This window comes from Bubalus kerabau, chromosome 8, assembly GCF_029407905.1.
Source record: "Bubalus kerabau isolate K-KA32 ecotype Philippines breed swamp buffalo chromosome 8, PCC_UOA_SB_1v2, whole genome shotgun sequence".
NCBI lineage: Eukaryota > Metazoa > Chordata > Mammalia > Artiodactyla > Bovidae > Bubalus > Bubalus kerabau.
Genome location: NC_073631.1, coordinates 106,117,946 through 106,232,872, shown reverse-complemented (window position 1 = coordinate 106,232,872; position 114,927 = coordinate 106,117,946). Strand labels below are relative to the sequence as shown.

General features: G+C 38.8%; 2 protein-coding genes, 1 long non-coding RNA gene and 1 other non-coding gene across 10 annotated transcripts; 1 reads left to right on the top strand and 3 right to left on the bottom strand.

Moving 5' to 3' along the window:
- Positions 1-8,536: 8,536 nt before the first annotated feature.
- FMC1 (formation of mitochondrial complex V assembly factor 1 homolog) lies at positions 8,537-13,878 on the bottom strand. Of its 2 annotated transcripts, none has more exons than XM_055591073.1 (3): positions 13,041-13,193; positions 12,015-12,337; positions 8,537-8,830 (listed from the first exon to the last, which is right to left on the bottom strand). In XM_055591073.1, the coding sequence occupies exons 2-3, from the start codon at positions 12,150-12,152 to the stop codon at positions 8,627-8,629; spliced, it is 342 nt and encodes a 113-aa protein (XP_055447048.1). In that variant the 5' UTR covers positions 12,153-12,337; positions 13,041-13,193; the 3' UTR covers positions 8,537-8,626. The 2 variants fall into 2 exon arrangements, with proteins under 2 accessions (XP_055447048.1, XP_055447047.1); XM_055591072.1 differs by lacking the exon at positions 8,537-8,830 and adding an exon at positions 13,610-13,878 and having other exon boundaries at positions 12,157-12,337; positions 13,041-13,400.
- On the bottom strand, positions 12,789-12,861 carry TRNAR-CCU (transfer RNA arginine (anticodon CCU)). The gene has a single exon. It is a non-coding gene; the product is annotated as a tRNA-Arg (tRNA).
- Positions 13,879-28,490: 14,612 nt separating the features above from the next.
- UBN2 (ubinuclein 2) lies at positions 28,491-107,918 on the bottom strand. Of its 6 annotated transcripts, none has more exons than XM_055591060.1 (17): positions 107,099-107,909; positions 100,684-100,776; positions 75,851-75,952; positions 70,028-70,165; positions 69,271-69,374; positions 66,895-67,384; positions 63,006-63,076; positions 59,018-59,147; positions 56,860-56,978; positions 56,275-56,388; positions 55,537-55,680; positions 54,775-54,825; positions 52,757-52,799; positions 47,497-49,047; positions 41,305-41,536; positions 40,776-40,865; positions 28,491-38,983 (listed from the first exon to the last, which is right to left on the bottom strand). In XM_055591060.1, the coding sequence occupies exons 2-17, from the start codon at positions 100,711-100,713 to the stop codon at positions 38,934-38,936; spliced, it is 3,459 nt and encodes a 1,152-aa protein (XP_055447035.1). In that variant the 5' UTR covers positions 100,714-100,776; positions 107,099-107,909; the 3' UTR covers positions 28,491-38,933. The 6 variants fall into 6 exon arrangements, with proteins under 6 accessions (XP_055447035.1, XP_055447036.1, XP_055447032.1 ...); XM_055591061.1 differs by lacking the exon at positions 107,099-107,909 and adding an exon at positions 106,821-107,091; XM_055591057.1 differs by lacking the exon at positions 107,099-107,909 and adding an exon at positions 105,886-106,630.
- On the top strand, positions 106,630-110,593 carry LOC129659564 (uncharacterized). Its single transcript, XR_008718122.1, has 3 exons — positions 106,630-106,707; positions 109,931-110,001; positions 110,269-110,593. It is a non-coding gene; the product is annotated as an uncharacterized LOC129659564 (long non-coding RNA).
- The last annotated feature ends 4,334 nt before the right edge of the window (positions 110,594-114,927 follow it).

Genomic DNA, 114,927 nt, shown 5'->3' with positions numbered 1-114,927 from the left:
GAAAGGCTGACAAGGACTTTTTTATTTCCAATTCACCCTTGAGAGTGAACTCCAGAGTCCTAGTTTAAAGTGAGCGTGGGTTTCTTAGAATGCTCACCTTGGTGGGCCTGAGACTTTGCCTTTTGCCTCCCTAACCTCTATGATCCTACCAAAAGTGCAGGTTAATTTCAAAACTGAAGCTGCTGCTGCTGCTAAGTCACTTCAGTCATGTCCGACTCTGTGCAACCCCATAGACAGCCTCCCACCAGGCTCCCCCATCCCTGGGATTCTCCAGGCAAGAACACTGGAGTGGGTTGCCATTTCCTTCTCCAATGCATGAAAGTAGAAGTGAAGTCACTCAGTTGTGTCGGACTCTTAGCAACCCCATGGACTGCAGCCTACGAGGTTCCTCCACCCATGGGATTTTCCAGGCAAGAGTACTGGGTGGGTTGCCATTGCCTTCTCCAAAACTGAAGCTATTGCTACTAAATTGGCAAATGCCCTGAGGCCAAAAATGTGCCTTTGTGTGCTGCACTTTTCTTGGTTCTTGTCTTTTAAGATCTGGTCTACTATTTCCTACTTATCTTAATAGCTCTTTAATGATTTTAAGAATTAAAATATTTCATCCATGGTTTTTAGCTGTGTTCAACCGAGTTTTAATCTAAATTACCTAGACTGTCATTAACAGAATTAGAAGTTTGTTCTCTTTTTAAACTTTTTTTAATTTTTAAAATTTAGTAACTGTGTATTACTCTTATCCAAAAACAAAACAAAACCTGTGAATATGTCTTTGTGTACATCCTAGCAATGATATCCATTCCTTTAGGAATAAGTTGTCATAAGGAAACAGGAACTTACAAGAGTAGTATATACTCTTAATCTATACATGCCATCAACTAGGTAATTAAAAATTAGAATAGGTACAAGGTTGGTGCAAAAGTAATTACAGTTTTTGCATTGTTAAAATTTGCTGTTTGATATTGGAATACATTCTTAAATGTGGTTATAATGCACATTTCTTGCTTTGCTGTTTTGGTAATGACTTATTACTTGCTGTTTATTTTATATTTATTTTAGACTAGGAAATTATGTTAGACCAAAAGTAAATTCGAGCAATTTTCTTAATTCGAGTTCAAAATGGGTTGTAAAACAGCAGCGACAACTTGAAATATCAACAACCCATTTGGCTCAGGAACTGCTAACGAACATACAGTGCAGTGGTGGTTTAAGAAGTTTTGCAAAGGAGATGAGAGCCTTGAAGGTGAGAAGTGCAGTGGTTGGCCATCAGAAGTTGATAACGATCAACTGAGAGCAATCATCAAAGCTGATCCTCTTACAACCACACAAGAAGTTGCTGAAAGAACTCAGCGTCAACCATTCTATGGTCATTTGGCATTTGAAGCAAATTGGAAAGGTGAAAAGCTCGATAAGTGGGTGCCTCATGAACTGATCGAAAATTTAAAAAACCGTCATTTTGAAGTGTCATCTTCTCTTATACTGTGCAACAGCAACGAACCATTTCTTGATCAGATTGTGACATGCGACAAAAAGTGGATTTTATATGACAACCAGCTCAGTGGTTGGACTGAGAAGCTCCAAAGCACTTCCCAAAGCCAAGCTTGCACCAAAAAAAGGTCATGGTCACTGTTTGGTCTGCTGCCAGTCTGATCCACTACAGCTTTTTGAATCTCTGGGAAACCATTACACCTGAGAAGTATGCTCAGCAAATTGATGAGAGGCACGGGAAACTGCAACGCCTGCAGCTGGCATTGGTCAACAAAAAGGGCCCAGTTCTTCTCCACCAGAATGCCCAACTGCACATCACACAACCAATGCTTCAAAAGTACAACGAATTGGGCTACGAAGTTTTGCCTCATCCACCATATTCACCTGACCTCTCGCCAACCAACTACCACTTCTTCAAGCATCTCAACAAATTTTTGCAGGGAAAACGCTTCCACAACCAGCAGGAGGCAGAAAATGCTTTCCAGGAGTTCATGGGATCCTGAAGCACGGATTTTTATGCCACAGGAATAAACAAACTTATTTCTTGTTGGCAAAAATATGTTGATTGTAATGGTTCCTATTTTGGTTAATAAAGATGTGTTTGAGTCTAGTTATAATGATTTAAAATTCATGGTCCAAAACCACAATTACTTTTGTACCAACCTAAATAGCATACATTTTGCTAGCCATCCAGAGCGGACAACTCTTCATTTTATTGTAATTTATAAATTAATCTAGTAAATAAAGGCTATATAGTAAAATTTAATATTGCAGTGATTCTTTCGTCATGAGTACCTACCTAATAACAAATTTTATAAACATGTTCCTGTTAATTTAAATACAAATTAAAAAATTCAAATTCTGGGGTAATTCCCTTGTGATCCAGTGGTTGAGTTTGTACTTCCACCTCAGGGAAGCACTGGTTGGGCTAAGATCCTGTATGCAGCATGACCCCCCCCCCCAAAAAAAAAATCAATGTAAATTATATCTTTTTAGTTGAGTGATTAAAAATTTACCTTACAAACATAAAGTGCCTTGGATTAGTCTGCCTTTAGTTCAAAACTACACTGCTTTTTTTCCATCCCACATAATCCTAATATGTGAACCTTTTGTTCTTATTATGTTTGTATTTATGTCTTGAACATTTGTCCATACAAAGGACAACCAAAGTACTGACTCAAAACCAGACAAAAACAGTGTAGTCAAAATTCATAAACATTGGAAGTTTATGGAGAGGAGAAATAGTGAGACATTCCTTTACCAACAAAGGTCCGTCTAGTCAAAGCTATGGTTTTTCCAATAGTCATGTATGGATGTGAGAGTTGGACTATAAAGAAAGCTGAGTGCCAAAGAATTGATGCTTTTGAACTGTGGTGTTGGAGGAGACTCTTGAGAGTCCCTTGGACTGCAAGGAGATCCAACCAGTCCATTCTAAAGGAGATCAGTCCTGGGTGTTCTTTGGAAGGACTGATGTTGAGTCCAAGTTTCAGCTTGATGTTGAAGCTGAAACTCCAATACTTTGGCCACCTGATGCTAAGAACTGACTCATTTGAAAAGACCTTGATGCTGGGAAAGATTGAAGGTGGGAGAAGGGGATGGCAGAGGATGAGATGGTTGGATGGCATCACCGACTCATTGAACATGAGTGTGAGTAAACTCTGGGAATTTGTGATGGACAGGGAGGCCTGGTGTGCTGCAGTCCATGGGGTCCCAAAGAGTTGGACACTACTGAGCAAGTGAACTGACCGAAATAGCAAGAACCAAGCCTAAACTGAGTGAGCTACTTGATTGGTCTATTAAAGACAGAGGTTTTAAAGAGTGAAAAGAAGATATTGAAGCCACAGTCAGCCCCATAATAGGCATTTTAAAATGCTTGTTGAGGGAATACCTTAGCGGTCCAGTGGTTAGTACTCAGCGCTTTCAATGCTGTTGCCCAGGGTTCAACCCCTGGTTGGCACACAGCATGTGCAAAAAAATAAAAACCTTGTTGAAGGAAGAAGGAAAAAAAGAGAGAAAGCAAAATTTAACCTGAGAGCTAAAGAGTGAATAGGAATTAGTCTGAGAAGTGGGGGATAGTTGGGAGAAAGAACTTGCCATGCATATGGAACAACAGAATATTGAAAGAGAGCCATGGCTTCTAGAACTGAATGAATTTCTGTATGGCTAGACTGTCAGATGTAAAGGGAGGAGAGATGAAGCTAAAGAGATTTAGCAAGGGCCAGATCCTAGAGGACCTTGTTAAGTTTAGCTTGAAGGGTTAAAAGCTGGAGAGACAAGATCAGATCTGTACATTATGGAATATTAATTGATTGAAGAGCATAATTTGTATTTAGACCAATTAGGAACGGCAAAGTTTCAGAGAAAAGATGCAAGACATAAGGTAGGTCTGCAATAGGGTAGTAACAATAGAGGTTCAAGATTCGTAGGGGGTAGAATCTAATTTAGTGATTATTTAACTGAGGATGTGAAGGTAAGGAAGCAGTCTAGAATAACTCAGATTTCTGACTTGAGTGATTGAGTAAAAATGTTAGGGAATGCCAGAGAGATTTATGGGGGAATGAGGAAGTTCCATTTTACATGCACTGAATTTGAGATGCCTTTGAGTCATCTAGTGGTTTCTGGCCACTGGACATACAGGTTTTTATAACTTGACTGGGGTTGGGGGCATGGACTGGAGTTAGCCTCTTGATAATTAAAGCACTGAAATGGAGGTGATCAACCAGGGAAAGCACGTACAGTATGAGGTTAAGGACCTAGGTCTGCACCCAAGAAACACCAACATGTAAGGGATATACAGAAGAGGACACTGAAGACAAATGGCTTGAGTGAGAAGAAAACAAAATGTATCACGAAAGCCAAGAGAAAAAAGGAAGGAATGGTTAATAGTGGCAAATGCTCCTTAGAACTCAGCAAGATAAGGAATGATCCATTGGGTTTAGTGGATGAAGGTCATTTGTAAACTTGCAAGGCAGTTCTAGTAGGGGAGAAACCAGACTGCAGTGGATTAAGGATGAATGGCCATGAAAAATAGAAAATGTCATGAGACAACATAGATAATTAACTTCAAAATCTGTCTGCTGAGCCAAAGAAGCCAACTTAAAAACAGTACATACATATTATGACTGCATTTATATTAAATACTTGAACAGGCCAAATTAATCTACTGTGACAACAAGCAGGGCAGTGGTTGCCTGGGACCAGGTGGGGGGAAGGAGGGATGTCTGCAAAGGGGCATAGGGGAACTTTGAGGGGTGGTGAAAATATTATATGGCTTTACTGGGGTGGTTATTACACAGGTGCATTCATTTGTCATTATTTGTTGACCTGTGTATTTATTATATGTAAATTATACCTCAATACAACTTATTTTACAAGTTTAAAAAATATAGAAAGTGAAGACGTCCCTGGTGGTCCAGTGGTTGAGAATCTGCCTGCCAATACAGGGGACACAGGTTTGATCCCTGGCCCAGGAAGATTCCACATACTGTGAGACAACAAGCCCAAGCGCAACAACTGCTAAAGGCCTGTGCTCTGCACCAAGAGAAGCCAGTGCAGTGAGAAGCACGCAGACAACCAGAGAGTAGCTCCCACTCGCCACAACTAGAGAAAGCCCACATGCAGCAACAAAGACTCAGCACAGCCAAAAATAAATAATAAAAAATTTTAATGTAGAAAATGAAAATTCATTCAATTCACTGAATACATTCAATTCATTGAATACATTTGTTTGCAAAGAGGAACAAGTTAGAAGATAGCAGCTGAAAAAATATTTAAGATAAAGCAGACTACAACTGAGCCTTGAATGACAGGTGTTTGAACTGTGCTGGTCCACTTATACCTGGACTTTTTTCAATGGGAAATACTAAAGTACTACCGGATCTGTAGTTGGCTGAATCCACAGATGCAGAACCATGGAGGGCCAACTGTAGTTATACTCAAGAGTTCTGAGTGGAGGGTCAGTGCCCCTAATCCTCCAAATTGTTCAAGGGTCAATTAGATAGTTGCTTTTAGATGGAAGAGCCTTGAGCATATTTAAATACTAATAAAATTCAGTGAAAGGAAGCAGTTAAAGCATAGTAGGTAAGAGACACTAAAGTGAAGGAATATGATAAAGCACGTACCACATCAAAAATTAGAATAGTGAGCTAACAAGTGCCCAAACCTCAGGAGTCCCTAGTTTTGGGACATTCCAAGTGTAGAAAGGTTATCGCCAATACAATTCATATTCCACAATCGGTTCCTTCCAAATGTTGAGTTCAGTTAATTCTGGATAGTAAGACCAGTGATAAGAGGTACAGGTTGGTTATATATGGACAGAAATGGCCTAAGCAAATCATTTAAACCATGGGAAACAATTTATTTCAGAAGACTGGTAGCAAGAGGGCTTAGAGAAGTTGTTTAGTTGCTAAGTCCTGTCTGACTTTTGACCCCATGGACTATAGCTCGCCAGGCTCCTCTGTCCATGGGATTTCCCAGGTAAGAATACTAGAACAGGTTGCCACTTCCTTCTCCAGGGCTTAGAGAAGGGTTCGTGATAAAAGAATAAGGGTGCAGTGGTTTGAGATGAAAACAAGATTTTCTTTGTCAAGCACTTAGGTACTGTGCAAATGTTTTATGTAAGTATTATTCTCATTTGTTATAACCACCTTGTTGGCATTCTCATTCTACAGAAGAGGAAACAAGCCCAGGTCAATTAACCTAGCCAAGATCACGCACATTATAAAGGTGGTAAATTATAAAGGTGGGATTAAAGCCTACGTCTGTATTTCAGGCTTCTTCAGTGGTTCAGCAGTGAAGAATCTGCCTGCAGTGCAGGAGCCGAAGATGTGGGTTCAAGCCCTGGGTCGGGGAGATCCCCTGGAGGAGGGCATGGCAACCCACTCCAGTATTCTTGCCTAGAGAATCTCATGGACAGAGAAGCCCAGCAGGCTAGTCTATGGGGTCGCAAGGAGTAGGACACAACTGAAGCGACTGAGCATGCATACTATATGATTTCAAACCCATAGTAAGTATTTCTTACCCTGCTATTCAGGGCTTGGGGCTGAGTGGTAAAGAATCCACCTGCCAAGCAAGAGAGACAAGTTTGATTCCTGGGTTGGGAAGATCCCCTGGAAAAGGAAATGGCTACCCACTTCAGTATTCTTGCCTGGGAAACCCTATGGAGAGAAGCCTGGTAAGTTACAGTCCATGGGGTTGAAAAGGAGTTGGATAGGACTTACTGACTAAACAACCACCCTGTTAACGCAATTCTGCCTCAAATCTCATTCTTTAAAAATGCTATGGGAATTCCCTGGCAGTTCAGTGGTTAAGACTTGGCATTTTCACTGCTGTGTGTTGGGTTCAATCCCTGGTCGGGGAACTGAGATCCCACAAGCCACATAACCAAAAAAAAAAAAAAATTATTATATACAGCTGCTGGGTATATAACAAAAGCAATCAAAAGATTGGTCTATCTTAATCCTTTTGTTTTCTTCATCTTAGTAAAGTAAAACATCTTCAAATAATAATATACCCAGGTGGTACTAGTGATAAAGAACCCACCTACCAGGGCAAGGAGATGGAAGAGACGCAGATTCAATCCCTAGGTAGGGAAGATCCCCTGGAGGAGGAAATGGCAACCCACTCCAGTATTCTTGCCTGGAGAATCCCATGAACAGAGGAGCCTGGCGGGCTACAGTCCATGGGGTCACAAAGAGTCGGACACGACTGAGGCTACAGAGCACACATGCATATATGAAATAAAACAGGGGAGATAGGATATTAAACATTTTTACTTTTTTGATCTGTTCAATTGAATAGATGCTTGGTTTGACTCTTAATACTGTTATTTTAATATTAATCTCTTAGAAGAAAAAGATGTTTTGAAGTACTTTATGAGTGTTTGTTTAGGTTGTACTCCTAGTGAGTAGAATTGAGCCGTGCATTCAAAATACTGAATAACTGTCTATGTAAGTCACTGTGGAAGACGCTTTACAGAATACAAAAATGAAAGAGGTGTCTTCCTTACTGTAAAGGAGCTGATAGTTCAGGGAAAAAGAGGTTATATGTCTACGATTATACCAGAAGAAACTGACATATACCACAAAGGGGGCACAGGTAAAGAATTATTGGTAGTTCAGAGAGAATTTTTATTTAAGGAATTCAGGATGTTAGAGGCAAAGGAAACATTTAGGAGTCTACTTTAATAGTTCAGCCCAATGATTTCCAGTGCTTCACCTAGGAAAGAGATAGTGATGCTAACAGTTCTTGCAGAACTGTTTTTCACTCCAAACTTATTGATTGGATGTGGAGAGTGAGAAGAAAGAGAAATACAGAATGAAGCCCAAGTTCTTGACTTTTTCAGCCAAGTGCATGGTAGAGTCCTTCACCTTGATAAAGAATTCAAGAGGAAGAGCAATTTGACACGAAGGGTAGAAGGCAGAGGGGAGAGAAATCAGTGTTCTCAATCTATCACCCTCTTCTTGGTCTTTCTGCAGCTTGTACTTGAATGGTGGCTGTGTTCTCATTACCTAAGGGTCAGGCCTAGGGAGGCACTAGCTCTCCACTGTTGTAGCCCATCTCATTCACCTTAATTCAAACCATATCTTTATATATATACACACACACATACATATACATATATATCCCGTCGTTAACTCTCAATAACCCTGTTTGAACGTACCATCTGTTTCCTACCAGGATCTTAACGTCGTATTTGTGTATTTTTAAATAAAAGATGCATCTGTATAATCATTTGTTTGTGCATAGGAAACATCTAGAAGGATGCACACCAACTGTTAGCAATTGTAGGATTGGTAATGGGTTTGGAAGAGGGGAGGGAGATACAGGGAAAAGATGAGAGGGCTTTATTTTATATGTCTATACTATTTGAATTCCTTAATAATAGGCTGTATTACTTTCTAAATTGAAAAATAAGAGTTTTCAAAGTAAATCAAGAACATCAATCAGCCCAGTGTAAGAACTTCAGTAAATTCACTGAGAGTAAAGATTTCAGGGAGGTTTCATCTCCCTGAGAAACACTCAGTCAACAAAATTTCAGAGAAAACCCCTAAATTTAAAAAAAAAATTTAATGATAAATACATATTGACAGAAATTAGTAAACTCTTGCATGAAGACAGCATCCAAGGAATTTCTCCATTTTCATGGCTCCCAGCCCTTCCCTCCAGGCTGCTGGGGCAACTTGAGACCCACTAAGCCAGCAGACTCCTCCACTGAGCGCTCACCCTTGCCATGAAATTCCTGATGAAGGGCCACATGTTCTCGAATGCTGCGTAGCAGGCAGAGATAGGTGGCAGCTTGGAAATGAAGCTCATGCTGGGCTCTGCACAGTTTCTCACTGGTGACCTGGAGAAGTAGCAAGGTCAGATAGTCTATTAACAGCACAGCTGCAGATACAGGGGCACTGTATTGAGAGCATTATTAAACAAGCATTCTCTAGAATAAAAGTAAACTGCACATAGGAAATACAAACATATGTTTGTGTATACTTAATACATCTGTAATTTGGGCACCTGTTAACTGAAGAATTTTACGAGTTTCACTGAAGCATTTCATTGAGTGTCCTCAAATTTTAATACTGGAAAAAAAAAGTTACCTCCTTTCAACATCCTCATTTAACGAATGAAGGATCTAAAGCCCAGAGAGTTTCCATCGTTGGTTAATGCAGAGACGGGAAACTATAGTCAGGTCACTAATCATTAATGTCACCTAAGGAATAAAATACAGAACTTTCTACCCTTCAAAAAATGAAGGACTGCTTTATTTTATGTGACTGTGGACTTTGGTTAATATGGCACATGACTTTCAATAAAAATTAAAAAACTTTTTTTATCTGAAAAATAGTTTTGTCTTCACCAGTAACAAAATGAAGGTTTTATATAAGAATCATATGTTCATATTACTTAATTATACTCCCTCTCACAATGTACATTTTCATTTAAAAAATCTATATTCTGATGACCCTCTCATGCATTCCAGAGAGTTGTTTCTAGAATATTTAGCATGAATTTCACATTTATTCCCAAGGGATTTCACAGCCATTTCCAAGGCTCTCTCAAGGGCAAATAATGTTGCCTCCATAAGGTATAAACTATAATCTTGTCACATTAAGAATCTTAGAGTGACTTCCTGTTACAATTAAAATAAAGTTTAAATTCCTGCCTAACTATCTTCCTCAACTTCATCCACCACACCCTAAGCCTTCAGTTCAGTTCAGTCGCTCAGTCGTGTCCAACTCTTTGAGACCCCATGAATCACAGCACGCCAGGCCTCCCTGTCCATCACCAACTCCCAGAGTTCACTCAGACTCAGGTCCATCGAGTCAGTGATGCCACCAGCCATCTCATCCTCTGTCATCCCCTTCTCCTCCTGCCCCCAATCCCTCCCAGCATCAGAGTCTTTTCCAATGAGTCAACTCTTCGCATGAGGTGGCCAAAGTACTGGAGTTTCAGCTTTAGCATCATTCCCTCCAAAAGGGCTGATCTCCTTCAGAATGGACTGGTTGGATCTCCTTGCAGTCCAAGGGACTCTCAAGAGTCTTCTCCAACACCACAGTTCAAAAGCATCAATTCTTCAGCGCTCAGCTTTCATCACAGTCCAACTCTCACATCCATACATGACTACTGGAAAAACCATAGCCTTGACTAGATGGACCTTTGTTGGCAAAGTAATGTCTCTGCCTTTTTTTTTTGTCTCTGCTTTTGAATATGCTATCTAGGTTGGTCATAACTTTCCTTCCAAGGAGTAAGCGTCTTTTAATTTCATGGTTGCAGTCACCATCTGCAGTGATTCTGGAGCCCCCAAAAATAAAGTCTGACACTGTTTCCACTGTTTCCCCATCTATTTCCCATGAAGTGATGGGACCAGATGCCATGATCTTTGTTTTCTGAATGTTGAGCTTTAAGCCAACTTTTTCACTCTCCTCTTTCACCTCCATCAAGAGGCTTTTTAGTTCCTCTTCACTTTCTGCCATAAGGGTGGTGTCATCTGCATATCTGAGGTTATTGATATTTCTCCCGGCAATCTTGATTCCAGCTTGTGCTTCTTCCAGCCCAGCGTTTCTCATGATGTACTCTGCATATAAGTTAAATAAGCAGGGTGACAATATACAGCCTTGACGTACTCCTTTAGCTGCTCTCAACTGTCAGTTCCTCTTTCCTCTTGGCTTTCAGTTGTGCAGCTTCTTGGACTTCTACTAACCCTCACTTACTTGCTAACTCTAATATTCTTCAAGTTCCTGGGTAATAAATTTAATAAATTCCATCCTGTAAAGCCTACCTCTTCTATATACCAGGACTCCAGGGTCTCTACTCCTTTAGCATTTGTTTATTCTAAGTCCTTGGTCAAATGGCTCCTCAGGTGGAATACAAGCTTCTTAAAAGACAAGACCCATGTGGATCTTACTCGTCATTTTTAGTCAAGTTCCTATTAGTACCTACTACTGTGACCTTTCAAAACTTAGTTGAACTTTAGTTCTAACATTTTGCATTCTAACTTCCACGGCTCAGAAAATCAAGAGTTTAAGATAATGGTTCTCCCCTTTCCACACTGTTCAAAGGACACCAGGTTTCCTTCGCTAAAGCCCAAGCTCATTATTCAACTTACTTCTGAGATAGGTTGCAAATTCTTTCCAAGTCAGATCAGTAACTCTATATCTACTTGGGCTTGTATAGTTCAACTGTCCCTGAGTCTCAGTTTCCCCATTTGAAAAAAGAAACTATCTTTCATTCCATCTTGCCTATCCGTGGTAAATGGAGTGCTGGAGTGCAGAATTCATAAAGGAATTGTCCAAGGATGATGGATAGAGTCGGACACGACTGAGCGACTGAACTGAACTGAACTGAAGGATGTTCATATTTATCTGCTACAGATGGAAAAATTGTTACTTGGTCATACATCACACATTCAACAGTACCACCTCATTAGAGGTGTCTAGTTCAGCTCTACAACGTGCGTGCTCAGTCCTGTCCCACTCTTTGGGACCCGGTAAGAATGAACCCCCACTTCCTCCTCCAGGGGCTCTTCCCCACCCAGGAGTTGAACCCGCGTCTCTTCAATTAGCAGGCGGATTCTTTACCACTGAGCCAGCTTGAAGTGGCGGCGTAGTCACGGTCTTCAAGTAGTTCCCATAACCCTCGCCCCATCTACAACTGCTTCTCAGAATAGCTCTCCTAGTGAAGGCGCGTGTTGGATAGATGCTGTGACTAGTAACCCTACACTCATCTTTCTGCTTGTCCCTCTGTTTCTTCCATTTCACTTTCCTCTAACCTTCCCATCCACACAGGCCAAAGACAGCCAGTGCAATCTCCAGGGACGGCTCCACCCCAGGACGACTTTGCCCTCCCGCCGGTCCTTGCTTAGTCCCTGGGCTTAGGTCTTAGACCAGGGCCTAGGGCCTGGGTCTGTCTGGAGGAAGCTTCGGCCTCAGAATTGCGGGTTAAGGCCAGGCGCGCTCCGTCCCGCCCAGACGCGACTTTCCCTCCCTCCCCGGAAAGGGGACGCTGGAGCACCCGGACACAGGCTTCCGTACCCGATGTGCACGGAAAGCTTTGAGGAGATACCGATAGGCCGCGGTGTCGCGATAGGGTCGGCCTGTGGCCGCGTTCAAGTAGCGCAACTCCCGTAGAAGGCCTCGCCAAGTGCTCAGCGGTGACCCTAAGGCCGCCATTTTCCAGTCGCCGAGTCGGGTGCGGGACGGCGCCCTACGACCCTCCTGCTCCCTCACCCTCCTGCCCAGCCGCTTAACGGTAGGGTTGGGACCAGACTGCAGGCTCCCCCTATCGATTGCAGGACGGTGGGATGTCTCACTTCCCTTCTCTGCCGAGCAGCATTAATCGAACGCCGAGCGGCTTCCTAAGAGAAAAGCAAACGAAAGCCGAGTGTAACTGAATGGCCTGGAAAAAGCCTGGCGGAGAGAAAGAAGGTCCTTGTTCGTCTCCTGACTGCGTCATGTAAGACGCCATTCGCTGACGGAGCACCGCTGAACCTGGAGAAAATGAGGGCATATCGCAAGTGGGTGTCAACTTAAAAACAGAAAACTTTTGAGATTTTGTTTTATTTCTAAAGGGGATATCAAAATTCAATCTATCGGCTTTCCCAAAATGTTAACGAGATTACGGCTTAGAAGGAAATGGGAGTCGATTGATTCTCGCAAAATGTAGCCCCAAACCTAGAAAAACCACGCATACACTTCCCATCTTTAAAAAGTAAAATCAAGTTAGCATATTTCGCTATAATTGTTTAAGAAGCGGAAAAGGCAAAAGTTTTATTGAAAAGTTCATTTTAAAGGCAACAAAAACTTTGCCACCCCAGATGGGACTCGAACCCACAATCCCTGGCTTAGGAGGCCAATGCCTTATCCATTAGGCCACTGGGGCTTCTGTGAATAACGCGCTCAGACAACGTTTTCAATTTTTTTTCCTTCTTCGTACGTCATGTCAGAGTTTCCTTTTAACCTATCCTAGGAAACCACACAGCACCAATAATGGGGGGCAAGGCATGCTGGGAGTTGTAGTTCAAGAAACAAAATCCCACGTTACAGCTCCAAAGGTTTTACCCTCGAAAACAGCACCGATGCGCCGGACGGACAACGGGCGCGCGCACGGTTTTGTGTACACGTTTCCTACGCGGTGCCCCCGCGCCTGCGCTGAAGCGCACATACGACGTCGCGGAGCCGAACCCTCTTGGGACGCTGGCTGACTCTTCTAGATTCGCCTCTAGAGTTTCTGTCGCATTGGGTTTTCTCCGGAAACAGCCGGCCCCTTCCGGCGTTGCGGCTTTCCGGACGTAGCTTGCCCTCCATCCTGCCATTAGGTGGCGTTTGTGGCGGTCATTTTCTGTTTCCGGTTGAAACTCTGAGGCCATTTCCGCAGGGAAAGGGTCCAGTTAGAAACGTTTATCTTGCGTTCTGAATTGGCTGTTCAGTGGGAAACATGGGACAGCAGGGAATTGGAATTAGTTAATTAATTAAGAATTAGTTAATTGGAAACAAATAGTTTATTTTGGTTATCTAGTTGCATAAATCGGACAATTCATTTCTGAGTCTCAGCGACATTACCCCTTGCTTAAAATCTCGCAGTGGCTCCCCGTTGCCAGTAAGATAAACTTAAGACCGCTGGACCGTACCTAAATTGACCGTTGCCTGTATCTTCAGTTTAGTTCAGTTCAGTCGCTTACTCGTGTCCGACTCTTTGCGACCCCATGGACTGCAGCACGCCACGCCTTCCTGTGTATCTCCAACTCCGGGAGTTTACCCAAACGCATGTCCTTTGAGTCGGTGATGCCATCCAACCGTCTCATTCTCTGTCGTCCCCTTCTCCTGCCCTCAGTCTTTCCCAGCATCAGGGTCTTTTCCAGTGAGTCAGCTCTTCGAATCAGGTGGCCAAAGTATTGGAGTTTCAGCTTCAGCATCATTCCCTCCAAAGAAATCCCAGGGCTGATGTCCTTCAGAATGGACTGGTTGGATCTCCTTGCAGTCCAAGGGACTCTCAAGAGTCTTCTCCAACACCACAGTTAAAAAGTATCAATTCTTCGGCGCTCAGCTTTCTTTATAGTCCAACTCTCACATCCATACATGACTACTGGAAAAACCATAGCCTTGACTCCACGGACCTTTGTTGGCCAAGTAATGTCTCTGCTTTTGAATATGCTATCTAGGTTGGTCATAACTTTCCTTCCAAGGAGTAAGCGTCTTTTAATTTCATGGCTACAGTCACCATTTGCAGTGATTTTGGAGGCCCCCCGCCCCCAAAATAAAGTCAGCCACTGTTTCCCCATCTATTTGCCATGAAGTGATGGGACCAGATGCCATGATCTTTGTTTTCTGAATGTTGAGCTTTAAGCCAACTTTTTCACTCCCTTCTTTCATTTTCATCAAGAGGCTCTTTAGTTCTTCACTTTCTGCCATAAGGGTGGTGTCATCTGCATATCTGAGGTTATTGATACTTCTCCTGGCAATCTTGATTCCAGCTTGTGCTTCTTCCAGCCCAGCGTTTCTCATGATGTACTCTGCATATAAGTTAAATAAGCAGGGTGACAATATACAGCCTTGACGTACTCCTTTTTCTATTTGGAACCAGTCTGTTGTTCTGTGTCCAGTTCTAACTGTTGCTTCCTGACTTGCATACAGGTTTCTCAAGAGGCAGGTCAGGTGGTCTGGTATTCCCGTCTCTTTCAGATATTCTTCCCTGAATTGAAATTTGTTAATCCAGCTTTCAAAGATGTTGCAAATTTAAGCATGCTCTGAGAAAGGAGAATAATTGGAAGCAGGTTTTCAGTAACTGTTGGTATGTTATGGTAAGGGGCAATAAGACATAATTCTGAGTTCCTTTTTACTGAACTGCTAAGGGATTCTTTTCTTCCATTTTTAGACTAAAGCAGAGTAAATAGATAATCATAAAATGTTAGTTCTGTGTAGCCACTGGTTACCAAAGGCAGCCTCCAAACAAGCTTCCCCTTTCATACATACCTTGTTTCTTACAACAAGAGGTGAAGCGTTTTACCCCTCCTTCCCACCATTCCTGCTCTTAAATCTGAGCAGGCTTTGTGACTAGCTTTAACTAATATGTAGAATGTTCTGGAACTTCTATGGTACCTCAGGCTTTAAAACTGTTAGCTTTCACAGTGTGCTTCTTATCTAGCTACCATGCTATGAAAACCACAGGGCTCATAGAAGAATCCTGAGACAGTCCCAGCTGAGCTGTCAACTGACAGCACTAATTACCAACCAGAGAAGTGGGCCATCTTGAATGTTCCAATCCAGTAGCACCCACAAATTACGATAGTCTTAACTGGTGTCATATGTAGCAGAGAATTGCCCAGATGAATCTAGTCAACCCAAAGAAACGTGAAAAGAAAATGACTGTTGTTTGGGAATAAATTCCACTAAATTTTAGAACAACTGTGTGTCAACAGAAAATCAAATCAGTCAATGCAATGCTTCTTTAATTAAAAGTGTTAGCAGTCAGTTAAAACCAATACTGTTTGTCAAATAAAAAACTTCTGTTGACCTTATATAATCTAAGGTTGCAAGGTTACACTGTGTCCCAGGGCATTTCACAGGCAATGTCTCATGGGATCCTATGAGGTAGTACTCTGATTTTACCTACTTTGAAATGTGGGAACAAGCTCAAAGCAGTTTCATGGTTTAGTCAGCTTTACTGACTGCTCAGTGATAAAGCCAACATTTGCTCTCAGGCAGTCTTAACTCCAAAGCGTATTTTTTAAACTTAAAAGTTTTAAAGCAGAAAAGGGATTTTTATGAAAAAGAGGTGGGGTGTCATAATCAGAACTGGGTAAGGTTAGAGACCAGGTTTGGAAGCTACACAGCCAAGAACCTCACCTAAAAGCCTGTTCCAGATGTGGTCCAGTGAAAACAGCAGTCACTGCAGCTTGCAGTGCCAACACAGGGGCGCCGCACAGAGTCTGGACACTGGCACCAAGCCTGTGGCTCCAGGACACTGGCAGTAGCTGGCTCTTATGCTCCAACTTGTGCCAGAATGGAGAAAGTCATTACCTAAGAGTCAGAGCTCTGGGCTGAGTACTTCTAATAAACATGGCCTGGGTCATGTTCCCATGCTGGTCAGAGGCGGCTGGGAAACCAAATACTTTGTCATTCATTGAATTTTTATTAAGCTTCTAGTACTTTGGCCACCTCATGCGAAGAGTTGACTCACTGGAAAAGACTCTGATGCTGGGAGGGATTGGGGGCAGGAGGAGAAGGGGACAACAGAGGATGAGATGGCTGGATGGCATCACTGACTCGATGGACCTGAGTCTGAGTGAACTCCGGGAGTTGGTGATGGACAGGGAGGCCTGGTGTGCTGCGATTCATGGGGTCGCAAAGAGTCGGACACGACTGAGCGACTGAGCTGATCTGATCTGATGAGGCAGGCACTTCTAGATGCTAGGGAAACAAAAGCACAAGTAGTATAGGTCAACCTTTCCTCTACTCATGAAAGTTTCCATTCTAGAAAGGGGCAGACAGACAATAAGCAAATAAACAAGCAGAACATAAAATTTATCAAATGGTGAGGAGTGCTATGAAAAATAACTAAATGAAGTCAGGGGCCAGGGATTAAGACCTGTTACGGGTTCTGGGCGGTCCTTTTGGATGAGGTAAGGACATTTGAGCAGAGACCCAAATGATGTGCAGAAACTGCATCTTCAGCTTGTGTTTGTGTGTGTGTGTGTATGTGTACCCACATTTTAAGTAGAGACCCTGCCTTCATTTCCCACCCATTGTGAGGCCACCGTTATTCTGTCCTTCAAGCTCTGTGAGGTACAGAAGTTCTGGGACAAGTTTTCTATACCCAGAGAAAGGAGGTCTAGTCTTAACTCTGCAACTACAGCAGTGACTGGCTACCTGGCCGTGCACGTGGGAATCTAGAGGAAATTTTAGTGGGAAAGAGACAGGACTAATGAAAGAGGGTGATTCTGAGATGAGACATACGTAGGCACTTGCTTCCATCAGTCAGTGATTTCTAAACTTCTTTGTGTATCCACAGTGGTAAAAATCTTGTGCCTCCCCCATAAGTCTTTGTATTTATTTTAAAATCACATACATGTACTATTGATTAGTGTAGAATATATATTTAAAACATGCACAAAGTAGAAATAAAATTTTTAAAAATGAAAAACAGTATTTTGAAAACATTTTTATTGTATTTATTAACAGTAAAAAACAAAGTCCTAATTTCTCTCAGTAAAGAAAGATGAACAAACTTTATTGAAAATGCAGTGTAATACATTTTATTATTTTTAAAATCTTGGTCTAACACATTTGGGGCAACAAGATCACATAGTGATAAACATTTCTAAACATCCATTTTCAAATTTCTCTCTTCATTGCATGAGCTTCTTTTAAAAAGGCAGTCACTTACAGTTTTAAAAAATTACTTTTAACTTAAAGGGAACCTTTAAATATGTTCATTTCTTTCAGAAGATCAGCTAGGCAGTTGTATCCATCAGGGAAGAATCAGAAAAAGAGAAACAACTGCAGGCTTTTCAAGCAGAAAGCAGTCGAGTGCAGGGCACTGAGATGCCCAATGGCGCTATTAGAGGACCTGCAGGAGCCAGGGGAAGTCGCCACTCACATTCAGCAGTTCAGAGTATCAGGAGGTTGCTGCTCTTACATAGGTCAGAAAATACAGGGAACCCTCCCAGTGCTGATCAGAGCTGCTCACCCCGCCCCCAAGTACTCATATAGGAGCTGACAGGAGATTACATGTGAGCTGCGGAGAACTTTTAAGTCTCCCACGGACGGCCCATTTTGTTAGGCACTGCCGCTTTTCCCTCCCATCTACAAAATAGCCTATGAATACATCTGGCAGAAAGAAATCACATCCAGAACCTGGAAGGCAAGGAGTTTAGGAAATGTTTCCATAATTATAATCCCTGTGATACATAAAAGGATGTAGGAATGAATGCTGGCTGCCAAAAACCAGGCTGTAGCCTACACAGCAGCATACTCCTGAGCCTCTTGTCATCACAGAAAGGGACAGCAAGTGAGAAACACTCGCCCCTTCCGTATAAGAAAAATAGGTAAATTTTAAGTTAGACAGCTCTTGTAAATCCTTTTAAGCAAGCTAATCACTGCATCAGTGTAGCTTATGTATTTTTATGTAGTCTACTTCCCATTACATGGTAGTTTCTGCTTTTTAAAGGTCTTACTTTAAACATTAACCTTACCAATAACATCCTGTAGCATATAGACTGCAGTATGTTATAACACTCAGAAGCAAAGGTGACTATTAACCAGCAAGCCAGACTTGCTAGATGTAAGCAGAATGCAATTTATCCCTCCCACCACTGCTGCTCATGGACTTCTTCCTCTCTGGCATGAAATCCTGGGTGGTTCACATAGCTTTTCCAGGGAATAACAGGCAGTTGTCTTTTTTTTTTTTTTTTCCCCTCCCCTCCCCCCACTGATCCTGCTTTGGTTTTTTAAAAAGTTCAACCTGTTTAACATTAAAACTCCAAACTTGTTTCCATAAAACTTTTCCCCGTTGTCAGCTGCGGCTGCCACAGGCTGAAGGTGAGCAGTTAGGACTGCAGGATGCAGCCTACTTCTCCATGTCCCCTGAACTACTCTCCCACTCTTCAAATGTAACCTCTTCCTGGAACAAGCTGGATTTGTATAAACAGAAAGCAAGTTGTTTTCTCAGGAGTGCCCCTACACACTTGCTGTAATGATTTATTATGCTTGGATGAAATTCACGGCTTTTTTTCTTTTAGGTGACAAACAGGTTAAAGAGTTATCATTTTAAAAACAGTCTTTTTTTTAGGTATGAACCAGTCTCATCCAGTATCAGATCAAAACTGCAAACGCCAGTTTTGATTTAACATTTCTCTCCTCCTCCAGCCTGGAAATGTGAAGAGAAGGGGGACCAGGGTCAGTGTCATTTCTGTTTCTCACCCCCCTTGCCTCCTTGCTGGCTGCTCTTGCAGCAGCAGTTGCAGCAAGGGAGAGAAGAGATGAGGTTTTTTTCCGTTGGTAGAGAGAGAAGCTGGTGTCTGTGACCTCTAGGAGCAGCAGATTCCAGCGTTGCTTCTTTTTTTATAGCTCAATAGTTCCTCTTTCTCTGGGGATCTCTCAGCTGCAGTCCCTTGTGGACTGTGTCCTCTAGTTACTCAGGATGCCTGCACCGGCCGCTTAGTTTCCAGGATCCGCCCCTCCACTGAAGTCATTTCATCCATCCAGGTGTTCCCTTTGGCTGGGTTCCTTCTTAAAATGAGCAAATCTGATTCCCTTTCTTGAGAACCACATCGGACCCACAGGAACTTGGGAACTTTGGCATGCAGTCATGCCACACTCCCCATGCAGCCTTCTCTCCTCTAATGTCTTCTCCAGGAGCTAGTCACCTACTCCTCACTTGTCTTTAGACATTAAGGAGTAAGTCAGACTCCTATGTCCCTCAGATTCCACTGGAGATGGGTCAAGCCCTCCAAACGGTCCTGTGGAGGGGCCCCCTCATTTGGCACGAGTTGAAGAGGAAGCACCCTGACCCTCTCCTGCTTGGGCAGCAGAAGGGAAATGTCCAGCATATTGACAACTGCTTCCAGAGGAATCTTCTCACATTCTCTCATGGAGCCTGGAGGCAGGTGCCAAGCCAGCTCATCCGTCCCAGCACTGAGCTAGTGCTTCCCAGGATCCGCTTCACAGTCTCTTAGCACGTGGCACACAGGTAATCTAGTTCCCTTTCCCTTTAGAACGTGGATGGACTTGGCACCTACTGTTTTGTTCTCGGCCTTTGGGGTTTCTGGTGAAACTGACACAGAGAGAGTCCCACTTTAGTAAATGAAGGTACCATTGTCAGACCTTCCTTATGGAACCCCTGTTCTTTCATCAGGATGCCTGAGGCACTGCAGGCAACACAGCTAGGGAACTGGACTGCCTGAATGTACAGTTAATACAGAACTATTAATATTTGTCTTTTCATTTTAGTGACTAAGTCATGTCCAACTCTTTTATGACCCTATGGACTGTTACCCACCAGGCTTCTCTATCCATGGGGTTTCCCAGCAAGAATACTGGAGTGGGGATTGCCATTCCCTTTTCCAGGGGATCTTCCTGACCGAGAAATTGGACCCATGTCTCCTGCATTGCAGGCAGTTTCTTTGGCCTTACATATTAATTATTAAGTATATCTTATTGACTTGTTAAATTTCAATATTATATATGTTTATGGGGCTTCCCAGGTGGTGCAGTGGTAAAGAATCCACCTGCCAATGCAGGAGACGCAAAAGGTGTGGGTTAAATCCTTGCATCAGGAAGATGCCCTGAAGAAGGAAATGGCAACCCATTCCAGTATTCCTGCCTGGAGAATCCCATGGACAGAGGAACCTGGCGGCTACAGTCCATGGGGTCGCAAAGAATCAGACACGACTGAGGACAGGGACCTTGACCTTAACATATGTTTATATAGAGAGATAGCTATTTTTATGAAAACTGTATAAGACTTTTTTTTTCAATATGAAATCATACCTTTAATCTCTTATCATGAAAACATCTTAAAAATATCCTTATAAAAATTCCCCATAAATATAATTTAGAAGGAATTTTATTAATACTTCCTTTATTGTTGGATATTTATGAACTCTTTCTTGATTACACACAGTGCTGGTGTGAAAATCTTTGTGCAAAGGTATTAGCTGACATTCTGAAATATTTCCTAGAAGTTGAAAATTACTGTAAGACTCTTGTTTTTCACATTGTGGAAGATTAGATGTGCAGAGAAATCTCAATATAAGACACCTTAAAGTGCTGGGTGAAATTTCCATACACATAAAAATATTTTTTCAACGTGTGAATGAGTAAAAGAAGCCAGAATAACCACAAGTCAAAAAGGAAGAAAGGGAACAATAAAAGTAGCATTTACCCTGAGGGATAATCCTGGTGGCCTGCTATCCCTGGTGGCCTAGAGTGTGGATTTTAATTTGCCTTAGTGAAAGTCACTTAGTCGTGTCTGACTTTTTGGGACACCATGGACTATATACAGTCCATGGAATTCTCCAGGCCAGAATACTAGAGTGGGTAGCCTTTCCCTTCTCCAGAAGATCTTCCTAACCCAGGAATTGAACCGGGGTCTCTTGTATTGCAGGCAGATTCTTTACCAGCTGAGCCACAAGGGAAGCTCTAATTTGCCTTAGGCAGTCCAAAAAAAAAGAGAAAGCCTCAGATCACCTTGGTGGGAGGTCAGATCATGTTGCTATGCTCCTTAGTCGTGTCCAGTTCTTTGGGACCTCACAGACTGTAGCCTGCCAGGCTCCTCTGTCCATGGGATTCTCCAAGCTAGAATGCTGGAGTGGGTTACCATTTCCTTCCTCCAGGGTATCTTTCCGACCCAGGGATTGAACCTATATCTCCTGCAAAGGCAGTCCTTTACCACGGATCCACCAGGGAAGCCCAGGTCAGATCATAAACTCTTACAAAATGATGGCACCCCCAACAATTAACCTTATTGCTGGGAATGAAAACAATATCCCCTGACCTCACCGAGAGGAGACTTTTCTGTCTCAGCTCAGGGTTGGGTGGCACGTGGGGAAAAGCTTCTATACAAGAATTCTTAACGACCAGCAGTAACCACTTATATACATCTGTGGCTGGAAAGTTATCCTATCTCTGTGGCCTTGAAATCCTTAAGGTGAACATTTAGTTTGAAATGGTCTTGGATTGGCAATGTCCCTAGAAACCTGGAAGAAGCAAACTCAAATACTCTTTAGAGGAACACACTTTAAATCCAGGCCTCAAAGAATGCGCAAAGTCAAAGTGCAGGGGAGCATTAAAAAAAGAAGAAGAAATCACCAAACACATGCAGAAATAAGCCAGTATAAGCAAGTTAGTAGAAAAACTGTAGGACTGGACCTACAGTTGCTTCAAGATCTGACTCTAGTGTCTAGAACTTTATGGGTCTTGCTCCCAACCCACTAAGCACATGCTAGGGCCCTGACCTTGGCCTCTCTCTTTAGTACACTTCACCAGCTAAGAATACTGCTAAACCCAGGAAAAAATAAGCTCATTTTTTTGAAAATGAGATAATTGAGGAGTATAATCACAACAGAGACAATAAATGCAACATACAACATACCGTGCTAGACAAACCAGAATGGAACAACACTGATCAAAAACTTGAGCATAATACAAGTCCTCACAAACAGGATAACAGTAAGAAACAAGCAATTATGTAGAACTAAATGGAAATATATATGAAATACGTAATAGCTGAACAAACCCAATACAGTGGATAAAAACAATGGCTACCTAGCTGAAAAATGAATAATAATCTAGATCAGCTCAAGGAATTTTCTTAGAAAGTATTGGAAAGGGATGGAAAATATGAAAGAACATTTAAGAAATAATAGGAAGTCAATATCTGAACAACATGAATCCTACCCAGAAAGAGAGAAAATGGATTTAGGGAAGAGATCTTAAATCGTAAGTAAGAACTTTCAAAAATTAAAGATAAAAAGGACTCTAAAGGTCTCATGGAGCACCAAATAGAAAAATTATGGAAAAATCAAAATTTTGACATATTACATGATATTTAAGAATACAAGAGGGAGGGGATATGTGTATACTTATGGCTGGTTCCCATTGTTGGACAGCAAAAACCAACACAACATTGTAAAGGAATTATTCTCCAATTAAAAATAAAAATTTTTTAAAAGACAAAATGCGAAAAGCTTCTGGAGAGAAGAAGCAGAAAGCTCACAAAAGCATAAGAATTAGATTTATACTAGTCTTCCTAAGAAATACAATGGAGACAAGAAAACTGGTGAAGTGAATTCTAAGTGAATATAGAATATATTTTCCTAAGGAAAATAACCCAAGAGTATTATATCCAGCTAAACTATTACTTAAATGTAAGGCCAGAAAGATGATATATTCAGACATACAAGGCCTTAGAAAATTTACAGCACAAAAAGTCTCTTTGAAGGCCCTCCTGCTTAAGTGAAATGAGTCAGAGAAAGATAAAAACTGTATAATACCACTTACATATGGAATTTAAAATATACAGCAAAATTGTGAATATAATAAGGAAGCAGACTCAACAGATACAGAGAACAAACTAGTGGTTACAAGTGGGGAGAGGGAAGTGGGGAGAGTACAAACTCAGGTATAAAATAAGCTACAAGGATATACTATACAACATGGGGAATATAGTCAATATTTTATAATAATAAATGGAATATAACCTTTAAAAATTATGACTCACTATATTGTATACTATAATATACAGTATTTTACATCAGCTGGGAATGTAAAATGGTCCAGCTACTGTGGGAAAACAGTTTGATGTTTCCTCAAAAAAATTAAACATAAAGTTACCATATGACCCAGGAATACCATTCCTTGGTATATATACAAAAGAACTGAAGACATATACTCCACAAAAGCTTGTACACAAATGTTCATAGCAGCATTATTCATAATATTAAAAAAGTGGAAACAGCCCAAGTATCTATACTAATAAATGGATATATAAAAATGTAATACATTCATACAACAAAATACTATTCAGGATATAGACAGCTTGGATATTAAATTTAATATTAGGGCAAAAATATAAAGCAAGATAAGCAACATTATATATTGTTGAAAAGAAAAATATATCAAAAAGATATAACCAAAACAAATACAACATTGTAAATCAACTATACCTCAATTGAAAAAAAAAAAGAAAAAATAGATATAACCATAATGAACATAAATTCACTCAATATATGCCAAGACCGAAGGAAAAGGAAGAAGATGCACATAACAAAAACAGAGAATGAGAGCAGGAAAACAAATACAGATGCAACAGAGATTATATAATAAGAATATTTTTTAATAAAAATATTTTTAATACACTTCTAAGAAATTGTCTACAAGTGGATTGATTGTATATAGGTGCTATAAGACAAGCAATTGACATAATTCAACTCATACTTAACAAGATTTCCAGAAAACTAAGAATAGAATTTTAACTTCATAAAAACTATATACCAAAAATATAGAATAAATGCTATACTTAAAAGAGAAAATTTTCCCATTAAAATAAGAAACAAAGATGGGGACCCTGGCTGCCCAGTGGCTAGGACTTGGCACTTTCACTACATGGGCCCAGGTTCAATACCTGATGAGGGAGCAAAGATCCTATAAGCCACATGGCATGACCAAAAAAAAAGTGAAAAAATTGGAAGAGGAAATTAACCTGCCATTATTTGTAATTATATGATCAACTCAGTTAAAAAATTAATAATCAGACAAGTAATTAGAAGAGAATAAAGCTGCTGGATTACTAACTCAATTTGTGAAATCAAAAGCATTGATCCCAAGAAAACCACTAGAAAATATAAGAGATTAACATAACCATTTGTAAAAACAACAAATCTAAAGTACCTAGAAATCAATACATGAACAATATCTTTACAGAGAAAATTTAAAAGGTTTACTAGAAGACATGAAAGAGGATTTTTAAAAATGAAGAACAAGAAGCGGAACAAGAAGCAAAACTAAGGGTGGGTACCTTTGGGATAGAGGGAGTGGGGAAGTAAGAAAGGAAGGAGAAACCTAATTTATCATAAAATGAGGAAACGAGAGCTTCTATTAAGAGATGAAAACCATGAGCTATGGATTAAGGCACACAATTAATGCACTGCTTTGCATTTGCGGTACAGTAAAGCAGAAATGAACTATATACAACACATACTGACACACAGTTTGAAAATGCAGCAGCAAACTATGATGGGAGAGGCAGTAGTTGTCAGAGGGTTACATGTGAAACCTGACCCTTTGAGTGCAAGGGCAGAGACAGAGGTGAAACTGAATCACTGGATAAAGCTTTATTTCTCTTCATGGCTTCACTTCAAGCTTTACTTCTCTTCAATACAAGCGGAGAAAGTGGAAGTGGTGATTTGGACTCCAATCAGTGTGGACAGTGAGAAGCTATGACAAAACTAGACAGCGTATTAAAAAGCAGAGACATCACTTTGCTGACAAAGGTCTGTATAGTCAAACCTACTTTTTCCAGTAGTCATGTATGGATGTGAGAGTTGGACAGTAAAGAAAGCTGAGTGCCGAAGAATTGATGCTTTTGAATTGTGATGCTGGAGAAGACTCTTGCGAGTCCCTTGGACAGCAAGATCAAACTAGTCAATCCTAAAGGAAATCAACCCTGAATTTTCACTGGAAGAACTGATGCTGAAGCTCCAATACTTTGGCCGCCTGATGGGAAGAGGCAACTCATTGGAAAAGACCCTGATCCTGGGAAAGATTGAAGGCAAAAGGAGAAGGGGGTGGCAGAGGATGAGACAGATAACATCACTGACTCAATAGACATGAATTTGAGCAAAATCGGGGAGACAGTGAAGGATAGAGGAGCCTGGCATGCTGCAGTCCATGGGGTTGCAAAGAGAATGACACAACTTAGCAACTGAACAGCAACAAAGCTAGGTTTACCTCTAGACTGCTCATTACATGAACCAAAAGATTCCCTTAATTGTTTTGCTTAACAGACTTTTAGAGCAGTCTCCCTTTACTTTATATGCCAAGGGACTGACACCTGTGATGGAAGAAATCTTAACTGGTATTTATCCACTCTTGTACTTTTAAATATATATTTTTTAAGATTTTTAAAAGTACTGGTTTCACTTATATATTTGGGAATATTAGAGCAAGAGGAAGCATGAATTTACGCAGGGGAGAAAAAAGAGGCAGAAGAGACAGAATAATAGTAGCCACCCTGTATTAGTTCTCATGTGCTAGGCACTATGCTAGGTGCTTTCCATACCTTGTCTCTTAATTCAACAACAAAAACCCTCCACTGGGAATCATCCCTGCAGAAATGAGGAGGCTGAACGGAAAGCCACATCTTGTCTGAAGTGCCACCTTCATAAAGGGGACCTCAGAGCCCAAGTCTGATGTCAGCCTGTTCTGCACGCTGTGCCACCCTAGTACAGAAACGATAGTGGGGAAATAGTGAAGGGACAGACACAGGGACACAGACGAGGTAAATATACACAGAGACAGAAAAAAAACAAGCCACATCAGGGCACGTTCTGATGAGGAAGAACTACCATACGAGCCGATACCTGTCACTGCCCTTTGAAAAGCTCGTGCCCTCACCTGCAATGTAATGCAATCCTTCGAGCACCCAGAATCAGCTCTTCTGCTTTTACTTCCAATTTTCAAAACTCTTAAAAAAAATATTTATTTTCTCAAGTATTCCTTAAAGCTTTACATGGATATGAAGCAATGTCGCAGATTCCAGACACTGAGTTTCAAATCTGGAATGTCAAGCCTTATTATCCATTACAAAACAAACCTGCGACTGCCGGTTTGGTTATGCATACAGACACCAAATACCTAAAGGACAGCACAATTAGACCTGTAATAGCTATCTAACCGCTCATCAATAACTGGTACTGTAACTATGGAATACTATATGAACTGTCAACACGTAAAGACAGATCTCTATGTACTGAGATGGAATAACCTCCAAGATAATGTTAAAAGGCTGGATACATATTTATACTTTTAACTGGAGAACTTGGTAGCAGTAGTTGGTCTAGGGGAGAAAAAGGGGGACAATGGGTAGAAAAGATGCTTTGCATTCACTGTCAATCATGTATTTGGTATTTTTTTATTTTACCCAAGTGCAAGAATAATCTTTCCCCTAAAATCTTTATAGCAAGCTGTTCAGTTGTGTCTTCCCTCTAAACCAGATCCAGTTTTGGGGTCTGAGTGGGAAGAAATAAATTATTTCTTTCCCCTCTCCCAGTGATTAGATAGCAAGTGGCTCCTTCCCATTTTTTCCCCCTTTTCTCCAACTAAGCCCACCTCTTTGTTTCTTTACAAAACTCCCAAACCAAAAAACTTATTCACGGTATCCACGTTCATTGAAAATCCATTTATGTAAAAAGATAAAAGAAAGCATTTATCTCACCACTCTTTGTATTTTGAAGTATACGTCCATTTTTTTTCTTTCTGTACATATGCATGTGCCTGAACACTTATTAGCTCACACTTTTCTGCACTAAAGCTAAGGTTGGAGATGATTTCTTGACTACATGGACAAGTATAAAACATACTTGCTGCTTCAGTTTTCTATACTCCTGTGAACCAACCCCTCTGGATATCTGTCCCTCATTCAATTCAGCCTCAGAGAACAGGCTGCATCTCTTGTTTAATTCTTGGCTCTAAATTGACTTGGTTAGTCTGAAATCCTTAACTCCTTGGGCCATGTTTTTTCTTCTTAAAAACTTCATATATATACATATACACACACACACACACACACACACACACACCATATAATCAATAATAAAACTAGTATAAATGATAATAAAAGCTAACATTTATGTAGTACTCACTATGAGTCACTGTGCTAAGTGCTTCACATGCCTTATATATAATTTAATGTTAATCAAAGTTATATGAAAAAAAGTATTCCACAGTCAAAGAAGCTTGAGGAAATTATGGCTTTAAAAAATCCTATTTAACAATGGCAGTTTTAATACGTTAATGCACATTTGCAAGATGGTAGTCAGATTACTTAGCTACAAATTTGAGGGGCTGTTACTCCCAAAAACACACTTTTGCAAAACTGGCCTTAAATGTTACTAGTTTTTCGTAAAAGCACTTGCAGCCTACCCTCTCCTGCCTGAGAACCATGTCTTTAAACTTCTTCATCTTAATGACAGTGCACTGAAAATACACTTAAATACCGGGACTGCTTATATTTGAAGGCATATGTTCTTTTCTGTATCTTATATGCACATATACACTTATAAATGACGAAACTGTTCGATTTCTCTCACAAATTGCTATCTTTTCACCCTCTTTCCCAGTCCCTACCTGGATTTCTAAGGTTAAATTCATTTTTTCACTTTTTTCTCATGCCAATATTTTCCCTAAAGAAGTCCTCTACAAGTAAGACTAAAAGATGCTCACTTATGCAACTAGGTGAGCATCCTGCATCTACAACTGCAAGCCCTGATCCTGGAGGCAGGCATACACGTACACAGGCACACACCCTCTAATCTGAAGGAAGAACCTAGTAAGCCTGCATTCCAGGACTCACACAGTCTGGCTTCCTCTAGTCACCCCAACACCCACCTCACACCAGCCTGGCCTCCTTCCTGTTTCTTCCTGAGTCTGCTCAGGATGCTCCCTTTTCCTCCTTCCCAGTCAAATCCCATTTATCCGTGGAGGCCCAGTTCAAATGTCATCAACCTGACAAGGTCTCCTCAGATCTTTCCAGCCTATTTTCTCCCCTGCTCTGAACTCAAGTGGCAGGTGGCCATGGACCACACCTTTGTGACACATTTTGAACTGTAACTTGTCATATGATTGCAGACTCTTTGTAAATACATGGAGGGTAGGTAGGTAAATACATGCCCTGATTTCTGTATCCCATAGCACCCAGCACAGTGTGATACAAGCAAGAGATACTCCAGCACCACTGAAAGAATGAGATATTAAAATTCAAGTTAACTCAATGATACAACAGACACAAGAATAATATGTACATTCCTCTTTATTTAATACAACAACACGTAACACATACAAAAAGAAAAAACACTCATGTAAAAGGCCCTGTCGCAAAGGATAGACAGGAAACATCTACACAATCAAATAAGGCTCCTGCTTTAAAACAGGGGTTTGCTTAGCTACACTTGGAATATGAGCAAGGCTGTTGCGAAAAAAAGAAAAAGAAATCCCTGCACTGAAGGAGTATATATATCAATGGGGTCAATTTACTAAATTCACAGATCCACATCTAGGAATGTTTAAATCCTCTCACATATCCAAAAGTCATCAGGGTTTTATGAAATGTGATTTTTTGGGGGGGTTAAAAAATTTTACCTGTACTCCTCTGTCTTTAGAAAATAGTGACAAGAGCTCTCTAAAAACTAGAGACCAGCAAACCACCCAAAGTTTGGAAAGCTTTACCATTAAAGTTCAAAAAGTGTGTAGAACTGAGAATTCAAAGGCAAGATGGCAGTGGGAAGAAGAATTTAACTTAGTCATTTCCTGATCAGTCACTAGGAAACACAATGGAAACATCTAGGCTCAGTGCAGGGTTCGGTAGCAGCAGTTTGTCCATATTCCTGCTCTCATTAGAGCCGGAAATTAAACAAGCACCAGTTCATCTCAAAAGAGCCTTATACAAACATACACACATACATACCCACACCCATTCACATCTCATCACCACCCCCTTTTATTTAAATTTATTATTATTATTTTTTTTACTAAAATAATACAAAAAAGGGAGACAGGTATATTTACAAAAATCCATGGCTGGTACAGTACATAATTTTTAAGACACACTAAATGCTACAATCTTTCAGGTCCTGAGATTATTACAAATATCAACTCAAAGCTGTGTTCAGGTCCAGTTTTAAAGGAGGAAAAAAAAAATTCCCAAAATATTAAGTCACACATTTATTTAAATTTAAAATACAGCATATCCCTTCAAGTTAGCAAAAACACACCTCCCTAAAAACAACTGCAATATGGTAGTCAGGGCCTTTCACCCAGAGGAGCAGCAATTATTTAGGCTCCTTCCTTCAAAATGCATTATAAAACCTGTTGGCATCTATATAAAGCGGGGAGGTGGCTCAAGAAAGAAGATGCTGTGTAATCGGAGGGACATTCCTCTATAGAGTGAGCATTCACTGTATAAATAAGTCCCGTTTTTCCTTCTGTTACCAAACAAAAGTCTTTCCTTTATCAAAATTCATACTGCAAGAGTTGGAAATATGTGCTTACCCCGACTAAAAATCAGAATCCTTATTTCCAATCAGTTATAGCAAATCGGTCTGCAGTCCCACGATAATTTTTACAACTGCAAATAAATTTTCTTGCTTGTAATAAACAAGAAAACACTCATCATTTGGTTACCTTGGGAGACTTTGATTAACTTATTGTTTGGGACACAAAATTTTCACCAGCCAGAGATTTCCTTTCCTTTCCTTTTCAGCTTGCCAGTGTTTAGCAAGCAACAGATAAGGAAGGGCAAGCTCTAAGATTTACATACTCTTAAGAACAATTAGATATTTTTGATACATTCTGTAATATAATTTTTCAAAGACAGCCAACAAAAGAGCAGTACAAAGCTTGAATCCCTTCTCTGGAGGCTGGCCAAAAAAACTGTGTGTATGTTGGAAACCTACCTCTACTGGTGCAAGGGCCCCTTGCTTATCTACAAGTCTCAGAAGGTCTATGTAATTAATTATGTAAGCATAGCCAGGATTTTAAAAGTTGGCCAAACTTGGTCAACTTTCCGACCATGTATATAAAACAGTAATAACTCTGTCAACTGAGAATAATTTCTCTTTTAATGCCTCTGGCCAAAATTGGGGGTAATTCTTGGTAATTTCACAGGTACAAGAAAGAAAACCCAATATGCTGGCACAGAGCACACTACTCCTGCAAACAGATGAGAGAAGCAAAAAAGGAGGGAAGTTTATAGCCAGAAGGGCATGAAATGTAGTATAGCAGGCTGTCACATAGAAGAATATGCCACTTGGCTAGTCTTGGTTACTGCCAACTCCTAAATGTGCTTGGAGGGTAGATGGAACTGTTAAATTAAAAAACAGTACCTCCACGTTATCTATGGTAATAGTCACCTTGCTTGTGTTTCAATTAAGTTTCTGTTAGTGCTTTGTTACAAAATATTTTAAAACTAGACAAGATAAAATAGGATTATATTATTATTGGCAAAACAGTAACAAATAATATATCAAGAGTTTTCTGAGGAACCTAAAATTGGTACTAAGGATTCATATGGCCTTTCTGACGCAGACCTTTGTAAAGTAGGTTTATTCCAGAGGAATTAATGAAAAGAAGCAAGGCAGACTATTATGTGAAATAGGAGCCCAACAAATAATAAAAACAAATAAAAGTTCTCTTTTGAATAACCTTGAAAAGTATCAAGAAGAGGCCATGCAATGTAGCTACTACTATATTATATAGTAGAGAAATCTATTTTTAACACAAAGGAGAAGAGAAAAAAAAAATTCAGGTCACCAGTGATGATTCTAAGTCCTGGACATATAGACCCCCTTAATTATACTACTGAGATTTATTTATTTATTAAGTATTCTTGACCTGTTTGGGTAACAGTTCGGAAAAGTGTCCAAAATTTAAGTGCTAACCTGCTCTAAAATGGACATATGAAAGAAAGTCTGAAAAGCATAAGTATTACATATTACAGTATGAGGAAATTAAATAAAGATCGCAAATAGCTACTTTCAAGCAAATGGTACTTTGGGAATATCTGAGAAAAATATCAAGTTTTTCAAAGGCAGCCTGATTAAAATCCTACCAGTCCCTGTCTGAGTGTGCTGGGATGTAAACAGTCTCCTACAACATGCCTGTAGTCTTTACTTTCAAATTCAGTGGGGACCCAGCATAGATGACCAATGTGAATGAGAAAAAGAGGTGAAAGTTTAACCTTTCCTCCCCAGACTCTTAGCAACTTTTATTCTAGTGTAGCCACTGGTTGATGAAACGGTTCAGAGCTCAGACTAGAGAAAAGAAGAATGAAAACTAAAGTGAAGAAAGAATGAGAATCTGACATTAATATTTAACACCATATTTAACACCATATATTTATAATGATAGTCTGACCATCTGTTTATTAGCTCCACAAACCTGAACACTGTGCCAGAGAATCTAAAACTTTCTCAGAATTGAACACTGGGATGGTTTTATCTTAACAACCCTAAGACATTCCATGATTCTAACTACAGTGTGCACCAGAATCTGTACTTAGTTTTTGAATATAAAGTTCACATTTTAGGACAGATGTACACACAAAATATCTCTATTTTTATGTTTCCATTACTTTTCCCGAGAGGAACAAACACACATTCAACAAAACCCTTATGCCTTATTTCTTTGGGTAGAAGTCTTAATTAACATCTGTTATTTAAAGAATGGAAAAAAGAGGAAGAATGTGGAAAACATGTATATTTATCTGCATAGTTCATATTTAGAGGCTACTAACTAAGGCTTTATCTGGAAAACAAAACAAAAATACAAAAAGTGACTTTTAAGGAAAAACATCCTATCACTAGAGAGTAAATGGGCCTCAGCCAGTTCTGGGAATTAACTCAGAGGCTTTGTCTACTTGGGCCTGGGGCCTTCTCCCAACTCACTCAACACTGGATCATTTGTTCCTAATCACCTGACATTCTCTTTCCTGACCCTGAATATGTGCTACAAAATCTACACACATCTCCTCACAAATGGTGCTCAGCATCTAGCTCTAACAGAGAAGCAGCATCCAATGTTTCCTGTTGTTATTGTTTTAAATGATAAAAGGAAAATTCTATGTATTACTGCTTCATATACCCGATGGAGGGAGGGTAGGATAAGATGACCTTCCTCTCGTCCCTGGAGCCGGGCAAAATATATTTCTTTGTACCCCCACCCTTCCCATGGCTGCCCCAGCTAGGAAGAGAAACCTGCCTCCTCTCTCCCCTTTTTCTACAACCTGAGCAGTTGATGGCTCCAACTCTTTCACGTTAAAGAAGCATAAATTACAAAGGTAGACTGGCTAAAGTACACCTAGCAGACTGTGTAGTGCTTGCCCCTTCAGTGCAAAGCTGGATAAACCTATGGTTACAGGAATAGTACACAATCTCTACAAGGAGACCCCCATTCATTCTTAGAAAGTTAAAACCTTAGCTATATTCATCACTGAACAAGTAATATAAGGAAATTAGGCTGAGAACATGGCAAAGTGAGGCAGATAAAACATTTGGGATCATTAATCAACTCTAGTAACCAATCATTCACACTGTAGCTAGCTTCAGCTCCACAATCTTGGCAAAAATCACACATGTAATAATACCATAAACAGCTTTAAAAAAAAAAAACTACTTATAATTAGGAAACTTAGTGTTATTTACCCCCTCCCCTCTTATTAACCTGAAACTAAGCATTTTATCCAACCACAAATATAATATGTTTAAATAACACATATGTATCTAAATTAGAATTCCAGTGATTTTTTTTTAAACCTAAAAATCATATGGTGCTTTTTATACCCATCATAGGGAAACAATTTTTTAGCCTCTGCAGGAAGATGATAATACTTTTTTAAATTATATAGGACATTTTAGAAAAACTCAAAATATTTTTGAAAAAGTCTCTGATATCCCTGGGAGGTAGGTGAATATTATTATACCCAATTTTCTAATGGGTAATCTGAGGCACAAAGGTTAAACAATATTCCCCCTAAACACAATAATTCAAGAGTAACATGACTGAACTGAGGCCACCTGATAACAGTCTTGCTATCAAGTAACACTGCCAGGAGCCTCTGCTTTCTCCTTTTTGGCCACCAGTCTCCTCAGTTAAAATGTATTTAAAAGGGGGCATTTACTAGATATATTTATACTGGGTTTTGAGGATTGGTTCAACTTAGTCTCCCTTCACATGTCACATCTGTTTTCAACAAGAAACAGATGAACACTAATTACTGATATTATGTTATTTTGCTCAAGGGAGAAACATAAATAACCATTAAATCATATTAAGCCAAATGTAATTATTTGGCAAATGAGAAAACTGAAGCTCTCTCAAGAATGCCATGGGTTATATGAGTGTTTCCCTCCATATCTGAAGTCCTTCTGCTTCTAAGTTTATTACCCTTTTAAAAGATATGCAGCTATATGAATTCTTCAAAACCCATTTTCCAGAAGAGTATATGGTGCATTTTTAATATGGACAAAGTTGCTAACTTGCTTCAAAACTCAGAAACAATACCATGGTTCTAACTCTAGCTCTCCCGTGTCTTTAGTCTTGCCTGACATCATGTACCTTATCAACTTGACCTGGAAAGACTCTTGTTATTCCAATGCTTTCTCTAGTATTACACATGCCAAGTCTGAAGGGCACAGACCAGTGGATTACATCCAGGAGCAGCCAATGAGCCCACTAAATTTATTTTAGTTATAGTAACTGACTTGTTTTATATGTAGTTGTTTTTCCTATTAACTTTTACAAACAGATATTCAAAGGGCGAACACAGTACCTTGTGAGAAAATTTCCCAATCTACCCATTCAAATCACCTAAAGGCAATGGAATAAACAAGGCGTAAATTTTGCAAACATTAAAAGGGGAGTGCTTGGAAACGATGCAATGGTACAGCAGCTACTAGTTTTATATATATATATATATATATTACATATGTATACAAATATACACACATATATATGTATGCATGTATGTGTGTATCTTACACATATATCCATATACATATAAAGAAAAAGAAGAATATTACAGCATGACATGATCTTGGCAACTCTGAGATTCTTCCTCCTGAATCCCCTGATGTTATTAGCCTTTACTTTAGGGTATCTGAGAATAGTTTCAAAAGAGGGGAAAAAAGAAAGAAAAAAAGGCACTTAACAAAGACAAAGGCCTGAATTGAATATGCTTTAGAGGAGTAGTATAAGCCATTTTACCAGAGCTAAGAAATGATTTACAGAGTTAAACCTTTCCTCTTAAATTTTATAAAATAAAACTGTCTAACATGTTTCTAATCATTTACCTACTACTGCATTTGTCTTCTGCATCATTATTAGAAAAACAAAAGCCCCCTAAAAGCAAAAACCAAAACAACAAACAAACAAAAACAACCATACATGCACAACAGCAAGTAAAAGTGCCCTTCTGAGAACATAAAATCAGCAGAAACTGCAGCGCTGCAGCACGGGGGCAAGGTCTCAAGTCTGGCCCGATTGCAGATTTCTCTCACTCTTCTAATTTAAAACAGGACAAAATGAACATCGACCAACAAAAAGAGCAAACAAAAATCCAAAACCTCAATGATGAAAAGAATACAAGGACCAGTGTGCTTTTATGGTACACCCTTATAAAGTATCCTAGTTCTACACATGGGTCAAATTATATGACAAAGCCTCCCAGAAATAAAGAACTGTAAATTGAAGTTGAACATTACAGGCAAAGTTCATTTTACAAATGTAGCAGCAAATCTGATAGATTAATTGGAGTGCTAAGAGATGATCCCAAGGGACACAGTATTCGCGTAATCAATGGTAGTTTGAATAACAGTAGAATTTCATTTCAGAAAATGTCTTGAACCAAGTAGAGGTGGAAAGGGGGTGTGGTAGAGGGCAACGAGAGGAGAAAGATTAGAGGTGTCTGCCCTTTCCAAACCTGGGTAGTAAACAATTTAAATCTGCTTTGGGGGGGGTGGGGCGGGGAAATCCTGGGTTAAATATCTTTTCGTAGAAGTTGTTTTCATACAGGTGTCAAACCCACAGCATTCAAACAGGTGTGTGCCCGGTTCTTCTTTCTAGCTGGGTGATATGATAAACCCTATTCAGCTTCTATGATGTTAAAAAAAAAAGAAAGAAAGAAATTTGGGCTAACAACATCCATCAAAGGGGTGGCAGGCATGAAGGAATGTGCTGACACAATGCTCTGAGTCCCTCAAAATCAAGATTTGGGGACCTCAGATGAACTTCACTTCTTCCCCCAATACTTAATCTCTTCAGTTGGTTTTAAAATCATGATTTATTTTACCCTCTGATCTCAGAAGCAGATGAGAAAGAATTATAACCGACTGGTAATGAAATTATTGCTTACATCGATTGTGGAGGCTCTGAATGAGCTTGACACTTTGCTCTCAGTCTCCAGCCGAGGCTCAGCACTGCTATCTCTGGAGACAGCTCTGCTGATCATTCATTATTGCTTGTGAATACTGAGGATTAACTTGTATGTACAATAACAGCTTATACGTCAGCGAAGGCAATTTAAAATACAAGACCGTTGAAAACAGCTTACTTTTCCTGAATCAAGAATCCCATGGCATGGGATGTAACTGTGTGCTGATTACTTTTACACTGGGATGTTGCTAATGCTCTTCAGAAAAGACACATTGCTCTATAGCCTTTCCAATTACTCCCCACTTTAAAAAATAACATAATTTGATTTTCAAGTGCAAAAATAGAATATGAGTCGCAAGCCTCTGTGCTAAAAAATAACTGATTTGTATGTATGTTTTTAGTAAGAAAAGCTGTAAAAATAGGTGACCGTACAGTATGGACACCATTTTCAATGTTATGATCTAGAAAAGAAACAGGTATTTACATGCAGTAATTCTCTGATCATACTTTTTAAGAAATATAAGGATGTTTATTTGATTTGTACAATATAAACGGGCAGTCTTGATTGAAATGGATGAAGGTAATGAAAATGTGATGGGGGTGAGGCAGCAGTTCTCACAGAATCAGGATTGAAGAGAACAGAATAAAATCTCCACAGAGGAGGCCTCAGAGCCCAGAGCCCTCAGGTGTTTCGATATGGGGGAGGAACTGATAATCCCACTCTTCTCGAATGAAGACAGAATCATGGGGGGGGTCTTCATATGGTGTGACTGAGTTGATGGGTTTAACAAATTAAAGCTGTCATTCCTCAATTTAAACTACCACTGAACTCATCTATCGATAAATATATGTGTACAAAAATACACACACAGATGAATTCACGTACCACTCTCCACCAGAAGAGAGATGAATCTGCATTGTGTTCTCTCCTTGTTCAGGGAAGTAAAATGAAGGTGGCTTCTCAAAGGAAAATTTCTAAAGATTAGCAGACTTTTTTCCCCCTCTAAATTAGATAAAAGCAAGAGGTATGCTACATTGGAAGAACTCAAGAACTGAATAAGCTTCCCTAGTTAAAAAAACTGAACAAACTTTAATCAAACATTCTCCATTCAAGTCAAACCTATCTGCAACATCCCAGTATCCTTCCAAAGTATCTACTAGGGTTGACTGCTGCTGCTGCTGCTAAGTCACTTCAGTCGTGTCCGACTCTGTGTGACCCCATAGACAGCAGCCCACCAGGCTCCCCCGTCCCTGGGATTCTCCAGGCAAGAACATTGGAGTGGGTTGCCATTTCCTTCTCCAATGCATGAAAGTGAAAAGTCAAAGTGAAGTCGCTCAGTCGTGTCCAACGCTCAGTGACCCCATGGACTGCAGCCTTCCAGGTTCCTCCATCCATGGGATTTTCCAGGCAAGAGTACTGGAGTGGGATGCCATTGCCTTCTCCGACTAGGGTTGACAGGACATTCTTATTTGCTTTACTGATAAACTAAATTCTTAGAGGCAAGTAATTATATCAATGATTCCTTTGAAATAACCCTTTCCCCTTACTGTAACAAGTTCTTGGAACTAAAGTTTTCAGTTATTAACTTTTTTTTTCCACTGTAAAGTAAGCCAATATGACTCTGAAGTCAAAATATGGGCTTACAGATCTAAAGCATTGTGTTAATTTATTCAGTCCTAAAGCCTATTTGCAACTTTTGCTTATGAAAGTAAAAAAGGGCCTGATTAATACCCTTATCTGGATAAATATTAATGGTATTGGGGGACTTGTAATGAAAACATATGTAAGAAATCTTGCTACTACCAATCTGGTGCAATTTTTTTAGGTGTCTGGCATTGTTAATGGACCAAGCTTACACCATTCTTGTGAACAGTTTGAAAACATTCAGAAGCCTAAACAGGAAGAAAAAGACTAGAACAATGATGAGGTGAAAAAAGTCAACAAAATGTATCCAAACACTATAAATTTCTCCCTTAACATCCTTTGTTGAACATGCAATTTGCATGAGGAAGCTCTAGTAACGGAGTCTTATTATCTGCAGGTTTACTCATATATCAATACTCTAAGTATTAGTAAAACTTTAAAATTTCAAATGCTCCAAGTCAGTTTCACTACAATGGATATAGGGAGTAAAAATACACTATGATTGTTATAAAAATAATCCCCTGTACACAATGATCCTAATTTAATTCCTCCCTTTAAAATACCATCTTCAAAGTTCCCCCCAAATACATATATGCCATTTGAATGACCAATGAAGAAGCACTGCAATACACACTTATACCTGTTTATATCAATAGTTAGTAATCACCTGAAATACCACTAGCTAAAAGAACAGAAGGAGAGGGTGTGAACTAAAGTGATGTTGGGGGAAATTGACAGTTCATACTGGCAGGCCTGCAAAGGCTAAGTGGACCAAAGCTGCAGTCCTACAACAAAGATCCCCATTTCTCAAGAGGAAAATGTGAACACAAGTCACATTTTAACATCAAGAATGGAAATAAGAATTAACCAGTCAACACCAGATGCACAAATCACCTGAAGAAGAGAATTAAGTACCTGCTTCTGAATGGAAGATGTAATTGACCCTTTTACAAAAAGGGGACATCTAAGTTTCATCTGTTATGAGCAACAGGCTCAATTTTTTGACTTAAAAAAATGTAATATATATCACTGTGCTAAAATAACTTTCCTGAAACATCTTTAGTCCACTGATTTACACAGGAGTTGCTACACACTGGAGAAGATTCAAGTTTGTTCAGGATTTTTGAGGGTACATGATTTATACTCAGCTACTGTCTGCATCAGACATAGGGCCATTAAATATTTTTTGTGGCAAATTAGCTGCATAGTCCACTCAGATATGACCATTACTCCTGACAAACTGGCCTAATTTGGGGTATACTGCCTTTTATTATGCAACTATGTCTACAAGTGTTCAGATCCAACCCCCAGGATGGATGGAGTTTACCCAAATCCTCAATTTCCTTCTTCCTGCCCAGGGAAAAATCAAATTTGTATTTCTGTGGGTTTGACAACTGAGTCTCTTTCAAGTCAGTTAATATGGTAACTTTGTCTTTCTTTAGAAGAGACTAAAGGTCACACTTAACTTTGCACAAAAGCATTTCTTCCTCCTGCACCTGGCTTTACTCAAGTAATGTTTTCTTTTCTTTTTCCTCCTCACCACAGTGCTTGGGACGAGAGAATGTAAACATCGACAGAACAGCAGCCCTATGACCACACGAGTACTTTCCCATCAGGTAGGTTCCAACAGCCAGCCAAGTGTGTCATCTCCTTCGCTTGCTGGGAAGTCACTGAGATTTCCGTGGTAATTTAGTGTCCCCTTTACTTTGGCCTCCATCTGAGAAAAGAGGTGTTTAATCAGTATGGGTCGGCATGTCATAAAAATTAAAAGCATATGAAGCAAAACATACAATTAACTTCTAATTTTCACGTGGATGACGACATTGCTAGAAAGATAACCTTTAGTAACTTACATGTTACACCACAGAGAAGTTGACATATAAAGAAGAATGATTCTCTTATCTCAAAATGACTATGGGTTAACTGGTTTCCAGTGTCCTACAAATACTATTTCAACAAGTATTTGTTATCTACCTTATAGTCAACTGTATCAAATGCTGCGAGGATTATAAAGAAATGTAAAAACACAATCAGTCCCCCTCCTTCAAGGAACTTATCACATTTTTTGATTCCCTTAGAAAACAAGGTCAACTTCAAGGTCAACTTCATTTTCATGCAGGTGAAAATTTCTTGCCATGACATAGCAGTTAATAACTCTCAATTATTTATGTAAATGATTGGACCACACTGGGAGTGAAAACTCCAGCTGCATCTTTTAGTCCTAACCTGGCAAACGTTGTAAAAGGTAGGAAAGTCTGCTATGGGAAGAATGATTTTTCTAGTTTTACATATGGCTGTGTAACTTATACTGGGAAAATGCTAATCACTCTACTTAAACTGGACAAGAGTAGGACTGGGTGACCTCGAGGGCCAAAAAAAAAATGTAGAAAATCTCTCATCATTTGTTGCCTTATCAAGGAAAATTAAGCTTCACCAGGCCTGCGTATTCTTGCCTGGAGAATCCCATGAACAGAGGAGTCTGGCAGGCTATAGTCCATGGGGTCACAAAGAGTCGGACACAACCGAGCGACTCACCCTTTGTTCCCACACTGGCACAACTATGGTCCTGTGTTCATTCTCTCAAGGAGTTAGTCTGGGGCAGCTTAACACCTGGGTGTCTTAGAGCATTTACTACAACCTACTGCCTCAAGATTGCTCTGAAGCTCCCATTTCCACTTTGTGGTCAGCTGTAAACTTGCTCAACAACCATTTTAAATGCAGTGGCCAAAAAGAACAGTGAGGCCCTAGTCAGCTTTCAAAGTTAAGAGAGCAGCTGAACTGCTCAAAGATGCTGAAAATGGCCCTTAAAAATAGTTTCAGCATTTTACTGGGGCCAGCTGCTGATGAGAGCAAGAATCTGGAGGCCAGGGTTGGGTGCAGTGTCCACTGTCCAACTCCAGATCTCAGAGAATCTAGATGGGCTGCAAGTATATAACACAGAGAGTCTGAAATCACATTGGTTTAATCAGGGCTAAGACACAGAGAAGAGTGATAGTTAAGAATACAGGCCATGGAGTCAGACTTCCTGGATTTGTATCTCAAATTAAACACTTATTATCCCATCAACTTGGGCAAGTTGCTTACCTCTGATTCCATTTCCTGATCTGTAAAACGGGGACTGTGATCTCATTCACAGGTTTATTTTAAGGATTAAATTAACTAATATGTGTGTGTCACAAGACTATCTGGCACTTTGGAAAATTTCCATAAAGGTCAAGTGTGATTAACTACTGGACATGATTTTTGTATACTGTCTTATGAATCCTATTCTTTGTCCTCATTCCCACATAACAAACACCTTCAAAAAGGCTCTCTGCACATGTAACAAAAGATCTCCTTTACCTGTTTCCTTTCTCTGAAAAGGTGTTTGTTGCCGATGAGGATTTGCTCATATGAAAATTACTTTTTCCAATCTTTGTCATTCTCTCACATTGTTTTCAGGAAAGATTTAATATATTGGTAAATCTGTATAAATATTAGATAGAGGAAGAAACGGGGGGCTCTCTTACCATTAAATGTTTGCTGTACATGTGTAGGCAGAGGTGCGTGGGAAAGCGCTGCTGCGTGCTGAGCTCCTGGCTGTAAACCCTTTAGTAAATCTGGGGGAAGAACACACTTGTCAGTGATCTTCTTCAAACTAAGACCTGAGCCCTCTTAGATACAAAAATAAAAATAATTTATCCAATGCAAGCACAGACCTCAACTTCAAAGGTTTTTTTAAACTAGAGCACATACATTACGTGTATAAATATAAATGTGCATGCAAATAACCCAGGAAATCTGACTTTCTCTTACTATAAATTTCATTAAGATAGAAATGTGGAATAGCCAGTTCACTTTAGAAACTACAAAAAGATTTCAGAGTCCAGTAATTCCACTTATTTTATATATACACAAGAAATAAACTGGATTTCTTTTAAAAAGAAATTCTATAATCTCCACTAACTCCAACTAGACTGCTCTCAATTAGTATAAATTTGTGAGGTTTCCTGTTCTCTCAAGACTAGGAAGCCATGTAAGAAAAAGAGCCCCACTTACTCTGAGTTAGGCTATGGTGGAAAGCGGCTGAGGTAGATCCCGAGGTGGTTGTCACTCCAGCTGTGTCCGTTCCAAAGCCAAGTAGCTCCAAGGGAAACTGGAAGGGCATGGTCACTGGAACAAGGCCACCCAGCATCCCAAAAGGAGTCACATTTTGATTTGTTACAGACAAAGGTGATGTCATGAGAGTCAGAGGTGAGGCATTAGCCAATAATGATGCTCCTGCTGTGGACTGCAGAAACCAGGGGTCAAAATACATAAGAAATCAAGTCTTTAACCTGAATTGATTTATTTTACTTAATATCCTCATGAACGTGAGATTGTGTCTTACGTCTACTCTAACACAAACTCTGGGAGACAGAAATGAAGGCTGAAGTGTAAATTACATTTCAAAGAGTGACCAATACTGGCTTTGGAAATACTTCTACGTTTCAGCACCAGTTAAGCTTCCTTAACTGTTACTGCAATGTCTGTATTAACACCCATTCCTCTCTTAATTTCTAAACTTGGATTTCCGCTTTTGCTCTTACCTCTACATCTGACACAGGGAATTAATTCCATATAATTTCAATTCGGTCTCTGATCTGTAATTTAACTGTCTTTCTGGGCACAATCTCTGCAGCTTCTGTTCTAGACTATTACTCTCTCAGATCCCTCAACTAGATACCCTGTACGTTCATCGTTAATGGCCATCCGTGTTTTCCTCTTCAAAAGCTTTATCTGCCTCTTCCTCAAAAGCTAACCACCAGACCTATGCCATGAATACCACCCCTGCAGAACTTTCTGTCACAGATGTCAACCAAGCACTGCACATTCTCTGCATTTCCTCTGCTTTTGCATATACAGAGACTGCTGACATATCTTAAAACCAACTGTCGTACAACCAACCATTACTCCTGGCTCTTCCCTAACCCCTAGCAACAACCTGACTTATGTATCTTTCTTTTATTATCAAACTTATTGAATGGCAGCCTTCATTTTCCACACTATCTCATCTCTTCTTAACCCCTGAAAGCTGATTTTCAATTCCACTACATTTCTGAACTCAGACTCCTAAGGCAAAAGGTAAATTACAGAGTGTTTTGACACTCCCTCACTTGGGCTTTGATGCCATCGTTATGAAGAAAAACACTTCAAAACATGCCAGCACTGATAAGCTTTCATTGAGAAATTACTGAAATATACTTAATAAAGCTAATTTAGTTCTTTGAACAATTTTCTATACAACAAGTAAACATTTTTTTCCATTCCGACTTTTTTTTGTGTACTTAGTAAAGATTATAACCAAAATTTCTCAGTATCAGATATTACCTACTACATCTGCAATTGTGAGCTTTCTTTTATAGCCTTATTTTATCAACTCCAAATTTCTGTGGTAAAAAATTTTCACAGTTCTAAGTTTGGTCAAGAAAACTGAATTCTCTGAATATTTGTTAATCAATAATAAGCATTAGCAACTGTTACTTTTATTTTGTATACTGATGATTTCTACCAGTAAACATTATTAATAAAGGGCTAGTCATTTAATTTCTCAGTTAATCTATAGGAAAAATGTAGGTGATTTTCCCATGCAAAAATGCCACATCATCTCACGTATTTATACACTCAATGGTCCACACCACTGCTGAACGAAAAAATGAAGAGCATTCTTAAAAAGCTTTCTATTGTTTTTTCACTAGCTCTCCAACTGCCTTCCCTTACCTCCTTTATTTATGTCTCAAATTTGTACCTATAGTTCTGACCTCGCACCTCGGTTGCAATCCTGTTTAGCTAATGGTTTAGTGAAGAATTCCACTTGGATATCTAACCTCACCAAATTGGTATGCCCAGAATTGAACTCATCATCTGTTACAATCATTTCCCTCCCATATATGTTAACTGCTAAGATCAGTAGTTTCAATTCTTTCCCACCACTCAAGGCTTGAAACCTTAGTTTTTAAGCAACACAAAATGAAAGACAAGATGATCTCATATTCAACATATCCTTTTTTTTTTTCATCACAACTTTCTCCCACATTTAAGTGCAAATCTTTACAAATTTATGCTTGGACTTAACTGTTTTTCTTATTTGCCAGTTGTTCCCCTCTACTGTGTCAACCATGATATTAAAAATGGGTGATTTAGGAACAAATTACTGACTTAGAAACAACAGTGGTTTGAAGCAAAAAAAAGGATCAGTATCAAGAGTTAACAAGGGTTTTCTCTTCTTTTTCATCAACATTCTACTACAGTCTCAGGATAATATGGGGAACACACTCTAAAACCCTGTTCCCCAAGCAGAGCCCTCCTGGTGAGGAACATTAAATACTGCTAATAAGGAGAACTCTTATGCTTTTCTGGAGTAGGTTCACTGAAGCATTAAAGCTGACAGAAAATGTAAATTAGGGCAACTTACAAAATTAAGTTATGTGTATTAGCAAAAGAAAAAAATGGCACCAGGCCCTAACTGTCTGACATTTTATACTTATAAAAACCTTCCATATCCACTTTTGTTTATAAAACTAAAATCAAACACCAGATTATCTAAATGTTACATCGCAGTTATAATTTTCTCTCACAGAAGATGGAGACCTTTTAAAAGCGGGGTATCCCATTGTTGGTATTATTCAGAAACATTACAGGAGAAGCTATCAACATGAAGCAGGCAAACAGTTCAGGATAATGCCCCATAATCAGAAATATTTTCCATGACCTCCACATTTCATTCCCAGGGGAAAATATAAAGGAACACCTTGCTCTTCGTGGTGGGCATTAGATTTCTTTTTAAGGACATGTTTCATTTTGGTGAGTACATCTGCCCCCCACATTCTCTATAACACCCAGGGTGGTTTTTTGAAATGTGTATCAGACCATACCACTCCCCTCCAACGGCTTCCCACTGAACCCAAAGTAAAAGCCCAAGTCCTTATTGTAGCCCCCAAGGTCCTCAGTCACATGGTCTGGAGTTGTTTTTTAACCTGTCACCCCCGCCCCCCCATCTTTCCCAACTGTCCAGCCCTGTCAGGTTCTTTCCTATCTCAGTGTCTTCACATCTACCTTCCCTTTCTTGCCTGGGCTGTTTGCTCGTCTCTCCAAAAGGCTTGGTCCTAGTCATTCAATTATCAGCTCAAACGTTGCCTCTTCCAAGAGGCCTTCTCCATCTCCCTTATCCATGTTAGCAGCAATCGCACTTTATCATATTATTCTGTTATATTTTTATAGCACAAAGTATTTTTAAATACTGTGTTTTGCTTATCTTCGTCCTAGAATATATGCCCCATGAGAGGGGGCATATATTGATCTTGACTCACCCCAATTTTCCCAGCACCTAGAAGAGTGCCTGGCACATATTAAACACTTAGTAAATATTTGCTTAGTGAATTATTTTGGAAATTATAGAGTGGCAAAGACTGGATTCACAGAAAATCAATAAGCTGAAGGGCAAGAAAGAACAGGAAAGCCTTCAGTGCAAAGTTATTAAATACAAAGCAGGTAGAGATCAATCTGAACCTATGAAGACTTTAACTTTGGTTAACCTCAGGACCTGTCATTTTTACATCTGCACACAGCTAAAGACATCTTTCAGAGGCAAGTGGAATATTTTATAGACATAGATAGGAAATCTGTTTTTCGTGTTGGCTGGCTTTAGAAAGACAGGATCTAGGGGCCACAAGGTAGCTGATAAGACATCAATAAGATGTTGTATTAAAAAAGAGAACAAAAGTTAGGAATAACCTTATTCAATTACTGATCTTTTCTTCAGTCAAACCAATAAGAAAGACAAAAAGGATCAGATATGAAGCAGGAACATTAAGGTCTCCAAATCATAAAGCCATTTTGGAGAGGAAGAAATCAGAAGGAAGGAGTTACATTTTAGAAACACAAATTTTGCCATGTAGCTTCCTTGATAAGAAACTAACTGGTAAACAATAAACCAAATTGTTCTTTTGGGATAAATGATCAAATGTAGGAAGTTTTCCGGGGGGGGGGGGGCGCAGGGGTGGTGGGGAGAAAAAAAAAACAGAACTGATAGATTCTGGAGATGATAAAAGACAGGGAGATTTAACTTTAAAGAAAACAAAGCAAGTGAAAGAAAAAAACAAGCAAATTTTAACTCCAGGAAACAAGCCCAAAATTTATGACTGAAACCACAGTTCACAATAGTTAGCTCAACAATGACAATCTTTTACAAAGTCACAGATTTAACCAAAAGTTGTCATTTTAGTCTCTGAAGAGAATGGGAGAAGTATAAGACAGTTAAAAGCCTTATTTATCACAATGAGAAGCTGAAAGATAACACTAAGAGAGCTTCCATTCATTCTTATTTTTAAAAAACACAAGAGAAAAAGCTAACAGTTAAAGTAGTTGACAACAGGAAGGAGGATATGGGCCATGAAACTGTCATTTTGGTTATAATCCTCTCATTAAATTAAATCAAATTAAAGATTGATTTCAAAAGCAGTCAATATTTTAACAAAGATAATAAAATAAGAATGTAGACGAACTCCTAGACCTTAGTTATAACTTAAATTTTAACATACGATCCCTAGGGGGTTTTTTGGCTATTTTCTTATTTCTGATAAAAGCAAAATCATATGGCTAAAATATCTATAAATCCTAGATTTCAATTAATGAAGTGTCAGTTAATGGAATTTTGTTCTATATTAGAATTTTAGAATTCATTCATTCCTAAGCCTATAGTAGAGGCAGAGTGATGATCTGGGTTTTAGGTGTACATTGAATACCAACACTTAGCTTGTACTGAACAGCAGGAAATCTCTCAGATACCATGGGGAAACTTACTTCATTAGATGTTCCTATTCCACATAAATAAGATGCAGTACAAAATTAGAGCACTTTCTTAGACAACAGAGTTTCATAAATAAGTCATATTTTCAAAGAATAATTGAGAAGCTAAGAAATAACATCATAAAATGCTATTTTTAAAAAAGCTTATGAAACATACTATTATATAAAATCTACTTTCTTGAAGAGTCTAAAAAAAGTATCTGGAAAACATCAACACTGGTGAGATGATACATGACTTTTCTTTCTTTTTTAATTTTTTTCTGAATTTTACCAACTGTGAACATGGATTATGTTTCAAGGGAGGGGGGAAAAAGTTAAAGAAACCAAATGAGTAAAGTGAAGAACAAACCTGAGGAGGCCTCAGAATACAAATAAGTGGTAGATAGATGAAAATAATAACAGAAAAGATGACATGAAAGGCAGAGAGATGAAATATATGAGCAACAGAGCTCTCAAAAACCTAGGCAAATGGATCAGAAATGATAAGCAGGCCCATAATAGAATAAAATATTCTTCAGCTGAAAAAATGGGTGGGTCAGAGACTGAAAGATGTTACTATTTTCTAGGTACAAAATTAATGAAAACTATCTAGATAAACCTAGCCATTATCTGGGAACACTTGATTTTCAAGGAAAAAGATAAAATGTGATTAGCATTTAGGTAGAGAAAATATGTTACTTATAAGGGAACAAAATGTCAGAATGGCCTCAAACTTTTTTATAACCTTGAATAGTAAGGCTCAGTGGAGCAGTATTTATAAAATCTGGAGTGAGACACTTAGTGACCCAAGAAGTCTCTATCTATTCAAGTGTGACAGAAACCATCAGGTATATAAGTGCTGACGTAGAACAACTTTCACATTAGCCTTTCTGAAAAGATTCCTTGAATTAGGTACTCCTGTTAACTGAGAGAGAAATTTAAATGAAAAACTCATGAATGGGGAAAGTATGGTATAAACAGACTACTGATACTAATTTGACAGATAATTATATATGAACAACTGCAAAATTTATAAAAAATAATTTTATTCAAAAAAGATGCAGTTAAAGGAAAAAAATAATATGAATGTATAAATTTGATTTAAAAAGTTATGAAAGTTGACAGGAGAAAGGGACTAGGACAGGGAAGAGAAGAGACAAGCGAAGGTATGTTAAAATCATAAATGACGATTTTGTTCTGGACTTTGATAAGGTACAGTTTTAAATTGTTTTTCAAAAATTTTGAAAGCAAACATGTGATTAAAAAAACACACCCCAACAAAAGTTTTGTCCCCAAGATTATCCATCACTGTGATGTCAACATCCATAAGTTATAAACAACTGACACATTATAATAAGATCATTAAATTGAGAGAAATTACACCACCTTACGTTTTTATCACGTAAGTGCATCTAACATACATACCTGCACACTGGCTGCTACCACTGAAGACCCTGAGGCAGAGGATGGTCTATGTGGAGTAGACAACGGTTTAGTAGCACCCTGTGTTCCACTTCCTGTTCCCCCAGATAGACTAGTCCTATTAGCTCCGCTTGAGTTAAGGTTGCTACCTCTGCTGGCAGGTACATTCATTGCAATTCCACTCAAGCTATTCTTCCCAACAGTTCCAGTGGATGGTGAGTTTGTTAGCTTTGAAGGGGCCTGAAGATTTTTTGTAGACGGAAGGCCTGAAGTGCGATTCAAGGGCAATAAATTCAAGGTGGGAGACTGTCTGCTGATGTTCATTCCACTGGGCTGTTTATGGACTGGGTTGTTACTGCTTGAGTGGCTACTCTGGGCCACTAGTGCATTTGGACTGGAAGAACTTGGGGATACAGTAGGTTTGGGAGTTGGGTTGGATTTAGAAATAAGTTTAGTTGATACTGAAGGCTTAGCTGACTGAGAGGGCTTGGGTGAGGCAGAAGGCTTAGGTGAGGGCAAGGGTTTAGGAGACGTGGCGGGTTTTGGAGATGAGGCAAGTTTTGGGGATGCAGCCATTGAGAAGGGGGACTTGAAACCCTGCGTGGAGATTTGTGACACCATCGCCTTGGCTAAATAGTTAGTGGAGGTAGTGGTGCTAGGTACTGTCCTAGAAACCAGGGAGTGGGACCCTTGAGAACCATTTCCAGGTGGGGGTGTAGATAAGGGAAGGCGGTACATAAGTGGCTTGTCTGAAGTCTTAGTAAGTGGGGATGAACAGGAAAGCTGGGGATTATTACTTAACTTCACCACTGGGTTGGTCTGTGATTTACTAATAGTCGCTTGTAATGGAGACACATAGTTCTGCTGGACAGCTGAATGCTGGTGCACCTTTGTTACTTGTGTTAACGGAGAAGCGTCTTGGGCCTCTGATGTTCCCAGAGTATGAGAAGAGGCAGCAACTTGGGCTTGGGAAGAGGAGGAGACATGGGTCTGTGAAGAGGAAGAAGCATGAATCTGGCTTGACCTCTGCAGTCCTTGCTGAAGCAGCCTGGCTGGCAAAGGTTCTAAGGAAACTTTTGGGTTCTGAATTGAAGAACCAGCAATAAGGCCTGAAGAGATGCCAGTATGAGCTAAATCCTGGGGTTTCTTTGGTACTGGCCCTGTATGGCCAGCAATGAGACTCGACGAATGTGCAGTCTGAGTAGAATCTAGTTTTTTGGGTGTAGCCAGTGGCAGTTTACTCATGATACTTGCTAATTTTTCTTCTCTCAGTCCTGGACGAGGTTTTGCAGTTGGCATACTTATCCTTGAGCCAGCTGGAGGGCCCTTGTTCCCATTGTTGATAACAGCTAAGGCTTCAGAAACAAGATCCAGTGCAGGTGGATGAAAGGAAAGCTCTTCATCTAGTGAGTCATCAAGGCAGATGGTCTCCTGCACTGGCGTGGAGCCAGAACTGGTAGAGGCCATGGCCGATGTGCTAGAGCTCGTTGAAGGACCACCAACTGAAGCCACCGAGGATGCAGGAGTTTTCTGGTCCTTTTTTGGACTATACTCCTAGCATAAGCAGCATTATATTGGAAAAATAAAAACAATTAATCAAAATTTACACAGTATTAGTTTTTAAAGCATTAGAATTTTCATAATTGAAATTCTACAGGTCTCTTTGCCTTTATCTTAGGATTTTACCCATCTTATGTAATACAGTTTGCTATGATACAGACCATCACTCCCTGCTTCCTTGCATTTTGGCCTCTTTGTATGCCTTACAGCTACCTACAGACAGTACATAGAGAAACTGGTACATCAAACTGGTAGATGATTCAATTCAAGCACACTTAAATTATGTTTTCTATTCATTATGGTAGAAGTCATTCATAATTTATTTCATATATATTCACTATGAGCAAGGTACTATGCTAAGAAAACAAGAGTATTAGAAATTAAAACTCTAAATACCTAAGAGAGAATTAAGAATTTAACCTTCTTAAAATTCAAGGAAGAGATAGAATTAGAGCAGTTTAAAATACTTAAAGAGTGAAAGCATTAAAAAAGTGTCTTTCTCAAGAAAAATATGAAGTACTTGACATTTTATTTTTATAATTAAGAAGAAAGAAAACTACATAAAAATCATTTCAAAGTTTCAATTAGTTTTTAAAAAAGAGACAAATCCAAATAAAACCAAAGCCTATCTATTAATTTATACCACCATAGCACTTACCTTAACTATGGTGGGGAAAGCATGGAGAAAAAGAGTCTCTACCATCTACCTTCTAAGGTATTATGATAACAATAAATAGGAATAGTAAATTCTTATTTCTCTTAAGAATGCCACTGCACTCTAACTTTCTTAGCAATTTCTCTAAAACTTCTAAACAGCCCTGACTGAAAGCCTCAGTGCCTTTCAGCAGTCTGAAGTGTAGCTACATTAAGGCCAAGCCTGCGTGCTAAGACGAAATGCAGATGAGGCACGATGGCATTGACATACCATTCAGTGAAAACTCCATCACTATAAAGAGGACAGAAACTGAGAGTGAAGGAGGCTATCAAAATAATATTGGTAGTGTTACCAGTATAAAACTGCCATTTTAAAGTAACTTCTTTAACATTTTTTCTTATAAAAATAACATTTAATCCACCCGAGAGTACTGTGTAGATTTATACTGGCAAATTGTTTAGGATATATATTTGAGTGGAAAAAACAGGTTATTCCTTTTATATAAAATGTTAATTCAATCTGGATAAATCAATGACTGGATGGGCAGATGGATTCAGAAGGAAGGAGGGGAGGCAAGGACAGAGATCCAGAAGAAAGGAGGGCAGATGTGTACCAGAAAGTAAGAAGCTTTTTTTCCTCTGTGTGAGCAGAAATTTCAGGATACGTTTACTTTCCTCCTTCACTTTTCTATATTGTTTGCATTTTCTCCTGTAAACATTCCTTGTATTACCTTTATAACTGAAATAGGTATTGAAGGGGCATTAGAGCAGAAAGAAAAAACAAATCAGAATACAGTTTTTTCCATTTGGGGAAAAGGAAAAGGTAAATTCATCACAAAGATGAACAAAACAGAACTACCCTGGTGGTTCAGTGGTTAAGAATATGCCTGCCAATGCAGAGGACATGGGTTTGATTCCTGGCCTGGGAAGATCTGACATGCCTTGGGGGCAACTAAGCCCATGCCCTACAATTACTAGCATTGACTACTGAGCCCTTGTGCCCAGAGCCTGTGCTCTGCAATGAGAAGCCACAGCAATGAAAAGCCCACATACCGCAATGAAGAGTAACCCCCACTCAAAGCTACTAGAGAAAGCCCGTGCACAGCAACAAAGACTCAGTGCAGCCAAAAATAAATTAAAAAAAAATTTTTTTAAGATGAACATAACAGACAATCCCACTGTACCATCCCAACACACCCATTATCAGAGTTCTGGTAAATTTAATTGTATGTTTAAATAGATGTACCAAAATTTAACCAACGCTTTATGGTGGGTATTAGGAGTTTAAAAATAAGTCAAATGTCAAAACAAAGCATGAACCAATAGATTTAATCAAATACTGGCTCAATATTATTTGGATTAGAAGTTAAAAGTAGGTTAACCAAGAAAAAGAAGACTACTTAATCTGTATTCAAAAAGCCTCTGACACTATTAAGTTAAGAAGACCACCGAGTAGCAAATACAGATCTTCTGGCCATAACCTCACAAGCAAAGAAACTCTATTCAAAGAGTGAAGTCTATGGGAAAAGTCTGAAATCTAAAAGGTGTGGGCTTTCATTACAATTTTAATTTCAAATGATTATAGTTTTCACTTCTAAAGGTTATTGTGGGTTGGCCAAAAGGTTCATTTGGTTTTTTCCATAACAGCCTACAGAAAAACTCAAACTTTCTGGCCAACCCAATACTTGGTTCAACACTGCCTTGTCTATTTTGATGTTTCCCCCCCACCTTCTACATTTTTAAATATTAAATAACTTAAGTTACTTTATGTCCTATACATAATAAATTCATCACTTGCTATTCTCAGACAACCAATTCTATTGGTTGTCTCTGCTGACCCACTCATAGGAACACTTCCTCACAATTTCCTCACGTATCCCATATTTTCAGATGTTTGACACAGTATATGTAGTGGCTAGGATTTGGCGCTTTCACCACCACGGCCTGGGTTCATTTCCCAGTCAGGGAAACCTTTCTTTGGGCTTTCCCAGCAGATCAGCTGATAAATAATCCTCCTGCAATGCAGGAGACCCCGGTTTGATTCCTGGGTCTGGAGGTTCCCCTGGAGAAGGGATAGGCTGCCCACTTCAGTATTTTGGGGCTTCCCTGGTGGCTCAGATGGTAAAGAATCTGCCTGTAATGTGGGAGACTTGGGTTTGATCCCTGGGTTGGGAAGATTTACTGGAGGAAGGCATGGCAATACACTCCAGTATTCTTGCCTGGAGAATCCCCTTGGACAGAGGAGCCTAGCAGGCTACAGTCCATGGGGTCGCAAAGAGTGGGATACGACTCAGCAACTAAGCACATATGTAATAAGCCTTTGAGGTCTGGGATGAGGGTACGTTATTCCAGAAAGAATGTGATTTGCCAGTGTCCTGGGTTAATACTAATCTAACAACTTTTAAGTTAAGGTTTTCCTAGACCATGCAGGTTGTATAAACTAATCCATGGAAAATTTTCAGGAAAGACTTTCTTTCCCTAATTCAGAACCAAGGCCAAAACACAAAAGTTTCTTAATCTTTCTACTGGTGAATGGATTCCTTTTCTAGTCCTTTTACTAAAAATGTCATCCTCTGAGAGTCCCAGGTTTATGGAGAGCTTCATTCCAATTCCCAATCTATTTAAGTCTAAGAAAATCTTATCAGCTGTGCTGTGAAAGGTGATAGAAACCAGCAAATGCACCTAAGGGCAACTGAAGTTTCACTGACAGATTAACTTTCTGGCAGCTTCTCCTTTGTTTTGAGACATGGATTTCACTCATTCAAGATCCCAGCCATGCTTTTAAAACCTATTTGTCATATTAATATTTTATCCAACATTTCTAAGTAGTACTAAGCCTTAGAATTCAATTAATGTATATAAACCTCCCATTGCCAGTCATCTGTTCTCCCAAATACAATGGTTCCAGGATTTTTACAATGCTTGAAAATACCCATCTTAAGAGAACAGTACCTAAATCTATGCTAAATGCCATATAACCTTTTCATCATAAGAACGTATTTCAATAGTCACCAATTATCACTAACTAAAGATTTGGTTCAATACTTACCTTCACTTTGGGTTTAGGTGCAGGAATCACCTTTTTCTTTGCCCTAAGAGAAAAAAAGGAGGTTATCTCAATAGCAGTTAAGTCACTCATCAGGAAATTGTAACACATAATCTCATATGTAAGTATTCAGTTTATATGTGAATATACACCAATATTTTTACTAATCTCAATTAATTACAATAAAGGTCAAACCATTAGTAAAATGTAGATGATAAAATTTTTTTAATTAAATATAATTACTAAAAATAAAAATTAAAACTCAAAACAGGCTAATGAAGGTGACTAAAGGAGACTTATTTCAAAGAATTGGTAGGAATTTGTAATTATTTATAGAAAAGAGCTTCAAGGAACTTCAAGCTCAAATGAAACCATGCTAAGAGGTTATAAATGAGATACTATTTAAAAAACAAAACAAAAAAATCCTCAAGTTTTTTAAGAAAGTTATTTTTCACATAATAGTTCAAATAAAAAATTTCAAAGCTGACAGAAAAAGGGCAATAAAAAAATACCATGGATGCTTAGAACATTTGTGAACCAGTGAGAAAAAGTGAAAAGATTAAAAAACTCTTACAGGTTCTTCAGCACAAGAAAGTACTCATATGTTTGCTGAATAATTAAAGGGTTGTAAAGCTAAAACTGTCTGAATATTTCTGAACACTGTCTGAATATTTCTACTTCACTAAATTAAATTAACAAATGTCTTAATAAAAATTTTACAGTCAATCTACAACTTCATTAAGCTAACAGTAATATTCATGACTTTCAGGCCTACATTACCACACAGATTCCTACTTTCTGATACAAAACAAAACAAAAAGTTAGCCATAATAATGAGATTACTAAAAAAAAAAAAAAAAAAAAAAAAGGACAAAAAAATGAGGGAAAGGATCTATGTAAATTCTATGTAATTCTATGTTTTAGAATTAAATAAATAAATTATTTCTATACTTAAATTATAATGGGATTTTAGGACTATAGGGAAATTAAAGGCCTAGAATACTGACATAAATACACATAAGTGCATAAAAAAATACATTTATGCCGACCCTAGGATATGTAAACCACCTGCAACAAAGTAAACCTATAACAAATAAAACCAAACTACTCCAAATTTATACCCCAAAAAAACAAAAATAGCAAGACCTGAAAACCAAAACCAACTTCAATATATCTACGATAGTATACTAACGAAGTGTCCTTCCTAAAAGCTGTAAAAAAAATTCTATCTACTACAATTATATATAAGGAGAGGGGGAATTTTGTAACACTACCCAGATGTTATCCAGACCTCTTAATGGAGTACTGAACTAGAGCTGTTCAGTAACTTCTCAGTGACCTGCTAATTTTATATTTTATTAAATAACCCTTAACACTACACTTCTAGGCTATAGAGAAGGAGCCTTAACTTGTAACTAAAAATAGAATCCTTGTCAAGATAACCAGTATTCACCCAAAAATATAACCACAGAAAAACCTGCCTTTTTACTAGAGACCTTTCTTTAGTAATTACATCACTAATGAAAAGATCCACTTTGGGACAGAAGGAAGGACATGAAGAGTACATAAATCTTGTGGAATAAAACACTCTGCAAGGCAAGGCTAGGTAGGATATATACAGAACTGTAGTGGAAAGCAGGAGGCTAACAGATTACCTTTGTAGATGGTCATTAAGAGGAAAAGAAAAAGGATACAAAAGAACTGGAGGGCAGACTGTCCAGGAACAAAGGAAACCACTGAAGCCTTCCTATTTAAATGGCTTCTCACCACCAGATTTCAAGCCAATATGTTACATTATGGATTCAAGTTTTTGGAGACTAGCCTGAGAAGTTTTTTAATAGAGAAATGTGTCCTTAGGTCTAGAGAGTCAACAGTTAAAATGATTTTTTTTTAAAAGCTGTGTTAAGACAGATTGTATGTTTAAGTCCTATTTTACCTAGCATTTAATGAATATTTTGTTTTCTAAATATCATAATGTGAATAAAAATAAATGAAGAAATCTGGGGTCTGCATTTACTCACGGAGCAGAAGTAAGATGATTATGTACACTCCGACTTTCCTTAAAAAGCATTCTGGAAAAATTAAAAAAACACAGTTATTTTCCATAGCAGACAATAACAGAATAATCATTTTGTCATTTTAATCATTTGATACTCAATAGGCTACTACTTGCTATTTACCAAATAAAGACTTACAATGGTAAATTAAATAACCTGTATTATGCAAAATTTTATATTATCTCTTTATTTAAATCTTTTAACAGATTTCTGTTGATTTAAGATGAACACTTTAGGATGACAGGTTGAGACAACCAAGCCTATTGATTTTAACATTCTATATTTAACTCTTTAAACTGAGCTACCCTTAGTTTTTGAGATACCACTCTACACTGACTATATTTTCAATAGAACTAAGGCTGTGCCTCTTTTTTTGCAGTCTAAATCTTGTATTCAGTTACTTATCTTCAAGATACCCATATAAAGTCCCCCACCCAAAGTTCATAACCTTCTTGCCCGCTCCATCTTTCTCTATTAGGAAGATTTAGGTGCAACAAAGAAAAAGTGGTCGGTTAAAGAGAGTCACTTTTATGTGTATCTCTATGTCCATATGACTTTTTTCTTTTAAGTGAGTGAAGCTTTCAGAGTAGGCATCATCTGAGATGACTTACAGAATGTTAAACACACTAGGTTCTTAGGAAAACGAATGTAATGTGTGTGTATATATGTGTCTTTAACAACGGCAATAAGAGAGTAAAATAAAATCTAGGATGTCACATTTCTTACCTTGCCTGCATCCAGCCCTTAGGCCACAATGGTTTCACCTCTGTCTCCATAAAGGATTTAAGATAATCCTCAGCAGACTGGCTTTTATTTGGCTCTAACTCATAGCATCCCAATTTGATCTCAACAAGGTTACATAACAAAGTTCTAAACAGATTAAAAATATATATTTATATATAAATCTGACTGCAAATTGTAGAAAATTAAGCTTGAAACAGATTTTTTTTTAAAGCACACAAATCTGACAGCAATAATAAAGAATATTATCTGAAGAATTCAGAAGATGACATGAAGATAAATAATTTCTAACATACATCATTCAGTGCACTATAGCCAAATCCCCAGTATGAGATAATTCCCTTTGGTACCTTTAATCCAGGCACCAAAGTTTAAAAGGGGTAGTCCTACAACTAAACCCTCTACTCAGAGTACAGAAATACTGGTAAGAAAGATGACGCGTTACACAAACATATTGAGTACTTCACCTCTGAAACCAGTATGACTTACTCAATAATAAGACTGGTTTATGAAAAGTACTATATGAAAATAAAAGTGATAGAACTGTAAGGATATTAGAACCAAATTAATTTTTCTTGAATAAAATTTTCCTACACACTAACTTTTGGTTGCTTCTAATCGAGTTTTCCATTTACTATAGAGTCTTTTTTAATGAGAAACCGTAAACACTGTACTTCTGCATTATCTATTTGGTTGAAAGTGAAGGTTTTCGTTAAACCTTACCTAATAGTGTCATCCCAGTGGAATTTCTTCCTTGGTCCTATGACACGTTTCCCTGGTTTCTCCTCGTCATCTTCCTCGGACCCATTTTTTTCTCGTTCTTCATCTGTTTGAAACCTAAAAATGGAAAACATTTTATGCAGCAAAGTTTTAACCCAACATTGCTATAATATGCTCCTTGGATACTTGTTGAATTGCTTCGAAGACAGGGTAAATAAGGAATTTAACTTTCCACATAATACTTTGAATTTGAAGTGCATTATATAGCACTCTGGTAAATAAGATCTTCAAATTCTAATATAAAGGCATGAACACTTATCTTTTGGATCCAACTGCAACCAGTCAAGTAGGTCAACCTGTGAAATGTCTTACCAGTGTCAGCTTTAGCTTTGATCACACACATATACAACATCAAAAGATCTTTTGCCTTTTACCCCGAAGCAACTGAGTGGGAAGTGATTTGCCATTTAGAAAATATTCAATTATACCACTCTAGTGGTTTAGGTGGTTTTCTACCTAAGACCAATCCCTAACAGCAACAAGTATTTCTCAAGTGCAAAAGCCAGTCCAAATAGAAGAGGTACATACTTGGCACACTTAGCCTGATTACGAGCCTGGCAGTCCTCCTGGTATTTGAATAGCTGTTCAGGCATGACATTGCTGACAGCCAGTTTCAGCTTTTGCAGAGGTTCTCTTAAACGATCATCCTGAGGGAAAAAAAACTAAAAGTTTTTTCAAGCATATTTACATAGCCTATTTTGTAAGCAGATCCTCAAAAGATGAAATCTGGGTTTTAGATATTGATCACACAATTGAAATGTTAGCATACTCAAATACAGACATTTCTTCTACAATGCTGACTTTTCATAATGTACATTAGATATAAAATTAGGATAATCATACTTCTCAGACAGCCAAACAGAGTCCCAGTTTTTGCCTGTTCAGTTCAGTTTAGTTCAGTCATTCAGTCGTGTCCAATTCTTTGCGACCCCATGAACCGCGGCACACCAGGCCTCCCTGTCCATCACCAACTCCTGGAGTCCACCCAAACTCATGTCCACTGAGTCGATGATGCCATCCAACCATCTCATCCTCTGTCGTCCCCTTCTCCTCCTGCCCCCAATTTTTCCCAGCATCAGGGTCTTTTCCAATGAGTCAGCTTTTCGCATCAGGTGGCCAAAGTATTAGAGTTTCAGCTTCAACATCAGTCTTTCCAATGAACACCCAGGACTGATCTCCCTTGCGATGGACTGGTTGGATTTCCTTGCAGTCCAAGGGACTCTCAAGAGTCTCCTCCAACACCACCGTTCAAAAGCATCAATTCTTTGGCGCTCATCTTTCTTTATAGTCCAACTCTCACATCCATACATGACCACTGGAAAAACCATAGCCTAGACTAGACGGACCTTTGTTGGCAAAGTAATGTTTCTGCTTTGTAATACGCTGTCTAGGTTGGTCATAACTTTCCTTCCATTTGCCTGTTGCCTCAGCATAATTAATAGTGTTCAATTACATTCTTAAAAATACTCCATGTTTGGGCAGTAAATTATATGGACACTTTAACAGTAATAAAATGATTAAACAGAGACCAAAATCTAATAAAATAAAACACAAATATTACTAACAAGCATTTTACTTATTTCATGCATACTAATTAATATTGCAGCACACATGACAGTGTTTGCTATAAAATACCATTCTTAAAAATGCAAATCCTGTATCATGGTTTCTCGATGATCTTAAGAATCATATAGTTGAGACTACCTGCCTGGGAAAACGTCAAGTATCCATCAACAGTTAAATAAATAAATTAACTGAAATATATTCATATAATGGAACACTGTACACACAGCAGTAAAAATAAGAGTCCCACTACACGTAAAGACAGATAAACCTCAAATGCATAATGTTGAGTGTAAATTAGCAAGCTGAAGAAGAAAACAGACACTCTTTCTCCATTTATATGAAGGTCAAAAACATGCAAACCACATAATATGTTTAGGGATACAAAGGTACATAATTATACCACATGAAGAAAAGCAAGGGTTAGATAAATGTCTTCTTCCATAGTTAACATTCCACAGTCCAGGAAATCTGCAACCTCGAATAAATTTCATTTGTTCATTAACCTGCTTGAACTGAGAAAGAATTGAATTGTTTCTCAATTCAAAAGAACCATTTTATTAATGGAAGTATACAACCTGTAACACAGAATTCCATGCCAAAAGCAGAATTAGGGTCAAAAGGAGGGAAAGGACTTGGATCTGGCCCAGTGTATGGAAGAACTTCCTGATATTGTAATGAAACACTTAGAGGGGTTGTAGTGGAAAAGAACCTAGCAAAACACAGATGATCACAATGAATAACCTTTGAGTTTACATGCAACCCTGTGATTCTTTCCATTGGTCTTCATACCTGTGTGAGTGAGTATATCTATACAGGTCCATTTCAGGAATAAGAAAATTGAGTGACACATGTCAGATTATTTGTTGAGGATAAAGTTGTGTCACCTGTGGAATGAAGTTATTTACCTCATCCAGGAAGCATCAGAAAACATTATTTCTCACTGAAACTTATCAACTGTTGAAAAGCAATTGAATCGCAGGCCTTAAAAAGAACATTCTATGGTTATTAAATATATATACTATGACTATAAAGCAATTAATATGCAAAAGCAGCAAACAGAAACCAGTCTCCTTACAGGTTCTAAAACCCCAGATACAGTTGTTATTGTTCCTCCTCTTACCTGGACATTGAGATGTAACTTCTTCAGACGTTTTACCAGTGTTTCTTTATTGCATGGCACGAAAGCTTCAAGGTGGGAGTAGACACCACTACGAATGACAGGGCCTAGTTCCTGCAGCTGTAACTCAATGCTGACCAAAAACAATAACAAATATGTAGCAGAGAACTTCTTTTAGGTAGTAACAAACAGGCAAGGAGACAGAGGCAGATTCTTTTCTCATTTTATACTTCCCTGATTTCCCAGACAGCATTGTTCAAGTAAAAAAAAACAAAAAAACCAACATAAATAACAATGCTATAAAAAAATTTCAATGAATCTAGTTTAAGACTAGAATTTATAACCCTAAACAAGATAGCAAATAATTTGCTTTCTTTTTTTAAATTGAAATATAGCCATTTACGATACTGTGTTAGTTTCAGTTATACAGGAAAGTGATTTAGTTTTATATATATACTTCTTCAGATTCTTTTCCACTATAGGTTATTATGAGATATTTAATATAGTCCCCTGTGCTATACAGTATCTTTATCTATTTTATATATCATCATCATGTTAGTCACTCAGCTGTGTCTGACTCTTTGCAACTCCATGGACTGTAACCTGCCAGGCAAAGAATTCTCCTTGGGACTATAGCCAGCAAGGCATGGAATTCTCCAGGCAAGAATGCTGGAGTAGGTAGCCATTCCTTTCTCCAGGAGATTGTCCCAACCCAGTGACTGAACCCAGGTCTCCTGCACTGCAAGCATATTCTCTACCATACAACAGTGTATATCTGTTAACCCCTAAATTCCTGGAAATTCTCTGGTAGTCCAGTGGTTAGAACTCCATGCTTCCATTGCAGGGGGCAAAAGTTTGACCCCTGGTCGGGACCCTAACATCCCGCAAGCACACAACATGGCCAGAAAAAAAGTCCTTAACTCCTAATTTACTCCCCTTCCGTGCAAATAATTTTGGGGGGGGTCTTTTACTTTTAATTGGAGAATAACTGCTTTACAACATTATGTTGGTTTCTGTCGTACAACACTACCACATGAATCAGCTATAACCAAATAACTTCCTAATGACAGAGATAAAGTCTTCATTTTTGCATAAAGCACAGGAACTCCACTATTAACCAAAAACTCATTTCATCAAAGAGATTTCATAATTCCCCTCACCACTCTGCAGCCGCTATACTAGAGTTACAATTTCTGTAAGTTCTCAGAGTAAATTTTCCTTAAAGGTGTTTGAAAAAATTACAGATTCAGAAGAGGTTACACACACAGATCGTTTTATCCATCTTTTATTGGCCTTATTGTGCCTCCACTGCACAAACTAGGTATTTATTAGTTTATTCAATATATTCTAATTCTCCAGTTCCTAAAGGCTATTAAGCCAAATAGTTGCTTAAAAAAAAAAAAAGATTTTGTAACAGCCACCATATTCTTAGCAGGACAGGTCTATAATAAACAGTTGTTTCTTTAAGATGAAAGACATTATATCTGGCAGCTGCTACTGTAGAAAGGTGAGAACAGATTTTAATTTGAAGGCCAAGACCAAGCTGGGGCCCTTGGTAGCAAATTATGTCCAAATCATCATGTTCTTCTATAGGAGAAGGTGCTGACAGACTTAAATACTTTCACAAATGTAGGTGCATCCAAAGATTCAATTAACAGATTTTGGAGAAAAAAAGAAACCAGAATCCCTGCCAAATCAAATGTACCTAACACTTAAAATATACACTGCAATTTCAGAAACAATGAAATATGGAAAACTAACTATACGCCTTAGAATCGACAGTATAAAATTTTCAGTGTTAGAGAAGCCAACCCAATAAAGAAATAAATGAACAGAAGTTTAAGACCTACTAGAGCCAGAGGGTCAAATGCAGAGGAGGTACATATGGAAGATAATCACTATGGTCATGAGTTCTGTGTATAAACATTTGGTTAAATGTGGTTAGAACTTATTAAAAGTCTAGACTCTGAGTAGGAGGCATTTTAGGCTTGTCCCATCATAAAAGGTTAGTTAAAGCTGAAAATAAAATAGAAACTTCAAATAGTAAGAGATTCCAAGTAAGAACAGATTAAATCAATGACCTACTTATAAAAATTAGTGGTTTCCAAAGAGGGGGTAACTCAGAAAGCACTGACTCTGCTCCCAAGCCCCTATTAGGCAAAAATTAGAGAAAGAATTAACCCTAGAGGTTACTGACTGTATTGGTCTATCCCAAATAGATACAAATTCGTATGTGAGAGCAGTTTAAGTACACATCCCTCACATATATACTTTAATATTTTTTTCTAAGAATTCCAATCTTTTAGTATATGCTGCTGCTAAGTCACCTCAGTTGTGTCCAACACTGTGCGACCCCATAGAAGGCAGCCCACCAGGCTCCCCCGTCCCTAGGATTCTCCAGGCAAGAACACTGGAGTGGGTTGCCATTTCCTTCTCCAAAGCATGAAAGTGAAAAGTGTAAGTGAAGTCACTCAGTCGTGTCCGACTCTTAGCGACCCCATGGACTGCAGCCTACCAGGCTCCTCCGTCCATGGGATTTTCCAGGCAAGAGTACTGGAGTTGGGGTGCCATTACCTTCTCTGCTTTTAGTATATGGGGATGACTAAAATTTATCTGAAAAAATTCATGGAATTACTACCCCAAATAATCGTGTATCATATGCCCTTAGACAATCAACTCAGTACAGAGAAATAAGGGATTGTTTATTCAGGAAAGTGTAAGAAGACAAGAGAGGATAAGAAAGTTACTAAAAGGGAAAAAAATTCAAAGCCTGAACACTAAGGCTTGTAGAATTACAGGCACACTCTGTCACAGGAAAAAGACCTAATCTAGTAAACTTGGGCTATTAGGTAAAAAGAAAAAGAGCTAGTTAGATCCCTGATCCTGGAATCTGGGGCAGCTCTGATGATTAATGGTTACACTGGTTGTTGAATCTAAGGTTTAGAGGAGAGCTAGGTAAAAGGAGGTGGCACTGACAGGAAGCATTTGCAAGCAAACTGAGTAAATCTGAAAACCCCTGGCTAAAATAAATAACAGGAACAAGAAATTCCTCTGTCTCCATGCTAGCAGCATACTAGGTTATGTGTTTTATGAGTCCATGGGACCAAAAAGATTTTTTTAAGTGCTTCAGGAAAAAGAGAGAATGCATTAATTAAAATAGTTATCAAAACCAGTAAACCAACTCATCCTTTACATCTCATGAGAAACTATCTCCATTATGCATTTAAAAGACAGGAATCACAGTATTGGAAACATTGCCTCGTTTCTATATATATATGATGCTACTAAACCACCAAAAGTAGGCATACATTATTTTCATCAGAAAGGAATTTACTGCTTTCCCCAGGACCACTTCTCTTTTGCCCATTCCTGCCTGTAGCCAATTATATACTCAATTTCTGGAACCATGGTCAAAATTTATAAGCCAATAGGTTTATAAATACAGCTTATTTGACCACAATCTTAGAACCTGCAATTTCATTAACATCAAATTCTACCTAAGGGTGAAGATTATCACTAATTTAAATATTCTTTGCATCATACAGCAGCTTTTACCCTTTCCTTTCCAACTGAACATCTGTCTTCTCTACACTGCCTCCACTCTATCCCATAACAATGATTCTTCGTTAAACCATACTTTCCATTTGGATATAAAATGTTTGTGTGAATTTAATGTAAACAATCAGAGATGTCTCAAAAAGATATCTTCACATAACATGACAAAGACTGCATTTAAAAGTAGGATAACATTCAACCCATACAGTGGTCACTTGCTCTGGCGGTTTTCACATTGGAAGCTTTGATTATCCTAAGGGGTCACTGTACACAGACACATAGTTTTGCTAAGAAACTTAATCACACATGTCGTGAGGCCAAAAGGAAAGAGCTAAGGCCTGAGACTAACCAAGCAAGCAGCATCTGCACCTCAAAGGTCTATAATATTTCTCAAAGAATTCTTACATTTTTTTAATCAAAGAAGAAAATTACTTACTCCAGAAGAATATTATTCATATCCTGTGTAAAGAATTTTTTCCTTCCTTCTTCATCAAAAAGTTTGGCAGCCTACAGAAACACAAGATTGTCAATATAATTCTCAATAAACACATTTGTTTCCATATCTATTTACTTTAGAATAAGCTCCTTGAGGGCGGGGCTAAGATTAGTTTCACTTCACATCCCAACTATTACCTGGCATGACAGGCAATTAAAGGGTGCTAAAACAAAATTTAGCATACATAACATTCTTTCCTAATTTTATGTCTGTATTTCATTTTTCTGAATTTTCCCAAATTCAATAAGTTTTACATATAAGATTTTTTAGTGCTATGGGTGTCTTGCGTATTTTGAATATCTGTTAATTTTATTAATTCTTTCTGTTATCTCCAAGATAACAGAAAGCAGCTGTCTCACTTTTTACTAGACAATATTGTCTAACAATATGTCTGATATTCTATATACTGTACACATTACCATGTTTAATCTTCGTAATAGCCAATGACACTGGTATTATAGCTCCCATTTTACAAACAAGGAACCTAAATCTTACAGAAATTACGTGATATGCCCCCAAATCACACTGCAAGTGGTGGATCCAAGAGTCAGACCAGAAGCTTTCTGACTTCAACTATATAACACTGTGACTCTGTACAAAGATACTCAGCTTCTGCAGCCGGTCTGTGAAGTGAAAGTCACTCAGTCATGTCCGACTCTTTGCGACCCCATGGACTATACAGTCCATGGAATTCTCCAGGCTAGAATACTGGAGTGGGTAACCTTTCCCTTCTCCAGGGCATCTTCCCGAGCCAGGGATTGAACCAAGATCTCCCCTATTGCAGGCGGATTCTTTACCATCTGAGCCACAAGGGAAGCCCTGCAGCCAGTCTGGGTTCCACTTAATTACTAACAATGAAAAAACTGGCCATGGTCATTACCAAGGAATAAGCAAAAATCAATTCAACGAGGATAAGAATGGTATTTTCATCACTGTGTCTCTTAACCAGTTTACCAGAAACAAAGAGTATGCAAGCCAATACACTACCATAAGTAAAATTTACTGGGGAAATCACAAAAGACAGTTTATCTTAAGACACCCAAGATGTAAAACATCCTGATCCAATAATCTGAGCAAGAAATATGCTGACTCTGTCAACTCTGTTGATAATTTTACACTGTTTGACGACCTCAAATGCTATAAATAGATGAAGACCATTTTGGGGATGTGCCTCAGCATTTCTTAGAAAGGAGGAAGACTGGGTATGTGTAGGGAGAAGAAATATAGGAAGAAAGCCAGAATGAAAACTAAACTTTCAAGAGGCTGAACAGTGGAAGAATGTTACAAAGCGAGAAAAGAGCTACAAGAATAAAGTCCTTATAAGACAGAGGTGAGCACTGTAGGCAATGATGAATCCTTACTTCCTGAGGAAAAATACCATGTCCTATTTGAAAGAGAAAAATATGGAGAATTTATAGATACTAGCAAATGAAATGAATCTTCTTACTGATCACTTCCTAAGAGGTTAGGAAGTAGCTGTTTCAGTCCTGCCATGGCTACTACAGAGAGAGTTTTAGTATATGAGATATGACAGCACTTGACAAAACTGAAGCACACTCACCGCTAATCAGTTTTGTTTATTCAGTGGGAAAGAATGGCACACAACACAGTGGGCAGAGTGCAAGTTATATAAAGCTTGATGGGCCTCCCTTTCAATTCTGACTTTGCATCACGGCTTAGCCACTTCCACTCAGGGCACTGTCTCCTCAACAGTAAGTGGGGTTAATAAGTAATTAATAAATTAATAAGTAATTAATTACTTATTAATAATAAGTAATTATTATTAATTACATGTTGAAAAACCTAGATTACATCCCTAGCACTTTTATATTTAAACCATCAAAGAAACTGAAGATTTTAGGGGCCATATGGGATAGGAAAAAGCACATACCTTGGAGTTAGGTGAACCCTTGTGTTTAAATTAGGGCTCCACCACTTACTAGTTGTGGGGCCTGACCAAGCTACTTAATCTACCTCCACTTAAGTTTGTTAACCATAAAAAGGAAACAATACCTATACTTCATACACTGGTTAAGAAGATTAAATAAAAAAAACTATATGATGATAAGCACAGAAAATAGCAAGAGTAAAAAACAAAAGAGGGGGAGGGAATAAAACAGAATATAAAAGAAAATCACAGAATAAAGATTATGTCATTATCATTGTAACAGCTGTAGGTAAGATAAAATCTTAAAGAGAATCTTAAACAAACAAACTCAAAAAAGAGCTAAAATGAAGGGAAATGATGGGAAAAGCTATTCCATGCAAAAATAAAGAGAAAAGAATCCACAGTAAAATCAGACAATACTGAATTTGCGTTAAGAAACATTAATAGCACAGACAGGGCCATCTTCAAATGATACACATCACAACAGAGACCTAGCCAGCAAGAACCGTATGGGCCAACAAACAACACAGCATAGACATAAAGCAAAAATTACGGTAATACAAGCCATAAGCTAAAAAACACTGGCAATGAGATACTTGAACACACTTCTGTAAGTCCTGAACTAACAAATTACCTTAAAATAAGTAAAAATTTTAGGGAATTTAATAAGCGATGAGCTCAGAAGAAATGCTAAAGAACAAAAAATAGAAAAAAAATAAAACTGATAATTAAAATCCATGAGTCACCTGTTGGAAAAATTAGATAGATCTCTTGCTCCCCTAATCAGATACTTAAAATTTAGAAAGAGTTAAGAGAAATAAATACAACATGGAGATGATTAATAAATTTACAATGTGATTTAAATGGCTACTATAACCCTAGAAGAAACAAGTTATAGAATATACTTCTGTTAACAATTATTTTTTATTATTTAATAATTTTTAATAATAACAATAATTATTTTTAATAACAACATATTTGCAAATGCATGAAATAAAATCCAGAAAAATAAGTAGTTTAACTTATTTTTAAATTAAAATTTAAATTTAAATTTTGGGTTGTCCCATACTGGTGGTGGAAAATGTCTGATTATCGGGCATGTTTCCCTCCCTAAGTGAAAAATACAACTTATATTGAATATATAACTTCTGTAATCAGGGGAAAAAAAATAAAAAAGGACTAAAAACATGGCATGGGTTTAGACAAACATGCCAAAGGAGTAACAAAAAGGGGGGGAGGGGGCATTTTAAGCTATGTTTGGAACATTTTAAGTCAAAATAATATCTCCCTGAGATTAAAGGAAAAAGTGTACTCACATACCTGAATCTGCAGCTCAACAAAGATTATGTATCCAAGTCAATTGGCAGAGGAATCTACTATGAAATGCAAAAAGCTCAACTCTTAAAAGTTTGTCTAGTGAGAACACAATGTGTGCTTACTAAAGCTGATTAGTGGGTCAGGACTAGCTGGTAAAATCAACTGTAGAATAATTAGTCAACATAGTTGGACCAAGTTCAGGTACACTTATTTGTTCCTACCTTCCCTGTATTTTCTTTACCAGGCTATGTAAGCCAATAAAAATTATATTTATGAAAATTATACAGAAAAATAAGATGAAGTGAGGTAATAAAACAGTGAACTGTATCCATGTCATGTGTACATTTGTGTTCAATCACTTCCAACTCTGCAATGCCCTGGACTGTAGCCCACCAGGTGCCTCTGTCTATGGTATTTTCCAGGCAAGAATACTGGAATGGGTTGCCATTCCCATGTTATAACTATACTTAAAAAAGCCTATGCACAGATCCAATGCTTAAAAGGAAATATAGAAAATAAAGTTACTTACAAGTATGTTAGGATTACAGGTTATTATTTTTGCTTGAAAATATTTATTGCTATGTTTATGCAGTAAATAAAAAACAAGAGAATTATCACACTTACTACACGGAGGTCTTCAATACGTTTTTCAAGGAGGACAGGCAGACCCTCTGGGAGTGTAGGTACCACCTTGGGCATAACTTGAGAGGCATAGGGTGGCTGGGTGGTGTTTCCATTCTCTCCCCCTGACTCCGAGAGGGGGCTACCATTAGAAGCAGCATCCAGTAATCTGTCAAAGTCGAAATCATCTAGCATCTCTAGGGCATTTTCAGCTTCCTGAAATAGTTCATGTTCGTTTGTGCTAACAAAGATGGGGAGGTCCGGATCAGCACTGTTCAGATTCAGGTCTGAGACATCATTTCCCAACACTACAGCAGCAGAGGGGGGTTTATTCAGAGAGGAGGTTGAGAAGTTCACTGGGGTTTTAGGGTTAGATTCCTTCTTTAATGCATCCTTCTCTTTCTGAAATTTTCTTATCATGGCAGCTAGAGAAAGAGAATCTTTATAACGTTTCTTCTTTTTTTCAGATTTGTGTGAATTTAGAGCCATAACTCTGTGAAGAAAATAGTGATCAGTTAGGCTATGTATGATTTCATAGGTTAAAACCCCATGGAAATAAGGAGGCATAGAGTTAAAGTAACATCATCTTCATCATCTGGACTGTCATTTATGAAAGGCAGATGGGTAAATGGCCATTAGAGTGAATAAAATGAAAGGGATAAAGTCAACAGAAATAAACAACACTGAATAGAGCTCTGGTTTATTAAGTACACTAAGTTGGGGAATTCCCTCTGGTCCAGTGGTTAGGACTCTGCACTTTCACTGCCAAGGGTGCAGGTTTGATCCCTTGTCAGGGAATTGAGATCCCGGAAGTCAAAAAAAAAAAAAAAAAAAAAGTAAAGTATATGAACTTAAACTTCTACACCTTTTGGAATGTTCTTTTTTTGCCACATCTATAAAGTAGTCACTTAAAGAATTAATGAAGTAAAGAATTGCACTTTTGGTGAAAACAGAGCTGACTTTAATAACAACCAGAGAAGCCTACAGAGTATACCTTCAAACTGGTACCCCAGGTGGTTCGTGCTACAAACTGCCAAAGGAATGCAAAATCCTCTGTGTCAATCTGTGAGCCTTCATTCATCACCATGTCATCTATCCAGACCTCATTCTGTCTGCTACTACCTTCTGATCCTTTTTCACTTTCCATTCTCTCTGAGGGTGTTGGATAGATACATGTAATTTTCAGTGACAACTTTCTCCCTGTGGGGATTATAAGGCAAGGGTGGTCTTGGTTTAGCCATCAGTTTCTCTAAAAAATCTTTTCTAATTTCATTGGCTTATATGCTTCTGTGTGCACTACAGAAACTAAAAATGATGATTAGTGCTTTGAAGGTAGGCCATTGTTTCATTTCATACTATTATATATCCAAAACCCAGACAGTGTCTAGTATGCAGGAAGTGTGTTTGTCACTCAGTCGTGTCCGACTCTTTTGTGACCCCACCGACTGTAGCCTGCCAGGCTCCTGTGTCCATGGGATTTCCCAGGCAAGAATACTGGAGTGGGTTGCCACTTCCTCCTGCAGGAGATCTTCCTGACCCAGGGACTGAACCTGTGTCTCCTGCATTGGCAGGTGGATTCTTTACTACTGCGCCACCTGAGGGGCTAAATACGTCCTTATATTAACTCTTGGGATTTTGAGAGTCCCAAATTCAGATGTACCTCTTCCTCTACTAAGGAGGGGAGAAAAATCCGGCCTCTCACAAGCTTTTGTCCCTGGGCTCTATTTAAAAAAGCCATAGAGAAGTAGGGACAACTGGTAGTTTCATAATTGCAAGGTACATTTTATTCTTATGACTTTTTATTCCATTTCTCTCTCTCGCTCTCCTTTTTTTATTTTGTGGCTGTGCCTCTTGATGTACAGGATCTTAGTTTCTAACCAGGGATTGCACCCAGGCCCTGGCAGTGAAAGCACCAAGTCCTAACCACTGGACTGCCAAGGAATTCCCTCCTATGACTTGTGACAAGCATTAAGAATAGCTAAATAAAATCAGTGACTTTTAAAAAATATTAAAACGACCGTCAATCATTAACACAAAGACTACTGCCAATTCTCAGACCCCGGGTATTTGTTTTAGTGCAAAAAATTAAGAAAACGTGTTCCATTTTTCAAACTGGTTCTTGTTGATAAAATGTTGTAATGAGCAAAATACTTCATGAACAAATATGTAAATCTGATCTAAAACACCTAAAGTCTCTAAGATGACTGCTACTTAATAATAAATACTAAAATATAAGTTAATAGGTCACTGACATTTATAAATACTGTATTAAATTAGATCCAGCTAAGTTGAACTAATTAATGTTAAATATATCTTTCTAAAAAAGAGTGCTTGTCATGCTACAATACTAGTTCCCTCATTACGTCTATTTTCACTTACCCCAGTTGTTTGGGTACTTTTTTCCTTGGCTTCTTCTCCTTTTCCCCTTCCTCTTTCCGCTTCCTCTTCTTCATCTCAATATCATCTTCTTTTATTTTGGGAATCTATAAAATGATAAAGTACATCACTTACCTAAGTATTACTGCTTTACTCTTTGATGGTATCAATCCAGCATCCAGGGAAAATGGTTTTACTCAAATTTCAGGGTGCATTAGAATTGTTTGTTAAAAATGCAAATTCTTTGGGTCCATGAGAACTCCCAAACCTTGGTTTTGGTTATCTGGGGGAGAGCCTTTTAATCTGCATTTTTAACAAACATTTTGATAATTCTGGTGCAAATATGTCTTTGGCTCACATTTCAGGAAACATCTAAAGACATTTTATTCATTTCTTAAATACAATATATATATTCTATAAAATTTGCTTTACATGGTAGAACAAGCAACTGCTAAACCAGTCATTTCCATATTAAGTCTTAAGCTATCCTAGAACCACAACCTTATCCAGAAATAGTGGATTATTAGACTAGATATGGAGAGAGAAGTTTTAACAGAAAATATAACTTATTATGATATAAAAATATATTTCCCCATATTTATATAATTTTACTTTAAAGCATGTAATTATAAATTCATTAAAAAATGATTAGCATTTTACTTTTCCTTATATTCACAGCTGTAAAGCACAAGTAAAATTCAAAAACCACATCTTTTTAATTGAATCCTCTCATTGCTGTTGCAGTATTGGATAAACTCACTTTGGGTGGCTTGTGCTTTTGGTTGTCTGTGGTATCGTCTTCTTCAGTATCTGAAGCTTGGCGAAACTGGAGAGTGCCAGTATTGATATAAAAGCCTCCATATTTTGTTGTTAGAGAAGCAGGAACTAATTCGTCATACTGGATTGAAAAAAATTTTTCAGATATATCTTACTATCTTTAATTCTATAAATACGTCAAAGAAATTCAATCCTGTCAGCATCTTCCTTACATCTTAACTACAAAACTAACTGCAATGAAGATGTCTGTGAATAAACTTAGAAAAAGTTAGTATCTGGAACAGAAATGAGCTCTGATCATCATTCAGTATTAAAAAAAGAAACTTCTCAAACACTGAAGCTAATTATAAATATATCATCTGCTGAGAAAAACTTAACAATCACTGCTATTCTTAATGACAAATGGTTCTGCTCAGAAATCGAAACAAGTTAAAAAAGACTAAATGGCCAGACGACAAATGAACTTCATTATATAATTTTATTCATAGATAGATTGTAAAAATTAAAGGTTATTTCTTCTGCCTTAGTTCTAAGCTTTTAAGTAAGGAATATTTTTTAAATATATAAAACAAAAGTAAGTTTTAAAGGGAAGTAGAAAAAGAACTGCCCTGTTCAGTAAGCATACACTGAGAATTCAGGTACTGCTTTGAAAAAAAGATTCAAATTGTATAAATCAAGATGAAGATCTGGTCTAGAATATCACAGTAAGCTGATGTCCTCTAAGCTTCAATTTTTAAAAGTTTTATGTATGTATGTATTTATGGCTGCACTGGGTCTTTCGTTGCTACACGGGCTTTCTCTAGTTGTGGAAGTCTGGATTTTAAGGTTTATCTTATCTCACCTGAAGAAGAAAAAACAAGCATTAAATGGAAGGTCAATCTTAAGTAAATGAAGGTGTTCATGGCAAAAGAGAAAAAAAGGAACTACTTATCTAACAGAAGCAAGATACCTGCTACCTAGGGTCCCCAGAACTCTACTTAAGGGTTCTCTTCATATTATATAATTAGTCTTTAAGAAAGTTGTATTTGTAAGGAAAATTCTTTCGCCATGGGCAAAAAATATACAGAACATATTTGTTAAACTTATTAAGGCTAAGTACAAAACGTGTGTTTTTAAACTGTATCCTCTTAAGTTACATGGAGAATGGAGAAAGACTGTACATTTAATGATTTTGAACCAAAACTGAATGATGTTAGAAAAAGAAAAAAGGAACACACTCCTTTCTTGTTGCTGCACTTGAGGGGTTACTACAAAGACCTACAGCTAAGACCTTCAGATAGGGCCCAGTACTATCTGTAAGTAAAGGAGTGATGTGAGGAGTAAAGAATTAAAAGTGAAAAGATCAGACTTCCATGGTGGTTCAGTGGTTAGGAATCTCCACATTTATCTGGAGAAAAATATGATCCTGAAGAATATATGCACCCCAATGGTCACTGTAGCGCTGTTTACAATAGCCAAGGCATGGAAACAACCTAAATGGCCAACAGAGGAATGGATAAAGAAGATGTGGTACAAACGAGAAGGCACTGCAATGGGAAGCCTATGCGCTGCAACTAGAGAGGTGCCTCGGCTTGCTCCAAGTAGATAAAGCCCGCGCATAGCAATGAAGACCCAGAGCAGACAAAAATAAATAAATTTTTTTAAAAAGTGAAAAGTCATTGTAGTAATTATTTTGAAAATGTGTAATTGTGATAAGATAAATACACCTGCACTTTTTGCTTACATAAACTTGTATAATGCTTTACAATTTTTAGCTTCCTCATATAAATTATTTCACTTGGTTCCCCTGATCCCCTTTTGAGGCAAGGAAGGCAAATATTACTCCCATTTTATAAGTGAAAACCAAATTCAGAGAGGTTAAGAACTTTGCCACAGTAACTGTATTGGTTCATGGCAGTGTCACTGACTTTTCCCGACCTATCCATTACAGTAAGTAGCATCTCGCGTTAGAAACACACTCATCACCAGGCTACCAGACAATGTGGAGGTGCTCAGTGTCTATCTTCTTCTGCAGTATTCTGCTGAGCTTTCCCTATCAAAACACTCTTCAGGAGAACAAACTCTTTATGGATATTTTATTTAGCCTTTTTAAAAAAATATAACCAGGTGGACTACAGTTGTATTTGATAAACCTGGCAACCATACTAAAGTGACACAACCAATGTGACAGAGCAAGTATTAATACACAGCTTCTACTGCACTGTGAGTTATAAACGTGCCAAGCATTATTTTTTCTTGCAAGGTACAGGATACATTCTGGGGTTGTTTTTGTTAAGGTAACACTCGTTTATAACCTTACGTAAGTTTCATGAGCGTGTGACATTTCTACTTCTGCAATAATTTTAGCTTTTTAAGTACAATGTATTAAGAGGCAATGGATCACTGAACCTGCAAACCAGACTTATTAGATCCTTTGGCAACAGAGATGCCTAGCCATTGTGACCCAGAATAAATCACTTCACATCAATACTTTGCGGCTGTAAAAAAGATTCAATATTACTTACTTCACTAAGTTCTAGTGAAATTTAAAAGACATAACCTAAATAAAACCATTAATCATGTCTGGTATTATTTCAACAATAAAAAGATTTCCCTTGTTTTTTAAAAATTTGGCAGCATGCATGTTAGACTAAAAATAATCTTCAAAAGCATTTATTTTCAGATATTACAGTAGTAAGTATTAATAGTACACAATCCTTAAAGTGAATCAGAACCAGATTATTTTTAATCCCTATTGAATAATATACAAACAGAGAAAGCCTACTAGTGGGAATTTCCTAGTGGTCCAGTTGTTATGACTCTGAACTTTCACTTCCAAGGGCCCAGGTTCAATTCCCAGTCAGGGAACTAAGATCCCATGAAGGTGACTCAGAGGGAAAAAAAAAAGCCTATCGGCAATATACCCATTGAAAAAAAAACAAGAAAATCATTTGGTTGGCTCATAAGTATTTTATGTTTGAATCACTGAATTATTTCATGTAAAAATGAAGTAATCTGTTAAAGAAAATGATGCAAAATTATTTTGCAAGTCAATAAACAACCTGTGCTTTAGTTCAATTGCCTCCTATAAAATAGGGACCAAAATTGTCCTATAAATGTCAGTAACTGTGTAAGTTATATATACATATATATAACAAATATATATATATTTATATATATATAACAACAACTTATACCTACAAAAGTTATCCTCATTTATTAAAGCAGTGGCTTGCAAATTTTCTTCACCAGCCCAAGTGGAAAATACACTACCCATCAAAACCCAGTGCATGCGTATAAACACACACACATAATAAAAACTGCATAACGTATCAGTGGATTACTATAACACCTCCTACTCTATTTCATTCTCTTTGAAAATGCCGGCCAGTCTTTAAATCGATACACAAAGAAATTACAGTTTGCAAAAATCAGTTTGAAAAACACTTTTATTCAAATATTTGGAATGCTACAAAAGGAAAATACTAAAAATGCTCTTTATGAAAGGCTACATACCATATGATTCTAACTGTATGACGCTGGAGAAGAGGCAAAACTATGAAGACAATAAAAAGATTAGTGGTTGCAGGTGTTAGGGAGGGATGAATAGGTAGAGGATTTTTTTTTTAGGGCAGTGAAACTATCTTGTATGACAGTATAACAGTGGATACATGTCATTATACATTTGTCAAAATCCATAGAACGTACAACACCAAGAGTGAATCTGAGGTCAACTGTGGACTCTGGGTGATGTGTTGATGCAGATTTTCCCCCTGTGACTAGTATACCACTCTGGTGGGGGAACACTGATAATGGGGGAAGCAGTGCATGTTGTGAGGGCAAGGAGTATATGGGCAATTTCTGCACCTTCCATTCAATTTTCCTGTGAACCTCAAACTGCTCTAAAAAAATTAGGTTTACTAATTAAACTCAAATAAGGGCTCTGTATCAACTGGGGGCGGGGATGGGGAGGGACATGGGAGGGAAGTTCAAAAGGGAGGGGATATATGTATTCCTATTGCTGATTCATGTTGAGGTTTGACAGAAAACAACAAAATTCGGTAAAGCAATTATCCTTCAATAAAAAAATTAATTAAAAAAAATTTTAAATGCTATTTATGTAAGCCTGAGTACATGCAATATTCATTTATATATGGCCATGGCTGAGTTTCCTCTTGGGTTATTTAGAATTGAAAATCTACTTTACATAGAGTGTTAACATCAGTACCATTGCTTTATACTTGCTTTATGCTTTTCGATGGGCCTCTCTGGTGGCACACTGGTAAAGAATCCACCTGCAGGAGCAGTAGGAGAGATGAGTTCGATCCCTGGGTTGGGAAAATCCCCTGGAGAAGGAAACGGCAAACCCCTCCAGTATTCTTGCCTATGAAATCCTATGGACAGGGGAACGTGATGGGCTACACGGTCCATGGGATCGCAACAAGCTGGACACAAATGAAGCGACTGAGCACCTACGCAGGCTTTGCAGCATGTCATTATCTTGAGTCTCAGAGTACATAATTCTGCTGGGCAAGTCAGTCGTAACAGAGAAAACTGGGTGATGCTAAAATAAAAGACTTGCTGCTGGTCCATAGTGAATTAGAAAACAAGTTGAGTCTAGAATCTAGGACTTTTGACTTCAGTGTCAAATCAAGGTCAACACTCTTTGAGACCATTCCATGCCCAAACCTACAAAAAGGCTGACAACCTTTTTGATAACAGAAAGTCCTCTCAACTCCAAAGGACACTGTCAACATTTTACTCCTACAGAGTAGGCTTGCAAACCAGTTTATGTCAGGAAACCAAAGTAACAACAGGAGTATGACAGGGTATGTACGCCTCGTGCTGGAAGTCCTTCCTATCACTTCCCTACCACTACACGCCTTGTCATCCGCTAAACAACCAAGCACTGTAGCAACAGGAAAAAGAGGTATGAATTTGTAGGTAGTCCAACAGCCACCTTACTGTCACTTTCTGTATATTCTAAGCAGTCACTACACAGTGCAGGGGGTATCTTAATGCAGGGATTAGATTATTCCAGCACACTGAGAAGAATGTAAGAACATACAACTTACCAACCCCTAAACATGGCATGCCTTTATTTATTTGCTATGTGACCAATGCACTGTTGTAGTCGTGAAATGCTCTCCTGAATTCCTCTTCCTTTATAAGAGAAAGAAGATTCCAGGGGGAAAGCTGTAGGGCTTCGTCAAAACAGACTGTGATGAAGGACAGCATTCAACTATCACCACTGTAGTAAGGATCGGCAGCAATAAAACCATGAAGCACAATTTCAAGGTATTTGCCAGATTAACTACAACCCAGCAGCCCCAGTCTTCAAAATTTCATGGTTCTGATCTGGAAGGTGTTTCAAAACACACCTGCCCTTGGGAACATCGATTAAAAACTCAAGATGGAAATACTCTCTGATCAATAAATCCCACTACTAGAAACTTAACCTATACATATAATTTTAACTATAATTATATTACATGCATACTCAAGTACACAAAGAGAAATGTATACTACTGATGGCTCAATTACTTATAAGCACATAAAACTGGAAACTTACTTTTTTCTTTGGCTACACCATGCCAATCACTTTTGGGTTTTTAGTTTCCCAACCAAGGATCGAACCCAGGCTCTGACCAAGAAAGCACTGCGTGCTAAGCAGTGGAATGCCAGGGAATTACCCAAACTGTAAATGATTTAGACATACATCAAAAGGGAATTAGTAAAAACACGTGCGGAAACATTTACTTTAACTTTGAATTCCACTACCCAAATAAACAAAGAAGTGCTATTATATTAAAGACAAATTACTCACAGCCTCTGAGTTATCAATAAACGGATCTGTCTCATCATAGCCAAAGCCTATATCGATTAAATCTTGTAGCCGATCCCTCCGGTGTTTACGAGGCTTCCCACCCTGTGAAGAACAGATATGTTAGACTGAATCAGTACTCATGTTGTTTCCATTAAATTATAAAATACCTGTCAGAAGAATCTGCAAATGACTTCTGTAAATACCCCTCAGGAGGTTGAATTTAAATCCCCTCACATCTTGAACGAACGCTGTACTTAGAGACTCGCTTCCAAAGTAAGTCTGCAGTGAAAAACCTGGCTAACGTTACTCAGCCACATGATCAAGGTCGACACCAATAGAGTAAGTCATACTGATACAGCGTTACTCTTGACACAATGCGACACCAATGGCACTGAAACTTTGCAGTCTTCCTCTCAAAAGCCTGTCACCTCAGTTATCGGTTAACCGTGAGATAAACATCATGACAAACGGAACCACAAGAAAAACACCAAACTCAACTGAGGGACATTCTTACAAGCAACCAGTATTTGAGGAATTCTTACAAGTATTCCTCAAAGTGGTCAAGATTATAAAAAACAAGAAAAATCTGAAAAACTGTCATAGTCTAGACAAGCTTAGAGAGACAGAAAAACGAAATGTGATCTGCTCTCCTGCCTGGCGTGCGGGCACTAAAAAAGGACATTAGGGGGAAATAAGCAAATCTTGAATAAACTGCAGTATCGATTAATAGTAATGTACCAAAGTTGGTTTGTTAGTTGTAACAAGTCTGCTATATAATCATAAGATGTTATAGGGGACAGTGGGTGAAAACTACATGAAAATTCTTTGTATTTTCTTTTCAACTTTTCTGTAAATCCAAACTATTCTTAAAAGTATTTTTAATGTCCTAGAGTTAATTATACACATAGACATACAAGAAAACAAAAAATGAATGCATGGAGAAACTGGTGAAATCTGAGTAAAGTCTGTAGTCTAGTTAACTGTACTGTGCCAATGCCAATTTCCTAGTTTTGGTAACTATAGTTAAGTCACTAGTGAGAAAAACCAGGTCAAACCTGCTGTGAAGCAGGAGTCGGGAAAAGAAGGCTCAGAAAGCAGAGAGAAAACCATCAGTGCTAAGGGTACTGCCTGCCCACATGCCACCACTGAGTGAGAATGAGCCCTGTAGAGGCTGTAATATGGCAGACCTAACTCTCCTATGGTTTATACTTCCACAGTGCATGTGTCTCTCAATGCACAGTTCATTTCACCATTTCCTCCACCGGTGAAAGATGGCTGAGTTTTCTGCAACATGGCTCTTAAATGAAAGCAAATTACTTCATCTATTTCCACATGAAGAAATGGTGATCTCTTCCAGTGTTCACATAAAAAAAAAAACAAAACACAATTATGACAAACTTACTGAGAAATGTCTCAAACATAAAATATTTCCTTCTTAGGTAATTTTGTAAGGTAATTCTGAGTAAATGCTTTGTTTGTATTGCATATTAATGTTAAAAAAAACCTACCCCCCATAACTATGACTCCACTGTATGCTTTTCATTGAATAAAACCATTACAATACCATCACCAGCGAGAGTGTCATTTTGGTGTGAGATAAAGTAGTTGCTCACATCTTTTAAGATTTTCAGTTCAGTTCAGTCGCTCAGTTGTGTCCGACTCTTTGCGACCCCATGAATCGCAGCACGCCAGGCCTCCCTGTCCATCACAAACTCCCGGAGTTCACTCAAACTCAAGTCCATTGAGTCAGTGATGCCATCCAGCCATCTCATCCTCTGGCGTCCCCTTCTCCTCCTGCCCTCAATCCCTCCCAGCATCAGAGTCTTTTCACATGAGGTGGCCAAAGTACTGGAGTTTCAGCTTCAGCATCATTCCTTCCAAAGAAATCCTAGGGCTGATCTCCTTCAGAATGGACTGGTTGGATCTCCTTGCAGTCCAAGGGACTCTCAAGAGTCTTCTCCAACACCACAGTTCAAAAGCTTCTATTCTTGAGGATAGACACCGATGACTGATCCAAACTGGTTATTTTTCAAGTTTCCTCAATACATTCCAAAGCTGACTACTTTCATTCATTTTCTGCTAATTTGATCATGTTTCACCCAAGAGGATGATCTTTCCCTGACCTTTGCCTGTCATCTCAGAATGCCTAGATGTATACTGACTCCTAAACAGCAAACCTCTTAAATATTTAATTCCTTTTGACAAACTTCTTTCCCAAACACACTACACACTTCCATGGCCTTGTACAGCATGCTATCATTAAATTTTGCTTCGATGTTGCTGTTGTTGTTCAGTTGCTAAGTTGTGTCCAACTCTTTGTGACCCTATGGACTGCAACACACCAGGTTTCTCTGTTTTTCACTTTCTCCTGGAGTTTGCTCAAACTCATATCCACTGAGTCAGTGATGCCATCCAACCATCTCATCCTCTGTCGTCTCCCTTTCCTCCCACCTTCAATCTTTCCCAGCATAACGGTCTTTTCAAATGAGTCCGTTCTTCACACCAGGTGGCCAAAGTGTTGAATCTTCAGCTTCAGCATCAGTCCTTCCAATGAATATTCAAGAGTGATTTCCTTTAGAATTGACTGGTTTGATCTCCTTGCAGTCCAAGGAATTCTCAAGAGTCTACTCCAACACCACAGTTCAAAGCACCCGTTCTTCAGTGCTCAGCTTTGTTTATGGTCCAACTCTCACATCCATACATGACCACTGGAAAATCTACAGTTTGACTAGATGGACCTTTGTCATCAAAGTAATGTCTCTGCTTTTTAATATGCTATTTAGGTTTGTCACAGCTTTTCTTCCAAGAAGCAAACGTCTTTTAATTTCATGGCTGACAATCACCATCTACAGTGACTTTGGAGCCCAAAAAAATAGTCTGTCACTGTTCCCATTGTTTCCCCATCTATTTGCCATGAAGTGATGGGACCAGATACCACGATCTTCATTTTCTGAATGTTGAGTTTTAAGCCAGCTTTCTCACTCTCCTCTTTCACTTTCATCAAGAGGCTCTTTAGTTCTTCCTCGCTTTCAGCCGTAAGGGTGCTTTCATCTGCATATCTGAGGTTATTGATACTTCTCCTGGCAATCTTGATTCCACCTTGTGCTTCATCCAGCCTGGCATTTCTTATGATGTACTCTGCATATAAGTTAAATAAGCAGAGTGACAATATACAGCCTTGATGTACTCCTTTTCCAATTCAGAACCAGTCTGTTGTTCCATGTCCACTTCTAACTATTGCTTCTTGACCTGCATACAGATTTCTCAGTACAAATAGTATGTACAGTATGAAAAGGCAAAAAGATAGGACACTGAAAGATGAACTCCCCAGGTCAACAGGTGCCCAATATGCTACTGAAGATCAGTGGAGAAATAACTTCAGAAAGAATGAAGAGATGGAGCCAAAGCAAAAACAACAACCAGTTGAGGATGTGACTGGTGATGGAAGTAAAGTACGATGCTATAAAGAGCAATATTGCATTAGTCAGTAAGTTCAGTCGCTCAGTTGTGTCCAACTCTTTGCAACCCCATGTACTGCAGCATGCCAGCCCTCCCTGTCCATCACCAACTCCCAGAGTTTATTCAAACTCATGTCCATTGAGTCAGTGATGCCATCCAACCATCTCATCCTCTGTTGTCCCCTTCTCCTTATGCCTTCAATCTTTCCCAGCATCAGGGTCTTTTCAAATGACTCAGTTCTTCACATCAGGTGGCCAAAGTATTAGAGTTTCAGCTTCAACATCAGTCCTTCCAATGAATATTCAGGACTGATTTCCTTTAGGATGGACTGGTTGGATTTCCTTGCAGTCCAATGGACTCTCAAGAGTCTTCTCCAACACCATAGCATCAATTTTTCTGCACTCAGCTTTCTTTATAGTCCAACTCTCACATCCATACATGACTACTGGAAAAACCATAGCCTTAACTAGACGGACCTTTGTTGGCAAAGTAATGTCTCTGTTTTTTTTTTTTTCTTTTTCTTTTTTTTTTTTGTCTCTGCTTTTTAATATGCTGTCTAGGTTGGTAATAGGAACCTGGAATGTTAGGTTCATGAATCAAGGCAAACTGGTAGTGGTCAAACAGGAGATGACAAGAGTGAACATCGACATTATAGGAATCAGTAAATTAAAATGGACTGGAATGGGTGAATTTAACTCAGATGACCATTATATCTATGACTGTGGGCAATCCCTGAGAGGAAATGGAGTAGCCATCATGGTCAACAAAAGAGTCCGAAACGCAGTACTTGGATGCAATCTCAAAAACAACAGAAGGATCTCTGTTCCTTTCCAAGGCAAACCATTCAATGTCACAATAATCCAAGTCTGTGCACCAATCAGTAATGCTGAAGAAGATGAAGTTAAACGGTTCTATGAAGACCTACAAGACCTTCTAGAACTAACACTCAAAAAAGATGTCCTTTTCATTATAGGGGACTGGAATGCAAAAGTAGGAAGTCAAGAGATACCTGGCGTAATGGGCAAGTTTGACCTTGGAGTACAAAATGAAGTAGGCCAAAGGCTAACAGAGTTTTGCCAAGAGAACGTACTGGTCATAGCAAACACCCTCTTCCAACAACATAAGAGAAGACTCTATACATGGACATCACCAGATGGTCAATACCAAAAGCAGATTGATTATATTCTTTGTAGGCTTCAGCAATATGTGAACCATGAACTTCCAGAGGCTCAAGCTGGTTTTAGAAAAGGCAGAGGAACCAGAGATTAAATAGCCAACATCCACTGGATCATCGAAAAAGCAAGCGAGTTCCAGAAAAACATCTACTTCTGCTTTATTGACTCTGCCAAAGCCTTTGACTGTGTGGATCACAATAAACTGTGGAAAATTCTGAAAGAGATGGGAATACCAGACCACCTGACCTGCCTCTTGAGAAACCTATATGCAGGTCAGGAAGCAACAGTTAGAACTGGACATGGAACAACAGACTGGTTCCAAATAGGAAAAGGAGTATGTCAAGGCTGTATATTGTCACCCTGCTTATTGAACTTATATGCAGAGTATATCACAAGAAACACTGGGCTGGAAGAAGCACAAGCTGGAATCAAGATTGCCGGGAGAAATATCAATAACCTCAGATATGCAGATGACACCACCCTTATGGCAGAAAGTGAAGAGGAACTAAAAAGCCTCTTGATGAAAAGTGAAAGAGGAGAGTGAAAAAGCTGGCTTAAAGCTCAACATTCAGAAAATGAAGATCATGGCATCTGGCCCCATCACTTCATGGGAAATAGATGGGGCAAGAGTGGAAACAGTGGCAGACTTTATTTTTTGGGGCTCCAAAATCACTGTAGATGGTGACTGCAGCCATGAAATTAAAAGATGCTTACTCCTTGGAAGGAAAGTTATGACCAACCTAGATAGCATATTCAAAAGCAGAGACACTACTTTGCCAACAAAGGTCCGTCTAGTCAAAGCTATGGTTCTTCCAGTGGTCATGTATGGATGTGAGAGTTGGACTGTGAAGAAAGCTGAGCGCCAAAGAATTGATGCTTTTGAACTGTGGTGTTGGAGAAGACTCTTGAGAGTCCCTTGGACTGCAAGGAGATCCAACAAGTCAATCCTAAAGGAGATCAGTCCTGAGTGTTCACTGGAAGGACTGATGCTGAAGCTGAAATTCCAATAGTTTGGCCACCTCATGCAAAGAGTTGACTCACTGGAAAAGACCCTGATGCTGGGAGGGATTGAGGGCAGGAGGAGAAGGGGACACCAGAGGATTAGATGGCTGGATGGTATTACTGACTCGATGGACCTGAGTCTGAGTGAACTCCAGGAGTTGGTGATGGACAGGGAGGCCTGGAGTGCTGTGATTCATGGGATTGCAAAGAGTCAGACACGACTGAGCAACTGAATTGAACTGAGTCCCAGCCATGTGGGTTCAAGTCCCAAGCACAGTTCTGGTTGAGTGTGAGTCACAGCCATGTGGATTTGAGTCCCACACTGGGTTTTGGCTGGGTTCAAGTCCCAGTACATGGGTTCAAGTCCTAATCTGTGATAAATGGTTTCAAGAGTATACCAATAAAACTCTTGAAAAGCAATTGAAAAGAATCTGCAAAGATTCTTCCATACTCTTAGCTCTGGCTGCAGCAGACCTAGGACATGCAGCGATACCCACCACAGAGCTGCTGAGCAGATGACCCACAAACTGCAGAACAATTATATCAAAGATATTCTCACACTGTTAAGAAAGTTCTAGGACCCACAACACATTTCCCAAACTGGGGATCTGGCAAAGGAACTGAGAACCCCCAGGGAATCTGACTTTGGAGGCCAGTGGGATTTGATTACACAACTTGCACCGGACTGGGGAAACAGACTCTTGGAGGGCACAAACAAAACCTTGTGTGCACCAGTAGCCAGGAGAAAGGAGCAGTGTTCCCAAAAGAGACTAAGTCAGACTTGCCTAAGAGTGTCCAGGAGTCTCCAGTGGAGGCATGGGTCCACAGTTTGGCCTCAGGCCAAACAAGAAGGAGGGAACACAGTTCCACCCATCAACAGAAAATTGGATTAAAGATTTACTGAGCAAAGCCCCACCCATCAGAACAAGACCCAGTTTCCCCCTCAGTCAGTCTCCCCATCAGGAAGCTTCCATAAGGCTCTTATCCTTATTCATCAGAGGGCAGACAGAATGAAAACCACAATCACAGAAAACTAATCAAATTGATCACATGGACCACAGCCTTCTCTAACTCAATGAAACTATGACCCATGCCATGTAGGGCCACCCAAGATGAACAGATCATGGTGGAGAGTTCTGACAAAACGTGGTCCACTGGAGAAAAGAATGGCAAACCACTTCAGTATTCTTGCCTTGAAAACCCCCTGAACAGGATGAAAAGGCAAAAAGATATGACACTGAAAGATGAAGTCCCAGGTCGGTAGGTGCCCAATATGTTACTGGAGAAGAGTGGAGAAATAACACCAGAATGAATGAAGAGATGGAGCCAAAGCAAAAACAATGCCCAGTTGTGGATGTGACTGGTGATGGAAGTAAAGTCTGATGCTGTAAAGAACAATACTGCATAGGAACCTGGGATGTTAGGTCCATGAATCAGGATAAATTGGAAGTGGTCAAACAGGAGATGGCAAGAATGAACATTGACATTTTAGGAATCGGTGAACTAAAATGGATTGGAATGGGCGAATTTAATTCAGATGACCATTATATATACTACTGTGGGCAAGAATCCCTTAGAAGAAATGCAGTAGCCCTCAGAGTCAACAAAACCGTCTGAAATGCAGTACTTGGGTGCACCCTCAAAGATAACAGAATGATCTCTGTTCGTTTCCAAGGAAACCATTCAATATCACAGTAATCCAAGCCTATGCCCCAACCACTAATGCTGAAGAAGCTGAACAGTTCTATGATGGCCTACCAGACCTTCTAGGACTAACACCAAAAAAAATATGTCCATTTCATCATAGGGGACTGGAATGCAAAAGTAGGAAGTCAAAAGATACCTGAAGTAACAGGCAAGTTTGACCTTGGAGTATAAAACAAAGCAGGGCAAAGAGTTTTGCCAACAGAATGCACTAATCTTAGCAAACACCCTCTTCCAACAACACAAGAGATGACTCTACACGTGGACATCACCAGATGATCAATACCAAATCAGATTGATTATATATTTGCAGCCAAAGATGGAGAAGCTCTATACAGTCAGACTCGGAGCTGACTGTGGCTCAGATCGTGAACTCCTTATTGCAAAATGCACACTGAAATTGAAGAAAGTAGGGAAAACCACTAGACCATTCAGGTACGACCTAAATAAAATCCCTTATGATTATACAGTGGAAGTGACAAATAGATTCAAGGGATTAGATCTGATAGGTGGCTCAGACGGTAAAGCATCTGTCTACAATGCAGGAGACCCAGGTTCGATTCCTGGGTTGGGAAGATCCGCTGGAGAAGGAAATGGCAATCCACTCCAGTACTATTGCCTGGAAAATCTCATGGACAGAGGAGCCTGGTAGGCTACAGTCCATGGGGTCGCAAAGAGTCGGACACGACTGAGCGACTTCACTTTTCACTTTCAGAGTGCCTGATGAACCATGAACAGTGGTTCATGACATTGTAGAGGAGTCAGTGATCGAGACCATTCCCAAGAAAAACAAATGCAAAAAGACAAAATGGTTGTCGGAGGAGGCCTTACAAACAGCTGAGAAAAAAAAGAGAAGCTAAAGGCAAATGAAAAAAGAAAAGATATACCCATCATAATGCAGAATTCCAAAGAACAGCAAGGAGAGATATGAAAGCGTTCCTAAGTGATCAATGCAAAGAAATAGAGGAAAACAATAGAATGGGAAAGACTAGAGATCTCTTCAAGAAAATTAGCGCTATCAAGGGAACATTTCATGCAAAGATGGGCACAATAAAGGACAGAAACGGTATGGAACTAACAGAAGCAGAAGCTATTAAGAAAAGGTGGCAAGAATACATGGAAGAACTGTACAAAAAAGATCTTCATGACCAAGATAATCACGATGGTGTGATCACTCACCTAGAGCCAGACATCCTGGAGTGCAAAGTCAAGTGGGCCTTAGGAAGCATCACTATGAACAAAGGTAGTAGAGGTGATGGAATTCCAGCTGAGCTATTTCAAGTCCTAAAAGATGATGCTGTGAAAGTGCTGCACTCCATAGGCAAGCAAATTTGGAAAACTCCCCAGTGGTCATTTGGAAAACTCCCCAGTGGTCGTAGGACTGGAAAAGGTGAGTTTTCATTCCAAAGAAAGGCAATGCCAAAGAATGTTCAAACTACTGCACAACTGCACTCATCTCAAACGCTAGCAAGGTAATGGTCAAAATTCTCCAAGCCAGGCTTCAACAGTATGTGAACTGAGAACTTTCAGATGTTCAAGCTGGTTTTAGAAAAGGCAGAGGAACCAGAGATCAAATTGCTACCATCCGTTGGATCATCAAAAAAGCAAGAGAGTTCCAGAAAAACATCTACTTCTGCTTTATTGACTCTGCCAAAGCCTTTGACTATGTGGATCATGACAAACTGTGGAAAATTCTTCAAGAGATGGGAATACCAGACCACCTTACTTGCCTCCTGAGATATCTGTACGCAGGTCAAGAAGCACCAGTTAGAACTGGATATGGAACAAGAGACTGGTTCCAAATTGGGAAAGCAGTACGTCAAGGCCGTATATTGTCACCCTGCTTATTTAACTTACATGCAGAGTACATAATGTGAAATGGCAGGATGGATGAAACACCAGCTGGAATCAAGATTGCTGGGAGAAATATCAGTAACCTGAGATATGCAGATGACACCACCCTTATGGCATAAAGCAAAGAGGAACGGAAGAGCCTGTTGATGAAAGTGAAAGAGGAGAATGAAAAGGCTGGCTTAAAACTCAACATTCAAAAAATGAAGATTATGGTACCAGTCCCATCACTTCATGGCAAACAGATCAGGAAACAAGAGGAACAGTGACAGACGTTATTTTGTTGGGCTCCAACATCACTGCAGATGGTGACTGCAGCCATGAAATTAAAAGACGTTTGCTCTTTGGAAGAAAAGCTACGACAAGCCTAAACAGCATATTAAAAAGCAGAGACATTACTTTGCCAACAAAGGTCCATCTAGTCAAAGCTATAATTTTTCCAGTAGTCATGTATGGATGTAACAGTTGGACCATAAACAAAGCTGAGCACTGAAGAATTGATGCTTTTGAACTGTGGTGTTGGAGAAGACTCTCGAGAGTCCCTTGCACAGCAAGGAGATCAAACCAGTCAATCCTAAAGGAAATCAGTTCTGAATATTCATTGGAAGGAATGATGCTGAAGCCCCAATACTTTGGCCACCTGGTATGAAGAACTGACTCATTGGAAAAGACCCTGATGTTGGGAATGATTGAAGGTGAGAGGAAAAGGGGACAACAGAGGATGAGATGGTTGGATGGCATCACCGACTCGATGGCCATGAGTTTGAGCAGGCTTTGGGAGTTGGTGATGGACAGGGAGGCCTGGCATGCTGCAGTCCATGGGATCACAAAGAGTCAGACAGGAATGAGCTACTGAACTGAGAACTGAAGTTTTAAAACTTCATATTTGACTTGATAATTCAACTTACTCTGAACCACTAGTTAGATCCAAAAGTATCAGAAAGAAACATGTAATCTACAGATGCAACGGAGTTCCTATCGTAACCAACAGCATTTTCCATAAAATTAGAGCAAAAGATTTTACAATTTTTATGTAAACACAAAAAACCCTGAATAGCCATAGCAATATTGAGAAAAACAGAGCTGAATCAATTAGGATTCCTGACCTCAGACTATACTACAAAACTACAGTCATCAAAACAGTATGGTACTACCATAAAACTCCAGCGATAAATACACACACATATGGTCACCTAATCTGTGACAAAAGTGACAAGAATATATCAATATGGAAAAAAGACAGTATCTTTAATAAGTAGTACTATAAAACTGGACAGCTACATGTTAAAGAATGAAATTAGAACATTTTCTAACACCATACAAAAAATAAACTCAAAATGGGTTAAAGATCTAAATGTAAGACTGGATACTATAAATCCCTAAGAGGAAAACATAGGCTAAACACTCTCTGACATAAATCACAGCAAGGTCTTTTTTTATCTACTTCCCAGAGTAATGAAGATAAAAACAAAAATAAATAAATGGAACCTAATTAAACTTAAAAGCTCTTGCACAGCAAAGGAAACCACAAGCAGGATGAAAAGGCAACCCTGAGAATGAGAGAAAATATTTGCAAACAAAGCAACAAAGTATTAATGTCTAAAACACACAAACAGCTCATGCAGCTCAGTATCAAAAAAATAAAAAACCAAAGAACCCAATCAAAGAATGGGCAGAAGATCTAAACAAACAGTCCTCCAAAGAAAACATACAGATGGCTAAGAAGCACATGAAAAGATTCACAACATCACTAATTATGAGATCAGATCAGTCGCTCAGTCGTGTCCGACTCTTTGCGACCCCACGAACTGCAGCATACCAGGCCTCCCTGTCCATCACAAACTCCTGGAGTTCACCGAGACTCACGTCCATCGAGTCAGCAATGCCATTCAGCCATCTCATCCTCTGTCGTCCCCTTCTCCTCCTGCCCCCAATCCCTCCCAGCATCAGAGTCTTTTCCAATGAGTCAACTCTTCGCATGAGGTGGCCAAAGTACTGGAGTTTCAGCTTTAGCATCATTCCTTCCAAAGAAATCCCAGGGCTGATCTCCTTCAGAATGGACTGGTTGGATCTCCTTGCAGTCCAAGGGACTCTCAAGAGTCTTCTCCAACACCACAGTTCAAAAGCATCAATTCTTCGGCACTCAGCCTTCTTCACAGTCCAACTCTCACATCCATACATGACCACAGGAAAAACCATAGCCTTGACTAGACGGACCTTTGTTGGCAAAGTAATGTCTCTGCTTTTGAATATGCTATCTAGGTTGGTCATAACTTTCCTTCCAAGGAGTAAGCGTCTTTTAATTTCATGGCTGCAGTCACCATCTGTAGTGATTTTGGAGCCCAGAAAAATAAAGTCTGACACTGTTTCCACTGTTTCCCCATCTATTTCCCATGAAGTGGTGGGACCAGATGCCATGATCTTCGTTTTCTGAATGTTGAGCTTTAAGCCAACTTTTTCACTCTCCACTTTCAGAGGCATGCAAATCAAAACTACAATGAGGTATCACCTCACACTGGTTAGAAGGGCCATCATCAAAATATCTACAAATAGAAAATGCTGGAAAGCGTGTGGAGAAAAGTGAACCCTCCTACTCTGTTTATGAGAATATAAACTGGTAGAAGCAATATGGAGAAGAGTATGAAGGTTCTTCAAAAAAACTAAAAATGGAGCTAGCATATGATCTAGCAATCTCCCTTCTAGGCATATACCCAGAGAAAACCATAATTTGAAAAGGTACATGTACCCTGATATTCATTTCACCACTGTTTACAATAGCCAAGACATGAAACAGTTATACATATACACAATGGAATATTACTCAGCCATTAAAAAAGAACAAAATAATGCCATCTGCAGCAACATGGATGGATCTAGAGATCACCATACTGAGTGAAGTCAGACATAGAAAGACAAATACTATATGTTATCACTTATATGTGTAATCTAAAGAAATGGTATAAATGAACCTATTTACAAAAGAGAAATAAAGTCACAGATACAGAAAACAAACTATGGTTACCCAAAGGGGAAAGGCTGAGGGGGGAGGGATAAATTGGGAGACTGGGATTGACATACACACACTATTATGTATAAAATAGATAACTAATAAAAACCTACTGAATATCACAGGGAACTCTACTAAATACTCTATAATGACCTACATTGGAACAGAATCTAAAAAAATGTGAATACATGTATAACTGATTCACTTTACTGTACAGCAGAAACTAATACAACATTACAAATAAACTATACCTTAATTATTTAAGAAAAAATAATTAAAAAAAAAGAAGAAAACAGGGCTTCCCTGGTGGCTCAGTCGTAAAGAATGCACCTGCCAATGCAGGAGACACAAGTTTGATCCCTGATCCAGGAAGATTCCCACATGCCGTGGAGCAACTAAGCCTGGGTCCCAGAACCACTAAGCCTGTGCTCTAGAACCACAGTTTGCTCTGCAACAAGAGAAGTCACCACAATGAGAAGCCCGCGCACCGCAACTAGAGAGTAGCCCCTGCTCACCACAACTAGAGAAAAGCCTATGAAGCAACAAAGACCCAGCACAGCCAAAAATAAATAAAATTTCTCTTAAAAAGTGAGTATATATATATATTTTTTAAAACCAATGTTAGATGTCAGAAGGACCTTAGGTTTAAGTATGAAGTCTTTGTCCTGAAAGAACCTGAAAATAATCTGAACAAATTAACTGAGCACCTATCAAATGCCAGCCTTCATGGATTTTATAGTATTGTGGAGAAGAGAAAGATTAAATAAATGGTAAATAGGAAAATATAAGTAATACTGGGTTTTTTTCTTAACAGAAGACAAAACCAAGGCTTTCCTGAGATATTTATGCCCAGACAAGGATCAGAGAAAGTAATCACTTGTGGAAGCCCAGTTCACTTGGGAAGTAACCAGTTCACGTGGAACTGGGAAATGACCTAGAAAGATCAGTGCTTTAACAAAATCACTCTGGCCACATCAGCACCTATACTAAGTACAACTGTGTATTATTTCACATTTAACAAATGGGAAAAACTAAAGCTTGGAGAAGATAAATAACTTGTCTAAGATCATAGAGAAAGTAATAGAGTCAATTTTCAAACTCATGACCATCTGACTCTAAAGTATTATTCTATTAAAAGTTCTGTAAGAAAAGGAGGGGGCATATGTATACCTATGGCTCATTCATATTGATGTATAGCAGACACTAATACAGTATTGTAAAGCAATTATCCTCCAATTAAAAATAAAGTTTTTTTTAAAAGTTCTGTAAGAGAAGTTATAGAACCTCTGGGTCATTTTTCCACTCAGAGACACATAAAACTCAATACAAAACACCAGTGTTCCTACCGTCAATCATCTCCAAATTAGCTTCCCCACTAGATGTTTCCCATTTTATTCTTCTATTTTTCTGCCTTAAAGTTTCATTATTAACTAAAATTACACAATTTGATGACACTGGGATGTTTATTATTAACAAGGATGTGGAACAATTCAAACCCTCGTGGCTGGTGCAAAATGATACACCCACTTTGGAAAAGTTTGACAGTTTCTTATCAAGTTAAACACACACTTATCATATGACCTAACACTTCCTCTCTTACTATTTCCTCAAGAGAAATGAAGACATATGTTCACACACACACTTATGTTCCAATGTTAGAGCAGCTTTACTTTTAGCAGCCACAAACTGGAAACCACCCAGTGCCCATCACCCATCACCCAGTGTTACATCCACATGCTTTGCACCAATAAAAATAACTACTGATAACATGCAACACTTGGATGCACTTCAGAAGCATTATACCACGTTAAAGACACCATATATAAAAAACTGTAAGAGGACATTTATAGGAAACACTAGAAAAGAAAAAACAAAACCCAAAAATCTATAGTAACACAAAATAAATCAGAGGTTGCCAGGGGCCAGGGCTGGAGGGGAGAGGGTTATCTGTAGAGAGGTAGAAGTGAACTTTCTGGGATGTTGAAACTGTTCTATATCATCATTGTTGTAGTGGTTATAGGACAGCATACATTTATCAAAAGTCACCAAACTGTATATTTAAATGAATGAACTGTATCTAAATTATACTCCAATAACAATTTTTAAAAACTCTTCATTAATACTTCTACTTTAACTCTTTCTCCCCACAAACCTTTGTTGATATAATTATTCACATCTACAGTTTCCTCTCCATTCTAACTGCCATTGCTTATAATCCTGGCCATTGTTTTCACTTAAATGTAATGAAAACCTTAACTAGCATCTCCTTCCTCATCTGAACTACTAACCCTAACCCTAACCCTAACCCTAACCCTAACTACTTCCTGGTAGTTCAGATGGTAAAGAATCTGCCTGTGATGAGGGAGACCCAGGTTCAATCCCTGGGTGAGGAAGATCCCCTGGAGAAGGGAATAGCAACCCACTCCAGTATGCTTGCCTGAGAATTCCACAGAGTCTGGCAGGCTACAGTGCATGGAGTTGTAAAGGGTCAGACATGACTGAGCGACTGACTACTAATACAACACTTACTAAACCACTGATACTTCCTGTATAATAGTGGAAGTTCCATCTCAAAGCCTGTTTTATCAGCCCTTCAGAGAAATAAGGATTCTGCTCATTGACATACTGACAGGGGCTTTGGGAAGCTAGTCATATATACAGAATCAGTGCTTGTCTCACAGTTCCCATTGATGAGGTTCACATTACAGTAAGTGTTAGTGCAGTTCATCAAACATTTTATTTCCCCATTCAGTTCAGTTCAGTTACTTTGTAAGCCCGTGGACTGCAGCATGCCAGGCTTCCCTGTCCATCACCAACTCCAGGGGCTAGCTCAAACTCATGTCCATTGAGTCAGTGATGTCATCCAACCATCTCATCCTCTGTTGTCCCCTTCTCTTCCTCCCTTCTATCTTTACCAGCATCAGGGTCTTTTCCAATGAGTCAGTTCTTCGCATCAGAAGGCCAAAGTATTGGAGCTTCAGCTTCAGCATCAGTCCTTCCAATGGAATATTCAGAACTGATTTCCTTTAGGATTGACTGGTTTGATCTCCTTACAGTCCAAGGGACTCTCAAGAGTCTTCTCCAACACAGTTCAAAAGCATCAATTCTTCAGCGCTCAGCTTTGTTTATGGTTCAACTCTCACATCCATACATGACTACTGGAAAAACCATAGCTTTTGTCGGCAAAGTCATGTCTCTGCTTTTTAATATGCTGCCTAGGTTTGTCATATTATTTCCTCATATTAATCCTCCATTCATCCTGCCTAATATCATCTAACATTTCTAAAATATAATTTTGTATCATTTCCTTGCTCAAAATACTTCAGAAGCATCCTATTACAAAATAAATCCAAAACTCTTACTATGGCATTAATTAAATGCCTTCTACATGCTAACTCAAAACTACCTTTCCAACTTTTTTTTCACTTGAGCACTATAACCCATTCAGTTTATATACCCACTCTCCTCCCAAACATGCTGGCTTATCTTTCCTCATGCTTTCCCCTTATTTGGAATAATCTCTTACTCCTCTCTGAACACTCCCACCCTTTACAGCTTAGCCCATTTCTCCTAGATGTTTTCCACTCAAAATCACAATGATCTTTTTCTGCTCTCCTAATGTATTTTTTTGTCTAAGCACAATTAGTTGCCTATAAAAGATTTATCTAGGGAAAACTTGAAAAACAAATAGGTTCTATTTTAATGAGCACAATGAGACTTATGCATAAGTCTAGTAACTTACACATAAGTAGAGATTTAGGAACATTTAAATCTAGTCAAAGATACCAGTAATTACCAATGGAAATGATAGCTCTGAATCCCTATTATATTCAGTAAAATGGTTAAATAAGGAAATGTGACACTTGTCAATGATAGCAACCAAAATGGCTAATTCTTTACCTAAGAGTATTAATCAAACTAAAATGCCTCTAGAAATAGGATCTTAGAAGTATAAGGATTTTCCCAAGCTCATATCAATTATAGCACCATAACAATGATAAAGGTATAAATTATATATACTATGACAAATCTATTCAATATTAACAGCCATTTTAAAACAATGTGGTAGAGGACTATTCAATAATATAGAAGGTAACAAGAACAATTTACCAAATGTTATGTATAGTTCAGGCTATTCACAGAAAAACTAATACTGATATTCACTAAGTATCTGGAAGTGCTCAACCTAACTGGTAATCACGGAGACAACATTAAAAATAACAAGTTGTTTATTCAACTATCATACAAACAGAAGGATTTCATTTAAGAAAAACACAACAATATACATCTATAGCTATATATATAGCTTTATATATATAAAGCTCAAAGAATTATAACCAGTGGATAACCATGGTTATTACCAGTGTGGAAGGGATATAACTGGAAGTAGCAGTGAAGGGAGACTTTGGCTGGCAGGATCTCAGTTCCCCAACCAGAGACTGAATCCAGAACTACAGCAAAGAAAGTCTGGAATCCTGACCTCTAGGCCACCAGTGAAATTTCTTTTTTTTTTAATCTACAAATATTAAATTCACCTAAAGAAACTCAAGACAGATTGGCAAAGGACTCTATTATCATGTCTTTCCTACTAGGCCTATTTTGAGCTGTTCTCTTGTCCAGTATCTTTAGCAAAAATACTTCTCAGTAGCATCAAACCCTTACCTGATCAATTGTCTGGCCTCCTGCAGTTATTGATATTATAGTTTACACAGTAAATGCATCTTAAAGCAATGCAAATTTTATTTTCCAAATTTTAAAAGCCTTTGAATTTTGCTACATCTAAGATGAAGAAATCCCTTTAAATCTATTCCTAGAGGGCACTAGTTCACATACCATGACTCAGAAAAAAATGGCTTAGCGAGTCATTAGTACATGCTTAACCTGATAATCAGTGTTTCAAGCCAATGAAGTCTAATTATACTGGAACACCAAAATGGAAAACAAACTTACAGGACCACCTATTGCCTCCAAGTTATAATAACCCTAAACTAATAACCAACTTTCATTGATCACCTACGGAAGACAGAAGCATGACACTGCCAAGACTCCAGTTTGATAAACGAGAAGAAAATATCTGCTGGTCATACAGATAGTTGCTGCAGCCCTATCACAACCTTATCTTCCACCTTTACTAATTTCCTTAACCTACCAACAGAAAAGGGTAGAGATTTAAGTCAATGGAAAGTCAGTCAAGAGCTGACTTAACAACAAAGAAACAGTATACTCAGATTTCTATAATCACCACTTATGGATACAGAACCTTCCTCCCAAATACCCTAAAACTGCTGATTCTCAACTGTTCCTATGGGATTTAAAGAAGATGAAGAGAATTTATTTAGCTTAAAGAGGCCAAGGACTTAAAAGGGCATGTCATGGCAAGCAATTAGAATTGTTAACTGCAATAAAGAAACTATTATTTGAGGGGAGAATTCTCTCTTGCCCTTTGAAAAACCACACCCATCAGACTGCTTTAAAAGGCTATTATTTTACATTTTTATTGTATTTGCAGTACCACACTATTACTGGTCAACAGAACTTAAATATACATGTGCTTTGTAAGTAGAATTCATTTTGTGGTAGTATTAACAAGCTGGCCCAAACTGCTTTACCAAGTTGATCCTTAGGGACAAGATTTAGTATAAGGCCAAAACAAATAGAGGAAAACCAGCCCAGGAAGTTCTCTGCTGCTGCTGCTAAGTCGCTTCAGTCGTGTCCGACTCTGTGCAACCCCACAGACGGCAGCCCACCAGGCTCCCCCGTCCCTGGGATTCTCCAGGCAAGAACACTGGAGTGGGTTGCCATTTCCTTCTCCAATGCATGAAAGGGAAAAGGGAAAGTGACACAACTCTTAGCAATCCCATGGACTGCAGCCTACTAGACTTCTCCGTCCATGGGATTTTCCAGGCAAGAGTACTGGAGTGGGGTGCCAGTGCCTTTCCCAGGAAGTTCTCAAGGAAGCTCAAATGCCTCAGCAAGTGTGGATGATGATCTAATAATATGAAGAGCAGACAGAATCCTTAAAATTCCCAGACAGGGCACATAAATGCTTTCTGATATCCACTTACATCACTCTCACATTTGAGGACACTTTTCAAACAATTTATAATTATTTTAAGTACAAAAATATATTTCCTTTCAACTCAGTTTAGTATATACTATGAAGAAGCCAATTTCATTGAAAATTAGTTATGCCAAGACACTGCCATTCTTTAAAACATAATTGAACAAAATCAGTTTTAAAAGCCATACCAAAAGAATGACTTTTTATATACTTTTTTATTAAAAAGTGTTAACTCAACTTCATCAAATGCCTTACTTATAAGACTGCTCATAACTTTTACACCATCAAATCTACCCCTATCCTCTCTTTTAAAATAAATATGAAGCCACTTAAGGGTTCAGAAAGTCCAAAATCAAAGCATCAGAGGTGGGATTCAAAATCTTTGTGGTATATAATAAGCAGATTTTAAAGTCACGATGTGACTTTATAAAGGCTAATAAATGCCTGGCAGAATACACGTCTTCCTGTTTTCTCGAGAGTCATTGAGATTCAAACAGTTTTAACTGCAAGGTATCAGATATTGGGTTAAGCACTTCCCTTTAGATTATTGAATTTATATCCAGTTCTAGAACAGCATGATCTTTCAAGATGCTGGGGTAAGAGAGTGAGAAAAATCACTAAAACAAATCTTCCAACCACCACATGTCATCCTATGGCCTCACAGGCTTAGCGAACAAGTCTACACCCATCAAACCAAACTTCTTTACATGCTCTAATCTAGAGTATACATGGCCTCAGAAAAACATACACAACCTAGAAATATCTAAAAACTGAACTGGGAAGTACTATACATATTTAGCCTCAACATGTGGAGCCTTAAGTCTGGGAATGAGGAGAGTTATGGTGGTCTCTTTAAAGTGTATTCTACTTCCTGCCTACAATAACCAACAAGACAAATGTCAAATGTTAAAACTTGGACTTAACTATTTATTATGAGTGTACAACAACCGTTTTGATATATTCTAGGTAGAAGTAAGTGCTGAATACCTATATTGCCCTTTTTCCAAAAAATAATTTAGCAACTGATACTGAATGCATACCATCACATACTGAGCAAATACATACTGTGGAAAATTCTTCAAGAGATGGGACTACCAGAGCACCTGACCTGCCTCCTGAGAAACTTGCATGCAGGTGAGGAAGCAACAGTTAGAACTGGACATGGAACAACAGACTGGTTCCAAATTAGGAAAGCAGTATGTCAAGGCTGTATATTATCACCCTGCTTATTTAACTTATATGCTGAGTACATCATGCAAAATGGCAGGATGGATGAAGCACAAGCTGGAATCAAGACTGCCTGGAGAAATCAATAACCTGAGATATGCAGATGACACCACCCTTATGGCATAAAACGAAGAGGAACTGAAGAGCCTCTTGATGAAAGTGAAAGAGGAGAGTGAAGAAGCTGCTTAAAACTCAACATTCAGAAAACTAAGATCATGGCATCTGGTCCCATCACTTCATGGCAAATAGATGGGCAAACAATGGGAACAGTGACAGACTATTTTCTTGGGCTCCAAAATCACTGCAGATGGTGACTGCAGCCATGAAACTAGAGGATGCTTGCTTCTTGGAAGAAAAGTTATGACCAACCTAGACAGCATATTAAAAAGCAGAGACATTACTTTGCTGACAAAGGTCCATCTAATTAAGGCTATGGTTTTTCCAGTAGTCATGTATGGATGTGAGAGTTGCAAACAGTTGGACATGATTGAGCAACTGAACTGAACTGACACACTGTCACATTATTTGACAAGTAATGTAACAGGAAATACGAAAGACAATAAAAATAGGACAGAAGGGGGGAAAAACACAAACCAATCCTTCAATACAGGGTTCTATATGCCCCATAATTTCTGTTATCACTGCTTTTCAACTACCAAAGCTGTCTTAGTCCTTCTATCCACAAGCAATGGCAGCAGGATAAAGTGCATCCTATACTCCACAGGCAGTCTTCCTTTCTCCCTTAGGTGGTCACCTGCTCCCACTTCACATAACTCCTCTCCAGCATAAGTAACAGCTATATATACTAAAGCCTACAAAAAGCCCACAAACTGGCCTCACAGGCTTTCCAACAAATCACAGAATTTATCACTAACATCTCTCCTGGACCCAGCCACATCTCAATGCATCCTATTTTTCTCCTTATCTGGAAATCCCCAACTGAGTTTAGCTTGCCCGGTTCTCTGAATCTTCATCCAAATGCATGCTCCATCACAGTAGAAATGGTATAGGCCCCCACGTGTACCACCAGCCACCCTGCTCACAGAAGAGAAAGGGCAGAATGTAAAAAGTAGATGAACTGACAAGTTAAATGTATTAGGAAAAACAAAAAGGTGAACCAAGTATACAAAGGTCTCAAACAAAAGCTTGAGAGCCAAATATGGCCCTCAGATATATTTTGGCCAGCCCAGGAGGTGTTTTAGTTAGAAGCCAACATTTAAAAGTAAGAATAATAGAGTAAAATGCATATTTCAGCATTCTTTTGAGAAATGGAAAGATTTGGCAACCCTAAGGCCAAATTCCTGCAAAGTTAACAAAGGCTGAAACCGAGCAGCAGTGTCCCCTTCAGACAGGACATGTGCTGTCTGTCTTCTGTTCGGAAGAATCCCCCACTTTCAGTGTCCATCAGACTTGCTTCACTGATTGATCAGTGCACAACTGAGGACATCTGAATTTGCTACTCCTGAATTTCAAACACTAAAATAACTACAGGACAGTATAAACTATAGGGCAGTAATATCCCCATTTGTTGTTTAACCGTACTCTTTTTTGTGAGAGCCTAGGCTTGGAAAAGATATCTTCTCCCAAGTCACTGTTGGCCAATAATTTTTCTTAAAGGGCTCCAAATAATCTGTTGTGGTCTGTAAGAAGACACAACAGTTAAGAAGAATATGTAACAAGTGATTGGAAGACCAAAGATAAAGGCTACATGGAACAAAATGCCTGAAGGAGAAGATCAAAATCAGTGGGGTTGTCAATTAAGAGGTTAAAACCACACAGATGTTTATATACAAAGAATTTATGACAAGTACAGAATAAAGCAACTCTCCACAAGAATGATAAGCTTTAATTTCTGTTTTATCCAATGAAGTAATTCTCTGCATAGGTCTAGCCCTCTGGGTAATCAGGAGGCCAGGTTAATATATCTGCCTAAAAGAGAGAAAAATATTGGTGTTTTAATGTCTTTTTTTGCAAAATTAATCTGTTACTTGCTATTTCCTGAAATAAATTATTTTTCAGAGAAAAGAATGATATGTTTAAGTGACTAAACAGCATTTCACATTTAGATAGCACTTTAAACATTTTAAACATTAACAATCTATTTTTCATCTTATGCTGACAAAACTTTGTTATAAAGTTGACTAAGCAGACCTTACTTTCACCTCACACATACTAAAGCACAAAGAAGCCAAGAGGTTTCACTAAGGTAACCCAGCTAGTTACGGCAAAGAGAAGATTAGAACGCAGCTTCATTAAATCATAACCCTGGGTTCTTTCCACTACAACCCGCTGTTGCTGCCGCCTCTCATCCAGTGTAAGTCTACAAAGGGTGGAAAGGAAGTTCAAAGGATCCATTCAAGTCTCCAAAATTCGTCCCAATTTCAAGAATGAGACTGGCTCTTCTACTCAATTTTAGGTCCCCAAAGGAGAGTCATTCATTTCCACAGACACTGCATTGGTGTGTCATATATGTTTTGTCTTCCCAATTATTTTTAAAGTTTCTCCAGGAGGCGGCAAATAACATGATTCTTTGTATGTCCAACATAAATACTCAAATATTTTATTATTTATATACAGAATTTAACAAATTATCTCCATCTCTTGTTCCAAGAAACAAAAGGTCAGAAATAACCTTAAGTGATTTTCAGAAATAATGACAAGGACATCTAAGTTATATTACAAAGGGGGGAAAAAGTAAGAAGAAAAGGTAGCTAGGGATACAAGTTTGATTTGTGTTTTATAAACCTCAAAAAACTAAGTCATTTTTTTGTCATATGCACAAAAAGTAATTGAACTTTGGTGGGTTAACATTTTGCAAATATCTAAAAGATTTTCTTTTAGTTAAAATATAAGTACACATATGGTGCTTATATAAATAATTGTCATATATGTATAAACATACATATAGACATCTACATATACTGTCTTTAAACACCAATGAAAATCTCTGCTGTTTAAGAGTGATCTTTTATGAAGCCTGGAGCCTAGAGCGGACAAGATATCTTCTCACAGGTCACTTAAGAGTCTGAGATTTTCTTAAAAGGTTCCAAATAACTTGTAATAATATGCATACATAACATTCACTGTTATGATATTCATGGCATGCTTTTAGATTTATGTACATAAAACCTTGATGAGGCAGAATATTTTAAATCTCTACTTAGAATGAAATAAAAGAGTCAGCAGTCAAAATAAAAAACTAGAGAAGAAATATAGTCCATTAAATTCAATGATAACAAGAGTAACATTTTATCCTTGCAAAATGACAGTGCTTGAGTATATCCTAATCACATAAAACAATTTTACACATCAACCAACTTCTTTTGGAGATTGGTTTTTCTATGCCAAGAAAGACCTCCAATAAGATTTAATGCAAACTGTGAGGTTCCTTCCTTATAGGATATGCTGGGAATCTTCCATTTTCAAAAGGCAATTGTAACCCTTGGTTTTATAAACCATGGGGGAAAAAAACATTTTAGTAAGAGTGTTGGAGGGAGTAGAAAGTAATAACTGAAACTCCTAATTTGATAATACAGTATATACCCAAAATATATATGCATAAATGTTTTGACCTAAAAAATCCCCTTCTAGGAATTTGTTCTACAGATAAACTTGAAGTATGAAATGCCACGCTACTAAATAATTTACTGTAGCACTATTAGAAAAGCAAATTTTTGGAAACAATTTTGCAATTATGTGGGGACTAGTTAAATAAACTGTGATATTTCCATACAATGGAATACCATGTAGCTTTGAAAAAGAGAAAAAGCTCCCTTTGCCTGGATATGAAAAAAAATCTCCATGATGTAGGACATGAAAAAAGCAAAGAGCAGAATCATGTATTCTGCTATATGTGTAAAAGGGTGGCGGTAGGGGAAGGAATAATGTATACAGAAAGATACACATAAAATATCTTTGGGAAGGACACTCAAGAACACTATTTGCCTCTTGGAAATGAGATTAGGTGGGTGGGCAACAGAATAAAAGGAAGATTTTTCATTCCATACTTTTGAATTTGAACCATGTAAAATGTATTAGCTGGTTAAAACACTAAATTTAACCAAAGTATTTATTAATTTGTATAAAAATTATAAACAGCTATTTCAGGATTTATAATCTGAGAACACTGCATTATAATTAACACTACAAATCAGTGTTAACAACTTTGGCTATTCTTTCCATCAGTTCACCCCTCAGGATATTATACAGCCACAGAATACAGAGCCAGAGAAGGGTGTGAAAAATCTGAACTTCTCAAATTTACAGGGAAGAAAACTTTGGCACAAAGAGGTTAAATAAACTCATCAATGAATACAATTAGCAGCTGGCAAAGTATGACCTAGAACCTGACCCACATTTCAAAACATTCTCATCTCTTTTCCTCCCCTCAAACTGTTTCCTCACAAGTGCTCACCAAGATCACCAAGAAATGACAGTTACTACTGCAGCCACCCTAACTGCTCTGAAGATAACACGAATGTCGGGGCTAGTGTGAGCTGATGTCCTGTCTCTGTGAGATACTTGCCAGTGCTCTCAGGGGAACCACAAGAGAGGTAAGGTCTTGCTTCTCTTGGGTCAGGTCTGAGCAACGAGACAGGGGTAGTTAAAGCCATAGAATAAACATGGAAAGGGTATGGGAGGGATTTTCCAACCAAGTCAACTACACCAGAAAAACTGAGAATAATAGTAAGCAACTTCACAATCAAGAAATTCAAATTTATTTTTATATTAAAACAAACACTAATCCATTGTAGCACAGTTTATAAAATGCACATGGATTTTTAAGGTAGACAAGGCTCTTATAAGAAATTTCATGCTGCTTCTGACTGATCCTGTCAGTGGCCTAGAAGGACACACATTCAAAATCTCTTAAACACTTAAGAGGCAGGAAGGCTTAAGAACTACTACACCAAAGGAATTAAAGCAGTGTTCTCAATGGCAGTGGAAAGAGCAAAGGATTAAGCTAAACAGACCTGGAAATGCAGTCTCATTTCTGCCATCAGTACATGTGACCTTAGATCAGTTATTTAACCTTAAGCTCAGACCTCTTTCCTCATCTGTAAATGTGGTCAATGTCACTTACCTTGCAGTGTTGTTACAAGGATTGTAGGTAATGATAAGCAAACTGCCGAAACTCCAGAAGGAGTACAAGAAATGCCAGTTACTACTATAGCCACCACAAACCTATCAGAATCTTTATTTGATCATCTCACCATTCATCTGGGTTCAATTTATCAGAACAAGATAATGTGAGCAATGGATGTCATAAGCCCTCCCAACCAGTCACAGGGGGAAAAAAAATTGGCCAATAGGATAAAATTACCTGAGTGAAGTTTATTATACTCACATATTTCATTTCAAACTTCTTAGCCAACATTTCCACTTCTTGCCTCTCTTGATGATCATCATTGAACGGGTCTTCTGTGTAAACAGGCTTTTTCTGATTCAAAGTGAATGGTAAAAGAAATAGAAGTATTAGTATTACTTCAATTAGAGTTGACTATATCTTTAAAATTTAGTAAATGAGTCAATTTTTCCAAATATTAACAAATAAATTAGAAGCATTAAAAAGTAACTAAAAAAGAAACTAACACTGTAAATCAACTACACTTCATTTGAAAAATCCATTTTAATTTTTAAAAAAATTCAAAAATTCAAAAAAAACTAATTAGAAAGAAATGTTGGTTTATAGCAAAAATATTTGCAGTTTTAATGGACTCTTACACATTTTAAAGTTTTTCAACAGTTAAAAACTCAACAATTCAAATTGTCTTCAGTCACAAAATGATCTATGGTTACCCTATCCAAAATAAAAAGGCCAAAGAAACCCAAGAAAATTAGGTTAAAAAACAACAACAACAACAAAAAACACCTATAACTTCCCAACAAAGATTAACCAAAAAAAAAAAAACCCAAAGATTAACCAATTTGGTCAGAAAATCTTTTGCTTCTAAAAATTTATTACAATCATCATTTAATCATCTGCCCTGAGTTAGCATTGGAGTATCTGTAGCTGCTACAGCTTTTTGCTGAGGCCAAGCACAGATAAGCTCTGTATCATCTACATCCTGTCAATGAATATCCATTCAAGAAATTCATATGACTTCTAAACAAGGCAGAAAAATTAGATAGCTACAGCTTACATTATCAAGGCTTCCTTTTAGCAGGTAGAGTTAAAATCTACTATAAAGCACAGTTTAAAACATACAGCTAGGATCCTGCATTTACCACCTACTGATCAAAATAAACAAAAAGACACATCACATCTCTTACTCAAGCTTACTATTTCACAGACACACTTCATATATATATAGATACATTTCAATATACAAAAAAAAACAAAACAAGTAGCTACACATTATCTAATTATGAACAACTGACTAGAAAGTTCATGGAAAAAAAGGCTAGATGCTTTAACTGACGTACCATCTTCAAGCAGTACTTAAAATGAGAGTACATTACAGCTGAAATATTAGACACAGATTTGCCCTGAAGGTCAAGAAAAAATGTAGAAGGGATGACGTTTCGCCAACTTTGAAACCAAGATATTTCATCCTGGCTATAAAGGCTGAGACATGATTAATCAAAAAATATGGACAGAATGAATACAAAACAATTCATCATATTTAGGAGGCATTAGAATAAAGGATACATTTTAAAGCTTAAAGGAACTTTTAAATCAATTTTGAAAATTATCTATTAAATAACATGTACAGTCCTTTATCCCAACAGGAGTTATCAAAGGAAAATATAAATATGACCTGAAGGAAACAAAGCAGCAGCAAGGTGATGAAACAAGAAAGGAAAGAAACAAAACATAAACGACAGAAACAAAAAAAGCAAGCAAGCAAGCAGAAAGGTGATGAAACAAGAAGCACCAGGCATGTGCAGGGGACAGCCTTAACATGAGATTAGAGTTAAGGACAGTAAACAACCACTGTGCCTTGCCATTATAAACTGTTCCTCATATCACGATGGAGTCCAAATACTACATCTCACTACTGATCTGACCCACTTCTATATGAGCAAATATAAACACATGGATAGATATTTTAAATAAGAATCACCTTATAAACCATTATCAAATATTTTATATGTGGATTTTTATATAGGCAGCAAAACTGAATCACTTATTTACTCTTGATAATCTATAAAAGTAAATTTAAGGAAACTGACTCACTTTCAAAATTAAGGCTCTAAGCTTTACATTTTTTGGGTGAAAAGACCTAATAATTAGTAAATACCAAAATAACCGATCAACCCATAGGCAAAATTGATGCAACAATTCTTTCCTTTGACGTTAACTAATTAACATCATTTTCAGAAGAGCTTTCATATATGTTATCCAAAATATGCAGTATGACAAATAATGGAATACCAAAGAATGCTCTGGTAACAGTATTATCACATTACCACTGTAATCATTTTTTATACGAAATGCTCAATTAATCATGTTTAAGGGAAGATGTTTTCTGGTTAAGTGATTTTCTGGTTTACTAAGAGTTAAAAAAGAATTTCTTGTGTATCAATTGCCCTGAGCCAGAAAAGGTGAACAAATTACTCTTTCAGGATAGAGATGATTACAATGCCTCCACCTCAACCAGGATCAATACTCTGCAGACAAGGTTAAGGGTTTAGCTAATCTGTGTTCTGACAACTAGAGCGGGTTTTGTTTTCCATATTTTGCCAACACCTGCTCATTTGATTATGTTTTCCCTTATAAATAAGTAAGTTTAGAAAAATTCCTGACTGCATTTAGTTAATAGGGGTTTTACTGTTGTATATTTATGAAAGATGGTTTAAATTCACCCCAGTACAGATTGTACTCACATGTAACAGGTTTTTTATACTTACATATCTATCAAGTAAAGTCTTACTGGGTAATAGACAGCTATCTCAATATTGCAGAAAGTTTTCTTCTTTTAATTTTACAAGATCTCTTTTTCTTCCCTTGCTACTCTTAACCTGCTACATAGTATGTTGTTCAATTACAATAAGGCAAAATGAGGGCTTCCCTCATAGCTCAGTAGGTAAAGAATTTCCTGCAATGCAAGAGACCTGGGTTCTATTCCTGGGTCAGGAAGATCCCATGAAGAAGGAAATGGCAACCCACTCCAGTATTCTTGCCTGGAGAATCCCATGGACAGAGGAGCCTGGCAGGCTACAGTCCTTGTAGTCGAAATAGTCGGACACGACTTAGCCACTAAATCACCACAAAATTTAAAAACTATTTTGAAAATATTCCATCATCACTGAAAATAAACTGGACTCCTCCTGAGGGGAAGAAAAACCAAAGCTGGTAATCTCCATTTTGCAGATTAATTCTATTGCTTACATTTTGCCTTTTCCTGGTTTCTTTTCCCAGGATTTCCTTTCATGGAAATGTGACAACTTCATTTAGAAAGGTGTTTTCTATACTTCCTCATGTAATAAATATGTTCACTGGGAATAATCATAGGAAAATCTGGCAAATATTTGTTGCAAAGGCACACTGTATGTATAAACAATGGATATTTTGGTTAAGTGGAATATGTCAAATGTTATATGGCTGAATGTACAAGATAACTAGACTCATACACCACAAATTGATAGTGTAAAAGAAAAATTAAATGAATTATCCACCTTTCTCCTAGTACATGAAAGTATTAGTTCTGATATTATCAAATCAATAGGGTAGGGTCTCAAAATCAACTTCATAATTAAAAGATACATATCTATTATTAGTCTATCATCCCATGAATATTATAGCATAAAGATCATAACAAAGGTCTTTGTATTTCTACTATAATTCTTATTTCAGTTCAATTGGGCAGGACTTTCTAAATTTATACTATATGAGTTAATTGTAAGAACTCTGTTTTTATTAAGAATTGGTACTAGCATATGGAAAAAAGTACTAATAAGATGATATATGAGCACTCTGGGAACCAGCCACCTCTTTGTAAAATGGGGATGAAGGTTTTTTCTCATGCAGTTCTGCTGGACTTAAATTCTACAAGCCACAATAAGAACTGTGTTTAGCACACAGTGAGAAATCAGTAAATGTTAGTCATTATTATGTATTTTTTCCCTAATATAATAACCCATAATTTATGAAGTAGATTAAGGAGTACAACTGCAAGCCTTCTTTAGATTAGAAGATCAAATATAGCACAATTTTTTGGAAAAATGCTTCAGTCCAATATTCTCAAAATTCTTTGGAGGAAAAATATGCCATCACTTTATGAATAACAGGGGCACTAAAGTGAGTCTAAAGGCAAAATGTTGTGTGGAAATGACCAAAATGATCTCTATCCTTAACAATTCATTTTGGTTGCAAACATTTAGTAATGATTTGATCACACAATAGTATTTGTAAATAATGATCAAAAGATTGGCTGGCTTTACAACAAACAAAATCTAATGACACTGTTTAATATGGTATTTTTAAACTAAGTTATTCATTTCAACTATAAAGATAATCAAGGATGAAAATAAAACAATTGACTTCTGGGGTCCATTAGATGAATGCTAAAGCAAAACCTAATAAACAGAATAGTCTCTAAACAACAGAGGAAATTGTTCTTATTACTCTTACTCCGTCATTTCCCTTTCTAGCTTACTTCTGAAGATCACCAACCAACAATAAAAATTACAGCTACCAACAAGCCCCTCTCCTATCTCCATTGTTCACCAGTTCCACCAAAGGCATACCTAGGTATTTTTAATAAAGTTTTTAGAAATTCAAAGCTAACATTATTTTCATCATCCAAAAATCACAATGGCCAAGTGCAATATCCTTCAACTAGAACCAATAAACTGATATGTACACTCAAATAAGAATATGATGGTAAGCACCAAATAAAACGAGAGACACCCTCCCATTCAATTGCTGCATGAACACTAGAGAAAACAAAGCTTAAAAGGTTTACCAATATCAACACGAAAGAGAAAAATAAGGAACCAGATAACTAGCCCAGGTATCCTTCATTCCTAAAAGTGGAATCCTTAGTCTGAAAATGTTTATATTACTTTTAAATCCCCTTCAATTAAGAAAAATACCCCACGCTCAGAAGCACATCTCAGCGCCCACAACAAACAGCGACGAAGGTGAAGATGATCCTGGAGGGGTTACACAATGTCTCTGCTTCACACTGGGGGGCGTGTCCCCCAGGTTTTCCCTTCCTTTCTACTGAAACGACTGCTGGAGGTCCTCAAGCAAAACCCAACAACGCAACTTGCAGGGCCCCCAGGTTTTTTTGTAGAAGGCAGAGAGGAAACCTGAGGTTTCGAAAGGTGCAAGGGAAAGCCAGATCCGAACAGCGTTTGGAGCGGGAGCGAGAGCAGGATGCGGGGGGTAGGGGAGGATGGTCGGTGGAGCGGGTAGGAGCCTCGGCCAACCCAGGGGAGCAGAGGAAAGCACACCCGCTCGGCCCCTGCCCCTTCCAACCACCCTCTGAGGAGACCCGTGACGCGCAAGGTGGGCGTCGGAAGGTGCAAACCACTGCGGGGAGGCGGACGGGTCTCGAGGCTCCCGGGGTCTGGGGGATGAGGGAGGGATCTTCTGTACCCGTTGTTCTCCACACAGCAACAGCTCCGGGTAACTGAACTCCACGCAGCTCTCGTCGGTGGGATCTTTGAGCACCAGCTCCAGGCGCACCGTCTCCCTCGGCGGCCTCGGCTGCGGCTCGGCCCGGGAAGTCGACTCCCGCGGCGGGGGCGGCTGCAAGTGCAACTGCGGGAGCGGCGGTGGCGGCGGCTCGGGCCGCGGGGGCTCGCGCTGCAGCGACATGGGCGGCTCGGCGCGGCTGACCTCGCGCTGAGGGAGCGGCTTCTCCCGCGGCGGGGGCTGCGCGTCCGACCTGGGGGCAACCTCCCGCGGGGCCGGCGGCTCCGTCCGGGCCGGCTCGCGGTACGGCTGCGGTTCCAGCCGGGGAGGCTCGCGAGGATACTCGGGCTCGCGTTCGGTCCCTGGGAACTCGGCCTCGCGCCGCCTCACCGGTGACAGGCTAATAAACGCTACTCTGCGTGGCTCCGCCATCCCCACTGTTCTGGCCCTCTGCCTTCGCTCGAGCCGGCGCTCGGTTCTACGCCGAGTTGTTTGCCTGCCTGCCCTTCCTTTTGCTCTCTGTAGCTTTTCTTCCCTCCACCACCCTCAGCCGTCTCCGCCGACGCCACCGTGAGTGCGGACTGTGCCCCCTTCCCCGCCACTATGTTCTGACGGGCTCCACCGCCATCGCCAGGGTCGCCGCAGGCGCCATGTTGGATCCCCCACATAAATAGAAGCAGGCCGCTGAGCGGGCGCATGCGCAGACAGGAGACGCTCGCATCCACCGTCGTGGCTGTGGCTCAGTTTTCCTCTTTTCCTCCCAACAGTCTGGAGTCCAGACAGGTCAGCGGAAGTGACATCATGGCAGGACCGGTTTCCATGGAAACAGAGACGCTGTCTGCGCCCTTTCTAAAGGGGAGGGGTCTGGGGGTTCGCGAGAAGCTTCCTGTTCGCACCTGGAAACCTGAGGGGCGCTCAGTGGCGAGCGTGGAGATGTGTGCCTGGGACCGACCTAGCTATGGCGCCAGGTCGTCTCTCTCTCTCTGTCTCTGTCTGTCTGTCTCTCTCTCTCTGTCGCTTCTAGGGAGTTGGGGTTGTCAGCTGGTTAGTCAAGGCCGATGCGGGAAAAGAGTAGAAGGCCGCAAACACCAGCCTCGGTGTCTGCCCGCCCAGCGCCCCGGCAGCCCGAAATGTCAGGGGAAGAAAGGAAATGGCTAACTCCAACCTGACTCACCCTGCAGCTTCCTTGCGCAAAGTGCGACGTTGACTCCCACAGGCCTCCCTTTCCTAAACCAACTCCTCTGGTTTTTTTTTGGTCGGACTGCGCCGCGATTGTGTCACAGGATCATAAAATGCCCAGTAACGTTTTGCAGTTGGGAAATTGAACCAGCCAATGAACACTTCTGGACTCATTCATAAAGTCTAAGCTGTTTAATTTACAAAAAACCCTTCTCAACAGAGTGTGTTGGTATTTTATGAAACTCTCTTGAAAGTGGAATGCTACATGACCCGTTTCTGGTAGGAGAGGAGCCTTAGTTGGAAACGACTCACAGGCACACCTGTCATAAACTAATTGAAATTCACCTTTAAAAGAATGAGGGTTACGGTCCATTTGATTAATAATACATTTAATGGAAAACAAATCTAAGAGCTTGCCCTCCACGCCTTCTGTTAATTCCATTAACCAGGTTAACAGTGTTAACACCTATGGATGACTTTGAGTCAGTGTGATGCTGTAGACGAGTTCTGAGTAGGTTCTGGGTTTTTTGCCTTCATATTATTAATACTTTCATATTGTATAAAGATGGTGTTGGAATCGATCGTTCTGATGTTCCCTCCCAGCTCTCAACTGCTAATATGAGAATCCTAGTTTTGGGGTCATTTGAACAAGCTGGGAAGAGGTCAAAGTCAATTCTCATTCAAAGTCAAAATATCTTTGTCTAAAATACTAGATTACCTAAAATGTGTCAGATACTCATGTTATCTAACTGTAACGCTGTGAAGTGAAAGTCCCTCAGTCGTGTCCAACACTTTGCGACCCCATGGACCATACAGTCCATGGAATTCTCCAGGCCAGAATTCTGGCGTGGGTAGCCAGTCCCTTTTCCAGCGGACCTTCTCAACCCAGAGATCTAACCCAGCTCTTCTGCATTGCAGGTTGATTCTTTACCAGCTGAGCCACAAATGAAGCCCACATAGCAGCTGTGAGTGCAGGCATTCTTTGTTATCTATAAAATATCCGTGAGATCAAGCTACTCATACCTTTTTAATGGATAATTACTATCTAAAACATCTTCACAGCAATTTTGATATATTTACAGACTCTCAAATCCCAGGTTGAGGATTAATGTTCTGTCCAGGGTGTGGTAGTCTTACACTTATGGAGAAGTGTACTTATAGAGAAAGAGCAGGTCAATCTGATCCTTAATTTAATGCCTTTCCCTTAATGTTCTGTCCTAGAGGCAGAGCAGCAGGATTGTCCCCAAATCCCTGTCTTCCCCAGAATGAATTTAGCAATAAGCTTAAAACAGCTGCTTTGTGGAGTTAAATAGGAAAATCTTAATTGATAATAGCAGAGACAAACAGAATTAACATGACTAGGTAGATTTAAAGACAGTTCAGTGTCATGTTAGTTCTTTTTATGTTAATCCTCTCTGAGGATGACAGGTTTAAGACTAGAATGTCTTGGGAAGATCCAAAGGCAGAGTATCACTGAGAAAGAAATGCAAGTGCAAAAGGTCTGTGCAGGGAGTAAGTTGGAGAAGGCAATGGCACCCCACTCCAGTACTTTGCTTGGAAAATCCCATGGATGGAGGAGCCTGGTAGGCTGCGGTCCATGGGGTTGCTAAGAGTCGGACACGACTGAGCGACTTCCCTTTCACTTTTCACTTTCATGCATTGGAGAAGGAAATGGCAACCCACTCCAGTGTTCTTGCCTGGAGAATCCCAGGGACGGGGGAGCCTGGTGGCTGCCGTCTGTGGGATCACACAGAGTCGGACACAACTGAAGTGACTTAGCAGCAGCAGCAGGGAGTAAGTGGGACAAAAAGTCAGAGTGGCTGGAGCACAGTAAGTAAGATGGGGAAAGAGGCAAGAGACAAATCTGAGACAAGAATAAAATTTTATTTCACACCTTACAAAAGGATAAATACGTAGTGAATCAAAATTTTAAATGTAAAAAAAAGAAAAAAAAACTTTAGAAGTAATCATCTGAGATGTTTTTAAAAACTCACACTAGGAAAGGCCTTTCCAATTATGATTGATAATTTTGACTATTTAAAATAAACTTTATGAAAGAAAAATAGCCTTAGTGAAAAGACAAATTGGAAAGAAACAATTATAACACATTCCACGAAGGGTGAATTTCCCTGATAATAATCAAGGAGAAACAACAACAGTACCCTTGCAGCTCAGTGGTAAAGAATCTGCTTGCAGTGCAGGAGCCTCAGGAGAAGCGGATTTGATCCCTGGGTCAGGAAGATCCCCTGGAGAAGGGAATGGCACCTCACTCCAGTATTCTTGCCTAGAGAATCCCATGGATAGAGGAGCCTGGCGGGCTACAGTCCATAGGGTTGCAAAGAGTCAGACACGACTGAAGAGACAGCACAAACGCACACAATAACCTAATAGAAAAATGGAGAAATACAAGAACAAATAGTAAAGCACAAAATTCAGGAGCTAATTTTATGAAATTAAATACATGTCTGAAAAGACATTTGTTCTACTATATACTTGAATGACAGTTTCTAGTTGGAAACAGTTTTTCCTCAGAATTCTTAAGGCTTTGCAACACTGTTTTAAAGCTTCCAGAGTTGCTACTGAGAAGTCCAAGGCCATTTATCAATTTCATTTTTGGATGCTGCTGCTGCTGCTAAGTCGCTTCAGTCGTGTCCGACTCTGTGTGACCACATGGATGGCAGCCCACCAGGCTCCCCGTCCCTGGGATTCTCCAGGCAAGAGTACTGGAGTGGGTCGCCAGTGCCTTTGTCTGCAACCTGTGCCGACCTTCCCCATCATAAGCTTTAGTTCTCTTTGTCACCAATGTTCTGGTAATTATCTTTTTTAGTTCCACTGACACACTGGACAGATGGCCCAGGTCTCATGCCAGTTTCCAAACAGTGGTTGCAACCATAGCAGGTGAGCATGAACTTAAACCTGGGATTCATTTTTATTTATATTTTTTATTTTATTATTATTTTGGCTGCACCTTGCAGCATGTGGAATCTTAGTTCCCCAACCAGGGATTGAACTCACACCCCCTGCACTGGAAACAGAGAATCATAACCACTGACAACACCAGGGAAGTCCCCTGTATTCTTTTTTAAAAATAGCTTTTTTATACCAAAAAAAGCATATATATATTAACAAATCTATATATAACATATATATTTTATTCATTGGAAGGACTGATGCTGAAGCTGAAACTCCAATACTTTGGCCACCTGATGCGAAGAGCTGACTCATTTGAAAAGACCCTGATGCTGGGAAAGATTGAAGGTGGGAGGAGAAGGGGATGACAGAGGATGAGATGGTTGGATGGCATCACCAACTCAATGGACATGAGTTTGAGTAAACACTGGGAGTTGATGATGGACAGGGAGGCCTGGCGTGCTGCAGTCCATGGGGTCACAAAGAGTCAGACATGACTGAGCGACTGAACTAATGACTGTATACAGTTGTCAAAACCATCGAACTGTAAAAAACATACATTTGGTGATTTCCCCAGTCCTTTCCCAAAAGGACCTATGGCCATTTACTCAGATGACAGTAAACTGAGGAATACTTGACTTTTCTGAGACTGGGAGACTCAAAGTCATAGTTGACATTGATACAGAGACCCAGGATGTACCATTGCCCTTTTGGTACAGCTTTGGAGTCTGGGAACTAAGTAATAAGTGCAGCCCTGGTCCAAGTCCATCTTACTGTGGGTCTGCTGGTTGGCAGACCCACTTTGTGGTCATTTCCCCTTTCTTTAACATATAATCAGGATCTACAAACTTGACGGAGAAACCCCGATGAGTTCTTGCCCTTGATATTGGAACCTTTAAGAGACAGTGGAGTATGAATTATTTTGTGTCAAATTAGATGTCAAAGCTTCATGCTTATTATGTAATGAGAGTGTAGTAATTCTAGAAGAACACAATATGTCACATTTCCAGATTAAGCAGTCCCCACACTATTTCCAGCTCACAGGAAAGCAAAGTTTGAAAACACAGGAAAATTTAAAATGATGTTTCATCACAGCAGAATTTCTTCACAAAAATAAAGTGTGAAAATGAGGCTGCAGTGGTTTCTGAGTGGCTCATTTGTTAGTCAAGCAAGGAAAGCCATTTACCAATGGAGAGTTAATTAAACTGTGTTTGCTTGCAGCAGTCGATGAAAAATGTATGCAAATAGAATAAATCAGCCTTTTGTCAAGAACAATTGTTCAAGGAGCTAAGATATTGGGAGCAACATCAAGAGTCAGTCCAAAAACAAGGCAAATGATTTGAGTGGTTTCTGTGGGCTCTTTGGTCTGAAGTCTACTTTGAAGTGAAAGTGAAAGTTGCTCAGTTGTGTCCAAATCTTTGGGACCCCATGGACTATATAGTCCATGGAATTCTCCAGGCCAGAATACTGGAGTGGGTAGCCTATCCCTTCTCCAGGGGATCTTCCCAACCCAGGGACTGAACCCAGGTCTCCCATATTGCAGGCAGATTCTCTGTCAGCTGAGCCACCAGGGAAGCCCAAGAATACTGGAGTGGGTAGCTTATCCCTTCTCCAGGGGATCTTCCTGACCCAGGAATCAAATTGGGGTCTCCTGCCTTGCAGGTGGATTCTTTACCAGCTGAGCTACCAGGGAAGCTAAAGTCTACTTTGCCTGGTTATTAATATAGACACGGCAGCTTGCTTTTGATTATTATTTGTATGGTATATCTTTTTACATTCCTTTCCTTTTTTTTTTTTAATAGTGATTTAAAAAATCGCATAACATTGATGATCTTAATCATTTTTAAGTGTATAGTTCAGAAGTATCTTCATGTTGTTTTGGAACAGATCTCCAGAACTTTTTTATGTTTTATTTACTTTTTATTCTAGTTTTATTGAGAGACAGTTGATGAACAGCAGCACTGTAGAAATTTACAGTATGCAGCATAATTTGACTTCATCATGAATTACCACAAATTTAGTGAACATCCATCATCTCATATAGATACAAAAATTAAGAAATAGAAAAAAATACTTTTCCTTGCCATGAGCACTCTTAGGATTTACTCTTTTAACAACTTTTATATATAATATACGGGCTTCCCTCATAGCTCAGTTGGTAAATCATCTGCCTGCAATACAGGAGACCAGGGTTCGATTCCTAGGTCGGGAAGATCCCCTGGAGGAGGAAATGACAACCCACTCCAATATTCTTGCCTGGAGAATCCCATGGACAGAGGAGCCTGGCAGGCACTGTCCATGGGATCACAGGAGTCAGACACGACTGAGTGACTAACAGTTTCAGCTTAGCGACTAAACCACTACCACCACCATACATAATGTACACTCCAGAACTTTTTCTTCTTGGAGAACAAGAAATTCTATATCCATTAAACAATTCCATCCCTGCCTCTGGCAACTACCATTTAACTTCTGCTTCTGTGAATTTGACTGCTTTGGATACTTCATGTATGAAGTGTAATTGTGTAGCATGGGAGCTCAGAGAAGTCCCAACAATTTTTTCAAGCAACCACACCTTGCTTGAAAGTTTCACTTGAGGAAAATAAGGTAATATTCTAGGGCAGGAGTCAAAGAACTCTTTCTGTAAAGAATCAGTTAGTAAATACTTTAGGTTTTGCAGACCAAGAGGCAAATTGAGACTATTCGGTAGCTATTTACATAACAAGAGAGAAAACAAAGCTCCCCAAATTTCTTATTGATGAAATTAAAAATAGAAACTGACCACAATTTTTTTGGTAATACAAGTCTACTAACAAGAATAGAATTCTTCTCAAGTGGGAGAGTCTACACACCACGTGTTTCCTGACATGACCGGCGTCTCTTGTTGCAGAGCACAGGCTCTAGGTGCTCGGACATCAGTAACTGTGACACACGGGGTTAGTTGCACCGTGGCATGTGGAATCTTCCTGGAACGGGGATTGAACCCATGTCCCCTGCACTGGCAACAGATTCTTAACCCCAAGACCACCAAGGACATCCAAGAGTCTCTCCTGAACATTTACTGAAGAGTGGAATTCCTGGGTCATAGTATGAAGCTAAAGTTTACCAAAAAGGCCATACTGTTTCTCAAAGAATAAATGAAAGTAGGTAAATAGGAACAATTAAAGTTAAGATTAAACATCTTGTAAATATTATTCAAGCCTTCATTTATGTTATCTTCATTGGACATAATGATTGACTTATTCTCTATGTGGTTAAAGTCTGTACTTCAAGTTTCATCTTAAGTTGCACTTCCCCTATGTAGCCTTTTCTGTGTGACCCATCCACAGTGTTTTCCCCTGTTACATTTTGTCAGTAACTGTATTAATATAAGCTATACTATCCTATCATTTCATTGATTTTACAGTACCTTGCAATTATTCTTTGCTAAGTCACTTCAGTTGTGTCTGACTCTGTGCGACCCCATAGACAGCAGCCCCTCAGGCTCCGTCATCCATGGGATTCTCCAGGCAAGAACACTGGAGTGGGTTGCCATCTCCTTCTCCAATGCATGAAAGTGAAAAGTGAAAGTGAAGTCGCTCAGTCGTGTCCGACTCTTTGCGATCCCATGGACTGCAGCCTACCAGGCTCCTCTGTCCGTGGGATTTTCCAGGCAAGAGTACTGGAGTGGGTTGCTGTTATCTACATTTTCATCCTAACATACACTTTTAATTTTTAAGACTTGAATAACATGTCTCATCTCCACCATATTAATAGCTACTTCTCAGTTTAAAACTAGCAAAGGAGGGTATAATTATATGTCTATGGAGGAAATGAAAATTGGAAGGGCTCATGTAATTAACTGTACATAGTATGTATGTGTAGTTTATACATAGTGGGAAAGACTTATACATATTTAGAGATGCAATATGATTCCCTTGAAATTTTTGTTACACATATAGCTATGTCTAAGTTATGATGCAGAAACCCAATTAAAAACCCCATCAACAGAGATCTCAGTTTTTTTTTTTCCCCTATAAGGAGTTCATTTACACAGATGGACTGAGTTTTTTATCTGCTTGTATTTCTCTTTTTGCTTTGGTTTGTGGGAAGCTTGAAAGTAGATTTACGGCCCATTTTTCATAGTTCCGGTATGTATTTTTGTGTATTAACTTTACTCGCGCCTTCCTTTTTTTTGACCAGACTGTATGGCTTATGGGATTTCAGTTCCCTGACCACAGATCAAACCAAGACCTTCCGTAGTGAAAGCACAGAATCCTAACCACTGGACCACCAGGGTATTCCTTCTTTTACTCTTAAATGCCTTCTATTTGTTATATATATATGTATGTATATATATTTATTTGCTAATTTATCTCTAATTGTTTCTTGAACACAGTAGAAGTAACTGACCAAATAAATACATAAATCAATACACACACACACACACACACAAAGGTGAATTAAATCAAATACTTCTGTAATTTGCGGTATGGATGCTCACATCTGTGTTTCCCACTGCCCTCTCTCCTGAGGTTCACCTAGCAGCCTCCTGCTTTCCTATATCTGAGGTTTGTAAACTGTGTTGCCTTGTTCGGTAGCCTGAGTGGTGGGCCTGCTGTGTCTGCTTACATTTCTCTTTTTGCCCCGACCACCAAGGCAGTCCTTTAGTATTTGGCATCTAGACTTTATTTCAAGGAAGGGTTTGATGTAGAAAAGAGTGCAAGGTTGTCTATACACTACACAGTCAATACACATGCATCAGCTGATTGTGTTCACACATCCTTTTGGTGTGTGGCTGCCTCATAATGTCACATATTCCTCCAGAGTTGAGGCAGGTTGTGGGCACATCATCAGGTCTCTAGCTCTGCTTTTCTGAGAGCATCTCTAAATAAGCAGATGACTGTTTGAACATTATCACAAAATACATACAAA

Excerpts from the sequence above, each read along its gene's own strand:
- FMC1 (XM_055591072.1), bottom strand. The coding sequence starts at position 13,348 with ATGGCCTCAGAGTTTCAACCGGAAACAGAAAATGACCGCCACAAACGC. Across the intron at positions 12,338-13,040 it reads CATCGGTGCTGTTTTCGAGG|GAAGCCGCTCGGCGTTCGAT; the intron begins GTAAAACCTTTG and ends CTTTTCTCTTAG.
- UBN2 (XM_055591057.1), bottom strand. The coding sequence starts at position 106,356 with ATGGCGGAGCCACGCAGAGTAGCGTTTATTAGCCTGTCACCGGTGAGG. Across the intron at positions 70,166-75,850 it reads TTATTGATAACTCAGAGGCT|TATGACGAATTAGTTCCTGC; the intron begins GTGAGTAATTTG and ends TTTTCAATCCAG. Across the intron at positions 40,866-41,304 it reads CCACCATAGCCTAACTCAGA|ATTTACTAAAGGGTTTACAG; the intron begins GTAAGTGGGGCT and ends TTCTTCCCCCAG.